The 133,330-nt window shown below is 62.9% G+C and overlaps 32 non-coding genes and 2 pseudogenes across 32 annotated transcripts; all 34 read left to right on the top strand.

Moving 5' to 3' along the window:
- The first annotated feature begins 2,460 nt into the window (after window positions 1-2,460).
- On the top strand, window positions 2,461-2,579 carry LOC142861254 (5S ribosomal RNA). Its single transcript, XR_012912621.1, has one exon. It is a non-coding gene; the product is annotated as a 5S ribosomal RNA (ribosomal RNA).
- A 3,796-nt stretch (window positions 2,580-6,375) lies between these two features.
- LOC142861253 (5S ribosomal RNA) lies at window positions 6,376-6,494 on the top strand. Its single transcript, XR_012912620.1, has one exon. It is a non-coding gene; the product is annotated as a 5S ribosomal RNA (ribosomal RNA).
- A 3,791-nt stretch (window positions 6,495-10,285) lies between these two features.
- On the top strand, window positions 10,286-10,404 carry LOC142861252 (5S ribosomal RNA). The gene has a single exon (XR_012912619.1). It is a non-coding gene; the product is annotated as a 5S ribosomal RNA (ribosomal RNA).
- Window positions 10,405-14,180: 3,776 nt separating this feature from the next.
- On the top strand, window positions 14,181-14,299 carry LOC142861264 (uncharacterized; annotated as a pseudogene).
- Window positions 14,300-17,974: 3,675 nt separating this feature from the next.
- Window positions 17,975-18,093, top strand: LOC142861250 (5S ribosomal RNA). Its single transcript, XR_012912617.1, has one exon. It is a non-coding gene; the product is annotated as a 5S ribosomal RNA (ribosomal RNA).
- Window positions 18,094-21,875: 3,782 nt separating this feature from the next.
- Window positions 21,876-21,994, top strand: LOC142861249 (5S ribosomal RNA). The gene has a single exon (XR_012912616.1). It is a non-coding gene; the product is annotated as a 5S ribosomal RNA (ribosomal RNA).
- Window positions 21,995-25,782: 3,788 nt separating this feature from the next.
- Window positions 25,783-25,901, top strand: LOC142861248 (5S ribosomal RNA). Its single transcript, XR_012912615.1, has one exon. It is a non-coding gene; the product is annotated as a 5S ribosomal RNA (ribosomal RNA).
- Window positions 25,902-29,685: 3,784 nt separating this feature from the next.
- Window positions 29,686-29,804, top strand: LOC142861247 (5S ribosomal RNA). The gene has a single exon (XR_012912614.1). It is a non-coding gene; the product is annotated as a 5S ribosomal RNA (ribosomal RNA).
- A 3,788-nt stretch (window positions 29,805-33,592) lies between these two features.
- On the top strand, window positions 33,593-33,711 carry LOC142861246 (5S ribosomal RNA). Its single transcript, XR_012912613.1, has one exon. It is a non-coding gene; the product is annotated as a 5S ribosomal RNA (ribosomal RNA).
- A 3,797-nt stretch (window positions 33,712-37,508) lies between these two features.
- On the top strand, window positions 37,509-37,627 carry LOC142861245 (5S ribosomal RNA). Its single transcript, XR_012912612.1, has one exon. It is a non-coding gene; the product is annotated as a 5S ribosomal RNA (ribosomal RNA).
- Window positions 37,628-41,404: 3,777 nt separating this feature from the next.
- On the top strand, window positions 41,405-41,523 carry LOC142861263 (uncharacterized; annotated as a pseudogene).
- Window positions 41,524-45,197: 3,674 nt separating this feature from the next.
- LOC142861244 (5S ribosomal RNA) lies at window positions 45,198-45,316 on the top strand. The gene has a single exon (XR_012912611.1). It is a non-coding gene; the product is annotated as a 5S ribosomal RNA (ribosomal RNA).
- Window positions 45,317-49,097: 3,781 nt separating this feature from the next.
- Window positions 49,098-49,216, top strand: LOC142861243 (5S ribosomal RNA). The gene has a single exon (XR_012912610.1). It is a non-coding gene; the product is annotated as a 5S ribosomal RNA (ribosomal RNA).
- A 3,778-nt stretch (window positions 49,217-52,994) lies between these two features.
- LOC142861259 (5S ribosomal RNA) lies at window positions 52,995-53,113 on the top strand. The gene has a single exon (XR_012912626.1). It is a non-coding gene; the product is annotated as a 5S ribosomal RNA (ribosomal RNA).
- A 3,794-nt stretch (window positions 53,114-56,907) lies between these two features.
- LOC142861242 (5S ribosomal RNA) lies at window positions 56,908-57,026 on the top strand. Its single transcript, XR_012912609.1, has one exon. It is a non-coding gene; the product is annotated as a 5S ribosomal RNA (ribosomal RNA).
- A 3,782-nt stretch (window positions 57,027-60,808) lies between these two features.
- LOC142861241 (5S ribosomal RNA) lies at window positions 60,809-60,927 on the top strand. Its single transcript, XR_012912608.1, has one exon. It is a non-coding gene; the product is annotated as a 5S ribosomal RNA (ribosomal RNA).
- Window positions 60,928-64,718: 3,791 nt separating this feature from the next.
- Window positions 64,719-64,837, top strand: LOC142861239 (5S ribosomal RNA). Its single transcript, XR_012912606.1, has one exon. It is a non-coding gene; the product is annotated as a 5S ribosomal RNA (ribosomal RNA).
- Window positions 64,838-68,632: 3,795 nt separating this feature from the next.
- LOC142861238 (5S ribosomal RNA) lies at window positions 68,633-68,751 on the top strand. The gene has a single exon (XR_012912605.1). It is a non-coding gene; the product is annotated as a 5S ribosomal RNA (ribosomal RNA).
- Window positions 68,752-72,520: 3,769 nt separating this feature from the next.
- Window positions 72,521-72,639, top strand: LOC142861237 (5S ribosomal RNA). The gene has a single exon (XR_012912604.1). It is a non-coding gene; the product is annotated as a 5S ribosomal RNA (ribosomal RNA).
- Window positions 72,640-76,415: 3,776 nt separating this feature from the next.
- On the top strand, window positions 76,416-76,534 carry LOC142861236 (5S ribosomal RNA). Its single transcript, XR_012912603.1, has one exon. It is a non-coding gene; the product is annotated as a 5S ribosomal RNA (ribosomal RNA).
- Window positions 76,535-80,305: 3,771 nt separating this feature from the next.
- Window positions 80,306-80,424, top strand: LOC142861235 (5S ribosomal RNA). Its single transcript, XR_012912602.1, has one exon. It is a non-coding gene; the product is annotated as a 5S ribosomal RNA (ribosomal RNA).
- A 3,780-nt stretch (window positions 80,425-84,204) lies between these two features.
- Window positions 84,205-84,323, top strand: LOC142861234 (5S ribosomal RNA). Its single transcript, XR_012912601.1, has one exon. It is a non-coding gene; the product is annotated as a 5S ribosomal RNA (ribosomal RNA).
- Window positions 84,324-88,099: 3,776 nt separating this feature from the next.
- On the top strand, window positions 88,100-88,218 carry LOC142861233 (5S ribosomal RNA). The gene has a single exon (XR_012912600.1). It is a non-coding gene; the product is annotated as a 5S ribosomal RNA (ribosomal RNA).
- Window positions 88,219-91,998: 3,780 nt separating this feature from the next.
- On the top strand, window positions 91,999-92,117 carry LOC142861232 (5S ribosomal RNA). The gene has a single exon (XR_012912599.1). It is a non-coding gene; the product is annotated as a 5S ribosomal RNA (ribosomal RNA).
- A 3,770-nt stretch (window positions 92,118-95,887) lies between these two features.
- LOC142861231 (5S ribosomal RNA) lies at window positions 95,888-96,006 on the top strand. Its single transcript, XR_012912598.1, has one exon. It is a non-coding gene; the product is annotated as a 5S ribosomal RNA (ribosomal RNA).
- A 3,781-nt stretch (window positions 96,007-99,787) lies between these two features.
- LOC142861230 (5S ribosomal RNA) lies at window positions 99,788-99,906 on the top strand. Its single transcript, XR_012912597.1, has one exon. It is a non-coding gene; the product is annotated as a 5S ribosomal RNA (ribosomal RNA).
- Window positions 99,907-103,682: 3,776 nt separating this feature from the next.
- LOC142861228 (5S ribosomal RNA) lies at window positions 103,683-103,801 on the top strand. The gene has a single exon (XR_012912595.1). It is a non-coding gene; the product is annotated as a 5S ribosomal RNA (ribosomal RNA).
- A 3,779-nt stretch (window positions 103,802-107,580) lies between these two features.
- LOC142861227 (5S ribosomal RNA) lies at window positions 107,581-107,699 on the top strand. The gene has a single exon (XR_012912594.1). It is a non-coding gene; the product is annotated as a 5S ribosomal RNA (ribosomal RNA).
- A 3,777-nt stretch (window positions 107,700-111,476) lies between these two features.
- On the top strand, window positions 111,477-111,595 carry LOC142861226 (5S ribosomal RNA). Its single transcript, XR_012912593.1, has one exon. It is a non-coding gene; the product is annotated as a 5S ribosomal RNA (ribosomal RNA).
- Window positions 111,596-115,389: 3,794 nt separating this feature from the next.
- LOC142861225 (5S ribosomal RNA) lies at window positions 115,390-115,508 on the top strand. The gene has a single exon (XR_012912592.1). It is a non-coding gene; the product is annotated as a 5S ribosomal RNA (ribosomal RNA).
- Window positions 115,509-119,300: 3,792 nt separating this feature from the next.
- LOC142861224 (5S ribosomal RNA) lies at window positions 119,301-119,419 on the top strand. Its single transcript, XR_012912591.1, has one exon. It is a non-coding gene; the product is annotated as a 5S ribosomal RNA (ribosomal RNA).
- Window positions 119,420-123,190: 3,771 nt separating this feature from the next.
- On the top strand, window positions 123,191-123,309 carry LOC142861223 (5S ribosomal RNA). The gene has a single exon (XR_012912590.1). It is a non-coding gene; the product is annotated as a 5S ribosomal RNA (ribosomal RNA).
- Window positions 123,310-127,107: 3,798 nt separating this feature from the next.
- On the top strand, window positions 127,108-127,226 carry LOC142861222 (5S ribosomal RNA). Its single transcript, XR_012912589.1, has one exon. It is a non-coding gene; the product is annotated as a 5S ribosomal RNA (ribosomal RNA).
- Window positions 127,227-131,010: 3,784 nt separating this feature from the next.
- On the top strand, window positions 131,011-131,129 carry LOC142861221 (5S ribosomal RNA). The gene has a single exon (XR_012912588.1). It is a non-coding gene; the product is annotated as a 5S ribosomal RNA (ribosomal RNA).
- Window positions 131,130-133,330: the final 2,201 nt, after the last annotated feature.

Below are 133,330 nucleotides of genomic sequence, written 5' to 3'. Positions count from 1 at the left end.
GTGCCACATTTTATTGATGCACTCCTGGATGGATGGGCACTCGGGTCGCTTCCACGTCTTTGGGATTGTGAATTGTGCCCTAACTGTAACCCTAACCCTTACCCAGCCCGTCTCCTCTGCCCCTGCCTGACGCACTCCTCCCCGGCCAGGCCCGTCACTGTCCTGGGCCCCCGCCTGACCGGCTCCTCCCCGCCCGGCCTGTCACCGTCCTCTGCCCCTGTCTGACACGCTCCTTCCCGCCCGGCCTCTCACCGTCCTCGGCCCCTGCCTGACCGGCTCCTCCGTCGCCTGGGCCTTCCAAGGGCTTGGTGTGGATGCTGCTTCCAGGAAGCCCTCCAGAAACCCGGCAGCAGGGTGGCCGCAGCAGTCTCCAGCAGCCGTCCCTAAGTCGCGTGAGTGCGGGGGACGTGCCCCCGCTGTGCCGCGGGGGCCCAGCCTGGTGTCTTCCCTGAGGCCCTGCGGCTGCCGGCTGGGCTGCCGCTCCCCGCAAGGGGAGAGCCGCGGAGGTGGGGACCGCCTCCTGATGGGGACATACACGCAGCTCTCCACGTCGGATTCCGGGGCTCTCTGTCCTGCCCGAAGGCCCAGCTGGCCTGCGGGTCCTTAGAGTGGCAAAAACCTCCGAAAACTGAGACTGAGGGTCCGGTGGGTGTCTGCACTTTTGTGCTGGGCACCCCAGGGAGGCCCGGGGGCTGGCTGGACAACGTGGTCTGCTGGGCGGGGGGGGGGTGTTGGAGGAGCAACTGATGCCCTTTGCACTTTGGGTAGCAAGAGTCTGAGGTGTCTCTGAGCCCTGTGCCCTGTGGGGGCGGGGCGGGGGGGAGGAGGAGGAGGAGGAGGAGGAGGTGGGAAGGGCCGGGGCCTGCAGTCCTGTTCCCGGGGTGGCACGGCAAGTGGCTTCTTCCACAGGCTGCTTGGCCTGGGCTCCCTGCACCTGGGCCTTTGGAGGACCGGCCCTGTGCTTGCCAACACTTCCTGCAGGGACCCAGAGCTGGGAGGTGGCATCTCTCAGCCCTGCGTCGGGCAGAGCCCCAGCGGGCCATGCCCACAACCTCTCTCAGCACCGGTCCCCCAGAAGGCTCCTTTGGGACCAGGATTCTCTTGCGGTGACTCTTTAAGGTCTGGCCCCTGGATGGAGGGGCACCAGGAGTAGAGGAGCAGGAAGGGGAAGGGGGTGGCCGTGCGAGGGGACACTTTGAGGCCAAGTCCCAGCTTCAGCCTGATCCTCCTGGGAACCCCGCTCTGAGACAAGGAGCCGGGCTTCGCATTCCCACAGCAGCCAGTCGTGGGCTGAGGACACCTGGGGCGTTGGGAACTCCCTGGCTTCTCCTTGGTTTAACGTCTAGAGCTGCTTGGGAATCGCGCCGCCACACACACCCGAGCGCAGGTGTCTTCCGCACAGACTGCGGGCCTCGCTCTTCTGAATGCCGCTAGCACGCCACCCACCCACGGGTGAACCTGGTCAGGGTGCTTTCTCTCAGGGGCAGACTCTTTTCCGGGCGGGCTACCGGTGTCTCTGTTTGCTCGTTTCTTTCTTCCATTTCGGGAAAGTCTTCCTTGCTGGGTGTGGAAATCTCCTATGCCTTCCCTCGCCTATTCTGTCAGCTTTAAAATTCTCTTTCAGTTGCCACCCTCACAGATGGATTAGGAAACTCTTTCCGGTGCACTCATTAGTGAAATGACCTCCAGGAAGCTGGAATCCAATATCTAATGGCCGATTTTTAGCGAGTCCACACGCCAGGGTGGTCGGGGTCCAATGCAGCCCCGGCCAGGCCCAGGCCCCTTGGACTGGGCCACAGGAGGACACGGAGGAGGGTCCCGGCCCCCACGAAGCGGTGCCGGCAGTTCTCCACGGGCTTGGGCGTTTTCCAGAGGTAGGAGATGGAGGGGACTGATTTCTTCAGCGCCCCCCAAACCACGCCACCCCACCCCACCCATGGGACACATCCCCAGAGAGAGACGCCCCATACACTGGCTGTGCCCCAGCCCTGGCCCGGGGGAATAGGCGGCAGCCCACCCACAGGGCGAGGGGGGGGCGCAGCTGAAAGGGGTTGTGGGGGAGGGCGGCCCCTTGCTGGGGTCAAAGGGCGAGCGTCCCGTGCGTGCGCAGTCAGCGGCAGGCAGCGACGCGCTGGGGGTGGGCAGCGGGTAGGTGAAGGAGGCCGGGCGAGGAGACGAGGGGGGCTGGGAGGGCTCCACCTTGGCGAGTCCAGCCGTGGAGGCGCATCTTGTGTGAGTGTGAGTGAGTGTGAGTGTGTGTGTGTGTGTATAGAGAGACAGCCCCCCACCCCGCCCCGCCCCGCCCCGCCCCGCCCATCACCCCCGTCCCTGGGAGCCCGCGGGACCCGGCCGGCGAACTCAACCGGCCCGGCCCGGCGCGGGGCCTGGGGCGGGAGGCGGCGGCGGGGAAGCCCAGAGAGGCTCGGCTTCTCGAGCGGGGCAGGGGCGCCCTCCGCCGCCGTCTAGGGCCACACCACCCTGAACGCCCCCGATCTCGTCTGGTCTCGGAAGCTAAGCAGGGTCGGGCCTGGTTAGTACTTGGATGGGAGACCGCCTGGGAATACCGGGTGCCACAGGCTGCTGCTTTTTTTTTTTTTTTTTTTTTTTTTTGCCTCTTGTTCTGTCCCCTTTCTGGGAGCGCGGCGGCGGCCCGGGGTGGGGGTCACCCCCACCCTCAGCGCCCGCGCGGTGCCTGGCGCCCCAGCCCGCACCGTGGGGCCTCCTCTTGTCCCAAGCCGCGACACCGCCGCCACGCGGCAGCATGCGTGGCATCTGGACTGTCAGGTCTCAGACCAAAGGTCTGCTCTGTGGGAACCGACACGCTGGAGGAAACCTTGAGAGTCTGAGAGGGGAGGGAGTTCCAGAAGAAGGCCAGGATGTCATTTTGAGGGAGTATGTGACCAGAACTCGTCCCGTTGCTTTTGGGGTTCTATGGGCTACACGCAGGAATCTTTGGTGGTGGCACCTGATGTTGGGGGATCCGGAGTCACACCCAGACCTGCTCCACAGGCCTCCTTTTACTTTTCTCTTCGGATTCATTATTTTTAAAAAGTGTCTCTTACCTCTAGGATTGCATTTTCTTTTCTCTCTCTTTTCAAGCAGATGATGGGAGTACAAGTATTCAGGTGACATGTGTTGCCCGTGCCGCCCTCCCCCCTGTGTTCTTTTTTTTTTATTTTTTGAGACAGAGTCTCGTTTTGCTGCCCAGGCTAGAGTGAGTGCCATGGCGTCAGCCTAGCTCACAGCAACCTGAATCTCCGGGCTCAAGCAATCCTGCTGCCTCAGCCTCCCGAGTAGTTGGGACTACAGGCATGCACCACCACGCCCGGCTGTGTTTCTCTATATGTATTAGTTGGCCAATTAATTTCTTTCTATTTTTAGTAGAGACGGGGTCTCGCTCTTGCTCAGGCTGGTTTCGAACTCCTGACCTGGAGCAATCCGCCCGCCTCGGCCTCCCAGAGAGCTAGGATTACAGGCGTGAGCCACCGCGCCCGGCCCCCCCTGTGTTCTTATTCATATACCTCTCATGTTGTTCCAGCGTATTGTGGGGGTACCAATGTTAAGGTCGGGTGCCTTGCCCTCTCCAAGCCTCCCCCCTCGGGTCAGAGCTTCAAGTGCGCCCATCCCCCAGTCGGTGCGCACCCACCCCATGCCTAATGGATGTGTATGCCCCTCCCCTCCCCCCACCCGCCCGACACCCACCCGATGAAGGTGATTCCTCTCTGTCCACTTAGGTGTCCATCCGTTCGTACCAATTTGCTGGTGAGCGCGCTCACGTGGTGCTCGTGTGTCCATTCTTGGGATACTTGGCTTACTGGAACGGGTTCCAGCTCTGGCCAGGAGAACACGAGAGGCGCCCTCTCACCACTGCTCCTCACAGCCGAATGGCACTCCGTGGTGTCCACGCGCCACATTTTATTGATGCACTCCTGGATGGATGGGCACTCGGGTCGCTTCCACGTCTTTGGGATTGTGAATTGTGCCCTAACTGTAACCCTAACCCTTACCCAGCCCGTCTCCTCTGCCCCTGCCTGACGCACTCCTCCCCGGCCAGGCCCGTCACTGTCCTGGGCCCCCGCCTGACCGGCTCCTCCACGCCCGGCCTGTCACCGTCCTCTGCCCCTGCCTGACACGCTCCTTCCCCCCCGGCCTCTCACCGTCCTCGGCCCCTGCCTGACCGGCTCCTCCGTCGCCTGGGCCTTCCAAGGGCTTGGTGTGGATGCTGCTACCAGGAAGCCCTCCAGAAACCCGGCAGCAGGGTGGCCGCAGCAGTCTCCAGCAGCCGTCCCTAAGTCGCGTGAGTGCGGGGGACGTGCCCCCGCTGTGCCGCGGGGGCCCAGCCTGGTGTCTTCCCTGAGGCCCTGCGGCTGCCGGCTGGGCTGCCGCTCCCCGCAAGGGGAGAGCCGCGGAGGTGGGGACCGCCTCCTGATGGGGACGTACACGCAGCTCTCCACGTCGGATTCCGGGGCTCTCTGTCCTGCCCGAAGGCCCAGCTGGCCTGCGGGTCCTTAGAGTGGCAAAAACCTCCGAAAACTGAGACTGAGGGTCCGGTGGGTGTCTGCACTTTTGTGCTGGGCACCCCAGGGAGGCCCGGGGGCTGGCTGGACAACGTGGTCTGCTGGGCGGGTGGGGGGTGTTGGAGGAGCAACTGATGCCCTTTGCACTTTGGGTAGCAAGAGTCTGAGGTGTCTCTGAGCCCTGTGCCCTGTGGGGGCGGGGCGGGGGGGAGGAGGAGGAGGAGGAGGAGGAGGAGGAGGTGGGAAGGGCCGGGACCTGCAGTCCTGTTCCCGGGGGTGGCACGGCAAGTGGCTTCTTCCACAGGCTGCTTGGCCTGGGCTCCCTGCACCTGGGCCTTTGGAGGACCGGCCCTGTGCTTGCCAACACTTCCTGCAGGGACCCAGAGCTGGGAGGTGGCATCTCTCAGCCCTGGGTCGGGCAGAGCCCCAGCGGGCCATGCCCACAACCTCTCTCAGCACCGGTCCCCCAGAAGGCTCCTTTGGGACCAGGATTCTCTTGCGGTGACTCTTTAAGGTCTGGCCCCTGGATGGAGGGGCACCAGGAGTAGAGGAGCAGGAAGGGGAAGGGGGTGGCCATGCGAGGGGACACTTTGAGGCCAAGTCCCAGCTTCAGCCTGATCCTCCTGGGAACCCCGCTCTGAGACAAGGAGCCGGGCTTCGCATTCCCACAGCAGCCAGTCGTGGGCTGAGGACACCTGGGGCGTTGGGAACTCCCTGGCTTCTCCTTGGTTTAACGTCTAGAGCTGCTTGTGAATCGCGCCGCCACACACACCCGAGCGCAGGTGTCTTCCGCACAGACTGCGGGCCTCGCTCTTCTGAATGCCGCTAGCTCGCCACCCACCCACGGGTGAACCTGGTCAGGGTGCTTTCTCTCAGGGGCAGACTCTTTTCCGGGCGGGCTACCGGTGTCTCTGTTTGCTCGTTTCTTTCTTCCATTTCGGGAAAGTCTTCCTTGCTGGCTGTGGAAATCTCCTATGCCTTCCCTCGCCTATTCTGTCAGCTTTAAAATTCTCTTTCAGTTGCCACCCTCACAGATGGATTAGGAAACTCTTTCCGGTGCACTCATTAGTGAAATGACCTCCAGGAAGCTGGAATCCAATATCTAATGGCCGATTTTTAGCGAGTCCACACGCCAGGGTGGTCGGGGTCCAATGCAGCCCCGGCCAGGCCCAGGCCCCTTGGACTGGGCCACAGGAGGACACGGAGGAGGGTCCCGGCCCCCACGAAGCGGTGCCGGCAGTTCTCCACGGGCTTGGGCGTTTTCCAGAGGTAGGAGATGGAGGGGACTGATTTCTTCAGCGCCCCCCAAACCACGCCACCCCACCCCACCCATGGGACACATCCCCAGAGAGAGACGCCCCATACACTGGCTGTGCCCCAGCCCTGGCCCGGGGGAATAGGCGGCAGCCCACCCACAGGGCGAGGGGGGGGGCGCAGCTGAAAGGGGTTGTGGGGGAGGGCGGCCCCTGGCTGGGGTCAAAGGGCGAGCGTCCCGTGCGTGCGCAGTCAGCGGCAGGCAGCGACGCGCTGGGGGTGGGCAGCGGGTAGGTGAAGGAGGCCGGGCGAGGAGACGAGGGGGGCTGGGAGGGCTCCACCTTGGCGAGTCCAGCCATGGAGGCGCATCTTGTGTGAGTGTGAGTGAGTGTGAGTGTGTGTGTGTGTGTGTATAGAGAGACAGCCCCCCACCCCGCCCCGCCCCGCCCCGCCCCGCCCATCACCCCCGTCCCTGGGAGCCCGCGGGACCCGGCCGGCGAACTCAACCGGCCCGGCCCGGCGCGGGGCCTGGGGCGGGAGGCGGCGGCGGGGAAGCCCAGAGAGGCTCGGCTTCTCGAGCGGGGCAGGGGCGCCCTCCGCCGCCGTCTAGGGCCACACCACCCTGAACGCCCCCGATCTCGTCTGGTCTCGGAAGCTAAGCAGGGTCGGGCCTGGTTAGTACTTGGATGGGAGACCGCCTGGGAATACCGGGTGCCACAGGCTGCTGCTTTTTTTTTTTTTTTTTTTTTTTTTTTGCCTCTTGTTCTGTCCCCTTTCTGGGAGCGCGGCGGCGGCCCGGGGTGGGGGTCACCCCCACCCTCAGCGCCCGCGCGGTGCCTGGCGCCCCAGCCCGCACCGTGGGGCCTCCTCTTGTCCCAAGCCGCGACACCGCCGCCACGCGGCAGCATGCGTGGCATCTGGACTGTCAGGTCTCAGACCAAAGGTCTGCTCTGTGGGAACCGACACGCTGGAGGAAACCTTGAGAGTCTGAGAGGGGAGGGAGTTCCAGAAGAAGGCCAGGATGTCATTTTGAGGGAGTATGTGACCAGAACTCGTCCCGTTGCTTTTGGGGTTCTATGGGCTACACGCAGGAATCTTTGGTGGTGGCACCTGATGTTGGGGGATCCGGAGTCACACCCAGACCTGCTCCACAGGCCTCCTTTTACTTTTCTCTTCGGATTCATTATTTTTAAAAAGTGTCTCTTACCTCTAGGATTGCATTTTCTTTTCTCTCTCTTTTCAAGCAGATGATGGGAGTACAAGTATTCAGGTGACATGTGTTGCCCGTGCCGCCCTCCCCCCTGTGTTCTTTTTTTTTTTTTTTTTGAGACAGAGTCTCGTTTTGCTGCCCAGGCTAGAGTGAGTGCCATGGCGTCAGCCTAGCTCACAGCAACCTGAATCTCCGGGCTCAAGCAATCCTGCTGCCTCAGCCTCCCGAGTAGTTGGGACTACAGGCATGCACCACCACGCCCGGCTGTGTTTCTCTATATGTATTAGTTGGCCAATTAATTTCTTTCTATTTTTAGTAGAGACGGGGTCTCGCTCTTGCTCAGGCTGGTTTCGAACTCCTGACCTGGAGCAATCCGCCCGCCTAGGCCTCCCAGAGAGCTAGGATTACAGGCGTGAGCTACCGCGCCCGGCCCCCCCTGTGTTCTTATTCATATACCTCTCATGTTGCTCCAGCGTATTGTGGGGGTACCAATGTTAAGGTCGGGTGCCTTGCCCTCTCCAAGCCTCCCCCCTCGGGTCAGAGCTTCAAGTGCGCCCATCCCCCAGTCGGTGCGCACCCACCCCATGCCTAATGGATGTGTATGCCCCTCCCCTCCCCCCACCCGCCCGACACCCACCCGATGAAGGTGATTCCTCTCTGTCCACTTAGGTGTCCATCCGTTCGTACCAATTTGCTGGTGAGCGCGCTCACGTGGTGCTCGTGTGTCCATTCTTGGGATACTTGGCTTACTGGAACGGGTTCCAGCTCTGGCCAGGAGAACACGAGAGGCGCCCTCTCACCGCTGCTCCTCACAGCCGAATGGCACTCCGTGGTGTCCACGCGCCACATTTTATTGATGCACTCCTGGATGGATGGGCACTCGGGTCGCTTCCACGTCTTTGGGATTGTGAATTGTGCCCTAACTGTAACCCTAACCCTTACCCAGCCCGTCTCCTCTGCCCCTGCCTGACGCACTCCTCCCCGGCCAGGCCCGTCACTGTCCTGGGCCCCCGACTGACCGGCTCCTCCCCGCCCGGCCTGTCACCGTCCTCTGCCCCTGCCTGACACGCTCCTTCCCGCCCGGCCTCTCACCGTCCTCGGCCCCTGCCTGACCGGCTCCTCCGTCGCCTGGGCCTTCCAAGGGCTTGGTGTGGATGCTGCTACCAGGAAGCCCTCCAGAAACCCGGCAGCAGGGTGGCCGCAGCAGTCTCCAGCAGCCGTCCCTAAGTCGCGTGAGTGCGGGGGACGTGCCCCCGCTGTGCCGCGGGGGCCCAGCCTGGTGTCTTCCCTGAGGCCCTGCGGCTGCCGGCTGGGCTGCCGCTCCCCGCAAGGGGAGAGCCGCGGAGGTGGGGACCGCCTCCTGATGGGGACGTACACGCAGCTCTCCACGTCGGATTCCGGGGCTCTCTGTCCTGCCCGAAGGCCCAGCTGGCCTGCGGGTCCTTAGAGTGGCAAAAACCTCCGAAAACTGAGACTGAGGGTCCGGTGGGTGTCTGCACTTTTGTGCTGGGCACCCCAGGGAGGCCCGGGGGCTGGCTGGACAACGTGGTCTGCTGGGCGGGTGGGGGGTGTTGGAGGAGCAACTGATGCCCTTTGCACTTTGGGTAGCAAGAGTCTGAGGTGTCTCTGAGCCCTGTGCCCTGTGGGGGCGGGGCGGGGGGGAGGAGGAGGAGGAGGAGGAGGAGGAGGTGGGAAGGGCCGGGGCCTGCAGTCCTGTTCCCGGGGTGGCACGGCAAGTGGCTTCTTCCACAGGCTGCTTGGCCTGGGCTCCCTGCACCTGGGCCTTTGGAGGACCGGCCCTGTGCTTGCCAACACTTCCTGCAGGGACCCAGAGCTGGGAGGTGGCATCTCTCAGCCCTGGGTCGGGCAGAGCCCCAGCGGGCCATGCCCACAACCTCTCTCAGCACCGGTCCCCCAGAAGGCTCCTTTGGGACCAGGATTCTCTTGCGGTGACTCTTTAAGGTCTGGCCCCTGGATGGAGGGGCACCAGGAGTAGAGGAGCAGGAAGGGGAAGGGGGTGGCCGTGCGAGGGGACACTTTGAGGCCAAGTCCCAGCTTCAGCCTGATCCTCCTGGGAACCCCGCTCTGAGACAAGGAGCCGGGCTTCGCATTCCCACAGCAGCCAGTCGTGGGCTGAGGACACCTGGGGCGTTGGGAACTCCCTGGCTTCTCCTTGGTTTAACGTCTAGAGCTGCTTGTGAATCGCGCCGCCACACACACCCGAGCGCAGGTGTCTTCCGCACAGACTGCGGGCCTCGCTCTTCTGAATGCCGCTAGCTCGCCACCCACCCACGGGTGAACCTGGTCAGGGTGCTTTCTCTCAGGGGCAGACTCTTTTCCGGGCGGGCTACCGGTGTCTCTGTTTGCTCGTTTCTTTCTTCCATTTCGGGAAAGTCTTCCTTGCTGGCTGTGGAAATCTCCTATGCCTTCCCTCGCCTATTCTGTCAGCTTTAAAATTCTCTTTCAGTTGCCACCCTCACAGATGGATTAGGAAACTCTTTCCGGTGCACTCATTAGTGAAATGACCTCCAGGAAGCTGGAATCCAATATCTAATGGCCGATTTTTAGCGAGTCCACACGCCAGGGTGGTCGGGGTCCAATGCAGCCCCGGCCAGGCCCAGGCCCCTTGGACTGGGCCACAGGAGGACACGGAGGAGGGTCCCGGCCCCCACGAAGCGGTGCCGGCAGTTCTCCACGGGCTTGGGCGTTTTCCAGAGGTAGGAGATGGAGGGGACTGATTTCTTCAGCGCCCCCCAAACCACGCCACCCCACCCCACCCATGGGACACATCCCCAGAGAGAGACGCCCCATACACTGGCTGTGCCCCAGCCCTGGCCCGGGGGAATAGGCGGCAGCCCACCCACAGGGCGAGGGGGGGGGCGCAGCTGAAAGGGGTTGTGGGGGAGGGCGGCCCCTGGCTGGGGTCAAAGGGCGAGCGTCCCGCGCGTGCGCAGTCAGCGGCAGGCAGCGACGCGCTGGGGGTGGGCAGCGGGTAGGTGAAGGAGGCCGGGCGAGGAGACGAGGGGGGCTGGGAGGGCTCCACCTTGGCGAGTCCAGCCGTGGAGGCGCATCTTGTGTGAGTGTGAGTGAGTGTGAGTGTGTGTGTGTGTGTATAGAGAGACAGCCCCCCACCCCGCCCCGCCCCGCCCCGCCCCGCCCATCACCCCCGTCCCTGGGAGCCCGCGGGACCCGGCCGGCGAACTCAACCGGCCCGGCCCGGCGCGGGGCCTGGGGCGGGAGGCGGCGGCGGGGAAGCCCAGAGAGGCTCGGCTTCTCGAGCGGGGCAGGGGCGCCCTCCGCCGCCGTCTAGGGCCACACCACCCTGAACGCCCCCGATCTCGTCTGGTCTCGGAAGCTAAGCAGGGTCGGGCCTGGTTAGTACTTGGATGGGAGACCGCCTGGGAATACCGGGTGCCACAGGCTGCTGCTTTTTTTTTTTTTTTTTTTTTTTTTTTGCCTCTTGTTCTGTCCCCTTTCTGGGAGCGCGGCGGCGGCCCGGGGTGGGGGTCACCCCCACCCTCAGCGCCCGCGCGGTGCCTGGCGCCCCAGCCCGCACCGTGGGGCCTCCTCTTGTCCCAAGCCGCGACACCGCCGCCACGCGGCAGCATGCGTGGCATCTGGACTGTCAGGTCTCAGACCAAAGGTCTGCTCTGTGGGAACCGACACGCTGGAGGAAACCTTGAGAGTCTGAGAGGGGAGGGAGTTCCAGAAGAAGGCCAGGATGTCATTTTGAGGGAGTATGTGACCAGAACTCGTCCCGTTGCTTTTGGGGTTCTATGGGCTACACGCAGGAATCTTTGGTGGTGGCACCTGATGTTGGGGGATCCGGAGTCACACCCAGACCTGCTCCACAGGCCTCCTTTTACTTTTCTCTTCGGATTCATTATTTTTAAAAAGTGTCTCTTACCTCTAGGATTGCATTTTCTTTTCTCTCTCTTTTCAAGCAGATGATGGGAGTACAAGTATTCAGGTGACATGTGTTGCCCGTGCCGCCCTCCCCCCTGTGTTCTTTTTTTTTTATTTTTTGAGACAGAGTCTCGTTTTGCTGCCCAGGCTAGAGTGAGTGCCATGGCGTCAGCCTAGCTCACAGCAACCTGAATCTCCGGGCTCAAGCAATCCTGCTGCCTCAGCCTCCCGAGTAGTTGGGACTACAGGCATGCACCACCACGCCCGGCTGTGTTTCTCTATATGTATTAGTTGGCCAATTAATTTCTTTCTATTTTTAGTAGAGACGGGGTCTCGCTCTTGCTCAGGCTGGTTTCGAACTCCTGACCTGGAGCAATCCGCCCGCCTCGGCCTCCCAGAGAGCTAGGATTACAGGCGTGAGCCACCGCGCCCGGCCCCCCCTGTGTTCTTATTCATATACCTCTCATGTTGTTCCAGCGTATTGTGGGGGTACCAATGTTAAGGTCGGGTGCCTTGCCCTCTCCAAGCCTCCCCCCTCGGGTCAGAGCTTCAAGTGCGCCCATCCCCCAGTCGGTGCGCACCCACCCCATGCCTAATGGATGTGTATGCCCCTCCCCTCCCCCCACCCGCCCGACACCCACCCGATGAAGGTGATTCCTCTCTGTCCACTTAGGTGTCCATCCGTTCGTACCAATTTGCTGGTGAGCGCGCTCACGTGGTGCTCGTGTGTCCATTCTTGGGATACTTGGCTTACTGGAACGGGTTCCAGCTCTGGCCAGGAGAACACGAGAGGCGCCCTCTCACCGCTGCTCCTCACAGCCGAATGGCACTCCGTGGTGTCCACGCGCCACATTTTATTGATGCACTCCTGGATGGATGGGCACTCGGGTCGCTTCCACGTCTTTGGGATTGTGAATTGTGCCCTAACTGTAACCCTAACCCTTACCCAGCCCGTCTCCTCTGCCCCTGCCTGACGCACTCCTCCCCGGCCAGGCCCGTCACTGTCCTGGGCCCCCGCCTGACCGGCTCCTCCCCGCCCGGCCTGTCACCGTCCTCTGCCCCTGCCTGACACGCTCCTTCCCGCCCGGCCTCTCACCGTCCTCGGCCCCTGCCTGACCGGCTCCTCCGTCGCCTGGGCCTTCCAAGGGCTTGGTGTGGATGCTGCTACCAGGAAGCCCTCCAGAAACCCGGCAGCAGGGTGGCCGCAGCAGTCTCCAGCAGCCGTCCCTAAGTCGCGTGAGTGCGGGGGACGTGCCCCCGCTGTGCCGCGGGGGCCCAGCCTGGTGTCTTCCCTGAGGCCCTGCGGCTGCCGGCTGGGCTGCCGCTCCCCGCAAGGGGAGAGCCGCGGAGGTGGGGACCGCCTCCTGATGGGGACGTACACGCAGCTCTCCACGTCGGATTCCGGGGCTCTCTGTCCTGCCCGAAGGCCCAGCTGGCCTGCGGGTCCTTAGAGTGGCAAAAACCTCCGAAAACTGAGACTGAGGGTCCGGTGGGTGTCTGCACTTTTGTGCTGGGCACCCCAGGGAGGCCCGGGGGCTGGCTGGACAACGTGGTCTGCTGGGCGGGGGGGGGGGTGTTGGAGGAGCAACTGATGCCCTTTGCACTTTGGGTAGCAAGAGTCTGAGGTGTCTCTGAGCCCTGTGCCCTGTGGGGGCGGGGCGGGGGGGAGGAGGAGGAGGAAGAGGAGGAGGAGGAGGTGGGAAGGGCCGGGGCCTGCAGTCCTGTTCCCGGGGGTGGCACGGCAAGTGGCTTCTTCCACAGGCTGCTTGGCCTGGGCTCCCTGCACCTGGGCCTTTGGAGGACCGGCCCTGTGCTTGCCAACACTTCCTGCAGGGACCCAGAGCTGGGAGGTGGCATCTCTCAGCCCTGGGTCGGGCAGAGCCCCAGCGGGCCATGCCCACAACCTCTCTCAGCACCGGTCCCCCAGAAGGCTCCTTTGGGACCAGGATTCTCTTGCGGTGACTCTTTAAGGTCTGGCCCCTGGATGGAGGGGCACCAGGAGTAGAGGAGCAGGAAGGGGAAGGGGGTGGCCGTGCGAGGGGACACTTTGAGGCCAAGTCCCAGCTTCAGCCTGATCCTCCTGGGAACCCCGCTCTGAGACAAGGAGCCGGGCTTCGCATTCCCACAGCAGCCAGTCGTGGGCTGAGGACACCTGGGGCGTTGGGAACTCCCTGGCTTCTCCTTGGTTTAACGTCTAGAGCTGCTTGTGAATCGCGCCGCCACACACACCCGAGCGCAGGTGTCTTCCGCACAGACTGCGGGCCTCGCTCTTCTGAATGCCGCTAGCTCGCCACCCACCCACGGGTGAACCTGGTCAGGGTGCTTTCTCTCAGGGGCAGACTCTTTTCCGGGCGGGCTACCGGTGTCTCTGTTTGCTCGTTTCTTTCTTCCATTTCGGGAAAGTCTTCCTTGCTGGGTGTGGAAATCTCCTATGCCTTCCCTCGCCTATTCTGTCAGCTTTAAAATTCTCTTTCAGTTGCCACCCTCACAGATGGATTAGGAAACTCTTTCCGGTGCACTCATTAGTGAAATGACCTCCAGGAAGCTGGAATCCAATATCTAATGGCCGATTTTTAGCGAGTCCACACGCCAGGGTGGTCGGGGTCCAATGCAGCCCCGGCCAGGCCCAGGCCCCTTGGACTGGGCCACAGGAGGACACGGAGGAGGGTCCCGGCCCCCACGAAGCGGTGCCGGCAGTTCTCCACGGGCTTGGGCGTTTTCCAGAGGTAGGAGATGGAGGGGACTGATTTCTTCAGCGCCCCCCAAACCACGCCACCCCACCCCACCCATGGGACACATCCCCAGAGAGAGACGCCCCATACACTGGCTGTGCCCCAGCCCTGGCCCGGGGGAATAGGCGGCAGCCCACCCACAGGGCGAGGGGGGGGCGCAGCTGAAAGGGGTTGTGGTGGAGGGCGGCCCCTGGCTGGTGTCAAAGGGCGAGCGTCCCGCGCTTGCGCAGTCAGCGGCAGCGACGCGCTGGGGGTTGGCAGCGGGTAGGTGAAGGAGCCCAGGCGAGGAGACGAGGGGGGCTGGGAGGGCTCCACCTTGGCGAATCCAGCCGTGGAGGCGCATCTTGTGTGAGTGTGAGTGAGTGTGAGTGTGTGTGTGTGTGTATAGAGAGACAGCCCCCCACCCCGCCCCGCCCATCACCCCCGTCCCTGGGAGCCCGCGGGACCCGGCCGGCGAACTCAACCGGCCCGGCCCGGCGCGGGGCCTGGGGCGGGAGGCGGCGGCGGGGAAGCCCAGAGAGGCTCGGCTTCTCGAGCGGGGCAGGGCCGTCCTCCGCCGCCATCTAGGGCCACACCACCCTGAACGCCCCCGATCTCGTCTGGTCTCGGAAGCTAAGCAGGGTCGGGCCTGGTTAGTACTTGGATGGGAGACCGCCTGGGAATACCGGGTGCCACAGGCTGCTGCTTTTTTTTTTTTTTTTTTTTTTTTTTGCCTCTTGTTCTGTCCCCTTTCTGGGAGCGCGGCGGCGGCCCGGGGTGGGGGTCACCCCCACCCTCAGCGCCCGCGCGGTGCCTGGCGCCCCAGCCCGCACCGTGGGGCCTCCTCTTGTCCCAAGCCGCGACACCGCCGCCACGCGGCAGCATGCGTGGCATCTGGACTGTCAGGTCTCAGACCAAAGGTCTGCTCTGTGGGAACCGACACGCTGGAGGAAACCTTGAGAGTCTGAGAGGGGAGGGAGTTCCAGAAGAAGGCCAGGATGTCATTTTGAGGGAGTATGTGACCAGAACTCGTCCCGTTGCTTTTGGGGTTCTATGGGCTACACGCAGGAATCTTTGGTGGTGGCACCTGATGTTGGGGGATCCGGAGTCACACCCAGACCTGCTCCACAGGCCTCCTTTTACTTTTCTCTTCGGATTCATTATTTTTAAAAAGTGTCTCTTACCTCTAGGATTGCATTTTCTTTTCTCTCTCTTTTCAAGCAGATGATGGGAGTACAAGTATTCAGGTGACATGTGTTGCCCGTGCCGCCCTCCCCCCTGTGTTCTTTTTTTTTTTTTTTTGAGACAGAGTCTCGTTTTGCTGCCCAGGCTAGAGTGAGTGCCATGGCGTCAGCCTAGCTCACAGCAACCTCAATCTCCGGGCTCAAGCAATCCTGCTGCCTCAGCCTCCCGAGTAGTTGGGACTACAGGCATGCACCACCACGCCCGGCTGCGTTTTTCTATATATATTAGTTGGCCAATTAATTTCTTTCTATTTTTAGTAGAGACGGGGTCTCGCTCTTGCTCAGGCTGGTTTCGAACTCCTGACCTGGAGCAATCCGCCCGCCTCGGCCTCCCAGAGAGCTAGGATTACAGGCGTGAGCCACCGCGCCCGGCCCCCCCTGTGTTCTTATTCATATACCTCTCATGTTGTTCCAGCGTATTGTGGGGGTACCAATGTTAAGGTCGGGTGCCTTGCCCTCTCCAAGCCTCCCCCCTCGGGTCAGAGCTTCAAGTGCGCCCATCCCCCAGTCGGTGCGCACCCACCCCATGCCTAATGGATGTGTATGCCCCTCCCCTCCCCCCACCCAACCGACACCCACCCGATGAAGGTGATTCCTCTCTGTCCACTTAGGTGTCCATCCGTTCGTACCAGTTTGCCGGTGAGCGCGCTCACGTGGTGCTCCTGTGTCCATTCTTGGGATACTTGGCCTACTGGAACGGGTTCCAGCTGTGGCCAGGAGAACACGAGAGGCGCCCTATCACCGCTGCTCCTCACAGCCGAATGGCACTCCGTGGTGTCCACGCGCCACATTTTATTGATGCACTCCTGGATGGATGGGCACTCGGGTCGCTTCCACGTCTTTGGGATTGTGAATTGTGCCCTAACTGTAACCCTAACCCTTACCCAGCCCGTCTCCTCTGCCCCTGCCTGACACGCTCCTTCCCGCCCGGCCTCTCAACGTCCTCGGCCCCTGCCTGACCGGCTCCTCCGTCGCCTGGGCCTTCCAAGGGCTTGGTGTGGATGCTGCTTCCAGGAAGCCCTCCAGAAACCCGGCAGCAGGGTGGCCGCAGCAGTCTCCAGCAGCCGTCCCTAAGTCGCGTGAGTGCGGGGGACGTGCCCCCCGCTGTGGCGCGGGGGCCCAGCCTGGTGTCTTCCCTGAGGCCCTGCGGCTGCCGGCTGGGCTGCCGCTCCCCGCAAGGGGAGAGCCGCGGAGGTGGGGACCGCCTCATGATGGGGACGTACACGCAGCTCTCCACGTCGGATTCCGGGGCTCTCTGTCCTGCCCGAAGGCCCAGCTGGCCTGCGGGTCCTTAGAGTGGCAAAAACCTCCGAAAACTGAGACTGAGGGTCCGGTGGGTGTCTGCACTTTTCTGCTGGGCACCCCAGGGAGGCCAGGGGGCTGGCTGGACAACGTGGTCTGCTGGGCGGGTGGGGGGTTGGAGGAGCAACTGATGCCCTTTGCACTTTGGGTAGCAAGAGTCTGAGGTGTCTCTGAGCCCTGTGCCCTGTGGGGGCGGGGCGGGGGTTAGGAGGAGGAGGAGGAGGAGGAGGTGGGAAGGGCGGGGCCTGCAGTCCTGTTCCCGGGGTGGCACGGCAAGTGGCTTCTTCCACAGGCTGCTTGGCCTGGGCTCCCTGCACCTGGGCCTTTGGAGGACCGGCCCTGTGCTTGCCAACACTTCCTGCAGGGACCCAGAGCTGGGAGGTGGCATCTCTCAGCCCTGGGTCGGGCAGAGCCCCAGCGGGCCATGCCCACAACCTCTCTCAGCACCGGTCCCCCAGAAGGCTCCTTTGGGACCAGGATTCTCTTGCGGTGACTCTTTAAGGTCTGGCCCCTGGATGGAGGGGCACCAGGAGTAGAGGAGCAGGAAGGGGAAGGGGGTGGCCATGCGAGGGGACACTTTGAGGCCAAGTCCCAGCTTCAGCCTGATCCTCCTGGGAACCCCGCTCTGAGACAAGGAGCCGGGCTTCGCATTCCCACAGCAGCCAGTCGTGGGCTGAGGACACCTGGGGCGTTGGGAACTCCCTGGCTTCTCCTTGGTTTAACATCTAGAGCTGCTTGTGAATCGCGCCGCCACACACACCCGAGCGCAGGTGTCTTCCGCACAGACTGCGGGCCTCGCTCTTCTGAATGCCGCTAGCTCGCCACCCACCCACGGGTGAACCTGGTCAGGGTGCTTTCTCTCAGGGGCAGACTCTTTTCCGGGCGGGCTACCGGTGTCTCTGTTTGCTCGTTTCTTTCTTCCATTTCGGGAAAGTCTTCCTTGCTGGCTGTGGAAATCTCCTATGCCTTCCCTCGCCTATTCTGTCAGCTTTAAAATTCTCTTTCAGTTGCCACCCTCACAGATGGATTAGGAAACTCTTTCCGGTGCACTCATTAGTGAAATGACCTCCAGGAAGCTGGAATCCAATATCTAATGGCCGATTTTTAGCGAGTCCACACGCCAGGGTGGTCGGGGTCCAATGCAGCCCCGGCCAGGCCCAGGCCCCTTGGACTGGGCCACAGGAGGACACTGAGGAGGGTCCCGGCCCCCACGAAGCGGTGCCGGCAGTTCTCCACGGGCTTGGGCGTTTTCCAGAGGTAGGAGATGGAGGGGACTGATTTCTTCAGCGCCCCCCAAACCACGCCACCCCACCCCACCCATGGGACACATCCCCAGAGAGAGACGCCCCATACACTGGCTGTGCCCCAGCCCTGGCCCGGGGGAATAGGCGGCAGCCCACACACAGGGCAAGGGGGGGGGCGCAGCTGAAAGGGGTTGTGGGGGAGGGCGGCCCCTGGCTGGGGTCAAAGGGCGAGCGTCCCGCGCGTGCGCAGTCAGCGGCAGCGACGCGCTGGGGGTGGGCAGCGGGTAGGTGAAGGAGGCCGGGCGAGGAGACGAGGGGGGCTGGGAGGGCTCCACCTTGGCGAGTCCAGCCGTGGAGGCGCATCTTGTGTGAGTGTGAGTGTGAGTGTGTGTGTGTGTGTGTAGAGAGAGACAGCCCCCCACCCCGCCCCGCCCCGCCCCGCCCCGCCCATCACCCCGGACCCTGGGAGCCCGCGGGACCAGGCCGGCCCGGCCCGGCCCGGCGCGGGGCCTGGGGCGGGAGGCGGCGGCGGGGAAGCCCAGAGAGGCTCGGCTTCTCGAGCGGGGCAGGGGCGCCCTCCGCCGCCGTCTAGGGCCACACCACCCTGAACGCCCCCGATCTCGTCTGGTCTCGGAAGCTAAGCAGGGTCGGGCCTGGTTAGTACTTGGATGGGAGACCGCCTGGGAATACCGGGTGCCACAGGCTGCTGCTTTTTTTTTTTTTTTTTTTTTTTTTTGCCTCTTGTTCTGTCCCCTTTCTGGGAGCTCGGCGGCGGCCCGGGGTGGGGGTCACCCCCACCCTCAGCGCGCGCGCGGTGCCTGGCGCCCCAGCCCGCACCGTGGGGCCTCCTCTTGTCCCAAGCCGCGACACCGCCGCCACGCGGCAGCATGCGTGGCATCTGGACTGTCAGGTCTCAGACCAAAGGTCTGCTCTGTGGGAACCGACACGCTGGAGGAAACCTTGAGAGTCTGAGAGGGGAGGGAGTTCCAGAAGAAGGCCAGGATGTCATTTTGAGGGAGTATGTGACCAGAACTCGTCCCGTTGCTTTTGGGGTTCTATGGGCTACACGCAGGAATCTTTGGTGGTGGCACCTGATGTTGGGGGATCCGGAGTCACACCCAGACCTGCTCCACAGGCCTCCTTTTACTTTTCTCTTCGGATTCATTATTTTTAAAAAGTGTCTCTTACCTCTAGGATTGCATTTTCTTTTCTCTCTCTTTTCAAGCAGATGATGGGAGTACAAGTATTCAGGTGACATGTGTTGCCCGTGCCGCCCTCCCCCCTGTGTTCTTTTTTTTTTTTTTTTTTTTTGAGACAGAGTCTCGTTTTGCTGCCCAGGCTAGAGTGAGTGCCATGGCGTCAGCCTAGCTCACAGCAACCTCAATCTCCGGGCTCAAGCAATCCTGCTGCCTCAGCCTCCCGAGTAGTTGGGACTACAGGCATGCACCACCACGCCCGGCTGTGTTTTTCTATATATATTAGTTGGCCAATTAATTTCTCTCTATTTTTAGTAGAGACGGGGTCTCGCTCTTGCTCAGGCTGGTTTCGAACTCCTGACCTGGAGCAATCCGCCCGCCTCGGCCTCCCAGAGAGCTAGGATTACAGGCGTGAGCCACCGCGCCCGGCCCCCCCTGTGTTCTTATTCATATACCTCTCATGTTGTTCCAGCGTATTGTGGGGGTACCAATGTTAAGGTCGGGTGCCTTGCCCTCTCCAAGCCTCCCCCCTCGGGTCAGAGCTTCAAGTGCGCCCATCCCCCAGTCGGTGCGCACCCACCCCATGCCTAATGGATGTGTATGCCCCTCCCCTCCCCCCACCCGCCCGACACCCACCCGATGAAGGTGATTCCTCTCTGTCCACTTAGGCGTCCATCCGTTCGTACCAATTTGCTGGTGAGCGCGCTCACGTGGTGCTCGTGTGTCCATTCTTGGGATACTTGGCCTACTGGAACGGGTTCCAGCTCTGGCCAGGAGAACACGAGAGGCGCCCTCTCACCGCTGCTCCTCACAGCCGAATGGCACTCCGTGGTGTCCACGTGCCACATTTTATTGATGCACTCCTGGATGGATGGGCACTCGGGTCGCTTCCACGTCTTTGGGATTGTGAATTGTGCCCTAACTGTAACCCTAACCCTTACCCAGCCCGTCTCCTCTGCCCCTGCCTGACGCACTCCTCCCCGGCCAGGCCCGTCACTGTCCTGGGCCTCCGCCTGACCGGCTCCTCCCCGCCCGGCCTGTCACCGTCCTCTGCCCCTGTCTGACACGCTCCTTCCCGCCCGGCCTCTCACCGTCCTCGGCCCCTGCCTGACCGGCTCCTCCGTCGCCTGGGCCTTCCAAGGGCTTGGTGTGGATGCTGCTTCCAGGAAGCCCTCCAGAAACCCGGCAGCAGGGTGGCCGCAGCAGTCTCCAGCAGCCGTCCCTAAGTCGCGTGAGTGCGGGGGACGTGCCCCCGCTGTGCCGCGGGGGCCCAGCCTGGTGTCTTCCCTGAGGCCCTGCGGCTGCCGGCTGGGCTGCCGCTCCCCGCAAGGGGAGAGCCGCGGAGGTGGGGACCGCCTCCTGATGGGGACGTACACGCAGCTCTCCACGTCGGATTCCGGGGCTCTCTGTCCTGCCCGAAGGCCCAGCTGGCCTGCGGGTCCTTAGAGTGGCAAAAACCTCCGAAAACTGAGACTGAGGGTCCGGTGGGTGTCTGCACTTTTGTGCTGGGCACCCCAGGGAGGCCCGGGGGCTGGCTGGACAACGTGGTCTGCTGGGCGGGGGGGGGGGGTGTTGGAGGAGCAACTGATGCCCTTTGCACTTTGGGTAGCAAGAGTCTGAGGTGTCTCTGAGCCCTGTGCCCTGTGGGGGCGGGGCGGGGGGGAGGAGGAGGAGGAGGAGGAGGAGGTGGGAAGGGCGGGGCCTGCAGTCCTGTTCCCGGGGTGGCACGGCAAGTGGCTTCTTCCACAGGCTGCTTGGCCTGGGCTCCCTGCACCTGGGCCTTTGGAGGACCGGCCCTGTGCTTGCCAACACTTCCTGCAGGGACCCAGAGCTGGGAGGTGGCATCTCTCAGCCCTGGGTCGGGCAGAGCCCCAGCGGGCCATGCCCACAACCTCTCTCAGCACCGGTCCCCCAGAAGGCTCCTTTGGGACCAGGATTCTCTTGCGGTGACTCTTTAAGGTCTGGCCCCTGGATGGAGGGGCACCAGGAGTAGAGGAGCAGGAAGGGGAAGGGGGTGGCCGTGCGAGGGGACACTTTGAGGCCAAGTCCCAGCTTCAGCCTGATCCTCCTGGGAACCCCGCTCTGAGACAAGGAGCCGGGCTTCGCATTCCCACAGCAGCCAGTCGTGGGCTGAGGACACCTGGGGCGTTGGGAACTCCCTGGCTTCTCCTTGGTTTAACATCTAGAGCTGCTTGTGAATCGCGCCGCCACACACACCCGAGCGCAGGTGTCTTCCGCACAGACTGCGGGCCTCGCTCTTCTGAATGCCGCTAGCTCGCCACCCACCCACGGGTGAACCTGGTCAGGGTGCTTTCTCTCAGGGGCAGACTCTTTTCCGGGCGGGCTACCGGTGTCTCTGTTTGCTCGTTTCTTTCTTCCATTTCGGGAAAGTCTTCCTTGCTGGCTGTGGAAATCTCCTATGCCTTCCCTCGCCTATTCTGTCAGCTTTAAAATTCTCTTTCAGTTGCCACCCTCACAGATGGATTAGGAAACTCTTTCCGGTGCACTCATTAGTGAAATGACCTCCAGGAAGCTGGAATCCAATATCTAATGGCCGATTTTTAGCGAGTCCACACGCCAGGGTGGTCGGGGTCCAATGCAGCCCCGGCCAGGCCCAGGCCCCTTGGACTGGGCCACAGGAGGACACTGAGGAGGGTCCCGGCCCCCACGAAGCGGTGCCGGCAGTTCTCCACGGGCTTGGGCGTTTTCCAGAGGTAGGAGATGGAGGGGACTGATTTCTTCAGCGCCCCCCAAACCACGCCACCCCACCCCACCCATGGGACACATCCCCAGAGAGAGACGCCCCATACACTGGCTGTGCCCCAGCCCTGGCCCGGGGGAATAGGCGGCAGCCCACACACAGGGCGAGGGGGGGGGCGCAGCTGAAAGGGGTTGTGGGGGAGGGCGGCCCCTGGCTGGGGTCAAAGGGCGAGCGTCCCGCGCGTGCGCAGTCAGCGGCAGCGACGCGCTGGGGGTGGGCAGCGGGTAGGTGAAGGAGGCCGGGCGAGGAGACGAGGGGGGCTGGGAGGGCTCCACCTTGGCGAGTCCAGCCGTGGAGGCGCATCTTGTGTGAGTGTGAGTGAGTGTGAGTGTGTGTGTGTGTGTGTAGAGAGAGACAGCCCCCCACCCCGCCCCGCCCCGCCCCGCCCCGCCCATCACCCCGGACCCTGGGAGCCCGCGGGACCAGGCCGGCCCGGCCCGGCCCGGCGCGGGGCCTGGGGCGGGAGGCGGCGGCGGGGAAGCCCAGAGAGGCTGGGCTTCTCGAGCGGGGCAGGGGCGCCCTCCGCCGCCGTCTAGGGCCACACCACCCTGAACGCCCCCGATCTCGTCTGGTCTCGGAAGCTAAGCAGGGTCGGGCCTGGTTAGTACTTGGATGGGAGACCGCCTGGGAATACCGGGTGCCACAGGCTGCTGCTTTTTTTTTTTTTTTTTTTTTTTTTTTGCCTCTTGTTCTGTCCCCTTTCTGGGAGCGCGGCGGCGGCCCGGGGTGGGGGTCACCCCCACCCTCAGCGCGCGCGGTGCCTGGCGCCCCAGCCCGCACCGTGGGGCCTCCTCTTGTCCCAAGCCGCGACACCGCCGCCACGCGGCAGCATGCGTGGCATCTGGACTGTCAGGTCTCAGACCAAAGGTCTGCTCTGTGGGAACCGACACGCTGGAGGAAACCTTGAGAGTCTGAGAGGGGAGGGAGTTCCAGAAGAAGGCCAGGATGTCATTTTGAGGGAGTATGTGACCAGAACTCGTCCCGTTGCTTTTGGGGTTCTATGGGCTACACGCAGGAATCTTTGGTGGTGGCACCTGATGTTGGGGGATCCGGAGTCACACCCAGACCTGCTCCACAGGCCTCCTTTTACTTTTCTCTTCGGATTCATTATTTTTAAAAAGTGTCTCTTACCTCTAGGATTGCATTTTCTTTTCTCTCTCTTTTCAAGCAGATGATGGGAGTACAAGTATTCAGGTGACATGTGTTGCCCGTGCCGCCCTCCCCCCTGTGTTCTTTTTTTTTTTTTTTTTTTTGAGACAGAGTCTCGTTTTGCTGCCCAGGCTAGAGTGAGTGCCATGGCGTCAGCCTAGCTCACAGCAACCTCAATCTCCGGGCTCAAGCAATCCTGCTGCCTCAGCCTCCCGAGTAGTTGGGACTACAGGCATGCACCACCACGCCCGGCTGTGTTTTTCTATATATATTAGTTGGCCAATTAATTTCTCTCTATTTTTAGTAGAGACGGGGTCTCGCTCTTGCTCAGGCTGGTTTCGAACTCCTGACCTGGAGCAATCCGCCCGCCTCGGCCTCCCAGAGAGCTAGGATTACAGGCGTGAGCCACCGCGCCCGGCCCCCCCTGTGTTCTTATTCATATACCTCTCATGTTGTTCCAGCGTATTGTGGGGGTACCAATGTTAAGGTCGGGTGCCTTGCCCTCTCCAAGCCTCCCCCCTCGGGTCAGAGCTTCAAGTGCGCCCATCCCCCAGTCGGTGCGCACCCACCCCATGCCTAATGGATGTGTATGCCCCTCCCCTCCCCCCACCCGCCCGACACCCACCCGATGAAGGTGATTCCTCTCTGTCCACTTAGGCGTCCATCCGTTCGTACCAATTTGCTGGTGAGCGCGCTCACGTGGTGCTCGTGTGTCCATTCTTGGGATACTTGGCCTACTGGAACGGGTTCCAGCTCTGGCCAGGAGAACACGAGAGGCGCCCTCTCACCGCTGCTCCTCACAGCCGAATGGCACTCCGTGGTGTCCACGTGCCACATTTTATTGATGCACTCCTGGATGGATGGGCACTCGGGTCGCTTCCACGTCTTTGGGATTGTGAATTGTGCCCTAACTGTAACCCTAACCCTTACCCAGCCCGTCTCCTCTGCCCCTGCCTGACGCACTCCTCCCCGGCCAGGCCCGTCACTGTCCTGGGCCCCCGCCTGACCGGCTCCTCCCCGCCCGGCCTGTCACCGTCCTCTGCCCCTGTCTGACACGCTCCTTCCCGCCCGGCCTCTCACCGTCCTCGGCCCCTGCCTGACCGGCTCCTCCGTCGCCTGGGCCTTCCAAGGGCTTGGTGTGGATGCTGCTTCCAGGAAGCCCTCCAGAAACCCGGCAGCAGGGTGGCCGCAGCAGTCTCCAGCAGCCGTCCCTAAGTCGCGTGAGTGCGGGGGACGTGCCCCCGCTGTGCCGCGGGGGCCCAGCCTGGTGTCTTCCCTGAGGCCCTGCGGCTGCCGGCTGGGCTGCCGCTCCCCGCAAGGGGAGAGCCGCGGAGGTGGGGACCGCCTCCTGATGGGGACATACACGCAGCTCTCCACGTCGGATTCCGGGGCTCTCTGTCCTGCCCGAAGGCCCAGCTGGCCTGCGGGTCCTTAGAGTGGCAAAAACCTCCGAAAACTGAGACTGAGGGTCCGGTGGGTGTCTGCACTTTTGTGCTGGGCACCCCAGGGAGGCCCGGGGGCTGGCTGGACAACGTGGTCTGCTGGGCGGGGGGGGGGTGTTGGAGGAGCAACTGATGCCCTTTGCACTTTGGGTAGCAAGAGTCTGAGGTGTCTCTGAGCCCTGTGCCCTGTGGGGGCGGGGCGGGGGGGAGGAGGAGGAGGAGGAGGAGGAGGTGGGAAGGGCCGGGGCCTGCAGTCCTGTTCCCGGGGTGGCACGGCAAGTGGCTTCTTCCACAGGCTGCTTGGCCTGGGCTCCCTGCACCTGGGCCTTTGGAGGACCGGCCCTGTGCTTGCCAACACTTCCTGCAGGGACCCAGAGCTGGGAGGTGGCATCTCTCAGCCCTGCGTCGGGCAGAGCCCCAGCGGGCCATGCCCACAACCTCTCTCAGCACCGGTCCCCCAGAAGGCTCCTTTGGGACCAGGATTCTCTTGCGGTGACTCTTTAAGGTCTGGCCCCTGGATGGAGGGGCACCAGGAGTAGAGGAGCAGGAAGGGGAAGGGGGTGGCCGTGCGAGGGGACACTTTGAGGCCAAGTCCCAGCTTCAGCCTGATCCTCCTGGGAACCCCGCTCTGAGACAAGGAGCCGGGCTTCGCATTCCCACAGCAGCCAGTCGTGGGCTGAGGACACCTGGGGCGTTGGGAACTCCCTGGCTTCTCCTTGGTTTAACGTCTAGAGCTGCTTGGGAATCGCGCCGCCACACACACCCGAGCGCAGGTGTCTTCCGCACAGACTGCGGGCCTCGCTCTTCTGAATGCCGCTAGCACGCCACCCACCCACGGGTGAACCTGGTCAGGGTGCTTTCTCTCAGGGGCAGACTCTTTTCCGGGCGGGCTACCGGTGTCTCTGTTTGCTCGTTTCTTTCTTCCATTTCGGGAAAGTCTTCCTTGCTGGGTGTGGAAATCTCCTATGCCTTCCCTCGCCTATTCTGTCAGCTTTAAAATTCTCTTTCAGTTGCCACCCTCACAGATGGATTAGGAAACTCTTTCCGGTGCACTCATTAGTGAAATGACCTCCAGGAAGCTGGAATCCAATATCTAATGGCCGATTTTTAGCGAGTCCACACGCCAGGGTGGTCGGGGTCCAATGCAGCCCCGGCCAGGCCCAGGCCCCTTGGACTGGGCCACAGGAGGACACGGAGGAGGGTCCCGGCCCCCACGAAGCGGTGCCGGCAGTTCTCCACGGGCTTGGGCGTTTTCCAGAGGTAGGAGATGGAGGGGACTGATTTCTTCAGCGCCCCCCAAACCACGCCACCCCACCCCACCCATGGGACACATCCCCAGAGAGAGACGCCCCATACACTGGCTGTGCCCCAGCCCTGGCCCGGGGGAATAGGCGGCAGCCCACCCACAGGGCGAGGGGGGGGCGCAGCTGAAAGGGGTTGTGGGGGAGGGCGGCCCCTTGCTGGGGTCAAAGGGCGAGCGTCCCGTGCGTGCGCAGTCAGCGGCAGGCAGCGACGCGCTGGGGGTGGGCAGCGGGTAGGTGAAGGAGGCCGGGCGAGGAGACGAGGGGGGCTGGGAGGGCTCCACCTTGGCGAGTCCAGCCGTGGAGGCGCATCTTGTGTGAGTGTGAGTGAGTGTGAGTGTGTGTGTGTGTGTATAGAGAGACAGCCCCCCACCCCGCCCCGCCCCGCCCCGCCCCGCCCATCACCCCCGTCCCTGGGAGCCCGCGGGACCCGGCCGGCGAACTCAACCGGCCCGGCCCGGCGCGGGGCCTGGGGCGGGAGGCGGCGGCGGGGAAGCCCAGAGAGGCTCGGCTTCTCGAGCGGGGCAGGGGCGCCCTCCGCCGCCGTCTAGGGCCACACCACCCTGAACGCCCCCGATCTCGTCTGGTCTCGGAAGCTAAGCAGGGTCGGGCCTGGTTAGTACTTGGATGGGAGACCGCCTGGGAATACCGGGTGCCACAGGCTGCTGCTTTTTTTTTTTTTTTTTTTTTTTTTTGCCTCTTGTTCTGTCCCCTTTCTGGGAGCGCGGCGGCGGCCCGGGGTGGGGGTCACCCCCACCCTCAGCGCCCGCGCGGTGCCTGGCGCCCCAGCCCGCACCGTGGGGCCTCCTCTTGTCCCAAGCCGCGACACCGCCGCCACGCGGCAGCATGCGTGGCATCTGGACTGTCAGGTCTCAGACCAAAGGTCTGCTCTGTGGGAACCGACACGCTGGAGGAAACCTTGAGAGTCTGAGAGGGGAGGGAGTTCCAGAAGAAGGCCAGGATGTCATTTTGAGGGAGTATGTGACCAGAACTCGTCCCGTTGCTTTTGGGGTTCTATGGGCTACACGCAGGAATCTTTGGTGGTGGCACCTGATGTTGGGGGATCCGGAGTCACACCCAGACCTGCTCCACAGGCCTCCTTTTACTTTTCTCTTCGGATTCATTATTTTTAAAAAGTGTCTCTTACCTCTAGGATTGCATTTTCTTTTCTCTCTCTTTTCAAGCAGATGATGGGAGTACAAGTATTCAGGTGACATGTGTTGCCCGTGCCGCCCTCCCCCCTGTGTTCTTTTTTTTTTATTTTTTGAGACAGAGTCTCGTTTTGCTGCCCAGGCTAGAGTGAGTGCCATGGCGTCAGCCTAGCTCACAGCAACCTGAATCTCCGGGCTCAAGCAATCCTGCTGCCTCAGCCTCCCGAGTAGTTGGGACTACAGGCATGCACCACCACGCCCGGCTGTGTTTCTCTATATGTATTAGTTGGCCAATTAATTTCTTTCTATTTTTAGTAGAGACGGGGTCTCGCTCTTGCTCAGGCTGGTTTCGAACTCCTGACCTGGAGCAATCCGCCCGCCTCGGCCTCCCAGAGAGCTAGGATTACAGGCGTGAGCCACCGCGCCCGGCCCCCCCTGTGTTCTTATTCATATACCTCTCATGTTGTTCCAGCGTATTGTGGGGGTACCAATGTTAAGGTCGGGTGCCTTGCCCTCTCCAAGCCTCCCCCCTCGGGTCAGAGCTTCAAGTGCGCCCATCCCCCAGTCGGTGCGCACCCACCCCATGCCTAATGGATGTGTATGCCCCTCCCCTCCCCCCACCCGCCCGACACCCACCCGATGAAGGTGATTCCTCTCTGTCCACTTAGGTGTCCATCCGTTCGTACCAATTTGCTGGTGAGCGCGCTCACGTGGTGCTCGTGTGTCCATTCTTGGGATACTTGGCTTACTGGAACGGGTTCCAGCTCTGGCCAGGAGAACACGAGAGGCGCCCTCTCACCACTGCTCCTCACAGCCGAATGGCACTCCGTGGTGTCCACGCGCCACATTTTATTGATGCACTCCTGGATGGATGGGCACTCGGGTCGCTTCCACGTCTTTGGGATTGTGAATTGTGCCCTAACTGTAACCCTAACCCTTACCCAGCCCGTCTCCTCTGCCCCTGCCTGACGCACTCCTCCCCGGCCAGGCCCGTCACTGTCCTGGGCCCCCGCCTGACCGGCTCCTCCACGCCCGGCCTGTCACCGTCCTCTGCCCCTGCCTGACACGCTCCTTCCCCCCCGGCCTCTCACCGTCCTCGGCCCCTGCCTGACCGGCTCCTCCGTCGCCTGGGCCTTCCAAGGGCTTGGTGTGGATGCTGCTACCAGGAAGCCCTCCAGAAACCCGGCAGCAGGGTGGCCGCAGCAGTCTCCAGCAGCCGTCCCTAAGTCGCGTGAGTGCGGGGGACGTGCCCCCGCTGTGCCGCGGGGGCCCAGCCTGGTGTCTTCCCTGAGGCCCTGCGGCTGCCGGCTGGGCTGCCGCTCCCCGCAAGGGGAGAGCCGCGGAGGTGGGGACCGCCTCCTGATGGGGACGTACACGCAGCTCTCCACGTCGGATTCCGGGGCTCTCTGTCCTGCCCGAAGGCCCAGCTGGCCTGCGGGTCCTTAGAGTGGCAAAAACCTCCGAAAACTGAGACTGAGGGTCCGGTGGGTGTCTGCACTTTTGTGCTGGGCACCCCAGGGAGGCCCGGGGGCTGGCTGGACAACGTGGTCTGCTGGGCGGGTGGGGGGTGTTGGAGGAGCAACTGATGCCCTTTGCACTTTGGGTAGCAAGAGTCTGAGGTGTCTCTGAGCCCTGTGCCCTGTGGGGGCGGGGCGGGGGGGAGGAGGAGGAGGAGGAGGAGGAGGAGGAGGTGGGAAGGGCCGGGACCTGCAGTCCTGTTCCCGGGGGTGGCACGGCAAGTGGCTTCTTCCACAGGCTGCTTGGCCTGGGCTCCCTGCACCTGGGCCTTTGGAGGACCGGCCCTGTGCTTGCCAACACTTCCTGCAGGGACCCAGAGCTGGGAGGTGGCATCTCTCAGCCCTGGGTCGGGCAGAGCCCCAGCGGGCCATGCCCACAACCTCTCTCAGCACCGGTCCCCCAGAAGGCTCCTTTGGGACCAGGATTCTCTTGCGGTGACTCTTTAAGGTCTGGCCCCTGGATGGAGGGGCACCAGGAGTAGAGGAGCAGGAAGGGTTAGGGGGTGGCCATGCGAGGGGACACTTTGAGGCCAAGTCCCAGCTTCAGCCTGATCCTCCTGGGAACCCCGCTCTGAGACAAGGAGCCGGGCTTCGCATTCCCACAGCAGCCAGTCGTGGGCTGAGGACACCTGGGGCGTTGGGAACTCCCTGGCTTCTCCTTGGTTTAACGTCTAGAGCTGCTTGTGAATCGCGCCGCCACACACACCCGAGCGCAGGTGTCTTCCGCACAGACTGCGGGCCTCGCTCTTCTGAATGCCGCTAGCTCGCCACCCACCCACGGGTGAACCTGGTCAGGGTGCTTTCTCTCAGGGGCAGACTCTTTTCCGGGCGGGCTACCGGTGTCTCTGTTTGCTCGTTTCTTTCTTCCATTTCGGGAAAGTCTTCCTTGCTGGCTGTGGAAATCTCCTATGCCTTCCCTCGCCTATTCTGTCAGCTTTAAAATTCTCTTTCAGTTGCCACCCTCACAGATGGATTAGGAAACTCTTTCCGGTGCACTCATTAGTGAAATGACCTCCAGGAAGCTGGAATCCAATATCTAATGGCCGATTTTTAGCGAGTCCACACGCCAGGGTGGTCGGGGTCCAATGCAGCCCCGGCCAGGCCCAGGCCCCTTGGACTGGGCCACAGGAGGACACGGAGGAGGGTCCCGGCCCCCACGAAGCGGTGCCGGCAGTTCTCCACGGGCTTGGGCGTTTTCCAGAGGTAGGAGATGGAGGGGACTGATTTCTTCAGCGCCCCCCAAACCACGCCACCCCACCCCACCCATGGGACACATCCCCAGAGAGAGACGCCCCATACACTGGCTGTGCCCCAGCCCTGGCCCGGGGGAATAGGCGGCAGCCCACACACAGGGCGAGGGGGGGGGCGCAGCTGAAAGGGGTTGTGGGGGAGGGCGGCCCCTGGCTGGGGTCAAAGGGCGAGCGTCCCGCGCGTGCGCAGTCAGCGGCAGCGACGCGCTGGGGGTGGGCAGCGGGTAGGTGAAGGAGGCCGGGCGAGGAGACGAGGGGGGCTGGGAGGGCTCCACCTTGGCGAGTCCAGCCGTGGAGGCGCATCTTGTGTGAGTGTGAGTGAGTGTGAGTGTGTGTGTGTGTGTGTAGAGAGAGACAGCCCCCCACCCCGCCCCGCCCCGCCCCGCCCCGCCCATCACCCCGGACCCTGGGAGCCCGCGGGACCAGGCCGGCCCGGCCCGGCCCGGCGCGGGGCCTGGGGCGGGAGGCGGCGGCGGGGAAGCCCAGAGAGGCTGGGCTTCTCGAGCGGGGCAGGGGCGCCCTCCGCCGCCGTCTAGGGCCACACCACCCTGAACGCCCCCGATCTCGTCTGGTCTCGGAAGCTAAGCAGGGTCGGGCCTGGTTAGTACTTGGATGGGAGACCGCCTGGGAATACCGGGTGCCACAGGCTGCTGCTTTTTTTTTTTTTTTTTTTTTTTTTTTGCCTCTTGTTCTGTCCCCTTTCTGGGAGCGCGGCGGCGGCCCGGGGTGGGGGTCACCCCCACCCTCAGCGCGCGCGGTGCCTGGCGCCCCAGCCCGCACCGTGGGGCCTCCTCTTGTCCCAAGCCGCGACACCGCCGCCACGCGGCAGCATGCGTGGCATCTGGACTGTCAGGTCTCAGACCAAAGGTCTGCTCTGTGGGAACCGACACGCTGGAGGAAACCTTGAGAGTCTGAGAGGGGAGGGAGTTCCAGAAGAAGGCCAGGATGTCATTTTGAGGGAGTATGTGACCAGAACTCGTCCCGTTGCTTTTGGGGTTCTATGGGCTACACGCAGGAATCTTTGGTGGTGGCACCTGATGTTGGGGGATCCGGAGTCACACCCAGACCTGCTCCACAGGCCTCCTTTTACTTTTCTCTTCGGATTCATTATTTTTAAAAAGTGTCTCTTACCTCTAGGATTGCATTTTCTTTTCTCTCTCTTTTCAAGCAGATGATGGGAGTACAAGTATTCAGGTGACATGTGTTGCCCGTGCCGCCCTCCCCCCTGTGTTCTTTTTTTTTTTTTTTTTTTTGAGACAGAGTCTCGTTTTGCTGCCCAGGCTAGAGTGAGTGCCATGGCGTCAGCCTAGCTCACAGCAACCTCAATCTCCGGGCTCAAGCAATCCTGCTGCCTCAGCCTCCCGAGTAGTTGGGACTACAGGCATGCACCACCACGCCCGGCTGTGTTTTTCTATATATATTAGTTGGCCAATTAATTTCTCTCTATTTTTAGTAGAGACGGGGTCTCGCTCTTGCTCAGGCTGGTTTCGAACTCCTGACCTGGAGCAATCCGCCCGCCTCGGCCTCCCAGAGAGCTAGGATTACAGGCGTGAGCCACCGCGCCCGGCCCCCCCTGTGTTCTTATTCATATACCTCTCATGTTGTTCCAGCGTATTGTGGGGGTACCAATGTTAAGGTCGGGTGCCTTGCCCTCTCCAAGCCTCCCCCCTCGGGTCAGAGCTTCAAGTGCGCCCATCCCCCAGTCGGTGCGCACCCACCCCATGCCTAATGGATGTGTATGCCCCTCCCCTCCCCCCACCCGCCCGACACCCACCCGATGAAGGTGATTCCTCTCTGTCCACTTAGGCGTCCATCCGTTCGTACCAATTTGCTGGTGAGCGCGCTCACGTGGTGCTCGTGTGTCCATTCTTGGGATACTTGGCCTACTGGAACGGGTTCCAGCTCTGGCCAGGAGAACACGAGAGGCGCCCTCTCACCGCTGCTCCTCACAGCCGAATGGCACTCCGTGGTGTCCACGTGCCACATTTTATTGATGCACTCCTGGATGGATGGGCACTCGGGTCGCTTCCACGTCTTTGGGATTGTGAATTGTGCCCTAACTGTAACCCTAACCCTTACCCAGCCCGTCTCCTCTGCCCCTGCCTGACGCACTCCTCCCCGGCCAGGCCCGTCACTGTCCTGGGCCCCCGCCTGACCGGCTCCTCCCCGCCCGGCCTGTCACCGTCCTCTGCCCCTGTCTGACACGCTCCTTCCCGCCCGGCCTCTCACCGTCCTCGGCCCCTGCCTGACCGGCTCCTCCGTCGCCTGGGCCTTCCAAGGGCTTGGTGTGGATGCTGCTTCCAGGAAGCCCTCCAGAAACCCGGCAGCAGGGTGGCCGCAGCAGTCTCCAGCAGCCGTCCCTAAGTCGCGTGAGTGCGGGGGACGTGCCCCCGCTGTGCCGCGGGGGCCCAGCCTGGTGTCTTCCCTGAGGCCCTGCGGCTGCCGGCTGGGCTGCCGCTCCCCGAAAGGGGAGAGCCGCGGAGGTGGGGACCGCCTCCTGATGGGGACATACACGCAGCTCTCCACGTCGGATTCCGGGGCTCTCTGTCCTGCCCGAAGGCCCAGCTGGCCTGCGGGTCCTTAGAGTGGCAAAAACCTCCGAAAACTGAGACTGAGGGTCCGGTGGGTGTCTGCACTTTTGTGCTGGGCACCCCAGGGAGGCCCGGGGGCTGGCTGGACAACGTGGTCTGCTGGGCGGGGGGGGGGTGTTGGAGGAGCAACTGATGCCCTTTGCACTTTGGGTAGCAAGAGTCTGAGGTGTCTCTGAGCCCTGTGCCCTGTGGGGGCGGGGCGGGGGGGAGGAGGAGGAGGAGGAGGAGGAGGTGGGAAGGGCCGGGGCCTGCAGTCCTGTTCCCGGGGTGGCACGGCAAGTGGCTTCTTCCACAGGCTGCTTGGCCTGGGCTCCCTGCACCTGGGCCTTTGGAGGACCGGCCCTGTGCTTGCCAACACTTCCTGCAGGGACCCAGAGCTGGGAGGTGGCATCTCTCAGCCCTGCGTCGGGCAGAGCCCCAGCGGGCCATGCCCACAACCTCTCTCAGCACCGGTCCCCCAGAAGGCTCCTTTGGGACCAGGATTCTCTTGCGGTGACTCTTTAAGGTCTGGCCCCTGGATGGAGGGGCACCAGGAGTAGAGGAGCAGGAAGGGGAAGGGGGTGGCCGTGCGAGGGGACACTTTGAGGCCAAGTCCCAGCTTCAGCCTGATCCTCCTGGGAACCCCGCTCTGAGACAAGGAGCCGGGCTTCGCATTCCCACAGCAGCCAGTCGTGGGCTGAGGACACCTGGGGCGTTGGGAACTCCCTGGCTTCTCCTTGGTTTAACGTCTAGAGCTGCTTGGGAATCGCGCCGCCACACACACCCGAGCGCAGGTGTCTTCCGCACAGACTGCGGGCCTCGCTCTTCTGAATGCCGCTAGCACGCCACCCACCCACGGGTGAACCTGGTCAGGGTGCTTTCTCTCAGGGGCAGACTCTTTTCCGGGCGGGCTACCGGTGTCTCTGTTTGCTCGTTTCTTTCTTCCATTTCGGGAAAGTCTTCCTTGCTGGGTGTGGAAATCTCCTATGCCTTCCCTCGCCTATTCTGTCAGCTTTAAAATTCTCTTTCAGTTGCCACCCTCACAGATGGATTAGGAAACTCTTTCCGGTGCACTCATTAGTGAAATGACCTCCAGGAAGCTGGAATCCAATATCTAATGGCCGATTTTTAGCGAGTCCACACGCCAGGGTGGTCGGGGTCCAATGCAGCCCCGGCCAGGCCCAGGCCCCTTGGACTGGGCCACAGGAGGACACGGAGGAGGGTCCCGGCCCCCACGAAGCGGTGCCGGCAGTTCTCCACGGGCTTGGGCGTTTTCCAGAGGTAGGAGATGGAGGGGACTGATTTCTTCAGCGCCCCCCAAACCACGCCACCCCACCCCACCCATGGGACACATCCCCAGAGAGAGACGCCCCATACACTGGCTGTGCCCCAGCCCTGGCCCGGGGGAATAGGCGGCAGCCCACCCACAGGGCGAGGGGGGGGCGCAGCTGAAAGGGGTTGTGGGGGAGGGCGGCCCCTTGCTGGGGTCAAAGGGCGAGCGTCCCGTGCGTGCGCAGTCAGCGGCAGGCAGCGACGCGCTGGGGGTGGGCAGCGGGTAGGTGAAGGAGGCCGGGCGAGGAGACGAGGGGGGCTGGGAGGGCTCCACCTTGGCGAGTCCAGCCGTGGAGGCGCATCTTGTGTGAGTGTGAGTGAGTGTGAGTGTGTGTGTGTGTGTATAGAGAGACAGCCCCCCACCCCGCCCCGCCCCGCCCCGCCCCGCCCATCACCCCCGTCCCTGGGAGCCCGCGGGACCCGGCCGGCGAACTCAACCGGCCCGGCCCGGCGCGGGGCCTGGGGCGGGAGGCGGCGGCGGGGAAGCCCAGAGAGGCTCGGCTTCTCGAGCGGGGCAGGGGCGCCCTCCGCCGCCGTCTAGGGCCACACCACCCTGAACGCCCCCGATCTCGTCTGGTCTCGGAAGCTAAGCAGGGTCGGGCCTGGTTAGTACTTGGATGGGAGACCGCCTGGGAATACCGGGTGCCACAGGCTGCTGCTTTTTTTTTTTTTTTTTTTTTTTTTTTGCCTCTTGTTCTGTCCCCTTTCTGGGAGCGCGGCGGCGGCCCGGGGTGGGGGTCACCCCCACCCTCAGCGCCCGCGCGGTGCCTGGCGCCCCAGCCCGCACCGTGGGGCCTCCTCTTGTCCCAAGCCGCGACACCGCCGCCACGCGGCAGCATGCGTGGCATCTGGACTGTCAGGTCTCAGACCAAAGGTCTGCTCTGTGGGAACCGACACGCTGGAGGAAACCTTGAGAGTCTGAGAGGGGAGGGAGTTCCAGAAGAAGGCCAGGATGTCATTTTGAGGGAGTATGTGACCAGAACTCGTCCCGTTGCTTTTGGGGTTCTATGGGCTACACGCAGGAATCTTTGGTGGTGGCACCTGATGTTGGGGGATCCGGAGTCACACCCAGACCTGCTCCACAGGCCTCCTTTTACTTTTCTCTTCGGATTCATTATTTTTAAAAAGTGTCTCTTACCTCTAGGATTGCATTTTCTTTTCTCTCTCTTTTCAAGCAGATGATGGGAGTACAAGTATTCAGGTGACATGTGTTGCCCGTGCCGCCCTCCCCCCTGTGTTCTTTTTTTTTTATTTTTTGAGACAGAGTCTCGTTTTGCTGCCCAGGCTAGAGTGAGTGCCATGGCGTCAGCCTAGCTCACAGCAACCTGAATCTCCGGGCTCAAGCAATCCTGCTGCCTCAGCCTCCCGAGTAGTTGGGACTACAGGCATGCACCACCACGCCCGGCTGTGTTTCTCTATATGTATTAGTTGGCCAATTAATTTCTTTCTATTTTTAGTAGAGACGGGGTCTCGCTCTTGCTCAGGCTGGTTTCGAACTCCTGACCTGGAGCAATCCGCCCGCCTCGGCCTCCCAGAGAGCTAGGATTACAGGCGTGAGCCACCGCGCCCGGCCCCCCCTGTGTTCTTATTCATATACCTCTCATGTTGTTCCAGCGTATTGTGGGGGTACCAATGTTAAGGTCGGGTGCCTTGCCCTCTCCAAGCCTCCCCCCTCGGGTCAGAGCTTCAAGTGCGCCCATCCCCCAGTCGGTGCGCACCCACCCCATGCCTAATGGATGTGTATGCCCCTCCCCTCCCCCCACCCGCCCGACACCCACCCGATGAAGGTGATTCCTCTCTGTCCACTTAGGTGTCCATCCGTTCGTACCAATTTGCTGGTGAGCGCGCTCACGTGGTGCTCGTGTGTCCATTCTTGGGATACTTGGCTTACTGGAACGGGTTCCAGCTCTGGCCAGGAGAACACGAGAGGCGCCCTCTCACCACTGCTCCTCACAGCCGAATGGCACTCCGTGGTGTCCACGCGCCACATTTTATTGATGCACTCCTGGATGGATGGGCACTCGGGTCGCTTCCACGTCTTTGGGATTGTGAATTGTGCCCTAACTGTAACCCTAACCCTTACCCAGCCCGTCTCCTCTGCCCCTGCCTGACGCACTCCTCCCCGGCCAGGCCCGTCACTGTCCTGGGCCCCCGCCTGACCGGCTCCTCCACGCCCGGCCTGTCACCGTCCTCTGCCCCTGCCTGACACGCTCCTTCCCCCCCGGCCTCTCACCGTCCTCGGCCCCTGCCTGACCGGCTCCTCCGTCGCCTGGGCCTTCCAAGGGCTTGGTGTGGATGCTGCTACCAGGAAGCCCTCCAGAAACCCGGCAGCAGGGTGGCCGCAGCAGTCTCCAGCAGCCGTCCCTAAGTCGCGTGAGTGCGGGGGACGTGCCCCCGCTGTGCCGCGGGGGCCCAGCCTGGTGTCTTCCCTGAGGCCCTGCGGCTGCCGGCTGGGCTGCCGCTCCCCGCAAGGGGAGAGCCGCGGAGGTGGGGACCGCCTCCTGATGGGGACGTACACGCAGCTCTCCACGTCGGATTCCGGGGCTCTCTGTCCTGCCCGAAGGCCCAGCTGGCCTGCGGGTCCTTAGAGTGGCAAAAACCTCCGAAAACTGAGACTGAGGGTCCGGTGGGTGTCTGCACTTTTGTGCTGGGCACCCCAGGGAGGCCCGGGGGCTGGCTGGACAACGTGGTCTGCTGGGCGGGTGGGGGGTGTTGGAGGAGCAACTGATGCCCTTTGCACTTTGGGTAGCAAGAGTCTGAGGTGTCTCTGAGCCCTGTGCCCTGTGGGGGCGGGGCGGGGGGGAGGAGGAGGAGGAGGAGGAGGAGGAGGAGGTGGGAAGGGCCGGGACCTGCAGTCCTGTTCCCGGGGGTGGCACGGCAAGTGGCTTCTTCCACAGGCTGCTTGGCCTGGGCTCCCTGCACCTGGGCCTTTGGAGGACCGGCCCTGTGCTTGCCAACACTTCCTGCAGGGACCCAGAGCTGGGAGGTGGCATCTCTCAGCCCTGGGTCGGGCAGAGCCCCAGCGGGCCATGCCCACAACCTCTCTCAGCACCGGTCCCCCAGAAGGCTCCTTTGGGACCAGGATTCTCTTGCGGTGACTCTTTAAGGTCTGGCCCCTGGATGGAGGGGCACCAGGAGTAGAGGAGCAGGAAGGGTTAGGGGGTGGCCATGCGAGGGGACACTTTGAGGCCAAGTCCCAGCTTCAGCCTGATCCTCCTGGGAACCCCGCTCTGAGACAAGGAGCCGGGCTTCGCATTCCCACAGCAGCCAGTCGTGGGCTGAGGACACCTGGGGCGTTGGGAACTCCCTGGCTTCTCCTTGGTTTAACGTCTAGAGCTGCTTGTGAATCGCGCCGCCACACACACCCGAGCGCAGGTGTCTTCCGCACAGACTGCGGGCCTCGCTCTTCTGAATGCCGCTAGCTCGCCACCCACCCACGGGTGAACCTGGTCAGGGTGCTTTCTCTCAGGGGCAGACTCTTTTCCGGGCGGGCTACCGGTGTCTCTGTTTGCTCGTTTCTTTCTTCCATTTCGGGAAAGTCTTCCTTGCTGGCTGTGGAAATCTCCTATGCCTTCCCTCGCCTATTCTGTCAGCTTTAAAATTCTCTTTCAGTTGCCACCCTCACAGATGGATTAGGAAACTCTTTCCGGTGCACTCATTAGTGAAATGACCTCCAGGAAGCTGGAATCCAATATCTAATGGCCGATTTTTAGCGAGTCCACACGCCAGGGTGGTCGGGGTCCAATGCAGCCCCGGCCAGGCCCAGGCCCCTTGGACTGGGCCACAGGAGGACACGGAGGAGGGTCCCGGCCCCCACGAAGCGGTGCCGGCAGTTCTCCACGGGCTTGGGCGTTTTCCAGAGGTAGGAGATGGAGGGGACTGATTTCTTCAGCGCCCCCCAAACCACGCCACCCCACCCCACCCATGGGACACATCCCCAGAGAGAGACGCCCCATACACTGGCTGTGCCCCAGCCCTGGCCCGGGGGAATAGGCGGCAGCCCACCCACAGGGCGAGGGGGGGGGCGCAGCTGAAAGGGGTTGTGGGGGAGGGCGGCCCCTGGCTGGGGTCAAAGGGCGAGCGTCCCGCGCGTGCGCAGTCAGCGGCAGGCAGCGACGCGCTGGGGGTGGGCAGCGGGTAGGTGAAGGAGGCCGGGCGAGGAGACGAGGGGGGCTGGGAGGGCTCCACCTTGGCGAGTCCAGCCGTGGAGGCGCATCTTGTGTGAGTGTGAGTGAGTGTGAGTGTGTGTGTGTGTGTGTATAGAGAGACAGCCCCCCACCCCGCCCCGCCCCGCCCCGCCCCGCCCATCACCCCCGTCCCTGGGAGCCCGCGGGACCCGGCCGGCGAACTCAACCGGCCCGGCCCGGCGCGGGGCCTGGGGCGGGAGGCGGCGGCGGGGAAGCCCAGAGAGGCTCGGCTTCTCGAGCGGGGCAGGGGCGCCCTCCGCCGCCGTCTAGGGCCACACCACCCTGAACGCCCCCGATCTCGTCTGGTCTCGGAAGCTAAGCAGGGTCGGGCCTGGTTAGTACTTGGATGGGAGACCGCCTGGGAATACCGGGTGCCACAGGCTGCTGCTTTTTTTTTTTTTTTTTTTTTTTTTTTTGCCTCTTGTTCTGTCCCCTTTCTGGGAGCGCGGCGGCGGCCCGGGGTGGGGGTCACCCCCACCCTCAGCGCCCGCGCGGTGCCTGGCGCCCCAGCCCGCACCGTGGGGCCTCCTCTTGTCCCAAGCCGCGACACCGCCGCCACGCGGCAGCATGCGTGGCATCTGGACTGTCAGGTCTCAGACCAAAGGTCTGCTCTGTGGGAACCGACACGCTGGAGGAAACCTTGAGAGTCTGAGAGGGGAGGGAGTTCCAGAAGAAGGCCAGGATGTCATTTTGAGGGAGTATGTGACCAGAACTCGTCCCGTTGCTTTTGGGGTTCTATGGGCTACACGCAGGAATCTTTGGTGGTGGCACCTGATGTTGGGGGATCCGGAGTCACACCCAGACCTGCTCCACAGGCCTCCTTTTACTTTTCTCTTCGGATTCATTATTTTTAAAAAGTGTCTCTTACCTCTAGGATTGCATTTTCTTTTCTCTCTCTTTTCAAGCAGATGATGGGAGTACAAGTATTCAGGTGACATGTGTTGCCCGTGCCGCCCTCCCCCCTGTGTTCTTTTTTTTTTATTTTTTGAGACAGAGTCTCGTTTTGCTGCCCAGGCTAGAGTGAGTGCCATGGCGTCAGCCTAGCTCACAGCAACCTGAATCTCCGGGCTCAAGCAATCCTGCTGCCTCAGCCTCCCGAGTAGTTGGGACTACAGGCATGCACCACCACGCCCGGCTGTGTTTCTCTATATGTATTAGTTGGCCAATTAATTTCTTTCTATTTTTAGTAGAGACGGGGTCTCGCTCTTGCTCAGGCTGGTTTCGAACTCCTGACCTGGAGCAATCCGCCCGCCTCGGCCTCCCAGAGAGCTAGGATTACAGGCGTGAGCCACCGCGCCCGGCCCCCCCTGTGTTCTTATTCATATACCTCTCATGTTGTTCCAGCGTATTGTGGGGGTACCAATGTTAAGGTCGGGTGCCTTGCCCTCTCCAAGCCTCCCCCCTCGGGTCAGAGCTTCAAGTGCGCCCATCCCCCAGTCGGTGCGCACCCACCCCATGCCTAATGGATGTGTATGCCCCTCCCCTCCCCCCACCCGCCCGACACCCACCCGATGAAGGTGATTCCTCTCTGTCCACTTAGGTGTCCATCCGTTCGTACCAATTTGCTGGTGAGCGCGCTCACGTGGTGCTCGTGTGTCCATTCTTGGGATACTTGGCTTACTGGAACGGGTTCCAGCTCTGGCCAGGAGAACACGAGAGGCGCCCTCTCACCGCTGCTCCTCACAGCCGAATGGCACTCCGTGGTGTCCACGCGCCACATTTTATTGATGCACTCCTGGATGGATGGGCACTCGGGTCGCTTCCACGTCTTTGGGATTGTGAATTGTGCCCTAACTGTAACCCTAACCCTTACCCAGCCCGTCTCCTCTGCCCCTGCCTGACGCACTCCTCCCCGGCCAGGCCCGTCACTGTCCTGGGCCCCCGCCTGACCGGCTCCTCCCCGCCCGGCCTGTCACCGTCCTCTGCCCCTGCCTGACACGCTCCTTCCCGCCCGGCCTCTCACCGTCCTCGGCCCCTGCCTGACCGGCTCCTCCGTCGCCTGGGCCTTCCAAGGGCTTGGTGTGGATGCTGCTACCAGGAAGCCCTCCAGAAACCCGGCAGCAGGGTGGCCGCAGCAGTCTCCAGCAGCCGTCCCTAAGTCGCGTGAGTGCGGGGGACGTGCCCCCGCTGTGCCGCGGGGGCCCAGCCTGGTGTCTTCCCTGAGGCCCTGCGGCTGCCGGCTGGGCTGCCGCTCCCCGCAAGGGGAGAGCCGCGGAGGTGGGGACCGCCTCCTGATGGGGACGTACACGCAGCTCTCCACGTCGGATTCCGGGGCTCTCTGTCCTGCCCGAAGGCCCAGCTGGCCTGCGGGTCCTTAGAGTGGCAAAAACCTCCGAAAACTGAGACTGAGGGTCCGGTGGGTGTCTGCACTTTTGTGCTGGGCACCCCAGGGAGGCCCGGGGGCTGGCTGGACAACGTGGTCTGCTGGGCGGGGGGGGGGGTGTTGGAGGAGCAACTGATGCCCTTTGCACTTTGGGTAGCAAGAGTCTGAGGTGTCTCTGAGCCCTGTGCCCTGTGGGGGCGGGGCGGGGGGGAGGAGGAGGAGGAAGAGGAGGAGGAGGAGGTGGGAAGGGCCGGGGCCTGCAGTCCTGTTCCCGGGGGTGGCACGGCAAGTGGCTTCTTCCACAGGCTGCTTGGCCTGGGCTCCCTGCACCTGGGCCTTTGGAGGACCGGCCCTGTGCTTGCCAACACTTCCTGCAGGGACCCAGAGCTGGGAGGTGGCATCTCTCAGCCCTGGGTCGGGCAGAGCCCCAGCGGGCCATGCCCACAACCTCTCTCAGCACCGGTCCCCCAGAAGGCTCCTTTGGGACCAGGATTCTCTTGCGGTGACTCTTTAAGGTCTGGCCCCTGGATGGAGGGGCACCAGGAGTAGAGGAGCAGGAAGGGGAAGGGGGTGGCCGTGCGAGGGGACACTTTGAGGCCAAGTCCCAGCTTCAGCCTGATCCTCCTGGGAACCCCGCTCTGAGACAAGGAGCCGGGCTTCGCATTCCCACAGCAGCCAGTCGTGGGCTGAGGACACCTGGGGCGTTGGGAACTCCCTGGCTTCTCCTTGGTTTAACGTCTAGAGCTGCTTGTGAATCGCGCCGCCACACACACCCGAGCGCAGGTGTCTTCCGCACAGACTGCGGGCCTCGCTCTTCTGAATGCCGCTAGCTCGCCACCCACCCACGGGTGAACCTGGTCAGGGTGCTTTCTCTCAGGGGCAGACTCTTTTCCGGGCGGGCTACCGGTGTCTCTGTTTGCTCGTTTCTTTCTTCCATTTCGGGAAAGTCTTCCTTGCTGGCTGTGGAAATCTCCTATGCCTTCCCTCGCCTATTCTGTCAGCTTTAAAATTCTCTTTCAGTTGCCACCCTCACAGATGGATTAGGAAACTCTTTCCGGTGCACTCATTAGTGAAATGACCTCCAGGAAGCTGGAATCCAATATCTAATGGCCGATTTTTAGCGAGTCCACACGCCAGGGTGGTCGGGGTCCAATGCAGCCCCGGCCAGGCCCAGGCCCCTTGGACTGGGCCACAGGAGGACACGGAGGAGGGTCCCGGCCCCCACGAAGCGGTGCCGGCAGTTCTCCACGGGCTTGGGCGTTTTCCAGAGGTAGGAGATGGAGGGGACTGATTTCTTCAGCGCCCCCCAAACCACGCCACCCCACCCCACCCATGGGACACATCCCCAGAGAGAGACGCCCCATACACTGGCTGTGCCCCAGCCCTGGCCCGGGGGAATAGGCGGCAGCCCACCCACAGGGCGAGGGGGGGGCGCAGCTGAAAGGGGTTGTGGTGGAGGGCGGCCCCTGGCTGGTGTCAAAGGGCGAGCGTCCCGCGCTTGCGCAGTCAGCGGCAGCGACGCGCTGGGGGTTGGCAGCGGGTAGGTGAAGGAGCCCGGGCGAGGAGACGAGGGGGGCTGGGAGGGCTCCACCTTGGCGAATCCAGCCGTGGAGGCGCATCTTGTGTGAGTGTGAGTGAGTGTGAGTGTGTGTGTGTGTGTATAGAGAGACAGCCCCCCACCCCGCCCCGCCCATCACCCCCGTCCCTGGGAGCCCGCGGGACCCGGCCGGCGAACTCAACCGGCCCGGCCCGGCGCGGGGCCTGGGGCGGGAGGCGGCGGCGGGGAAGCCCAGAGAGGCTCGGCTTCTCGAGCGGGGCAGGGCCGTCCTCCGCCGCCATCTAGGGCCACACCACCCTGAACGCCCCCGATCTCGTCTGGTCTCGGAAGCTAAGCAGGGTCGGGCCTGGTTAGTACTTGGATGGGAGACCGCCTGGGAATACCGGGTGCCACAGGCTGCTGCTTTTTTTTTTTTTTTTTTTTTTTTTGCCTCTTGTTCTGTCCCCTTTCTGGGAGCGCGGCGGCGGCCCGGGGTGGGGGTCACCCCCACCCTCAGCGCCCGCGCGGTGCCTGGCGCCCCAGCCCGCACCGTGGGGCCTCCTCTTGTCCCAAGCCGCGACACCGCCGCCACGCGGCAGCATGCGTGGCATCTGGACTGTCAGGTCTCAGACCAAAGGTCTGCTCTGTGGGAACCGACACGCTGGAGGAAACCTTGAGAGTCTGAGAGGGGAGGGAGTTCCAGAAGAAGGCCAGGATGTCATTTTGAGGGAGTATGTGACCAGAACTCGTCCCGTTGCTTTTGGGGTTCTATGGGCTACACGCAGGAATCTTTGGTGGTGGCACCTGATGTTGGGGGATCCGGAGTCACACCCAGACCTGCTCCACAGGCCTCCTTTTACTTTTCTCTTCGGATTCATTATTTTTAAAAAGTGTCTCTTACCTCTAGGATTGCATTTTCTTTTCTCTCTCTTTTAAAGCAGATGATGGGAGTACAAGTATTCAGGTGACATGTGTTGCCCGTGCCGCCCTCCCCCCTGTGTTCTTTTTTTTTTTTTTTTGAGACAGAGTCTCGTTTTGCTGCCCAGGCTAGAGTGAGTGCCATGGCGTCAGCCTAGCTCACAGCAACCTCAATCTCCGGGCTCAAGCAATCCTGCTGCCTCAGCCTCCCGAGTAGTTGGGACTACAGGCATGCACCACCACGCCCGGCTGCGTTTTTCTATATATATTAGTTGGCCAATTAATTTCTTTCTATTTTTAGTAGAGACGGGGTCTCGCTCTTGCTCAGGCTGGTTTCGAACTCCTGACCTGGAGCAATCCGCCCGCCTCGGCCTCCCAGAGAGCTAGGATTACAGGCGTGAGCCACCGCGCCCGGCCCCCCCTGTGTTCTTATTCATATACCTCTCATGTTGTTCCAGCGTATTGTGGGGGTACCAATGTTAAGGTCGGGTGCCTTGCCCTCTCCAAGCCTCCCCCCTCGGGTCAGAGCTTCAAGTGCGCCCATCCCCCAGTCGGTGCGCACCCACCCCATGCCTAATGGATGTGTATGCCCCTCCCCTCCCCCCACCCAACCGACACCCACCCGATGAAGGTGATTCCTCTCTGTCCACTTAGGTGTCCATCCGTTCGTACCAGTTTGCCGGTGAGCGCGCTCACGTGGTGCTCCTGTGTCCATTCTTGGGATACTTGGCCTACTGGAACGGGTTCCAGCTGTGGCCAGGAGAACACGAGAGGCGCCCTATCACCGCTGCTCCTCACAGCCGAATGGCACTCCGTGGTGTCCACGCGCCACATTTTATTGATGCACTCCTGGATGGATGGGCACTCGGGTCGCTTCCACGTCTTTGGGATTGTGAATTGTGCCCTAACTGTAACCCTAACCCTTACCCAGCCCGTCTCCTCTGCCCCTGCCTGACACGCTCCTTCCCGCCCGGCCTCTCAACGTCCTCGGCCCCTGCCTGACCGGCTCCTCCGTCGCCTGGGCCTTCCAAGGGCTTGGTGTGGATGCTGCTTCCAGGAAGCCCTCCAGAAACCCGGCAGCAGGGTGGCCGCAGCAGTCTCCAGCAGCCGTCCCTAAGTCGCGTGAGTGCGGGGGACGTGCCCCCCGCTGTGGCGCGGGGGCCCAGCCTGGTGTCTTCCCTGAGGCCCTGCGGCTGCCGGCTGGGCTGCCGCTCCCCGCAAGGGGAGAGCCGCGGAGGTGGGGACCGCCTCATGATGGGGACGTACACGCAGCTCTCCACGTCGGATTCCGGGGCTCTCTGTCCTGCCCGAAGGCCCAGCTGGCCTGCGGGTCCTTAGAGTGGCAAAAACCTCCGAAAACTGAGACTGAGGGTCCGGTGGGTGTCTGCACTTTTCTGCTGGGCACCCCAGGGAGGCCAGGGGGCTGGCTGGACAACGTGGTCTGCTGGGCGGGTGGGGGGTTGGAGGAGCAACTGATGCCCTTTGCACTTTGGGTAGCAAGAGTCTGAGGTGTCTCTGAGCCCTGTGCCCTGTGGGGGCGGGGCGGGGGTTAGGAGGAGGAGGAGGAGGAGGAGGTGGGAAGGGCGGGGCCTGCAGTCCTGTTCCCGGGGTGGCACGGCAAGTGGCTTCTTCCACAGGCTGCTTGGCCTGGGCTCCCTGCACCTGGGCCTTTGGAGGACCGGCCCTGTGCTTGCCAACACTTCCTGCAGGGACCCAGAGCTGGGAGGTGGCATCTCTCAGCCCTGGGTCGGGCAGAGCCCCAGCGGGCCATGCCCACAACCTCTCTCAGCACCGGTCCCCCAGAAGGCTCCTTTGGGACCAGGATTCTCTTGCGGTGACTCTTTAAGGTCTGGCCCCTGGATGGAGGGGCACCAGGAGTAGAGGAGCAGGAAGGGGAAGGGGGTGGCCATGCGAGGGGACACTTTGAGGCCAAGTCCCAGCTTCAGCCTGATCCTCCTGGGAACCCCGCTCTGAGACAAGGAGCCGGGCTTCGCATTCCCACAGCAGCCAGTCGTGGGCTGAGGACACCTGGGGCGTTGGGAACTCCCTGGCTTCTCCTTGGTTTAACATCTAGAGCTGCTTGTGAATCGCGCCGCCACACACACCCGAGCGCAGGTGTCTTCCGCACAGACTGCGGGCCTCGCTCTTCTGAATGCCGCTAGCTCGCCACCCACCCACGGGTGAACCTGGTCAGGGTGCTTTCTCTCAGGGGCAGACTCTTTTCCGGGCGGGCTACCGGTGTCTCTGTTTGCTCGTTTCTTTCTTCCATTTCGGGAAAGTCTTCCTTGCTGGCTGTGGAAATCTCCTATGCCTTCCCTCGCCTATTCTGTCAGCTTTAAAATTCTCTTTCAGTTGCCACCCTCACAGATGGATTAGGAAACTCTTTCCGGTGCACTCATTAGTGAAATGACCTCCAGGAAGCTGGAATCCAATATCTAATGGCCGATTTTTAGCGAGTCCACACGCCAGGGTGGTCGGGGTCCAATGCAGCCCCGGCCAGGCCCAGGCCCCTTGGACTGGGCCACAGGAGGACACTGAGGAGGGTCCCGGCCCCCACGAAGCGGTGCCGGCAGTTCTCCACGGGCTTGGGCGTTTTCCAGAGGTAGGAGATGGAGGGGACTGATTTCTTCAGCGCCCCCCAAACCACGCCACCCCACCCCACCCATGGGACACATCCCCAGAGAGAGACGCCCCATACACTGGCTGTGCCCCAGCCCTGGCCCGGGGGAATAGGCGGCAGCCCACACACAGGGCAAGGGGGGGGGCGCAGCTGAAAGGGGTTGTGGGGGAGGGCGGCCCCTGGCTGGGGTCAAAGGGCGAGCGTCCCGCGCGTGCGCAGTCAGCGGCAGCGACGCGCTGGGGGTGGGCAGCGGGTAGGTGAAGGAGGCCGGGCGAGGAGACGAGGGGGGCTGGGAGGGCTCCACCTTGGCGAGTCCAGCCGTGGAGGCGCATCTTGTGTGAGTGTGAGTGTGAGTGTGTGTGTGTGTGTGTAGAGAGAGACAGCCCCCCACCCCGCCCCGCCCCGCCCCGCCCCGCCCATCACCCCGGACCCTGGGAGCCCGCGGGACCAGGCCGGCCCGGCCCGGCCCGGCGCGGGGCCTGGGGCGGGAGGCGGCGGCGGGGAAGCCCAGAGAGGCTCGGCTTCTCGAGCGGGGCAGGGGCGCCCTCCGCCGCCGTCTAGGGCCACACCACCCTGAACGCCCCCGATCTCGTCTGGTCTCGGAAGCTAAGCAGGGTCGGGCCTGGTTAGTACTTGGATGGGAGACCGCCTGGGAATACCGGGTGCCACAGGCTGCTGCTTTTTTTTTTTTTTTTTTTTTTTTTTGCCTCTTGTTCTGTCCCCTTTCTGGGAGCTCGGCGGCGGCCCGGGGTGGGGGTCACCCCCACCCTCAGCGCGCGCGCGGTGCCTGGCGCCCCAGCCCGCACCGTGGGGCCTCCTCTTGTCCCAAGCCGCGACACCGCCGCCACGCGGCAGCATGCGTGGCATCTGGACTGTCAGGTCTCAGACCAAAGGTCTGCTCTGTGGGAACCGACACGCTGGAGGAAACCTTGAGAGTCTGAGAGGGGAGGGAGTTCCAGAAGAAGGCCAGGATGTCATTTTGAGGGAGTATGTGACCAGAACTCGTCCCGTTGCTTTTGGGGTTCTATGGGCTACACGCAGGAATCTTTGGTGGTGGCACCTGATGTTGGGGGATCCGGAGTCACACCCAGACCTGCTCCACAGGCCTCCTTTTACTTTTCTCTTCGGATTCATTATTTTTAAAAAGTGTCTCTTACCTCTAGGATTGCATTTTCTTTTCTCTCTCTTTTCAAGCAGATGATGGGAGTACAAGTATTCAGGTGACATGTGTTGCCCGTGCCGCCCTCCCCCCTGTGTTCTTTTTTTTTTTTTTTTTTTTGAGACAGAGTCTCGTTTTGCTGCCCAGGCTAGAGTGAGTGCCATGGCGTCAGCCTAGCTCACAGCAACCTCAATCTCCGGGCTCAAGCAATCCTGCTGCCTCAGCCTCCCGAGTAGTTGGGACTACAGGCATGCACCACCACGCCCGGCTGTGTTTTTCTATATATATTAGTTGGCCAATTAATTTCTCTCTATTTTTAGTAGAGACGGGGTCTCGCTCTTGCTCAGGCTGGTTTCGAACTCCTGACCTGGAGCAATCCGCCCGCCTCGGCCTCCCAGAGAGCTAGGATTACAGGCGTGAGCCACCGCGCCCGGCCCCCCCTGTGTTCTTATTCATATACCTCTCATGTTGTTCCAGCGTATTGTGGGGGTACCAATGTTAAGGTCGGGTGCCTTGCCCTCTCCAAGCCTCCCCCCTCGGGTCAGAGCTTCAAGTGCGCCCATCCCCCAGTCGGTGCGCACCCACCCCATGCCTAATGGATGTGTATGCCCCTCCCCTCCCCCCACCCGCCCGACACCCACCCGATGAAGGTGATTCCTCTCTGTCCACTTAGGCGTCCATCCGTTCGTACCAATTTGCTGGTGAGCGCGCTCACGTGGTGCTCGTGTGTCCATTCTTGGGATACTTGGCCTACTGGAACGGGTTCCAGCTCTGGCCAGGAGAACACGAGAGGCGCCCTCTCACCGCTGCTCCTCACAGCCGAATGGCACTCCGTGGTGTCCACGTGCCACATTTTATTGATGCACTCCTGGATGGATGGGCACTCGGGTCGCTTCCACGTCTTTGGGATTGTGAATTGTGCCCTAACTGTAACCCTAACCCTTACCCAGCCCGTCTCCTCTGCCCCTGCCTGACGCACTCCTCCCCGGCCAGGCCCGTCACTGTCCTGGGCCCCCGCCTGACCGGCTCCTCCCCGCCCGGCCTGTCACCGTCCTCTGCCCCTGTCTGACACGCTCCTTCCCGCCCGGCCTCTCACCGTCCTCGGCCCCTGCCTGACCGGCTCCTCCGTCGCCTGGGCCTTCCAAGGGCTTGGTGTGGATGCTGCTTCCAGGAAGCCCTCCAGAAACCCGGCAGCAGGGTGGCCGCAGCAGTCTCCAGCAGCCGTCCCTAAGTCGCGTGAGTGCGGGGGACGTGCCCCCGCTGTGCCGCGGGGGCCCAGCCTGGTGTCTTCCCTGAGGCCCTGCGGCTGCCGGCTGGGCTGCCGCTCCCCGCAAGGGGAGAGCCGCGGAGGTGGGGACCGCCTCCTGATGGGGACGTACACGCAGCTCTCCACGTCGGATTCCGGGGCTCTCTGTCCTGCCCGAAGGCCCAGCTGGCCTGCGGGTCCTTAGAGTGGCAAAAACCTCCGAAAACTGAGACTGAGGGTCCGGTGGGTGTCTGCACTTTTGTGCTGGGCACCCCAGGGAGGCCCGGGGGCTGGCTGGACAACGTGGTCTGCTGGGCGGGGGGGGGGGGTGTTGGAGGAGCAACTGATGCCCTTTGCACTTTGGGTAGCAAGAGTCTGAGGTGTCTCTGAGCCCTGTGCCCTGTGGGGGCGGGGCGGGGGGGAGGAGGAGGAGGAGGAGGAGGAGGTGGGAAGGGCGGGGCCTGCAGTCCTGTTCCCGGGGTGGCACGGCAAGTGGCTTCTTCCACAGGCTGCTTGGCCTGGGCTCCCTGCACCTGGGCCTTTGGAGGACCGGCCCTGTGCTTGCCAACACTTCCTGCAGGGACCCAGAGCTGGGAGGTGGCATCTCTCAGCCCTGGGTCGGGCAGAGCCCCAGCGGGCCATGCCCACAACCTCTCTCAGCACCGGTCCCCCAGAAGGCTCCTTTGGGACCAGGATTCTCTTGCGGTGACTCTTTAAGGTCTGGCCCCTGGATGGAGGGGCACCAGGAGTAGAGGAGCAGGAAGGGGAAGGGGGTGGCCGTGCGAGGGGACACTTTGAGGCCAAGTCCCAGCTTCAGCCTGATCCTCCTGGGAACCCCGCTCTGAGACAAGGAGCCGGGCTTCGCATTCCCACAGCAGCCAGTCGTGGGCTGAGGACACCTGGGGCGTTGGGAACTCCCTGGCTTCTCCTTGGTTTAACATCTAGAGCTGCTTGTGAATCGCGCCGCCACACACACCCGAGCGCAGGTGTCTTCCGCACAGACTGCGGGCCTCGCTCTTCTGAATGCCGCTAGCTCGCCACCCACCCACGGGTGAACCTGGTCAGGGTGCTTTCTCTCAGGGGCAGACTCTTTTCCGGGCGGGCTACCGGTGTCTCTGTTTGCTCGTTTCTTTCTTCCATTTCGGGAAAGTCTTCCTTGCTGGCTGTGGAAATCTCCTATGCCTTCCCTCGCCTATTCTGTCAGCTTTAAAATTCTCTTTCAGTTGCCACCCTCACAGATGGATTAGGAAACTCTTTCCGGTGCACTCATTAGTGAAATGACCTCCAGGAAGCTGGAATCCAATATCTAATGGCCGATTTTTAGCGAGTCCACACGCCAGGGTGGTCGGGGTCCAATGCAGCCCCGGCCAGGCCCAGGCCCCTTGGACTGGGCCACAGGAGGACACTGAGGAGGGTCCCGGCCCCCACGAAGCGGTGCCGGCAGTTCTCCACGGGCTTGGGCGTTTTCCAGAGGTAGGAGATGGAGGGGACTGATTTCTTCAGCGCCCCCCAAACCACGCCACCCCACCCCACCCATGGGACACATCCCCAGAGAGAGACGCCCCATACACTGGCTGTGCCCCAGCCCTGGCCCGGGGGAATAGGCGGCAGCCCACACACAGGGCGAGGGGGGGGGCGCAGCTGAAAGGGGTTGTGGGGGAGGGCGGCCCCTGGCTGGGGTCAAAGGGCGAGCGTCCCGCGCGTGCGCAGTCAGCGGCAGCGACGCGCTGGGGGTGGGCAGCGGGTAGGTGAAGGAGGCCGGGCGAGGAGACGAGGGGGGCTGGGAGGGCTCCACCTTGGCGAGTCCAGCCGTGGAGGCGCATCTTGTGTGAGTGTGAGTGAGTGTGAGTGTGTGTGTGTGTGTGTAGAGAGAGACAGCCCCCCACCCCGCCCCGCCCCGCCCCGCCCCGCCCATCACCCCGGACCCTGGGAGCCCGCGGGACCAGGCCGGCCCGGCCCGGCCCGGCGCGGGGCCTGGGGCGGGAGGCGGCGGCGGGGAAGCCCAGAGAGGCTGGGCTTCTCGAGCGGGGCAGGGGCGCCCTCCGCCGCCGTCTAGGGCCACACCACCCTGAACGCCCCCGATCTCGTCTGGTCTCGGAAGCTAAGCAGGGTCGGGCCTGGTTAGTACTTGGATGGGAGACCGCCTGGGAATACCGGGTGCCACAGGCTGCTGCTTTTTTTTTTTTTTTTTTTTTTTTTTTGCCTCTTGTTCTGTCCCCTTTCTGGGAGCGCGGCGGCGGCCCGGGGTGGGGGTCACCCCCACCCTCAGCGCGCGCGCGGTGCCTGGCGCCCCAGCCCGCACCGTGGGGCCTCCTCTTGTCCCAAGCCGCGACACCGCCGCCACGCGGCAGCATGCGTGGCATCTGGACTGTCAGGTCTCAGACCAAAGGTCTGCTCTGTGGGAACCGACACGCTGGAGGAAACCTTGAGAGTCTGAGAGGGGAGGGAGTTCCAGAAGAAGGCCAGGATGTCATTTTGAGGGAGTATGTGACCAGAACTCGTCCCGTTGCTTTTGGGGTTCTATGGGCTACACGCAGGAATCTTTGGTGGTGGCACCTGATGTTGGGGGATCCGGAGTCACACCCAGACCTGCTCCACAGGCCTCCTTTTACTTTTCTCTTCGGATTCATTATTTTTAAAAAGTGTCTCTTACCTCTAGGATTGCATTTTCTTTTCTCTCTCTTTTCAAGCAGATGATGGGAGTACAAGTATTCAGGTGACATGTGTTGCCCGTGCCGCCCTCCCCCCTGTGTTCTTTTTTTTTTTTTTTTTTTTGAGACAGAGTCTCGTTTTGCTGCCCAGGCTAGAGTGAGTGCCATGGCGTCAGCCTAGCTCACAGCAACCTCAATCTCCGGGCTCAAGCAATCCTGCTGCCTCAGCCTCCCGAGTAGTTGGGACTACAGGCATGCACCACCACGCCCGGCTGTGTTTTTCTATATATATTAGTTGGCCAATTAATTTCTCTCTATTTTTAGTAGAGACGGGGTCTCGCTCTTGCTCAGGCTGGTTTCGAACTCCTGACCTGGAGCAATCCGCCCGCCTCGGCCTCCCAGAGAGCTAGGATTACAGGCGTGAGCCACCGCGCCCGGCCCCCCCTGTGTTCTTATTCATATACCTCTCATGTTGTTCCAGCGTATTGTGGGGGTACCAATGTTAAGGTCGGGTGCCTTGCCCTCTCCAAGCCTCCCCCCTCGGGTCAGAGCTTCAAGTGCGCCCATCCCCCAGTCGGTGCGCACCCACCCCATGCCTAATGGATGTGTATGCCCCTCCCCTCCCCCCACCCGCCCGACACCCACCCGATGAAGGTGATTCCTCTCTGTCCACTTAGGCGTCCATCCGTTCGTACCAATTTGCTGGTGAGCGCGCTCACGTGGTGCTCGTGTGTCCATTCTTGGGATACTTGGCCTACTGGAACGGGTTCCAGCTCTGGCCAGGAGAACACGAGAGGCGCCCTCTCACCGCTGCTCCTCACAGCCGAATGGCACTCCGTGGTGTCCACGTGCCACATTTTATTGATGCACTCCTGGATGGATGGGCACTCGGGTCGCTTCCACGTCTTTGGGATTGTGAATTGTGCCCTAACTGTAACCCTAACCCTTACCCAGCCCGTCTCCTCTGCCCCTGCCTGACGCACTCCTCCCCGGCCAGGCCCGTCACTGTCCTGGGCCCCCGCCTGACCGGCTCCTCCCCGCCCGGCCTGTCACCGTCCTCTGCCCCTGTCTGACACGCTCCTTCCCGCCCGGCCTCTCACCGTCCTCGGCCCCTGCCTGACCGGCTCCTCCGTCGCCTGGGCCTTCCAAGGGCTTGGTGTGGATGCTGCTTCCAGGAAGCCCTCCAGAAACCCGGCAGCAGGGTGGCCGCAGCAGTCTCCAGCAGCCGTCCCTAAGTCGCGTGAGTGCGGGGGACGTGCCCCCGCTGTGCCGCGGGGGCCCAGCCTGGTGTCTTCCCTGAGGCCCTGCGGCTGCCGGCTGGGCTGCCGCTCCCCGCAAGGGGAGAGCCGCGGAGGTGGGGACCGCCTCCTGATGGGGACGTACACGCAGCTCTCCACGTCGGATTCCGGGGCTCTCTGTCCTGCCCGAAGGCCCAGCTGGCCTGCGGGTCCTTAGAGTGGCAAAAACCTCCGAAAACTGAGACTGAGGGTCCGGTGGGTGTCTGCACTTTTGTGCTGGGCACCCCAGGGAGGCCCGGGGGCTGGCTGGACAACGTGGTCTGCTGGGCGGGGGGGGGGGGTGTTGGAGGAGCAACTGATGCCCTTTGCACTTTGGGTAGCAAGAGTCTGAGGTGTCTCTGAGCCCTGTGCCCTGTGGGGGCGGGGCGGGGGGGAGGAGGAGGAGGAGGAGGAGGAGGTGGGAAGGGCGGGGCCTGCAGTCCTGTTCCCGGGGTGGCACGGCAAGTGGCTTCTTCCACAGGCTGCTTGGCCTGGGCTCCCTGCACCTGGGCCTTTGGAGGACCGGCCCTGTGCTTGCCAACACTTCCTGCAGGGACCCAGAGCTGGGAGGTGGCATCTCTCAGCCCTGGGTCGGGCAGAGCCCCAGCGGGCCATGCCCACAACCTCTCTCAGCACCGGTCCCCCAGAAGGCTCCTTTGGGACCAGGATTCTCTTGCGGTGACTCTTTAAGGTCTGGCCCCTGGATGGAGGGGCACCAGGAGTAGAGGAGCAGGAAGGGGAAGGGGGTGGCCATGCGAGGGGACACTTTGAGGCCAAGTCCCAGCTTCAGCCTGATCCTCCTGGGAACCCCGCTCTGAGACAAGGAGCCGGGCTTCGCATTCCCACAGCAGCCAGTCGTGGGCTGAGGACACCTGGGGCGTTGGGAACTCCCTGGCTTCTCCTGGGTTTAACGTCTAGAGCTGCTTGTGAATCGCGCCGCCACACACACCCGAGCGCAGGTGTCTTCCGCACAGACTGCGGGCCTCGCTCTTCTGAATGCCGCTAGCTCGCCACCCACCCACGGGTGAACCTGGTCAGGGTGCTTTCTCTCAGGGGCAGACTCTTTTCCGGGCGGGCTACCGGTGTCTCTGTTTGCTCGTTTCTTTCTTCCATTTCGGGAAAGTCTTCCTTGCTGGCTGTGGAAATCTCCTATGCCTTCCCTCGCCTATTCTGTCAGCTTTAAAATTCTCTTTCAGTTGCCACCCTCACAGATGGATTAGGAAACTCTTTCCGGTGCACTCATTAGTGAAATGACCTCCAGGAAGCTGGAATCCAATATCTAATGGCCGATTTTTAGCGAGTCCACACGCCAGGGTGGTCGGGGTCCAATGCAGCCCCGGCCAGGCCCAGGCCCCTTGGACTGGGCCACAGGAGGACACTGAGGAGGGTCCCGGCCCCCACGAAGCGGTGCCGGCAGTTCTCCACGGGCTTGGGCGTTTTCCAGAGGTAGGAGATGGAGGGGACTGATTTCTTCAGCGCCCCCCAAACCACGCCACCCCACCCCACCCATGGGACACATCCCCAGAGAGAGACGCCCCATACACTGGCTGTGCCCCAGCCCTGGCCCGGGGGAATAGGCGGCAGCCCACACACAGGGCGAGGGGGGGGGCGCAGCTGAAAGGGGTTGTGGGGGAGGGCGGCCCCTGGCTGGGGTCAAAGGGCGAGCGTCCCGCGCGTGCGCAGTCAGCGGCAGCGACGCGCTGGGGGTGGGCAGCGGGTAGGTGAAGGAGGCCGGGCGAGGAGACGAGGGGGGCTGGGAGGGCTCCACCTTGGCGAGTCCAGCCGTGGAGGCGCATCTTGTGTGAGTGTGAGTGTGAGTGTGTGTGTGTGTGTGTAGAGAGAGACAGCCCCCCACCCCGCCCCGCCCCGCCCCGCCCCGCCCATCACCCCGGACCCTGGGAGCCCGCGGGACCAGGCCGGCCCGGCCCGGCCCGGCGCGGGGCCTGGGGCGGGAGGCGGCGGCGGGGAAGCCCAGAGAGGCTCGGCTTCTCGAGCGGGGCAGGGGCGCCCTCCGCCGCCGTCTAGGGCCACACCACCCTGAACGCCCCCGATCTCGTCTGGTCTCGGTAGCTAAGCAGGGTCGGGCCTGGTTAGTACTTGGATGGGAGACCGCCTGGGAATACCGGGTGCCACAGGCTGCTGCTTTTTTTTTTTTTTTTTTTTTTTTTTTGCCTCTTGTTCTGTCCCCTTTCTGGGAGCGCGGCGGCGGCCCGGGGTGGGGGTCACCCCCACCCTCAGCGCGCGCGCGGTGCCTGGCGCCCCAGCCCGCACCGTGGGGCCTCCTCTTGTCCCAAGCCGCGACACCGCCGCCACGCGGCAGCATGCGTGGCATCTGGACTGTCAGGTCTCAGACCAAAGGTCTGCTCTGTGGGAACCGACACGCTGGAGGAAACCTTGAGAGTCTGAGAGGGGAGGGAGTTCCAGAAGAAGGCCAGGATGTCATTTTGAGGGAGTATGTGACCAGAACTCGTCCCGTTGCTTTTGGGGTTCTATGGGCTACACGCAGGAATCTTTGGTGGTGGCACCTGATGTTGGGGGATCCGGAGTCACACCCAGACCTGCTCCACAGGCCTCCTTTTACTTTTCTCTTCGGATTCATTATTTTTAAAAAGTGTCTCTTACCTCTAGGATTGCATTTTCTTTTCTCTCTCTTTTCAAGCAGATGATGGGAGTACAAGTATTCAGGTGACATGTGTTGCCCGTGCCGCCCTCCCCCCTGTGTTCTTTTTTTTTTTTTTTTTTTTGAGACAGAGTCTCGTTTTGCTGCCCAGGCTAGAGTGAGTGCCATGGCGTCAGCCTAGCTCACAGCAACCTCAATCTCCGGGCTCAAGCAATCCTGCTGCCTCAGCCTCCCGAGTAGTTGGGACTACAGGCATGCACCACCACGCCCGGCTGTGTTTTTCTATATATATTAGTTGGCCAATTAATTTCTCTCTATTTTTAGTAGAGACGGGGTCTCGCTCTTGCTCAGGCTGGTTTCGAACTCCTGACCTGGAGCAATCCGCCCGCCTCGGCCTCCCAGAGAGCTAGGATTACAGGCGTGAGCCACCGCGCCCGGCCCCCCCTGTGTTCTTATTCATATACCTCTCATGTTGTTCCAGCGTATTGTGGGGGTACCAATGTTAAGGTCGGGTGCCTTGCCCTCTCCAAGCCTCCCCCCTCGGGTCAGAGCTTCAAGTGCGCCCATCCCCCAGTCGGTGCGCACCCACCCCATGCCTAATGGATGTGTATGCCTCTCCCCTCCCCCCACCCGCCCGACACCCACCCGATGAAGGTGATTCCTCTCTGTCCACTTAGGCGTCCATCCGTTCGTACCAATTTGCTGGTGAGCGCGCTCACGTGGTGCTCGTGTGTCCATTCTTGGGATACTTGGCCTACTGGAACGGGTTCCAGCTCTGGCCAGGAGAACACGAGAGGCGCCCTCTCACCGCTGCTCCTCACAGCCGAATGGCACTCCGTGGTGTCCACGTGCCACATTTTATTGATGCACTCCTGGATGGATGGGCACTCGGGTCGCTTCCACGTCTTTGGGATTGTGAATTGTGCCCTAACTGTAACCCTAACCCTTACCCAGCCCGTCTCCTCTGCCCCTGCCTGACGCACTCCTCCCCGGCCAGGCCCGTCACTGTCCTGGGCCCCCGCCTGACCGGCTCCTCCCCGCCCGGCCTGTCACCGTCCTCTGCCCCTGTCTGACACGCTCCTTCCCGCCCGGCCTCTCACCGTCCTCGGCCCCTGCCTGACCGGCTCCTCCGTCACCTGGGCCTTCCAAGGGCTTGGTGTGGATGCTGCTTCCAGGAAGCCCTCCAGAAACCCGGCAGCAGGGTGGCCGCAGCAGTCTCCAGCAGCCGTCCCTAAGTCGCGTGAGTGCGGGGGACGTGCCCCCGCTGTGCCGCGGGGGCCCAGCCTGGTGTCTTCCCTGAGGCCCTGCGGCTGCCGGCTGGGCTGCCGCTCCCCGCAAGGGGAGAGCCGCGGAGGTGGGGACCGCCTCCTGATGGGGACGTACACGCAGCTCTCCACGTCGGATTCCGGGGCTCTCTGTCCTGCCCGAAGGCCCAGCTGGCCTGCGGGTCCTTAGAGTGGCAAAAACCTCCGAAAACTGAGACTGAGGGTCCGGTGGGTGTCTGCACTTTTGTGCTGGGCACCCCAGGGAGGCCCGGGGGCTGGCTGGACAACGTGGTCTGCTGGGCGGGGGGGGGGGGTGTTGGAGGAGCAACTGATGCCCTTTGCACTTTGGGTAGCAAGAGTCTGAGGTGTCTCTGAGCCCTGTGCCCTGTGGGGGCGGGGCGGGGGGGAGGAGGAGGAGGAGGAGGAGGAGGTGGGAAGGGCGGGGCCTGCAGTCCTGTTCCCGGGGTGGCACGGCAAGTGGCTTCTTCCACAGGCTGCTTGGCCTGGGCTCCCTGCACCTGGGCCTTTGGAGGACCGGCCCTGTGCTTGCCAACACTTCCTGCAGGGACCCAGAGCTGGGAGGTGGCATCTCTCAGCCCTGGGTCGGGCAGAGCCCCAGCGGGCCATGCCCACAACCTCTCTCAGCACCGGTCCCCCAGAAGGCTCCTTTGGGACCAGGATTCTCTTGCGGTGACTCTTTAAGGTCTGGCCCCTGGATGGAGGGGCACCAGGAGTAGAGGAGCAGGAAGGGGAAGGGGGTGGCCATGCGAGGGGACACTTTGAGGCCAAGTCCCAGCTTCAGCCTGATCCTCCTGGGAACCCCGCTCTGAGACAAGGAGCCGGGCTTCGCATTCCCACAGCAGCCAGTCGTGGGCTGAGGACACCTGGGGCGTTGGGAACTCCCTGGCTTCTCCTTGGTTTAACATCTAGAGCTGCTTGTGAATCGCGCCGCCACACACACCCGAGCGCAGGTGTCTTCCGCACAGACTGCGGGCCTCGCTCTTCTGAATGCCGCTAGCTCGCCACCCACCCACGGGTGAACCTGGTCAGGGTGCTTTCTCTCAGGGGCAGACTCTTTTCCGGGCGGGCTACCGGTGTCTCTGTTTGCTCGTTTCTTTCTTCCATTTCGGGACAGTCTTCCTTGCTGGGTGTGGAAATCTCCTATGCCTTCCCTCGCCTATTCTGTCAGCTTTAAAATTCTCTTTCAGTTGCCACCCTCACAGATGGATTAGGAAACTCTTTCCGGTGCACTCATTAGTGAAATGACCTCCAGGAAGCTGGAATCCAATATCTAATGGCCGATTTTTAGCGAGTCCACACGCCAGGGTGGTCGGGGTCCAATGCAGCCCCGGCCAGGCCCAGGCCCCTTGGACTGGGCCACAGGAGGACACGGAGGAGGGTCCCGGCCCCCACGAAGCGGTGCCGGCAGTTCTCCACGGGCTTGGGCGTTTTCCAGAGGTAGGAGATGGAGGGGACTGATTTCTTCAGCGCCCCCCAAACCACGCCACCCCACCCCACCCATGGGACACATCCCCAGAGAGAGACGCCCCATACACTGGCTGTGCCCCAGCCCTGGCCCGGGGGAATAGGCGGCAGCCCACCCACAGGGCGAGGGGGGGGGCGCAGCTGAAAGGGGTTGTGGGGGAGGGCGGCCCCTGGCTGGGGTCAAAGGGCGAGCGTCCCGCGCGTGCGCAGTCAGCGGCAGCGACGCGCTGGGGGTGGGCAGCGGGTAGGTGAAGGAGGCCGGGCGAGGAGACGAGGGGGGCTGGGAGGGCTCCACCTTGGCGAGTCCAGCCGTGGAGGCGCATCTTGTGTGAGTGTGAGTGAGTGTGAGTGTGTGTGTGTGTGTATAGAGAGACAGCCCCCCCACCCCGCCCCGCCCCGCCCCGCCCCGCCCATCACCCCCGTCCCTGGGAGCCAGCGGGACCCGGCCGGCGAACTCAACCAGCCCGGCCCGGCCCGGCGCGGGGCCTGGGGCGGGAGGCGGCGGCGGGGAAGCCCAGAGAGGCTCGGCTTCTCGAGCGGGGCAGGGGCGCCCTCCGCCGCCGTCTAGGGCCACACCACCCTGAACGCCCCCGATCTCGTCTGGTCTCGGAAGCTAAGCAGGGTCGGGCCTGGTTAGTACTTGGATGGGAGACCGCCTGGGAATACCGGGTGCCACAGGCTGCTGCTTTTTTTTTTTTTTTTTTTTTTTTTTGCCTCTTGTTCTGTCCCCTTTCTGGGAGCGCGGCGGCGGCCCGGGGTGGGGGTCACCCCCACCCTCAGCGCGCGCGCGGTGCCTGGCGCCCCAGCCCGCACCGTGGGGCCTCCTCTTGTCCCAAGCCGCGACACCGCCGCCACGCGGCAGCATGCGTGGCATCTGGACTGTCAGGTCTCAGACCAAAGGTCTGCTCTGTGGGAACCGACACGCTGGAGGAAACCTTGAGAGTCTGAGAGGGGAGGGAGTTCCAGAAGAAGGCCAGGATGTCATTTTGAGGGAGTATGTGACCAGAACTCGTCCCGTTGCTTTTGGGGTTCTATGGGCTACACGCAGGAATCTTTGGTGGTGGCACCTGATGTTGGGGGATCCGGAGTCACACCCAGACCTGCTCCACAGGCCTCCTTTTACTTTTCTCTTCGGATTCATTATTTTTAAAAAGTGTCTCTTACCTCTAGGATTGCATTTTCTTTTCTCTCTCTTTTCAAGCAGATGATGGGAGTACAAGTATTCAGGTGACATGTGTTGCCCGTGCCGCCCTCCCCCCTGTGTTCTTTTTTTTTTTTTTTTTTTTGAGACAGAGTCTCGTTTTGCTGCCCAGGCTAGAGTGAGTGCCATGGCGTCAGCCTAGCTCACAGCAACCTCAATCTCCGGGCTCAAGCAATCCTGCTGCCTCAGCCTCCCGAGTAGTTGGGACTACAGGCATGCACCACCACGCCCGGCTGTGTTTTTCTATATATATTAGTTGGCCAATTAATTTCTCTCTATTTTTAGTAGAGACGGGGTCTCGCTCTTGCTCAGGCTGGTTTCGAACTCCTGACCTGGAGCAATCCGCCCGCCTCGGCCTCCCAGAGAGCTAGGATTACAGGCGTGAGCCACCGCGCCCGGCCCCCCCTGTGTTCTTATTCATATACCTCTCATGTTGTTCCAGCGTATTGTGGGGGTACCAATGTTAAGGTCGGGTGCCTTGCCCTCTCCAAGCCTCCCCCCTCGGGTCAGAGCTTCAAGTGCGCCCATCCCCCAGTCGGTGCGCACCCACCCCATGCCTAATGGATGTGTATGCCCCTCCCCTCCCCCCACCCGCCCGACACCCACCCGATGAAGGTGATTCCTCTCTGTCCACTTAGGCGTCCATCCGTTCGTACCAATTTGCTGGTGAGCGCGCTCACGTGGTGCTCGTGTGTCCATTCTTGGGATACTTGGCCTACTGGAACGGGTTCCAGCTCTGGCCAGGAGAACACGAGAGGCGCCCTCTCACCGCTGCTCCTCACAGCCGAATGGCACTCCGTGGTGTCCACGTGCCACATTTTATTGATGCACTCCTGGATGGATGGGCACTCGGGTCGCTTCCACGTCTTTGGGATTGTGAATTGTGCCCTAACTGTAACCCTAACCCTTACCCAGCCCGTCTCCTCTGCCCCTGCCTGACGCACTCCTCCCCGGCCAGGCCCGTCACTGTCCTGGGCCCCCGCCTGACCGGCTCCTCCCCGCCCGGCCTGTCACCGTCCTCTGCCCCTGTCTGACACGCTCCTTCCCGCCCGGCCTCTCACCGTCCTCGGCCCCTGCCTGACCGGCTCCTCCGTCGCCTGGGCCTTCCAAGGGCTTGGTGTGGATGCTGCTTCCAGGAAGCCCTCCAGAAACCCGGCAGCAGGGTGGCCGCAGCAGTCTCCAGCAGCCGTCCCTAAGTCGCGTGAGTGCGGGGGACGTGCCCCCGCTGTGCCGCGGGGGCCCAGCCTGGTGTCTTCCCTGAGGCCCTGCGGCTGCCGGCTGGGCTGCCGCTCCCCGCAAGGGGAGAGCCGCGGAGGTGGGGACCGCCTCCTGATGGGGACGTACACGCAGCTCTCCACGTCGGATTCCGGGGCTCTCTGTCCTGCCCGAAGGCCCAGCTGGCCTGCGGGTCCTTAGAGTGGCAAAAACCTCCGAAAACTGAGACTGAGGGTCCGGTGGGTGTCTGCACTTTTGTGCTGGGCACCCCAGGGAGGCCCGGGGGCTGGCTGGACAACGTGGTCTGCTGGGCGGGGGGGGGGGGTGTTGGAGGAGCAACTGATGCCCTTTGCACTTTGGGTAGCAAGAGTCTGAGGTGTCTCTGAGCCCTGTGCCCTGTGGGGGCGGGGCGGGGGGGAGGAGGAGGAGGAGGAGGAGGAGGTGGGAAGGGCGGGGCCTGCAGTCCTGTTCCCGGGGTGGCACGGCAAGTGGCTTCTTCCACAGGCTGCTTGGCCTGGGCTCCCTGCACCTGGGCCTTTGGAGGACCGGCCCTGTGCTTGCCAACACTTCCTGCAGGGACCCAGAGCTGGGAGGTGGCATCTCTCAGCCCTGGGTCGGGCAGAGCCCCAGCGGGCCATGCCCACAACCTCTCTCAGCACCGGTCCCCCAGAAGGCTCCTTTGGGACCAGGATTCTCTTGCGGTGACTCTTTAAGGTCTGGCCCCTGGATGGAGGGGCACCAGGAGTAGAGGAGCAGGAAGGGGAAGGGGGTGGCCGTGCGAGGGGACACTTTGAGGCCAAGTCCCAGCTTCAGCCTGATCCTCCTGGGAACCCCGCTCTGAGACAAGGAGCCGGGCTTCGCATTCCCACAGCAGCCAGTCGTGGGCTGAGGACACCTGGGGCGTTGGGAACTCCCTGGCTTCTCCTTGGTTTAACATCTAGAGCTGCTTGTGAATCGCGCCGCCACACACACCCGAGCGCAGGTGTCTTCCGCACAGACTGCGGGCCTCGCTCTTCTGAATGCCGCTAGCTCGCCACCCACCCACGGGTGAACCTGGTCAGGGTGCTTTCTCTCAGGGGCAGACTCTTTTCCGGGCGGGCTACCGGTGTCTCTGTTTGCTCGTTTCTTTCTTCCATTTCGGGAAAGTCTTCCTTGCTGGCTGTGGAAATCTCCTATGCCTTCCCTCGCCTATTCTGTCAGCTTTAAAATTCTCTTTCAGTTGCCACCCTCACAGATGGATTAGGAAACTCTTTCCGGTGCACTCATTAGTGAAATGACCTCCAGGAAGCTGGAATCCAATATCTAATGGCCGATTTTTAGCGAGTCCACACGCCAGGGTGGTCGGGGTCCAATGCAGCCCCGGCCAGGCCCAGGCCCCTTGGACTGGGCCACAGGAGGACACTGAGGAGGGTCCCGGCCCCCACGAAGCGGTGCCGGCAGTTCTCCACGGGCTTGGGCGTTTTCCAGAGGTAGGAGATGGAGGGGACTGATTTCTTCAGCGCCCCCCAAACCACGCCACCCCACCCCACCCATGGGACACATCCCCAGAGAGAGACGCCCCATACACTGGCTGTGCCCCAGCCCTGGCCCGGGGGAATAGGCGGCAGCCCACACACAGGGCGAGGGGGGGGGCGCAGCTGAAAGGGGTTGTGGGGGAGGGCGGCCCCTGGCTGGGGTCAAAGGGCGAGCGTCCCGCGCGTGCGCAGTCAGCGGCAGCGACGCGCTGGGGGTGGGCAGCGGGTAGGTGAAGGAGGCCGGGCGAGGAGACGAGGGGGGCTGGGAGGGCTCCACCTTGGCGAGTCCAGCCGTGGAGGCGCATCTTGTGTGAGTGTGAGTGTGAGTGTGTGTGTGTGTGTGTAGAGAGAGACAGCCCCCCACCCCGCCCCGCCCCGCCCCGCCCCGCCCCGCCCATCACCCCGGACCCTGGGAGCCCGCGGGACCAGGCCGGCCCGGCCCGGCCCGGCGCGGGGCCTGGGGCGGGAGGCGGCGGCGGGGAAGCCCAGAGAGGCTCGGCTTCTCGAGCGGGGCAGGGGCGCCCTCCGCCGCCGTCTAGGGCCACACCACCCTGAACGCCCCCGATCTCGTCTGGTCTCGGAAGCTAAGCAGGGTCGGGCCTGGTTAGTACTTGGATGGGAGACCGCCTGGGAATACCGGGTGCCACAGGCTGCTGCTTTTTTTTTTTTTTTTTTTTTTTTTTGCCTCTTGTTCTGTCCCCTTTCTGGGAGCGCGGCGGCGGCCCGGGGTGGGGGTCACCCCCACCCTCAGCGCGCGCGCGGTGCCTGGCGCCCCAGCCCGCACCGTGGGGCCTCCTCTTGTCCCAAGCCGCGACACCGCCGCCACGCGGCAGCATGCGTGGCATCTGGACTGTCAGGTCTCAGACCAAAGGTCTGCTCTGTGGGAACCGACACGCTGGAGGAAACCTTGAGAGTCTGAGAGGGGAGGGAGTTCCAGAAGAAGGCCAGGATGTCATTTTGAGGGAGTATGTGACCAGAACTCGTCCCGTTGCTTTTGGGGTTCTATGGGCTACACGCAGGAATCTTTGGTGGTGGCACCTGATGTTGGGGGATCCGGAGTCACACCCAGACCTGCTCCACAGGCCTCCTTTTACTTTTCTCTTCGGATTCATTATTTTTAAAAAGTGTCTCTTACCTCTAGGATTGCATTTTCTTTTCTCTCTCTTTTCAAGCAGATGATGGGAGTACAAGTATTCAGGTGACATGTGTTGCCCGTGCCGCCCTCCCCCCTGTGTTCTTTTTTTTTTTTTTTTTTGAGACAGAGTCTCGTTTTGCTGCCCAGGCTAGAGTGAGTGCCATGGCGTCAGCCTAGCTCACAGCAACCTCAATCTCCGGGCTCAAGCAATCCTGCTGCCTCAGCCTCCCGAGTAGTTGGGACTACAGGCATGCACCACCACGCCCGGCTGTGTTTTTCTATATATATTAGTTGGCCAATTAATTTCTCTCTATTTTTAGTAGAGACGGGGTCTCGCTCTTGCTCAGGCTGGTTTCGAACTCCTGACCTGGAGCAATCCGCCCGCCTCGGCCTCCCAGAGAGCTAGGATTACAGGCGTGAGCCACCGCGCCCGGCCCCCCCTGTGTTCTTATTCATATACCTCTCATGTTGTTCCAGCGTATTGTGGGGGTACCAATGTTAAGGTCGGGTGCCTTGCCCTCTCCAAGCCTCCCCCCTCGGGTCAGAGCTTCAAGTGCGCCCATCCCCCAGTCGGTGCGCACCCACCCCATGCCTAATGGATGTGTATGCCCCTCCCCTCCCCCCACCCGCCCGACACCCACCCGATGAAGGTGATTCCTCTCTGTCCACTTAGGCGTCCATCCGTTCGTACCAATTTGCTGGTGAGCGCGCTCACGTGGTGCTCGTGTGTCCATTCTTGGGATACTTGGCCTACTGGAACGGGTTCCAGCTCTGGCCAGGAGAACACGAGAGGCGCCCTCTCACCGCTGCTCCTCACAGCCGAATGGCACTCCGTGGTGTCCACGTGCCACATTTTATTGATGCACTCCTGGATGGATGGGCACTCGGGTCGCTTCCACGTCTTTGGGATTGTGAATTGTGCCCTAACTGTAACCCTAACCCTTACCCAGCCCGTCTCCTCTGCCCCTGCCTGACGCACTCCTCCCCGGCCAGGCCCGTCACTGTCCTGGGCCCCCGCCTGACCGGCTCCTCCCCGCCCGGCCTGTCACCGTCCTCTGCCCCTGTCTGACACGCTCCTTCCCGCCCGGCCTCTCACCGTCCTCGGCCCCTGCCTGACCGGCTCCTCCGTCACCTGGGCCTTCCAAGGGCTTGGTGTGGATGCTGCTTCCAGGAAGCCCTCCAGAAACCCGGCAGCAGGGTGGCCGCAGCAGTCTCCAGCAGCCGTCCCTAAGTCGCATGAGTGCGGGGGACGTGCCCCCGCTGTGCCGCGGGGGCCCAGCCTGGTGTCTTCCCTGAGGCCCTGCGGCTGCCGGCTGGGCTGCCGCTCCCCGCAAGGGGAGAGCCGCGGAGGTGGGGACCGCCTCCTGATGGGGACGTACACGCAGCTCTCCACGTCGGATTCCGGGGCTCTCTGTCCTGCCCGAAGGCCCAGCTGGCCTGCGGGTCCTTAGAGTGGCAAAAACCTCCGAAAACTGAGACTGAGGGTCCGGTGGGTGTCTGCACTTTTGTGCTGGGCACCCCAGGGAGGCCCGGGGGCTGGCTGGACAACGTGGTCTGCTGGGCGGGGGGGGGGGGTGTTGGAGGAGCAACTGATGCCCTTTGCACTTTGGGTAGCAAGAGTCTGAGGTGTCTCTGAGCCCTGTGCCCTGTGGGGGCGGGGCGGGGGGGAGGAGGAGGAGGAGGAGGAGGAGGTGGGAAGGGCGGGGCCTGCAGTCCTGTTCCCGGGGTGGCACGGCAAGTGGCTTCTTCCACAGGCTGCTTGGCCTGGGCTCCCTGCACCTGGGCCTTTGGAGGACCGGCCCTGTGCTTGCCAACACTTCCTGCAGGGACCCAGAGCTGGGAGGTGGCATCTCTCAGCCCTGGGTCGGGCAGAGCCCCAGCGGGCCATGCCCACAACCTCTCTCAGCACCGGTCCCCCAGAAGGCTCCTTTGGGACCAGGATTCTCTTGCGGTGACTCTTTAAGGTCTGGCCCCTGGATGGAGGGGCACCAGGAGTAGAGGAGCAGGAAGGGGAAGGGGGTGGCCATGCGAGGGGACACTTTGAGGCCAAGTCCCAGCTTCAGCCTGATCCTCCTGGGAACCCCGCTCTGAGACAAGGAGCCGGGCTTCGCATTCCCACAGCAGCCAGTCGTGGGCTGAGGACACCTGGGGCGTTGGGAACTCCCTGGCTTCTCCTTGGTTTAACATCTAGAGCTGCTTGTGAATCGCGCCGCCACACACACCCGAGCGCAGGTGTCTTCCGCACAGACTGCGGGCCTCGCTCTTCTGAATGCCGCTAGCTCGCCACCCACCCACGGGTGAACCTGGTCAGGGTGCTTTCTCTCAGGGGCAGACTCTTTTCCGGGCGGGCTACCGGTGTCTCTGTTTGCTCGTTTCTTTCTTCCATTTCGGGAAAGTCTTCCTTGCTGGCTGTGGAAATCTCCTATGCCTTCCCTCGCCTATTCTGTCAGCTTTAAAATTCTCTTTCAGTTGCCACCCTCACAGATGGATTAGGAAACTCTTTCCGGTGCACTCATTAGTGAAATGACCTCCAGGAAGCTGGAATCCAATATCTAATGGCCGATTTTTAGCGAGTCCACACGCCAGGGTGGTCGGGGTCCAATGCAGCCCCGGCCAGGCCCAGGCCCCTTGGACTGGGCCACAGGAGGACACGGAGGAGGGTCCCGGCCCCCACGAAGCGGTGCCGGCAGTTCTCCACGGGCTTGGGCGTTTTCCAGAGGTAGGAGATGGAGGGGACTGATTTCTTCAGCGCCCCCCAAACCACGCCACCCCACCCCACCCATGGGACACATCCCCAGAGAGAGACGCCCCATACACTGGCTGTGCCCCAGCCCTGGCCCGGGGGAATAGGCGGCAGCCCACACACAGGGCGAGGGGGGGGGCGCAGCTGAAAGGGGTTGTGGGGGAGGGCGGCCCCTGGCTGGGGTCAAAGGGCGAGCGTCCCGCGCGTGCGCAGTCAGCGGCAGCGACGCGCTGGGGGTGGGCAGCGGGTAGGTGAAGGAGGCCGGGCGAGGAGACGAGGGGGGCTGGGAGGGCTCCACCTTGGCGAGTCCAGCCGTGGAGGCGCATCTTGTGTGAGTGTGAGTGAGTGTGAGTGTGTGTGTGTGTGTATAGAGAGACAGCCCCCCCACCCCGCCCCGCCCCGCCCCGCCCCGCCCATCACCCCCGTCCCTGGGAGCCAGCGGGACCCGGCCGGCGAACTCAACCAGCCCGGCCCGGCCCGGCGCGGGGCCTGGGGCGGGAGGCGGCGGCGGGGAAGCCCAGAGAGGCTCGGCTTCTCGAGCGGGGCAGGGGCGCCCTCCGCCGCCGTCTAGGGCCACACCACCCTGAACGCCCCCGATCTCGTCTGGTCTCGGAAGCTAAGCAGGGTCGGGCCTGGTTAGTACTTGGATGGGAGACCGCCTGGGAATACCGGGTGCCACAGGCTGCTGCTTTTTTTTTTTTTTTTTTTTTTTTTTTTGCCTCTTGTTCTGTCCCCTTTCTGGGAGCGCGGCGGCGGCCCGGGGTGGGGGTCACCCCCACCCTCAGCGCGCGCGCGGTGCCTGGCGCCCCAGCCCGCACCGTGGGGCCTCCTCTTGTCCCAAGCCGCGACACCGCCGCCACGCGGCAGCATGCGTGGCATCTGGACTGTCAGGTCTCAGACCAAAGGTCTGCTCTGTGGGAACCGACACGCTGGAGGAAACCTTGAGAGTCTGAGAGGGGAGGGAGTTCCAGAAGAAGGCCAGGATGTCATTTTGAGGGAGTATGTGACCAGAACTCGTCCCGTTGCTTTTGGGGTTCTATGGGCTACACGCAGGAATCTTTGGTGGTGGCACCTGATGTTGGGGGATCCGGAGTCACACCCAGACCTGCTCCACAGGCCTCCTTTTACTTTTCTCTTCGGATTCATTATTTTTAAAAAGTGTCTCTTACCTCTAGGATTGCATTTTCTTTTCTCTCTCTTTTCAAGCAGATGATGGGAGTACAAGTATTCAGGTGACATGTGTTGCCCGTGCCGCCCTCCCCCCTGTGTTCTTTTTTTTTTTTTTTTTTTTGAGACAGAGTCTCGTTTTGCTGCCCAGGCTAGAGTGAGTGCCATGGCGTCAGCCTAGCTCACAGCAACCTCAATCTCCGGGCTCAAGCAATCCTGCTGCCTCAGCCTCCCGAGTAGTTGGGACTACAGGCATGCACCACCACGCCCGGCTGTGTTTTTCTATATATATTAGTTGGCCAATTAATTTCTCTCTATTTTTAGTAGAGACGGGGTCTCGCTCTTGCTCAGGCTGGTTTCGAACTCCTGACCTGGAGCAATCCGCCCGCCTCGGCCTCCCAGAGAGCTAGGATTACAGGCGTGAGCCACCGCGCCCGGCCCCCCCTGTGTTCTTATTCATATACCTCTCATGTTGTTCCAGCGTATTGTGGGGGTACCAATGTTAAGGTCGGGTGCCTTGCCCTCTCCAAGCCTCCCCCCTCGGGTCAGAGCTTCAAGTGCGCCCATCCCCCAGTCGGTGCGCACCCACCCCATGCCTAATGGATGTGTATGCCCCTCCCCTCCCCCCACCCGCCCGACACCCACCCGATGAAGGTGATTCCTCTCTGTCCACTTAGGCGTCCATCCGTTCGTACCAATTTGCTGGTGAGCGCGCTCACGTGGTGCTCGTGTGTCCATTCTTGGGATACTTGGCCTACTGGAACGGGTTCCAGCTCTGGCCAGGAGAACACGAGAGGCGCCCTCTCACCGCTGCTCCTCACAGCCGAATGGCACTCCGTGGTGTCCACGTGCCACATTTTATTGATGCACTCCTGGATGGATGGGCACTCGGGTCGCTTCCACGTCTTTGGGATTGTGAATTGTGCCCTAACTGTAACCCTAACCCTTACCCAGCCCGTCTCCTCTGCCCCTGCCTGACGCACTCCTCCCCGGCCAGGCCCGTCACTGTCCTGGGCCCCCGCCTGACCGGCTCCTCCCCGCCCGGCCTGTCACCGTCCTCTGCCCCTGTCTGACACGCTCCTTCCCGCCCGGCCTCTCACCGTCCTCGGCCCCTGCCTGACCGGCTCCTCCGTCACCTGGGCCTTCCAAGGGCTTGGTGTGGATGCTGCTTCCAGGAAGCCCTCCAGAAACCCGGCAGCAGGGTGGCCGCAGCAGTCTCCAGCAGCCGTCCCTAAGTCGCGTGAGTGCGGGGGACGTGCCCCCGCTGTGCCGCGGGGGCCCAGCCTGGTGTCTTCCCTGAGGCCCTGCGGCTGCCGGCTGGGCTGCCGCTCCCCGCAAGGGGAGAGCCGCGGAGGTGGGGACCGCCTCCTGATGGGGACGTACACGCAGCTCTCCACGTCGGATTCCGGGGCTCTCTGTCCTGCCCGAAGGCCCAGCTGGCCTGCGGGTCCTTAGAGTGGCAAAAACCTCCGAAAACTGAGACTGAGGGTCCGGTGGGTGTCTGCACTTTTGTGCTGGGCACCCCAGGGAGGCCCGGGGGCTGGCTGGACAACGTGGTCTGCTGGGCGGGGGGGGGGGGTGTTGGAGGAGCAACTGATGCCCTTTGCACTTTGGGTAGCAAGAGTCTGAGGTGTCTCTGAGCCCTGTGCCCTGTGGGGGCGGGGCGGGGGGGAGGAGGAGGAGGAGGAGGAGGAGGTGGGAAGGGCGGGGCCTGCAGTCCTGTTCCCGGGGTGGCACGGCAAGTGGCTTCTTCCACAGGCTGCTTGGCCTGGGCTCCCTGCACCTGGGCCTTTGGAGGACCGGCCCTGTGCTTGCCAACACTTCCTGCAGGGACCCAGAGCTGGGAGGTGGCATCTCTCAGCCCTGGGTCGGGCAGAGCCCCAGCGGGCCATGCCCACAACCTCTCTCAGCACCGGTCCCCCAGAAGGCTCCTTTGGGACCAGGATTCTCTTGCGGTGACTCTTTAAGGTCTGGCCCCTGGATGGAGGGGCACCAGGAGTAGAGGAGCAGGAAGGGGAAGGGGGTGGCCATGCGAGGGGACACTTTGAGGCCAAGTCCCAGCTTCAGCCTGATCCTCCTGGGAACCCCGCTCTGAGACAAGGAGCCGGGCTTCGCATTCCCACAGCAGCCAGTCGTGGGCTGAGGACACCTGGGGCGTTGGGAACTCCCTGGCTTCTCCTTGGTTTAACATCTAGAGCTGCTTGTGAATCGCGCCGCCACACACACCCGAGCGCAGGTGTCTTCCGCACAGACTGCGGGCCTCGCTCTTCTGAATGCCGCTAGCTCGCCACCCACCCACGGGTGAACCTGGTCAGGGTGCTTTCTCTCAGGGGCAGACTCTTTTCCGGGCGGGCTACCGGTGTCTCTGTTTGCTCGTTTCTTTCTTCCATTTCGGGACAGTCTTCCTTGCTGGGTGTGGAAATCTCCTATGCCTTCCCTCGCCTATTCTGTCAGCTTTAAAATTCTCTTTCAGTTGCCACCCTCACAGATGGATTAGGAAACTCTTTCCGGTGCACTCATTAGTGAAATGACCTCCAGGAAGCTGGAATCCAATATCTAATGGCCGATTTTTAGCGAGTCCACACGCCAGGGTGGTCGGGGTCCAATGCAGCCCCGGCCAGGCCCAGGCCCCTTGGACTGGGCCACAGGAGGACACGGAGGAGGGTCCCGGCCCCCACGAAGCGGTGCCGGCAGTTCTCCACGGGCTTGGGCGTTTTCCAGAGGTAGGAGATGGAGGGGACTGATTTCTTCAGCGCCCCCCAAACCACGCCACCCCACCCCACCCATGGGACACATCCCCAGAGAGAGACGCCCCATACACTGGCTGTGCCCCAGCCCTGGCCCGGGGGAATAGGCGGCAGCCCACCCACAGGGCGAGGGGGGGGGCGCAGCTGAAAGGGGTTGTGGGGGAGGGCGGCCCCTGGCTGGGGTCAAAGGGCGAGCGTCCCGCGCGTGCGCAGTCAGCGGCAGCGACGCGCTGGGGGTGGGCAGCGGGTAGGTGAAGGAGGCCGGGCGAGGAGACGAGGGGGGCTGGGAGGGCTCCACCTTGGCGAGTCCAGCCGTGGAGGCGCATCTTGTGTGAGTGTGAGTGAGTGTGAGTGTGTGTGTGTGTGTATAGAGAGACAGCCCCCCCACCCCGCCCCGCCCCGCCCCGCCCCGCCCATCACCCCCGTCCCTGGGAGCCAGCGGGACCCGGCCCGCGAACTCAACCAGCCCGGCCCGGCCCGGCGCGGGGCCTGGGGCGGGAGGCGGCGGCGGGGAAGCCCAGAGAGGCTCGGCTTCTCGAGCGGGGCAGGGGCGCCCTCCGCCGCCGTCTAGGGCCACACCACCCTGAACGCCCCCGATCTCGTCTGGTCTCGGAAGCTAAGCAGGGTCGGGCCTGGTTAGTACTTGGATGGGAGACCGCCTGGGAATACCGGGTGCCACAGGCTGCTGCTTTTTTTTTTTTTTTTTTTTTTTTTTGCCTCTTGTTCTGTCCCCTTTCTGGGAGCGCGGCGGCGGCCCGGGGTGGGGGTCACCCCCACCCTCAGCGCGCGCGCGGTGCCTGGCGCCCCAGCCCGCACCGTGGGGCCTCCTCTTGTCCCAAGCCGCGACACCGCCGCCACGCGGCAGCATGCGTGGCATCTGGACTGTCAGGTCTCAGACCAAAGGTCTGCTCTGTGGGAACCGACACGCTGGAGGAAACCTTGAGAGTCTGAGAGGGGAGGGAGTTCCAGAAGAAGGCCAGGATGTCATTTTGAGGGAGTATGTGACCAGAACTCGTCCCGTTGCTTTTGGGGTTCTATGGGCTACACGCAGGAATCTTTGGTGGTGGCACCTGATGTTGGGGGATCCGGAGTCACACCCAGACCTGCTCCACAGGCCTCCTTTTACTTTTCTCTTCGGATTCATTATTTTTAAAAAGTGTCTCTTACCTCTAGGATTGCATTTTCTTTTCTCTCTCTTTTCAAGCAGATGATGGGAGTACAAGTATTCAGGTGACATGTGTTGCCCGTGCCGCCCTCCCCCCTGTGTTCTTTTTTTTTTTTTTTTTTTTGAGACAGAGTCTCGTTTTGCTGCCCAGGCTAGAGTGAGTGCCATGGCGTCAGCCTAGCTCACAGCAACCTCAATCTCCGGGCTCAAGCAATCCTGCTGCCTCAGCCTCCCGAGTAGTTGGGACTACAGGCATGCACCACCACGCCCGGCTGTGTTTTTCTATATATATTAGTTGGCCAATTAATTTCTCTCTATTTTTAGTAGAGACGGGGTCTCGCTCTTGCTCAGGCTGGTTTCGAACTCCTGACCTGGAGCAATCCGCCCGCCTCGGCCTCCCAGAGAGCTAGGATTACAGGCGTGAGCCACCGCGCCCGGCCCCCCCTGTGTTCTTATTCATATACCTCTCATGTTGTTCCAGCGTATTGTGGGGGTACCAATGTTAAGGTCGGGTGCCTTGCCCTCTCCAAGCCTCCCCCCTCGGGTCAGAGCTTCAAGTGCGCCCATCCCCCAGTCGGTGCGCACCCACCCCATGCCTAATGGATGTGTATGCCCCTCCCCTCCCCCCACCCGCCCGACACCCACCCGATGAAGGTGATTCCTCTCTGTCCACTTAGGCGTCCATCCGTTCGTACCAATTTGCTGGTGAGCGCGCTCACGTGGTGCTCGTGTGTCCATTCTTGGGATACTTGGCCTACTGGAACGGGTTCCAGCTCTGGCCAGGAGAACACGAGAGGCGCCCTCTCACCGCTGCTCCTCACAGCCGAATGGCACTCCGTGGTGTCCACGTGCCACATTTTATTGATGCACTCCTGGATGGATGGGCACTCGGGTCGCTTCCACGTCTTTGGGATTGTGAATTGTGCCCTAACTGTAACCCTAACCCTTACCCAGCCCGTCTCCTCTGCCCCTGCCTGACGCACTCCTCCCCGGCCAGGCCCGTCACTGTCCTGGGCCCCCGCCTGACCGGCTCCTCCCCGCCCGGCCTGTCACCGTCCTCTGCCCCTGTCTGACACGCTCCTTCCCGCCCGGCCTCTCACCGTCCTCGGCCCCTGCCTGACCGGCTCCTCCGTCGCCTGGGCCTTCCAAGGGCTTGGTGTGGATGCTGCTTCCAGGAAGCCCTCCAGAAACCCGGCAGCAGGGTGGCCGCAGCAGTCTCCAGCAGCCGTCCCTAAGTCGCGTGAGTGCGGGGGACGTGCCCCCGCTGTGCCGCGGGGGCCCAGCCTGGTGTCTTCCCTGAGGCCCTGCGGCTGCCGGCTGGGCTGCCGCTCCCCGCAAGGGGAGAGCCGCGGAGGTGGGGACCGCCTCCTGATGGGGACGTACACGCAGCTCTCCACGTCGGATTCCGGGGCTCTCTGTCCTGCCCGAAGGCCCAGCTGGCCTGCGGGTCCTTAGAGTGGCAAAAACCTCCGAAAACTGAGACTGAGGGTCCGGTGGGTGTCTGCACTTTTGTGCTGGGCACCCCAGGGAGGCCCGGGGGCTGGCTGGACAACGTGGTCTGCTGGGCGGGGGGGGGGGTGTTGGAGGAGCAACTGATGCCCTTTGCACTTTGGGTAGCAAGAGTCTGAGGTGTCTCTGAGCCCTGTGCCCTGTGGGGGCGGGGCGGGGGGGAGGAGGAGGAGGAGGAGGAGGAGGTGGGAAGGGCCGGGGCCTGCAGTCCTGTTCCCGGGGGTGGCACGGCAAGTGGCTTCTTCCACAGGCTGCTTGGCCTGGGCTCCCTGCACCTGGGCCTTTGGAGGACCGGCCCTGTGCTTGCCAACACTTCCTGCAGGGACCCAGAGCTGGGAGGTGGCATCTCTCAGCCCTGCGTCGGGCAGAGCCCCAGCGGGCCATGCCCACAACCTCTCTCAGCACCGGTCCCCCAGAAGGCTCCTTTGGGACCAGGATTCTCTTGCGGTGACTCTTTAAGGTCTGGCCCCTGGATGGAGGGGCACCAGGAGTAGAGGAGCAGGAAGGGGAAGGGGGTGGCCATGCGAGGGGACACTTTGAGGCCAAGTCCCAGCTTCAGCCTGATCCTCCTGGGAACCCCGCTCTGAGACAAGGAGCCGGGCTTCGCATTCCCACAGCAGCCAGTCGTGGGCTGAGGACACCTGGGGCGTTGGGAACTCCCTGGCTTCTCCTTGGTTTAACGTCTAGAGCTGCTTGGGAATCGCGCCGCCACACACACCCGAGCGCAGGTGTCTTCCGCACAGACTGCGGGCCTCGCTCTTCTGAATGCCGCTAGCTCGCCACCCACCCACGGGTGAACCTGGTCAGGGTGCTTTCTCTCAGGGGCAGACTCTTTTCCGGGCGGGCTACCGGTGTCTCTGTTTGCTCGTTTCTTTCTTCCATTTCGGGAAAGTCTTCCTTGCTGGCTGTGGAAATCTCCTATGCCTTCCCTCGCCTATTCTGTCAGCTTTAAAATTCTCTTTCAGTTGCCACCCTCACAGATGGATTAGGAAACTCTTTCCGGTGCACTCATTAGTGAAATGACCTCCAGGAAGCTGGAATCCAATATCTAATGGCCGATTTTTAGCGAGTCCACACGCCAGGGTGGTCGGGGTCCAATGCAGCCCCGGCCAGGCCCAGGCCCCTTGGACTGGGCCACAGGAGGACACGGAGGAGGGTCCCGGCCCCCACGAAGCGGTGCCGGCAGTTCTCCACGGGCTTGGGCGTTTTCCAGAGGTAGGAGATGGAGGGGACTGATTTCTTCAGCGCCCCCCAAACCACGCCACCCCACCCCACCCATGGGACACATCCCCAGAGAGAGACGCCCCATACACTGGCTGTGCCCCAGCCCTGGCCCGGGGGAATAGGCGGCAGCCCACCCACAGGGCCAGGGGGGGGCGCAGCTGAAAGGGGTTGTGGGGGAGGGCGGCCCCTGGCTGGGGTCAAAGGGCGAGCGTCCCGCGCGTGCGCAGTCAGCGGCAGCGACGCGCTGGGGGTGGGCAGCGGGTAGGTGAAGGAGGCCGGGCGAGGAGACGAGGGGGGCTGGGAGGGCTCCACCTTGGCGAGTCCAGCCGTGGAGGCGCATCTTGTGTGAGTGTGAGTGAGTGTGAGTGTGTGTGTGTGTGTATAGAGAGACAGCCCCCCACCCCGCCCCGCCCCGCCCATCACCCCCGACCCTGGGAGCCCGCGGGACCCGGCCGGCCCGGCCCGGCCCGGCGCGGGGCCTGGGGCGGGAGGCGGCGGCGGGGAAGCCCAGAGAGGCTCGGCTTCTCGAGCGGGGCAGGGGCGCCCTCCGCCGCCGTCTAGGGCCACACCACCCTGAACGCCCCCGATCTCGTCTGGTCTCGGAAGCTAAGCAGGGTCGGGCCTGGTTAGTACTTGGATGGGAGACCGCCTGGGAATACCGGGTGCCACAGGCTGCTGCTTTTTTTTTTTTTTTTTTTTTTTTTTGCCTCTTGTTCTGTCCCCTTTCTGGGAGCGCGGCGGCGGCCCGGGGTGGGGGTCACCCCCACCCTCAGCGCGCGCGCGGTGCCTGGCGCCCCAGCCCGCACCGTGGGGCCTCCTCTTGTCCCAAGCCGCGACACCGCCGCCACGCGGCAGCATGCGTGGCATCTGGACTGTCAGGTCTCAGACCAAAGGTCTGCTCTGTGGGAACCGACACGCTGGAGGAAACCTTGAGAGTCTGAGAGGGGAGGGAGTTCCAGAAGAAGGCCAGGATGTCATTTTGAGGGAGTATGTGACCAGAACTCGTCCCGTTGCTTTTGGGGTTCTATGGGCTACACGCAGGAATCTTTGGTGGTGGCACCTGATGTTGGGGGATCCGGAGTCACACCCAGACCTGCTCCACAGGCCTCCTTTTACTTTTCTCTTCGGATTCATTATTTTTAAAAAGTGTCTCTTACCTCTAGGATTGCATTTTCTTTTCTCTCTCTTTTCAAGCAGATGATGGGAGTACAAGTATTCAGGTGACATGTGTTGCCCGTGCCGCCCTCCCCCCTGTGTTCTTTTTTTTTTTTTTTTTTTTGAGACAGAGTCTCGTTTTGCTGCCCAGGCTAGAGTGAGTGCCATGGCGTCAGCCTAGCTCACAGCAACCTCAATCTCCGGGCTCAAGCAATCCTGCTGCCTCAGCCTCCCGAGTAGTTGGGACTACAGGCATGCACCACCACGCCCGGCTGTGTTTTTCTATATATATTAGTTGGCCAATTAATTTCTCTCTATTTTTAGTAGAGACGGGGTCTCGCTCTTGCTCAGGCTGGTTTCGAACTCCTGACCTGGAGCAATCCGCCCGCCTCGGCCTCCCAGAGAGCTAGGATTACAGGCGTGAGCCACCGCGCCCGGCCCCCCCTGTGTTCTTATTCATATACCTCTCATGTTGTTCCAGCGTATTGTGGGGGTACCAATGTTAAGGTCGGGTGCCTTGCCCTCTCCAAGCCTCCCCCCTCGGGTCAGAGCTTCAAGTGCGCCCATCCCCCAGTCGGTGCGCACCCACCCCATGCCTAATGGATGTGTATGCCCCTCCCCTCCCCCCACCCGCCCGACACCCACCCGATGAAGGTGATTCCTCTCTGTCCACTTAGGCGTCCATCCGTTCGTACCAATTTGCTGGTGAGCGCGCTCACGTGGTGCTCGTGTGTCCATTCTTGGGATACTTGGCCTACTGGAACGGGTTCCAGCTCTGGCCAGGAGAACACGAGAGGCGCCCTCTCACCGCTGCTCCTCACAGCCGAATGGCACTCCGTGGTGTCCACGTGCCACATTTTATTGATGCACTCCTGGATGGATGGGCACTCGGGTCGCTTCCACGTCTTTGGGATTGTGAATTGTGCCCTAACTGTAACCCTAACCCTTACCCAGCCCGTCTCCTCTGCCCCTGCCTGACGCACTCCTCCCCGGCCAGGCCCGTCACTGTCCTGGGCCCCCGCCTGACCGGCTCCTCCCCGCCCGGCCTGTCACCGTCCTCTGCCCCTGTCTGACACGCTCCTTCCCGCCCGGCCTCTCACCGTCCTCGGCCCCTGCCTGACCGGCTCCTCCGTCGCCTGGGCCTTCCAAGGGCTTGGTGTGGATGCTGCTTCCAGGAAGCCCTCCAGAAACCCGGCAGCAGGGTGGCCGCAGCAGTCTCCAGCAGCCGTCCCTAAGTCGCGTGAGTGCGGGGGACGTGCCCCCGCTGTGCCGCGGGGGCCCAGCCTGGTGTCTTCCCTGAGGCCCTGCGGCTGCCGGCTGGGCTGCCGCTCCCCGCAAGGGGAGAGCCGCGGAGGTGGGGACCGCCTCCTGATGGGGACGTACACGCAGCTCTCCACGTCGGATTCCGGGGCTCTCTGTCCTGCCCGAAGGCCCAGCTGGCCTGCGGGTCCTTAGAGTGGCAAAAACCTCCGAAAACTGAGACTGAGGGTCCGGTGGGTGTCTGCACTTTTGTGCTGGGCACCCCAGGGAGGCCCGGGGGCTGGCTGGACAACGTGGTCTGCTGGGCGGGGGGGGGGGTGTTGGAGGAGCAACTGATGCCCTTTGCACTTTGGGTAGCAAGAGTCTGAGGTGTCTCTGAGCCCTGTGCCCTGTGGGGGCGGGGCGGGGGGGAGGAGGAGGAGGAGGAGGAGGAGGTGGGAAGGGCGGGGCCTGCAGTCCTGTTCCCGGGGTGGCACGGCAAGTGGCTTCTTCCACAGGCTGCTTGGCCTGGGCTCCCTGCACCTGGGCCTTTGGAGGACCGGCCCTGTGCTTGCCAACACTTCCTGCAGGGACCCAGAGCTGGGAGGTGGCATCTCTCAGCCCTGGGTCGGGCAGAGCCCCAGCGGGCCATGCCCACAACCTCTCTCAGCACCGGTCCCCCAGAAGGCTCCTTTGGGACCAGGATTCTCTTGCGGTGACTCTTTAAGGTCTGGCCCCTGGATGGAGGGGCACCAGGAGTAGAGGAGCAGGAAGGGGAAGGGGGTGGCCATGCGAGGGGACACTTTGAGGCCAAGTCCCAGCTTCAGCCTGATCCTCCTGGGAACCCCGCTCTGAGACAAGGAGCCGGGCTTCGCATTCCCACAGCAGCCAGTCGTGGGCTGAGGACACCTGGGGCGTTGGGAACTCCCTGGCTTCTCCTTGGTTTAACATCTAGAGCTGCTTGTGAATCGCGCCGCCACACACACCCGAGCGCAGGTGTCTTCCGCACAGACTGCGGGCCTCGCTCTTCTGAATGCCGCTAGCTCGCCACCCACCCACGGGTGAACCTGGTCAGGGTGCTTTCTCTCAGGGGCAGACTCTTTTCCGGGCGGGCTACCGGTGTCTCTGTTTGCTCGTTTCTTTCTTCCATTTCGGGAAAGTCTTCCTTGCTGGCTGTGGAAATCTCCTATGCCTTCCCTCGCCTATTCTGTCAGCTTTAAAATTCTCTTTCAGTTGCCACCCTCACAGATGGATTAGGAAACTCTTTCCGGTGCACTCATTAGTGAAATGACCTCCAGGAAGCTGGAATCCAATATCTAATGGCCGATTTTTAGCGAGTCCACACGCCAGGGTGGTCGGGGTCCAATGCAGCCCCGGCCAGGCCCAGGCCCCTTGGACTGGGCCACAGGAGGACACTGAGGAGGGTCCCGGCCCCCACGAAGCGGTGCCGGCAGTTCTCCACGGGCTTGGGCGTTTTCCAGAGGTAGGAGATGGAGGGGACTGATTTCTTCAGCGCCCCCCAAACCACGCCACCCCACCAAACCCATGGGACACATCCCCAGAGAGAGACGCCCCATACACTGGCTGTGCCCCAGCCCTGGCCCGGGGGAATAGGCGGCAGCCCACACACAGGGCGAGGGGGGGGGCGCAGCTGAAAGGGGTTGTGGGGGAGGGCGGCCCCTGGCTGGGGTCAAAGGGCGAGCGTCCCGCGCGTGCGCAGTCAGCGGCAGCGACGCGCTGGGGGTGGGCAGCGGGTAGGTGAAGGAGGCCGGGCGAGGAGACGAGGGGGGCTGGGAGGGCTCCACCTTGGCGAGTCCAGCCGTGGAGGCGCATCTTGTGTGAGTGTGAGTGTGAGTGTGTGTGTGTGTGTGTAGAGAGAGACAGCCCCCCACCCCGCCCCGCCCCGCCCCGCCCCGCCCATCACCCCGGACCCTGGGAGCCCGCGGGACCAGGCCGGCCCGGCCCGGCCCGGCGTGGGGCCTGGGGCGGGAGGCGGCGGCGGGGAAGCCCAGAGAGGCTCGGCTTCTCGAGCGGGGCAGGGGCGCCCTCCGCCGCCGTCTAGGGCCACACCACCCTGAACGCCCCCGATCTCGTCTGGTCTCGGAAGCTAAGCAGGGTCGGGCCTGGTTAGTACTTGGATGGGAGACCGCCTGGGAATACCGGGTGCCACAGGCTGCTGCTTTTTTTTTTTTTTTTTTTTTTTTTTTGCCTCTTGTTCTGTCCCCTTTCTGGGAGCGCGGCGGCGGCCCGGGGTGGGGGTCACCCCCACCCTCAGCGCGCGCGCGGTGCCTGGCGCCCCAGCCCGCACCGTGGGGCCTCCTCTTGTCCCAAGCCGCGACACCGCCGCCACGCGGCAGCATGCGTGGCATCTGGACTGTCAGGTCTCAGACCAAAGGTCTGCTCTGTGGGAACCGACACGCTGGAGGAAACCTTGAGAGTCTGAGAGGGGAGGGAGTTCCAGAAGAAGGCCAGGATGTCATTTTGAGGGAGTATGTGACCAGAACTCGTCCCGTTGCTTTTGGGGTTCTATGGGCTACACGCAGGAATCTTTGGTGGTGGCACCTGATGTTGGGGGATCCGGAGTCACACCCAGACCTGCTCCACAGGCCTCCTTTTACTTTTCTCTTCGGATTCATTATTTTTAAAAAGTGTCTCTTACCTCTAGGATTGCATTTTCTTTTCTCTCTCTTTTCAAGCAGATGATGGGAGTACAAGTATTCAGGTGACATGTGTTGCCCGTGCCGCCCTCCCCCCTGTGTTCTTTTTTTTTTTTTTTTTTTTTGAGACAGAGTCTCGTTTTGCTGCCCAGGCTAGAGTGAGTGCCATGGCGTCAGCCTAGCTCACAGCAACCTCAATCTCCGGGCTCAAGCAATCCTGCTGCCTCAGCCTCCCGAGTAGTTGGGACTACAGGCATGCACCACCACGCCCGGCTGTGTTTTTCTATATATATTAGTTGGCCAATTAATTTCTCTCTATTTTTAGTAGAGACGGGGTCTCGCTCTTGCTCAGGCTGGTTTCGAACTCCTGACCTGGAGCAATCCGCCCGCCTCGGCCTCCCAGAGAGCTAGGATTACAGGCGTGAGCCACCGCGCCCGGCCCCCCCTGTGTTCTTATTCATATACCTCTCATGTTGTTCCAGCGTATTGTGGGGGTACCAATGTTAAGGTCGGGTGCCTTGCCCTCTCCAAGCCTCCCCCCTCGGGTCAGAGCTTCAAGTGCGCCCATCCCCCAGTCGGTGCGCACCCACCCCATGCCTAATGGATGTGTATGCCCCTCCCCTCCCCCCACCCGCCCGACACCCACCCGATGAAGGTGATTCCTCTCTGTCCACTTAGGCGTCCATCCGTTCGTACCAATTTGCTGGTGAGCGCGCTCACGTGGTGCTCGTGTGTCCATTCTTGGGATACTTGGCCTACTGGAACGGGTTCCAGCTCTGGCCAGGAGAACACGAGAGGCGCCCTCTCACCGCTGCTCCTCACAGCCGAATGGCACTCCGTGGTGTCCACGTGCCACATTTTATTGATGCACTCCTGGATGGATGGGCACTCGGGTCGCTTCCACGTCTTTGGGATTGTGAATTGTGCCCTAACTGTAACCCTAACCCTTACCCAGCCCGTCTCCTCTGCCCCTGCCTGACGCACTCCTCCCCGGCCAGGCCCGTCACTGTCCTGGGCCCCCGCCTGACCGGCTCCTCCCCGCCCGGCCTGTCACCGTCCTCTGCCCCTGTCTGACACGCTCCTTCCCGCCCGGCCTCTCACCGTCCTCGGCCCCTGCCTGACCGGCTCCTCCGTCGCCTGGGCCTTCCAAGGGCTTGGTGTGGATGCTGCTTCCAGGAAGCCCTCCAGAAACCCGGCAGCAGGGTGGCCGCAGCAGTCTCCAGCAGCCGTCCCTAAGTCGCGTGAGTGCGGGGGACGTGCCCCCGCTGTGCCGCGGGGGCCCAGCCTGGTGTCTTCCCTGAGGCCCTGCGGCTGCCGGCTGGGCTGCCGCTCCCCGCAAGGGGAGAGCCGCGGAGGTGGGGACCGCCTCCTGATGGGGACGTACACGCAGCTCTCCACGTCGGATTCCGGGGCTCTCTGTCCTGCCCGAAGGCCCAGCTGGCCTGCGGGTCCTTAGAGTGGCAAAAACCTCCGAAAACTGAGACTGAGGGTCCGGTGGGTGTCTGCACTTTTGTGCTGGGCACCCCAGGGAGGCCCGGGGGCTGGCTGGACAACGTGGTCTGCTGGGCGGGGGGGGGGGTGTTGGAGGAGCAACTGATGCCCTTTGCACTTTGGGTAGCAAGAGTCTGAGGTGTCTCTGAGCCCTGTGCCCTGTGGGGGCGGGGCGGGGGGGAGGAGGAGGAGGAGGAGGAGGAGGTGGGAAGGGCCGGGGCCTGCAGTCCTGTTCCCGGGGGTGGCACGGCAAGTGGCTTCTTCCACAGGCTGCTTGGCCTGGGCTCCCTGCACCTGGGCCTTTGGAGGACCGGCCCTGTGCTTGCCAACACTTCCTGCAGGGACCCAGAGCTGGGAGGTGGCATCTCTCAGCCCTGCGTCGGGCAGAGCCCCAGCGGGCCATGCCCACAACCTCTCTCAGCACCGGTCCCCCAGAAGGCTCCTTTGGGACCAGGATTCTCTTGCGGTGACTCTTTAAGGTCTGGCCCCTGGATGGAGGGGCACCAGGAGTAGAGGAGCAGGAAGGGGAAGGGGGTGGCCATGCGAGGGGACACTTTGAGGCCAAGTCCCAGCTTCAGCCTGATCCTCCTGGGAACCCCGCTCTGAGACAAGGAGCCGGGCTTCGCATTCCCACAGCAGCCAGTCGTGGGCTGAGGACACCTGGGGCGTTGGGAACTCCCTGGCTTCTCCTTGGTTTAACGTCTAGAGCTGCTTGGGAATCGCGCCGCCACACACACCCGAGCGCAGGTGTCTTCCGCACAGACTGCGGGCCTCGCTCTTCTGAATGCCGCTAGCTCGCCACCCACCCACGGGTGAACCTGGTCAGGGTGCTTTCTCTCAGGGGCAGACTCTTTTCCGGGCGGGCTACCGGTGTCTCTGTTTGCTCGTTTCTTTCTTCCATTTCGGGAAAGTCTTCCTTGCTGGCTGTGGAAATCTCCTATGCCTTCCCTCGCCTATTCTGTCAGCTTTAAAATTCTCTTTCAGTTGCCACCCTCACAGATGGATTAGGAAACTCTTTCCGGTGCACTCATTAGTGAAATGACCTCCAGGAAGCTGGAATCCAATATCTAATGGCCGATTTTTAGCGAGTCCACACGCCAGGGTGGTCGGGGTCCAATGCAGCCCCGGCCAGGCCCAGGCCCCTTGGACTGGGCCACAGGAGGACACGGAGGAGGGTCCCGGCCCCCACGAAGCGGTGCCGGCAGTTCTCCACGGGCTTGGGCGTTTTCCAGAGGTAGGAGATGGAGGGGACTGATTTCTTCAGCGCCCCCCAAACCACGCCACCCCACCCCACCCATGGGACACATCCCCAGAGAGAGACGCCCCATACACTGGCTGTGCCCCAGCCCTGGCCCGGGGGAATAGGCGGCAGCCCACCCACAGGGCCAGGGGGGGGCGCAGCTGAAAGGGGTTGTGGGGGAGGGCGGCCCCTGGCTGGGGTCAAAGGGCGAGCGTCCCGCGCGTGCGCAGTCAGCGGCAGCGACGCGCTGGGGGTGGGCAGCGGGTAGGTGAAGGAGGCCGGGCGAGGAGACGAGGGGGGCTGGGAGGGCTCCACCTTGGCGAGTCCAGCCGTGGAGGCGCATCTTGTGTGAGTGTGAGTGAGTGTGAGTGTGTGTGTGTGTGTATAGAGAGACAGCCCCCCACCCCGCCCCGCCCCGCCCATCACCCCCGACCCTGGGAGCCCGCGGGACCCGGCCGGCCCGGCCCGGCCCGGCGCGGGGCCTGGGGCGGGAGGCGGCGGCGGGGAAGCCCAGAGAGGCTCGGCTTCTCGAGCGGGGCAGGGGCGCCCTCCGCCGCCGTCTAGGGCCACACCACCCTGAACGCCCCCGATCTCGTCTGGTCTCGGAAGCTAAGCAGGGTCGGGCCTGGTTAGTACTTGGATGGGAGACCGCCTGGGAATACCGGGTGCCACAGGCTGCTGCTTTTTTTTTTTTTTTTTTTTTTTTTTGCCTCTTGTTCTGTCCCCTTTCTGGGAGCGCGGCGGCGGCCCGGGGTGGGGGTCACCCCCACCCTCAGCGCGCGCGCGGTGCCTGGCGCCCCAGCCCGCACCGTGGGGCCTCCTCTTGTCCCAAGCCGCGACACCGCCGCCACGCGGCAGCATGCGTGGCATCTGGACTGTCAGGTCTCAGACCAAAGGTCTGCTCTGTGGGAACCGACACGCTGGAGGAAACCTTGAGAGTCTGAGAGGGGAGGGAGTTCCAGAAGAAGGCCAGGATGTCATTTTGAGGGAGTATGTGACCAGAACTCGTCCCGTTGCTTTTGGGGTTCTATGGGCTACACGCAGGAATCTTTGGTGGTGGCACCTGATGTTGGGGGATCCGGAGTCACACCCAGACCTGCTCCACAGGCCTCCTTTTACTTTTCTCTTCGGATTCATTATTTTTAAAAAGTGTCTCTTACCTCTAGGATTGCATTTTCTTTTCTCTCTCTTTTCAAGCAGATGATGGGAGTACAAGTATTCAGGTGACATGTGTTGCCCGTGCCGCCCTCCCCCCTGTGTTCTTTTTTTTTTTTTTTTTTTTGAGACAGAGTCTCGTTTTGCTGCCCAGGCTAGAGTGAGTGCCATGGCGTCAGCCTAGCTCACAGCAACCTCAATCTCCGGGCTCAAGCAATCCTGCTGCCTCAGCCTCCCGAGTAGTTGGGACTACAGGCATGCACCACCACGCCCGGCTGTGTTTTTCTATATATATTAGTTGGCCAATTAATTTCTCTCTATTTTTAGTAGAGACGGGGTCTCGCTCTTGCTCAGGCTGGTTTCGAACTCCTGACCTGGAGCAATCCGCCCGCCTCGGCCTCCCAGAGAGCTAGGATTACAGGCGTGAGCCACCGCGCCCGGCCCCCCCTGTGTTCTTATTCATATACCTCTCATGTTGTTCCAGCGTATTGTGGGGGTACCAATGTTAAGGTCGGGTGCCTTGCCCTCTCCAAGCCTCCCCCCTCGGGTCAGAGCTTCAAGTGCGCCCATCCCCCAGTCGGTGCGCACCCACCCCATGCCTAATGGATGTGTATGCCCCTCCCCTCCCCCCACCCGCCCGACACCCACCCGATGAAGGTGATTCCTCTCTGTCCACTTAGGCGTCCATCCGTTCGTACCAATTTGCTGGTGAGCGCGCTCACGTGGTGCTCGTGTGTCCATTCTTGGGATACTTGGCCTACTGGAACGGGTTCCAGCTCTGGCCAGGAGAACACGAGAGGCGCCCTCTCACCGCTGCTCCTCACAGCCGAATGGCACTCCGTGGTGTCCACGTGCCACATTTTATTGATGCACTCCTGGATGGATGGGCACTCGGGTCGCTTCCACGTCTTTGGGATTGTGAATTGTGCCCTAACTGTAACCCTAACCCTTACCCAGCCCGTCTCCTCTGCCCCTGCCTGACGCACTCCTCCCCGGCCAGGCCCGTCACTGTCCTGGGCCCCCGCCTGACCGGCTCCTCCCCGCCCGGCCTGTCACCGTCCTCTGCCCCTGTCTGACACGCTCCTTCCCGCCCGGCCTCTCACCGTCCTCGGCCCCTGCCTGACCGGCTCCTCCGTCGCCTGGGCCTTCCAAGGGCTTGGTGTGGATGCTGCTTCCAGGAAGCCCTCCAGAAACCCGGCAGCAGGGTGGCCGCAGCAGTCTCCAGCAGCCGTCCCTAAGTCGCGTGAGTGCGGGGGACGTGCCCCCGCTGTGCCGCGGGGGCCCAGCCTGGTGTCTTCCCTGAGGCCCTGCGGCTGCCGGCTGGGCTGCCGCTCCCCGCAAGGGGAGAGCCGCGGAGGTGGGGACCGCCTCCTGATGGGGACGTACACGCAGCTCTCCACGTCGGATTCCGGGGCTCTCTGTCCTGCCCGAAGGCCCAGCTGGCCTGCGGGTCCTTAGAGTGGCAAAAACCTCCGAAAACTGAGACTGAGGGTCCGGTGGGTGTCTGCACTTTTGTGCTGGGCACCCCAGGGAGGCCCGGGGGCTGGCTGGACAACGTGGTCTGCTGGGCGGGGGGGGGGGTGTTGGAGGAGCAACTGATGCCCTTTGCACTTTGGGTAGCAAGAGTCTGAGGTGTCTCTGAGCCCTGTGCCCTGTGGGGGCGGGGCGGGGGGGAGGAGGAGGAGGAGGAGGAGGAGGTGGGAAGGGCGGGGCCTGCAGTCCTGTTCCCGGGGTGGCACGGCAAGTGGCTTCTTCCACAGGCTGCTTGGCCTGGGCTCCCTGCACCTGGGCCTTTGGAGGACCGGCCCTGTGCTTGCCAACACTTCCTGCAGGGACCCAGAGCTGGGAGGTGGCATCTCTCAGCCCTGGGTCGGGCAGAGCCCCAGCGGGCCATGCCCACAACCTCTCTCAGCACCGGTCCCCCAGAAGGCTCCTTTGGGACCAGGATTCTCTTGCGGTGACTCTTTAAGGTCTGGCCCCTGGATGGAGGGGCACCAGGAGTAGAGGAGCAGGAAGGGGAAGGGGGTGGCCATGCGAGGGGACACTTTGAGGCCAAGTCCCAGCTTCAGCCTGATCCTCCTGGGAACCCCGCTCTGAGACAAGGAGCCGGGCTTCGCATTCCCACAGCAGCCAGTCGTGGGCTGAGGACACCTGGGGCGTTGGGAACTCCCTGGCTTCTCCTTGGTTTAACATCTAGAGCTGCTTGTGAATCGCGCCGCCACACACACCCGAGCGCAGGTGTCTTCCGCACAGACTGCGGGCCTCGCTCTTCTGAATGCCGCTAGCTCGCCACCCACCCACGGGTGAACCTGGTCAGGGTGCTTTCTCTCAGGGGCAGACTCTTTTCCGGGCGGGCTACCGGTGTCTCTGTTTGCTCGTTTCTTTCTTCCATTTCGGGAAAGTCTTCCTTGCTGGCTGTGGAAATCTCCTATGCCTTCCCTCGCCTATTCTGTCAGCTTTAAAATTCTCTTTCAGTTGCCACCCTCACAGATGGATTAGGAAACTCTTTCCGGTGCACTCATTAGTGAAATGACCTCCAGGAAGCTGGAATCCAATATCTAATGGCCGATTTTTAGCGAGTCCACACGCCAGGGTGGTCGGGGTCCAATGCAGCCCCGGCCAGGCCCAGGCCCCTTGGACTGGGCCACAGGAGGACACTGAGGAGGGTCCCGGCCCCCACGAAGCGGTGCCGGCAGTTCTCCACGGGCTTGGGCGTTTTCCAGAGGTAGGAGATGGAGGGGACTGATTTCTTCAGCGCCCCCCAAACCACGCCACCCCACCAAACCCATGGGACACATCCCCAGAGAGAGACGCCCCATACACTGGCTGTGCCCCAGCCCTGGCCCGGGGGAATAGGCGGCAGCCCACACACAGGGCGAGGGGGGGGGCGCAGCTGAAAGGGGTTGTGGGGGAGGGCGGCCCCTGGCTGGGGTCAAAGGGCGAGCGTCCCGCGCGTGCGCAGTCAGCGGCAGCGACGCGCTGGGGGTGGGCAGCGGGTAGGTGAAGGAGGCCGGGCGAGGAGACGAGGGGGGCTGGGAGGGCTCCACCTTGGCGAGTCCAGCCGTGGAGGCGCATCTTGTGTGAGTGTGAGTGAGTGTGAGTGTGTGTGTGTGTGTGTAGAGAGAGACAGCCCCCCACCCCGCCCCGCCCCGCCCCGCCCCGCCCATCACCCCGGACCCTGGGAGCCCGCGGGACCAGGCCGGCCCGGCCCGGCCCGGCGTGGGGCCTGGGGCGGGAGGCGGCGGCGGGGAAGCCCAGAGAGGCTCGGCTTCTCGAGCGGGGCAGGGGCGCCCTCCGCCGCCGTCTAGGGCCACACCACCCTGAACGCCCCCGATCTCGTCTGGTCTCGGAAGCTAAGCAGGGTCGGGCCTGGTTAGTACTTGGATGGGAGACCGCCTGGGAATACCGGGTGCCACAGGCTGCTGCTTTTTTTTTTTTTTTTTTTTTTTTTGCCTCTTGTTCTGTCCCCTTTCTGGGAGCGCGGCGGCGGCCCGGGGTGGGGGTCACCCCCACCCTCAGCGCGCGCGCGGTGCCTGGCGCCCCAGCCCGCACCGTGGGGCCTCCTCTTGTCCCAAGCCGCGACACCGCCGCCACGCGGCAGCATGCGTGGCATCTGGACTGTCAGGTCTCAGACCAAAGGTCTGCTCTGTGGGAACCGACACGCTGGAGGAAACCTTGAGAGTCTGAGAGGGGAGGGAGTTCCAGAAGAAGGCCAGGATGTCATTTTGAGGGAGTATGTGACCAGAACTCGTCCCGTTGCTTTTGGGGTTCTATGGGCTACACGCAGGAATCTTTGGTGGTGGCACCTGATGTTGGGGGATCCGGAGTCACACCCAGACCTGCTCCACAGGCCTCCTTTTACTTTTCTCTTCGGATTCATTATTTTTAAAAAGTGTCTCTTACCTCTAGGATTGCATTTTCTTTTCTCTCTCTTTTCAAGCAGATGATGGGAGTACAAGTATTCAGGTGACATGTGTTGCCCGTGCCGCCCTCCCCCCTGTGTTCTTTTTTTTTTTTTTTTTTTTGAGACAGAGTCTCGTTTTGCTGCCCAGGCTAGAGTGAGTGCCATGGCGTCAGCCTAGCTCACAGCAACCTCAATCTCCGGGCTCAAGCAATCCTGCTGCCTCAGCCTCCCGAGTAGTTGGGACTACAGGCATGCACCACCACGCCCGGCTGTGTTTTTCTATATATATTAGTTGGCCAATTAATTTCTCTCTATTTTTAGTAGAGACGGGGTCTCGCTCTTGCTCAGGCTGGTTTCGAACTCCTGACCTGGAGCAATCCGCCCGCCTCGGCCTCCCAGAGAGCTAGGATTACAGGCGTGAGCCACCGCGCCCGGCCCCCCCTGTGTTCTTATTCATATACCTCTCATGTTGTTCCAGCGTATTGTGGGGGTACCAATGTTAAGGTCGGGTGCCTTGCCCTCTCCAAGCCTCCCCCCTCGGGTCAGAGCTTCAAGTGCGCCCATCCCCCAGTCGGTGCGCACCCACCCCATGCCTAATGGATGTGTATGCCCCTCCCCTCCCCCCACCCGCCCGACACCCACCCGATGAAGGTGATTCCTCTCTGTCCACTTAGGCGTCCATCCGTTCGTACCAATTTGCTGGTGAGCGCGCTCACGTGGTGCTCGTGTGTCCATTCTTGGGATACTTGGCTTACTGGAACGGGTTCCAGCTCTGGCCAGGAGAGCACGAGAGGCGCCCTCTCACCGCTGCTCCTCATAGCCGAATGGCACTCCGTGGTGTCCACGTGCCACATTTTATTGATGCACTCCTGGATGGATGGGCACTCGGGTCGCTTCCACGTCTTTGGGATTGTGAATTGTGCCCTAACTGTAACCCTAACCCTTACCCAGCCCGTCTCCTCTGCCCCTGCCTGACGCACTCCTCCCCGGCCAGGCCCGTCACTGTCCTGGGCCCCCGCCTGACCGGCTCCTCCCCGCCCGGCCTGTCACCGTCCTCTGCCCCTGTCTGACACGCTCCTTCCCGCCCGGCCTCTCACCGTCCTCGGCCCCTACCTGACCGGCTCCTCCGTCGCCTGGGCCTTCCAAGGGCTTGGTGTGGATGCTGCTTCCAGGAAGCCCTCCAGAAACCCGGCAGCAGGGTGGCCGCAGCAGTCTCCAGCAGCCGTCCCTAAGTCGCGTGAGTGCGGGGGACGTGCCCCCGCTGTGCCGCGGGGGCCCAGCCTGGTGTCTTCCCTGAGGCCCTGCGGCTGCCGGCTGGGCTGCCGCTCCCCGCAAGGGGAGAGCCGCGGAGGTGGGGACCGCCTCCTGATGGGGACGTACACGCAGCTCTCCACGTCGGATTCCGGGGCTCTCTGTCCTGCCCGAAGGCCCAGCTGGCCTGCGGGTCCTTAGAGTGGCAAAAACCTCCGAAAACTGAGACTGAGGGTCCGGTGGGTGTCTGCACTTTTGTGCTGGGCACCCCAGGGAGGCCCGGGGGCTGGCTGGACAACGTGGTCTGCTGGGCGGGGGGGGGGGGTGTTGGAGGAGCAACTGATGCCCTTTGCACTTTGGGTAGCAAGAGTCTGAGGTGTCTCTGAGCCCTGTGCCCTGTGGGGGCGGGGCGGGGGGGAGGAGGAGGAGGAGGAGGAGGAGGTGGGAAGGGCGGGGCCTGCAGTCCTGTTCCCGGGGTGGCACGGCAAGTGGCTTCTTCCACAGGCTGCTTGGCCTGGGCTCCCTGCACCTGGGCCTTTGGAGGACCGGCCCTGTGCTTGCCAACACTTCCTGCAGGGACCCAGAGCTGGGAGGTGGCATCTCTCAGCCCTGGGTCGGGCAGAGCCCCAGCGGGCCATGCCCACAACCTCTCTCAGCACCGGTCCCCCAGAAGGCTCCTTTGGGACCAGGATTCTCTTGCGGTGACTCTTTAAGGTCTGGCCCCTGGATGGAGGGGCACCAGGAGTAGAGGAGCAGGAAGGGGAAGGGGGTGGCCGTGCGAGGGGACACTTTGAGGCCAAGTCCCAGCTTCAGCCTGATCCTCCTGGGAACCCCGCTCTGAGACAAGGAGCCGGGCTTCGCATTCCCACAGCAGCCAGTCGTGGGCTGAGGACACCTGGGGCGTTGGGAACTCCCTGGCTTCTCCTTGGTTTAACATCTAGAGCTGCTTGTGAATCGCGCCGCCACACACACCCGAGCGCAGGTGTCTTCCGCACAGACTGCGGGCCTCGCTCTTCTGAATGCCGCTAGCTCGCCACCCACCCACGGGTGAACCTGGTCAGGGTGCTTTCTCTCAGGGGCAGACTCTTTTCCGGGCGGGCTACCGGTGTCTCTGTTTGCTCGTTTCTTTCTTCCATTTCGGGAAAGTCTTCCTTGCTGGCTGTGGAAATCTCCTATGCCTTCCCTCGCCTATTCTGTCAGCTTTAAAATTCTCTTTCAGTTGCCACCCTCACAGATGGATTAGGAAACTCTTTCCGGTGCACTCATTAGTGAAATGACCTCCAGGAAGCTGGAATCCAATATCTAATGGCCGATTTTTAGCGAGTCCACACGCCAGGGTGGTCGGGGTCCAATGCAGCCCCGGCCAGGCCCAGGCCCCTTGGACTGGGCCACAGGAGGACACTGAGGAGGGTCCCGGCCCCCACGAAGCGGTGCCGGCAGTTCTCCACGGGCTTGGGCGTTTTCCAGAGGTAGGAGATGGAGGGGACTGATTTCTTCAGCGCCCCCCAAACCACGCCACCCCACCCCACCCATGGGACACATCCCCAGAGAGAGACGCCCCATACACTGGCTGTGCCCCAGCCCTGGCCCGGGGGAATAGGCGGCAGCCCACACACAGGGCGAGGGGGGGGGCGCAGCTGAAAGGGGTTGTGGGGGAGGGCGGCCCCTGGCTGGGGTCAAAGGGCGAGCGTCCCGCGCGTGCGCAGTCAGCGGCAGCGACGCGCTGGGGGTGGGCAGCGGGTAGGTGAAGGAGGCCGGGCGAGGAGACGAGGGGGGCTGGGAGGGCTCCACCTTGGCGAGTCCAGCCGTGGAGGCGCATCTTGTGTGAGTGTGAGTGTGAGTGTGTGTGTGTGTGTGTAGAGAGAGACAGCCCCCCACCCCGCCCCGCCCCGCCCCGCCCCGCCCATCACCCCGGACCCTGGGAGCCCGCGGGACCAGGCCGGCCCGGCCCGGCCCGGCGTGGGGCCTGGGGCGGGAGGCGGCGGCGGGGAAGCCCAGAGAGGCTCGGCTTCTCGAGCGGGGCAGGGGCGCCCTCCGCCGCCGTCTAGGGCCACACCACCCTGAACGCCCCCGATCTCGTCTGGTCTCGGAAGCTAAGCAGGGTCGGGCCTGGTTAGTACTTGGATGGGAGACCGCCTGGGAATACCGGGTGCCACAGGCTGCTGCTTTTTTTTTTTTTTTTTTTTTTTTTTGCCTCTTGTTCTGTCCCCTTTCTGGGAGCGCGGCGGCGGCCCGGGGTGGGGGTCACCCCCACCCTCAGCGCGCGCGCGGTGCCTGGCGCCCCAGCCCGCACCGTGGGGCCTCCTCTTGTCCCAAGCCGCGACACCGCCGCCACGCGGCAGCATGCGTGGCATCTGGACTGTCAGGTCTCAGACCAAAGGTCTGCTCTGTGGGAACCGACACGCTGGAGGAAACCTTGAGAGTCTGAGAGGGGAGGGAGTTCCAGAAGAAGGCCAGGATGTCATTTTGAGGGAGTATGTGACCAGAACTCGTCCCGTTGCTTTTGGGGTTCTATGGGCTACACGCAGGAATCTTTGGTGGTGGCACCTGATGTTGGGGGATCCGGAGTCACACCCAGACCTGCTCCACAGGCCTCCTTTTACTTTTCTCTTCGGATTCATTATTTTTAAAAAGTGTCTCTTACCTCTAGGATTGCATTTTCTTTTCTCTCTCTTTTCAAGCAGATGATGGGAGTACAAGTATTCAGGTGACATGTGTTGCCCGTGCCGCCCTCCCCCCTGTGTTCTTTTTTTTTTTTTTTTTTTTGAGACAGAGTCTCGTTTTGCTGCCCAGGCTAGAGTGAGTGCCATGGCGTCAGCCTAGCTCACAGCAACCTCAATCTCCGGGCTCAAGCAATCCTGCTGCCTCAGCCTCCCGAGTAGTTGGGACTACAGGCATGCACCACCACGCCCGGCTGTGTTTTTCTATATATATTAGTTGGCCAATTAATTTCTCTCTATTTTTAGTAGAGACGGGGTCTCGCTCTTGCTCAGGCTGGTTTCGAACTCCTGACCTGGAGCAATCCGCCCGCCTCGGCCTCCCAGAGAGCTAGGATTACAGGCGTGAGCCACCGCGCCCGGCCCCCCCTGTGTTCTTATTCATATACCTCTCATGTTGTTCCAGCGTATTGTGGGGGTACCAATGTTAAGGTCGGGTGCCTTGCCCTCTCCAAGCCTCCCCCCTCGGGTCAGAGCTTCAAGTGCGCCCATCCCCCAGTCGGTGCGCACCCACCCCATGCCTAATGGATGTGTATGCCCCTCCCCTCCCCCCACCCGCCCGACACCCACCCGATGAAGGTGATTCCTCTCTGTCCACTTAGGCGTCCATCCGTTCGTACCAATTTGCTGGTGAGCGCGCTCACGTGGTGCTCGTGTGTCCATTCTTGGGATACTTGGCCTACTGGAACGGGTTCCAGCTCTGGCCAGGAGAACACGAGAGGCGCCCTCTCACCGCTGCTCCTCACAGCCGAATGGCACTCCGTGGTGTCCACGTGCCACATTTTATTGATGCACTCCTGGATGGATGGGCACTCGGGTCGCTTCCACGTCTTTGGGATTGTGAATTGTGCCCTAACTGTAACCCTAACCCTTACCCAGCCCGTCTCCTCTGCCCCTGCCTGACGCACTCCTCCCCGGCCAGGCCCGTCACTGTCCTGGGCCCCCGCCTGACCGGCTCCTCCCCGCCCGGCCTGTCACCGTCCTCTGCCCCTGTCTGACACGCTCCTTCCCGCCCGGCCTCTCACCGTCCTCGGCCCCTGCCTGACCGGCTCCTCCGTCGCCTGGGCCTTCCAAGGGCTTGGTGTGGATGCTGCTTCCAGGAAGCCCTCCAGAAACCCGGCAGCAGGGTGGCCGCAGCAGTCTCCAGCAGCCGTCCCTAAGTCGCGTGAGTGCGGGGGACGTGCCCCCGCTGTGCCGCGGGGGCCCAGCCTGGTGTCTTCCCTGAGGCCCTGCGGCTGCCGGCTGGGCTGCCGCTCCCCGCAAGGGGAGAGCCGCGGAGGTGGGGACCGCCTCCTGATGGGGACGTACACGCAGCTCTCCACGTCGGATTCCGGGGCTCTCTGTCCTGCCCGAAGGCCCAGCTGGCCTGCGGGTCCTTAGAGTGGCAAAAACCTCCGAAAACTGAGACTGAGGGTCCGGTGGGTGTCTGCACTTTTGTGCTGGGCACCCCAGGGAGGCCCGGGGGCTGGCTGGACAACGTGGTCTGCTGGGCGGGGGGGGGGGTGTTGGAGGAGCAACTGATGCCCTTTGCACTTTGGGTAGCAAGAGTCTGAGGTGTCTCTGAGCCCTGTGCCCTGTGGGGGCGGGGCGGGGGGGAGGAGGAGGAGGAGGAGGAGGAGGTGGGAAGGGCGGGGCCTGCAGTCCTGTTCCCGGGGTGGCACGGCAAGTGGCTTCTTCCACAGGCTGCTTGGCCTGGGCTCCCTGCACCTGGGCCTTTGGAGGACCGGCCCTGTGCTTGCCAACACTTCCTGCAGGGACCCAGAGCTGGGAGGTGGCATCTCTCAGCCCTGGGTCGGGCAGAGCCCCAGCGGGCCATGCCCACAACCTCTCTCAGCACCGGTCCCCCAGAAGGCTCCTTTGGGACCAGGATTCTCTTGCGGTGACTCTTTAAGGTCTGGCCCCTGGATGGAGGGGCACCAGGAGTAGAGGAGCAGGAAGGGGAAGGGGGTGGCCATGCGAGGGGACACTTTGAGGCCAAGTCCCAGCTTCAGCCTGATCCTCCTGGGAACCCCGCTCTGAGACAAGGAGCCGGGCTTCGCATTCCCACAGCAGCCAGTCGTGGGCTGAGGACACCTGGGGCGTTGGGAACTCCCTGGCTTCTCCTTGGTTTAACATCTAGAGCTGCTTGTGAATCGCGCCGCCACACACACCCGAGCGCAGGTGTCTTCCGCACAGACTGCGGGCCTCGCTCTTCTGAATGCCGCTAGCTCGCCACCCACCCACGGGTGAACCTGGTCAGGGTGCTTTCTCTCAGGGGCAGACTCTTTTCCGGGCGGGCTACCGGTGTCTCTGTTTGCTCGTTTCTTTCTTCCATTTCGGGAAAGTCTTCCTTGCTGGCTGTGGAAATCTCCTATGCCTTCCCTCGCCTATTCTGTCAGCTTTAAAATTCTCTTTCAGTTGCCACCCTCACAGATGGATTAGGAAACTCTTTCCGGTGCACTCATTAGTGAAATGACCTCCAGGAAGCTGGAATCCAATATCTAATGGCCGATTTTTAGCGAGTCCACACGCCAGGGTGGTCGGGGTCCAATGCAGCCCCGGCCAGGCCCAGGCCCCTTGGACTGGGCCACAGGAGGACACTGAGGAGGGTCCCGGCCCCCACGAAGCGGTGCCGGCAGTTCTCCACGGGCTTGGGCGTTTTCCAGAGGTAGGAGATGGAGGGGACTGATTTCTTCAGCGCCCCCCAAACCACGCCACCCCACCAAACCCATGGGACACATCCCCAGAGAGAGACGCCCCATACACTGGCTGTGCCCCAGCCCTGGCCCGGGGGAATAGGCGGCAGCCCACACACAGGGCGAGGGGGGGGGCGCAGCTGAAAGGGGTTGTGGGGGAGGGCGGCCCCTGGCTGGGGTCAAAGGGCGAGCGTCCCGCGCGTGCGCAGTCAGCGGCAGCGACGCGCTGGGGGTGGGCAGCGGGTAGGTGAAGGAGGCCGGGCGAGGAGACGAGGGGGGCTGGGAGGGCTCCACCTTGGCGAGTCCAGCCGTGGAGGCGCATCTTGTGTGAGTGTGAGTGAGTGTGAGTGTGTGTGTGTGTGTGTAGAGAGAGACAGCCCCCCACCCCGCCCCGCCCCGCCCCGCCCCGCCCATCACCCCGGACCCTGGGAGCCCGCGGGACCAGGCCGGCCCGGCCCGGCCCGGCGCGGGGCCTGGGGCGGGAGGCGGCGGCGGGGAAGCCCAGAGAGGCTCGGCTTCTCGAGCGGGGCAGGGGCGCCCTCCGCCGCCGTCTAGGGCCACACCACCCTGAACGCCCCCGATCTCGTCTGGTCTCGGAAGCTAAGCAGGGTCGGGCCTGGTTAGTACTTGGATGGGAGACCGCCTGGGAATACCGGGTGCCACAGGCTGCTGCTTTTTTTTTTTTTTTTTTTTTTTTTTTGCCTCTTGTTCTGTCCCCTTTCTGGGAGCGCGGCGGCGGCCCGGGGTGGGGGTCACCCCCACCCTCAGCGCGCGCGCGGTGCCTGGCGCCCCAGCCCGCACCGTGGGGCCTCCTCTTGTCCCAAGCCGCGACACCGCCGCCACGCGGCAGCATGCGTGGCATCTGGACTGTCAGGTCTCAGACCAAAGGTCTGCTCTGTGGGAACCGACACGCTGGAGGAAACCTTGAGAGTCTGAGAGGGGAGGGAGTTCCAGAAGAAGGCCAGGATGTCATTTTGAGGGAGTATGTGACCAGAACTCGTCCCGTTGCTTTTGGGGTTCTATGGGCTACACGCAGGAATCTTTGGTGGTGGCACCTGATGTTGGGGGATCCGGAGTCACACCCAGACCTGCTCCACAGGCCTCCTTTTACTTTTCTCTTCGGATTCATTATTTTTAAAAAGTGTCTCTTACCTCTAGGATTGCATTTTCTTTTCTCTCTCTTTTCAAGCAGATGATGGGAGTACAAGTATTCAGGTGACATGTGTTGCCCGTGCCGCCCTCCCCCCTGTGTTCTTTTTTTTTTTTTTTTTTTGAGACAGAGTCTCGTTTTGCTGCCCAGGCTAGAGTGAGTGCCATGGCGTCAGCCTAGCTCACAGCAACCTCAATCTCCGGGCTCAAGCAATCCTGCTGCCTCAGCCTCCCGAGTAGTTGGGACTACAGGCATGCACCACCACGCCCGGCTGTGTTTTTCTATATATATTAGTTGGCCAATTAATTTCTCTCTATTTTTAGTAGAGACGGGGTCTCGCTCTTGCTCAGGCTGGTTTCGAACTCCTGACCTGGAGCAATCCGCCCGCCTCGGCCTCCCAGAGAGCTAGGATTACAGGCGTGAGCCACCGCGCCCGGCCCCCCCTGTGTTCTTATTCATATACCTCTCATGTTGTTCCAGCGTATTGTGGGGGTACCAATGTTAAGGTCGGGTGCCTTGCCCTCTCCAAGCCTCCCCCCTCGGGTCAGAGCTTCAAGTGCGCCCATCCCCCAGTCGGTGCGCACCCACCCCATGCCTAATGGATGTGTATGCCCCTCCCCTCCCCCCACCCGCCCGACACCCACCCGATGAAGGTGATTCCTCTCTGTCCACTTAGGCGTCCATCCGTTCGTACCAATTTGCTGGTGAGCGCGCTCACGTGGTGCTCGTGTGTCCATTCTTGGGATACTTGGCCTACTGGAACGGGTTCCAGCTCTGGCCAGGAGAACACGAGAGGCGCCCTCTCACCGCTGCTCCTCACAGCCGAATGGCACTCCGTGGTGTCCACGTGCCACCATTTTATTGATGCACTCCTGGATGGATGGGCACTCGGGTCGCTTCCACGTCTTTGGGATTGTGAATTGTGCCCTAACTGTAACCCTAACCCTTACCCAGCCCGTCTCCTCTGCCCCTGCCTGACGCACTCCTCCCCGGCCAGGCCCGTCACTGTCCTGGGCCCCCGCCTGACCGGCTCCTCCCCGCCCGGCCTGTCACCGTCCTCTGCCCCTGTCTGACACGCTCCTTCCCGCCCGGCCTCTCACCGTCCTCGGCCCCTGCCTGACCGGCTCCTCCGTCGCCTGGGCCTTCCAAGGGCTTGGTGTGGATGCTGCTTCCAGGAAGCCCTCCAGAAACCCGGCAGCAGGGTGGCCGCAGCAGTCTCCAGCAGCCGTCCCTAAGTCGCGTGAGTGCGGGGGACGTGCCCCCGCTGTGCCGCGGGGGCCCAGCCTGGTGTCTTCCCTGAGGCCCTGCGGCTGCCGGCTGGGCTGCCGCTCCCCGCAAGGGGAGAGCCGCGGAGGTGGGGACCGCCTCCTGATGGGGACGTACACGCAGCTCTCCACGTCGGATTCCGGGGCTCTCTGTCCTGCCCGAAGGCCCAGCTGGCCTGCGGGTCCTTAGAGTGGCAAAAACCTCCGAAAACTGAGACTGAGGGTCCGGTGGGTGTCTGCACTTTTGTGCTGGGCACCCCAGGGAGGCCCGGGGGCTGGCTGGACAACGTGGTCTGCTGGGCGGGGGGGGGGGTGTTGGAGGAGCAACTGATGCCCTTTGCACTTTGGGTAGCAAGAGTCTGAGGTGTCTCTGAGCCCTGTGCCCTGTGGGGGCGGGGCGGGGGGGAGGAGGAGGAGGAGGAGGAGGAGGTGGGAAGGGCCGGGGCCTGCAGTCCTGTTCCCGGGGGTGGCACGGCAAGTGGCTTCTTCCACAGGCTGCTTGGCCTGGGCTCCCTGCACCTGGGCCTTTGGAGGACCGGCCCTGTGCTTGCCAACACTTCCTGCAGGGACCCAGAGCTGGGAGGTGGCATCTCTCAGCCCTGCGTCGGGCAGAGCCCCAGCGGGCCATGCCCACAACCTCTCTCAGCACCGGTCCCCCAGAAGGCTCCTTTGGGACCAGGATTCTCTTGCGGTGACTCTTTAAGGTCTGGCCCCTGGATGGAGGGGCACCAGGAGTAGAGGAGCAGGAAGGGGAAGGGGGTGGCCATGCGAGGGGACACTTTGAGGCCAAGTCCCAGCTTCAGCCTGATCCTCCTGGGAACCCCGCTCTGAGACAAGGAGCCGGGCTTCGCATTCCCACAGCAGCCAGTCGTGGGCTGAGGACACCTGGGGCGTTGGGAACTCCCTGGCTTCTCCTTGGTTTAACGTCTAGAGCTGCTTGGGAATCGCGCCGCCACACACACCCGAGCGCAGGTGTCTTCCGCACAGACTGCGGGCCTCGCTCTTCTGAATGCCGCTAGCTCGCCACCCACCCACGGGTGAACCTGGTCAGGGTGCTTTCTCTCAGGGGCAGACTCTTTTCCGGGCGGGCTACCGGTGTCTCTGTTTGCTCGTTTCTTTCTTCCATTTCGGGAAAGTCTTCCTTGCTGGCTGTGGAAATCTCCTATGCCTTCCCTCGCCTATTCTGTCAGCTTTAAAATTCTCTTTCAGTTGCCACCCTCACAGATGGATTAGGAAACTCTTTCCGGTGCACTCATTAGTGAAATGACCTCCAGGAAGCTGGAATCCAATATCTAATGGCCGATTTTTAGCGAGTCCACACGCCAGGGTGGTCGGGGTCCAATGCAGCCCCGGCCAGGCCCAGGCCCCTTGGACTGGGCCACAGGAGGACACGGAGGAGGGTCCCGGCCCCCACGAAGCGGTGCCGGCAGTTCTCCACGGGCTTGGGCGTTTTCCAGAGGTAGGAGATGGAGGGGACTGATTTCTTCAGCGCCCCCCAAACCACGCCACCCCACCCCACCCATGGGACACATCCCCAGAGAGAGACGCCCCATACACTGGCTGTGCCCCAGCCCTGGCCCGGGGGAATAGGCGGCAGCCCACCCACAGGGCCAGGGGGGGGCGCAGCTGAAAGGGGTTGTGGGGGAGGGCGGCCCCTGGCTGGGGTCAAAGGGCGAGCGTCCCGCGCGTGCGCAGTCAGCGGCAGCGACGCGCTGGGGGTGGGCAGCGGGTAGGTGAAGGAGGCCGGGCGAGGAGACGAGGGGGGCTGGGAGGGCTCCACCTTGGCGAGTCCAGCCGTGGAGGCGCATCTTGTGTGAGTGTGAGTGAGTGTGAGTGTGTGTGTGTGTGTATAGAGAGACAGCCCCCCACCCCGCCCCGCCCCGCCCATCACCCCCGACCCTGGGAGCCCGCGGGACCCGGCCGGCCCGGCCCGGCCCGGCGCGGGGCCTGGGGCGGGAGGCGGCGGCGGGGAAGCCCAGAGAGGCTCGGCTTCTCGAGCGGGGCAGGGGCGCCCTCCGCCGCCGTCTAGGGCCACACCACCCTGAACGCCCCCGATCTCGTCTGGTCTCGGAAGCTAAGCAGGGTCGGGCCTGGTTAGTACTTGGATGGGAGACCGCCTGGGAATACCGGGTGCCACAGGCTGCTGCTTTTTTTTTTTTTTTTTTTTTTTTTTGCCTCTTGTTCTGTCCCCTTTCTGGGAGCGCGGCGGCGGCCCGGGGTGGGGGTCACCCCCACCCTCAGCGCGCGCGCGGTGCCTGGCGCCCCAGCCCGCACCGTGGGGCCTCCTCTTGTCCCAAGCCGCGACACCGCCGCCACGCGGCAGCATGCGTGGCATCTGGACTGTCAGGTCTCAGACCAAAGGTCTGCTCTGTGGGAACCGACACGCTGGAGGAAACCTTGAGAGTCTGAGAGGGGAGGGAGTTCCAGAAGAAGGCCAGGATGTCATTTTGAGGGAGTATGTGACCAGAACTCGTCCCGTTGCTTTTGGGGTTCTATGGGCTACACGCAGGAATCTTTGGTGGTGGCACCTGATGTTGGGGGATCCGGAGTCACACCCAGACCTGCTCCACAGGCCTCCTTTTACTTTTCTCTTCGGATTCATTATTTTTAAAAAGTGTCTCTTACCTCTAGGATTGCATTTTCTTTTCTCTCTCTTTTCAAGCAGATGATGGGAGTACAAGTATTCAGGTGACATGTGTTGCCCGTGCCGCCCTCCCCCCTGTGTTCTTTTTTTTTTTTTTTTTTTTGAGACAGAGTCTCGTTTTGCTGCCCAGGCTAGAGTGAGTGCCATGGCGTCAGCCTAGCTCACAGCAACCTCAATCTCCGGGCTCAAGCAATCCTGCTGCCTCAGCCTCCCGAGTAGTTGGGACTACAGGCATGCACCACCACGCCCGGCTGTGTTTTTCTATATATATTAGTTGGCCAATTAATTTCTCTCTATTTTTAGTAGAGACGGGGTCTCGCTCTTGCTCAGGCTGGTTTCGAACTCCTGACCTGGAGCAATCCGCCCGCCTCGGCCTCCCAGAGAGCTAGGATTACAGGCGTGAGCCACCGCGCCCGGCCCCCCCTGTGTTCTTATTCATATACCTCTCATGTTGTTCCAGCGTATTGTGGGGGTACCAATGTTAAGGTCGGGTGCCTTGCCCTCTCCAAGCCTCCCCCCTCGGGTCAGAGCTTCAAGTGCGCCCATCCCCCAGTCGGTGCGCACCCACCCCATGCCTAATGGATGTGTATGCCCCTCCCCTCCCCCCACCCGCCCGACACCCACCCGATGAAGGTGATTCCTCTCTGTCCACTTAGGCGTCCATCCGTTCGTACCAATTTGCTGGTGAGCGCGCTCACGTGGTGCTCGTGTGTCCATTCTTGGGATACTTGGCCTACTGGAACGGGTTCCAGCTCTGGCCAGGAGAACACGAGAGGCGCCCTCTCACCGCTGCTCCTCACAGCCGAATGGCACTCCGTGGTGTCCACGTGCCACATTTTATTGATGCACTCCTGGATGGATGGGCACTCGGGTCGCTTCCACGTCTTTGGGATTGTGAATTGTGCCCTAACTGTAACCCTAACCCTTACCCAGCCCGTCTCCTCTGCCCCTGCCTGACGCACTCCTCCCCGGCCAGGCCCGTCACTGTCCTGGGCCCCCGCCTGACCGGCTCCTCCCCGCCCGGCCTGTCACCGTCCTCTGCCCCTGTCTGACACGCTCCTTCCCGCCCGGCCTCTCACCGTCCTCGGCCCCTGCCTGACCGGCTCCTCCGTCGCCTGGGCCTTCCAAGGGCTTGGTGTGGATGCTGCTTCCAGGAAGCCCTCCAGAAACCCGGCAGCAGGGTGGCCGCAGCAGTCTCCAGCAGCCGTCCCTAAGTCGCGTGAGTGCGGGGGACGTGCCCCCGCTGTGCCGCGGGGGCCCAGCCTGGTGTCTTCCCTGAGGCCCTGCGGCTGCCGGCTGGGCTGCCGCTCCCCGCAAGGGGAGAGCCGCGGAGGTGGGGACCGCCTCCTGATGGGGACGTACACGCAGCTCTCCACGTCGGATTCCGGGGCTCTCTGTCCTGCCCGAAGGCCCAGCTGGCCTGCGGGTCCTTAGAGTGGCAAAAACCTCCGAAAACTGAGACTGAGGGTCCGGTGGGTGTCTGCACTTTTGTGCTGGGCACCCCAGGGAGGCCCGGGGGCTGGCTGGACAACGTGGTCTGCTGGGCGGGGGGGGGGGTGTTGGAGGAGCAACTGATGCCCTTTGCACTTTGGGTAGCAAGAGTCTGAGGTGTCTCTGAGCCCTGTGCCCTGTGGGGGCGGGGCGGGGGGGAGGAGGAGGAGGAGGAGGAGGAGGTGGGAAGGGCGGGGCCTGCAGTCCTGTTCCCGGGGTGGCACGGCAAGTGGCTTCTTCCACAGGCTGCTTGGCCTGGGCTCCCTGCACCTGGGCCTTTGGAGGACCGGCCCTGTGCTTGCCAACACTTCCTGCAGGGACCCAGAGCTGGGAGGTGGCATCTCTCAGCCCTGGGTCGGGCAGAGCCCCAGCGGGCCATGCCCACAACCTCTCTCAGCACCGGTCCCCCAGAAGGCTCCTTTGGGACCAGGATTCTCTTGCGGTGACTCTTTAAGGTCTGGCCCCTGGATGGAGGGGCACCAGGAGTAGAGGAGCAGGAAGGGGAAGGGGGTGGCCATGCGAGGGGACACTTTGAGGCCAAGTCCCAGCTTCAGCCTGATCCTCCTGGGAACCCCGCTCTGAGACAAGGAGCCGGGCTTCGCATTCCCACAGCAGCCAGTCGTGGGCTGAGGACACCTGGGGCGTTGGGAACTCCCTGGCTTCTCCTTGGTTTAACATCTAGAGCTGCTTGTGAATCGCGCCGCCACACACACCCGAGCGCAGGTGTCTTCCGCACAGACTGCGGGCCTCGCTCTTCTGAATGCCGCTAGCTCGCCACCCACCCACGGGTGAACCTGGTCAGGGTGCTTTCTCTCAGGGGCAGACTCTTTTCCGGGCGGGCTACCGGTGTCTCTGTTTGCTCGTTTCTTTCTTCCATTTCGGGAAAGTCTTCCTTGCTGGCTGTGGAAATCTCCTATGCCTTCCCTCGCCTATTCTGTCAGCTTTAAAATTCTCTTTCAGTTGCCACCCTCACAGATGGATTAGGAAACTCTTTCCGGTGCACTCATTAGTGAAATGACCTCCAGGAAGCTGGAATCCAATATCTAATGGCCGATTTTTAGCGAGTCCACACGCCAGGGTGGTCGGGGTCCAATGCAGCCCCGGCCAGGCCCAGGCCCCTTGGACTGGGCCACAGGAGGACACTGAGGAGGGTCCCGGCCCCCACGAAGCGGTGCCGGCAGTTCTCCACGGGCTTGGGCGTTTTCCAGAGGTAGGAGATGGAGGGGACTGATTTCTTCAGCGCCCCCCAAACCACGCCACCCCACCAAACCCATGGGACACATCCCCAGAGAGAGACGCCCCATACACTGGCTGTGCCCCAGCCCTGGCCCGGGGGAATAGGCGGCAGCCCACACACAGGGCGAGGGGGGGGGCGCAGCTGAAAGGGGTTGTGGGGGAGGGCGGCCCCTGGCTGGGGTCAAAGGGCGAGCGTCCCGCGCGTGCGCAGTCAGCGGCAGCGACGCGCTGGGGGTGGGCAGCGGGTAGGTGAAGGAGGCCGGGCGAGGAGACGAGGGGGGCTGGGAGGGCTCCACCTTGGCGAGTCCAGCCGTGGAGGCGCATCTTGTGTGAGTGTGAGTGAGTGTGAGTGTGTGTGTGTGTGTGTAGAGAGAGACAGCCCCCCACCCCGCCCCGCCCCGCCCCGCCCCGCCCATCACCCCGGACCCTGGGAGCCCGCGGGACCAGGCCGGCCCGGCCCGGCCCGGCGTGGGGCCTGGGGCGGGAGGCGGCGGCGGGGAAGCCCAGAGAGGCTCGGCTTCTCGAGCGGGGCAGGGGCGCCCTCCCGCCGCCGTCTAGGGCCACACCACCCTGAACGCCCCCGATCTCGTCTGGTCTCGGAAGCTAAGCAGGGTCGGGCCTGGTTAGTACTTGGATGGGAGACCGCCTGGGAATACCGGGTGCCACAGGCTGCTGCTTTTTTTTTTTTTTTTTTTTTTTTTTTGCCTCTTGTTCTGTCCCCTTTCTGGGAGCGCGGCGGCGGCCCGGGGTGGGGGTCACCCCCACCCTCAGCGCGCGCGCGGTGCCTGGCGCCCCAGCCCGCACCGTGGGGCCTCCTCTTGTCCCAAGCCGCGACACCGCCGCCACGCGGCAGCATGCGTGGCATCTGGACTGTCAGGTCTCAGACCAAAGGTCTGCTCTGTGGGAACCGACACGCTGGAGGAAACCTTGAGAGTCTGAGAGGGGAGGGAGTTCCAGAAGAAGGCCAGGATGTCATTTTGAGGGAGTATGTGACCAGAACTCGTCCCGTTGCTTTTGGGGTTCTATGGGCTACACGCAGGAATCTTTGGTGGTGGCACCTGATGTTGGGGGATCCGGAGTCACACCCAGACCTGCTCCACAGGCCTCCTTTTACTTTTCTCTTCGGATTCATTATTTTTAAAAAGTGTCTCTTACCTCTAGGATTGCATTTTCTTTTCTCTCTCTTTTCAAGCAGATGATGGGAGTACAAGTATTCAGGTGACATGTGTTGCCCGTGCCGCCCTCCCCCCTGTGTTCTTTTTTTTTTTTTTTTTTTTGAGACAGAGTCTCGTTTTGCTGCCCAGGCTAGAGTGAGTGCCATGGCGTCAGCCTAGCTCACAGCAACCTCAATCTCCGGGCTCAAGCAATCCTGCTGCCTCAGCCTCCCGAGTAGTTGGGACTACAGGCATGCACCACCACGCCCGGCTGTGTTTTTCTATATATATTAGTTGGCCAATTAATTTCTCTCTATTTTTAGTAGAGACGGGGTCTCGCTCTTGCTCAGGCTGGTTTCGAACTCCTGACCTGGAGCAATCCGCCCGCCTCGGCCTCCCAGAGAGCTAGGATTACAGGCGTGAGCCACCGCGCCCGGCCCCCCCTGTGTTCTTATTCATATACCTCTCATGTTGTTCCAGCGTATTGTGGGGGTACCAATGTTAAGGTCGGGTGCCTTGCCCTCTCCAAGCCTCCCCCCTCGGGTCAGAGCTTCAAGTGCGCCCATCCCCCAGTCGGTGCGCACCCACCCCATGCCTAATGGATGTGTATGCCCCTCCCCTCCCCCCACCCGCCCGACACCCACCCGATGAAGGTGATTCCTCTCTGTCCACTTAGGCGTCCATCCGTTCGTACCAATTTGCTGGTGAGCGCGCTCACGTGGTGCTCGTGTGTCCATTCTTGGGATACTTGGCCTACTGGAACGGGTTCCAGCTCTGGCCAGGAGAACACGAGAGGCGCCCTCTCACCGCTGCTCCTCACAGCCGAATGGCACTCCGTGGTGTCCACGTGCCACATTTTATTGATGCACTCCTGGATGGATGGGCACTCGGGTCGCTTCCACGTCTTTGGGATTGTGAATTGTGCCCTAACTGTAACCCTAACCCTTACCCAGCCCGTCTCCTCTGCCCCTGCCTGACGCACTCCTCCCCGGCCAGGCCCGTCACTGTCCTGGGCCCCCGCCTGACCGGCTCCTCCCCGCCCGGCCTGTCACCGTCCTCTGCCCCTGTCTGACACGCTCCTTCCCGCCCGGCCTCTCACCGTCCTCGGCCCCTGCCTGACCGGCTCCTCCGTCGCCTGGGCCTTCCAAGGGCTTGGTGTGGATGCTGCTTCCAGGAAGCCCTCCAGAAACCCGGCAGCAGGGTGGCCGCAGCAGTCTCCAGCAGCCGTCCCTAAGTCGCGTGAGTGCGGGGGACGTGCCCCCGCTGTGCCGCGGGGGCCCAGCCTGGTGTCTTCCCTGAGGCCCTGCGGCTGCCGGCTGGGCTGCCGCTCCCCGCAAGGGGAGAGCCGCGGAGGTGGGGACCGCCTCCTGATGGGGACGTACACGCAGCTCTCCACGTCGGATTCCGGGGCTCTCTGTCCTGCCCGAAGGCCCAGCTGGCCTGCGGGTCCTTAGAGTGGCAAAAACCTCCGAAAACTGAGACTGAGGGTCCGGTGGGTGTCTGCACTTTTGTGCTGGGCACCCCAGGGAGGCCCGGGGGCTGGCTGGACAACGTGGTCTGCTGGGCGGGGGGGGGGTGTTGGAGGAGCAACTGATGCCCTTTGCACTTTGGGTAGCAAGAGTCTGAGGTGTCTCTGAGCCCTGTGCCCTGTGGGGGCGGGGCGGGGGGGAGGAGGAGGAGGAGGAGGAGGAGGTGGGAAGGGCGGGGCCTGCAGTCCTGTTCCCGGGGTGGCACGGCAAGTGGCTTCTTCCACAGGCTGCTTGGCCTGGGCTCCCTGCACCTGGGCCTTTGGAGGACCGGCCCTGTGCTTGCCAACACTTCCTGCAGGGACCCAGAGCTGGGAGGTGGCATCTCTCAGCCCTGGGTCGGGCAGAGCCCCAGCGGGCCATGCCCACAACCTCTCTCAGCACCGGTCCCCCAGAAGGCTCCTTTGGGACCAGGATTCTCTTGCGGTGACTCTTTAAGGTCTGGCCCCTGGATGGAGGGGCACCAGGAGTAGAGGAGCAGGAAGGGGAAGGGGGTGGCCATGCGAGGGGACACTTTGAGGCCAAGTCCCAGCTTCAGCCTGATCCTCCTGGGAACCCCGCTCTGAGACAAGGAGCCGGGCTTCGCATTCCCACAGCAGCCAGTCGTGGGCTGAGGACACCTGGGGCGTTGGGAACTCCCTGGCTTCTCCTGGGTTTAACGTCTAGAGCTGCTTGTGAATCGCGCCGCCACACACACCCGAGCGCAGGTGTCTTCCGCACAGACTGCGGGCCTCGCTCTTCTGAATGCCGCTAGCTCGCCACCCACCCACGGGTGAACCTGGTCAGGGTGCTTTCTCTCAGGGGCAGACTCTTTTCCGGGCGGGCTACCGGTGTCTCTGTTTGCTCGTTTCTTTCTTCCATTTCGGGAAAGTCTTCCTTGCTGGCTGTGGAAATCTCCTATGCCTTCCCTCGCCTATTCTGTCAGCTTTAAAATTCTCTTTCAGTTGCCACCCTCACAGATGGATTAGGAAACTCTTTCCGGTGCACTCATTAGTGAAATGACCTCCAGGAAGCTGGAATCCAATATCTAATGGCCGATTTTTAGCGAGTCCACACGCCAGGGTGGTCGGGGTCCAATGCAGCCCCGGCCAGGCCCAGGCCCCTTGGACTGGGCCACAGGAGGACACTGAGGAGGGTCCCGGCCCCCACGAAGCGGTGCCGGCAGTTCTCCACGGGCTTGGGCGTTTTCCAGAGGTAGGAGATGGAGGGGACTGATTTCTTCAGCGCCCCCCAAACCACGCCACCCCACCCCACCCATGGGACACATCCCCAGAGAGAGACGCCCCATACACTGGCTGTGCCCCAGCCCTGGCCCGGGGGAATAGGCGGCAGCCCACACACAGGGCGAGGGGGGGGGCGCAGCTGAAAGGGGTTGTGGGGGAGGGCGGCCCCTGGCTGGGGTCAAAGGGCGAGCGTCCCGCGCGTGCGCAGTCAGCGGCAGCGACGCGCTGGGGGTGGGCAGCGGGTAGGTGAAGGAGGCCGGGCGAGGAGACGAGGGGGGCTGGGAGGGCTCCACCTTGGCGAGTCCAGCCGTGGAGGCGCATCTTGTGTGAGTGTGAGTGTGAGTGTGTGTGTGTGTGTGTAGAGAGAGACAGCCCCCCACCCCGCCCCGCCCCGCCCCGCCCCGCCCATCACCCCGGACCCTGGGAGCCCGCGGGACCAGGCCGGCCCGGCCCGGCCCGGCGCGGGGCCTGGGGCGGGAGGCGGCGGCGGGGAAGCCCAGAGAGGCTCGGCTTCTCGAGCGGGGCAGGGGCGCCCTCCGCCGCCGTCTAGGGCCACACCACCCTGAACGCCCCCGATCTCGTCTGGTCTCGGAAGCTAAGCAGGGTCGGGCCTGGTTAGTACTTGGATGGGAGACCGCCTGGGAATACCGGGTGCCACAGGCTGCTGCTTTTTTTTTTTTTTTTTTTTTTTTTTGCCTCTTGTTCTGTCCCCTTTCTGGGAGCGCGGCGGCGGCCCGGGGTGGGGGTCACCCCCACCCTCAGCGCGCGCGCGGTGCCTGGCGCCCCAGCCCGCACCGTGGGGCCTCCTCTTGTCCCAAGCCGCGACACCGCCGCCACGCGGCAGCATGCGTGGCATCTGGACTGTCAGGTCTCAGACCAAAGGTCTGCTCTGTGGGAACCGACACGCTGGAGGAAACCTTGAGAGTCTGAGAGGGGAGGGAGTTCCAGAAGAAGGCCAGGATGTCATTTTGAGGGAGTATGTGACCAGAACTCGTCCCGTTGCTTTTGGGGTTCTATGGGCTACACGCAGGAATCTTTGGTGGTGGCACCTGATGTTGGGGGATCCGGAGTCACACCCAGACCTGCTCCACAGGCCTCCTTTTACTTTTCTCTTCGGATTCATTATTTTTAAAAAGTGTCTCTTACCTCTAGGATTGCATTTTCTTTTCTCTCTCTTTTCAAGCAGATGATGGGAGTACAAGTATTCAGGTGACATGTGTTGCCCGTGCCGCCCTCCCCCCTGTGTTCTTTTTTTTTTTTTTTTTTTTGAGACAGAGTCTCGTTTTGCTGCCCAGGCTAGAGTGAGTGCCATGGCGTCAGCCTAGCTCACAGCAACCTCAATCTCCGGGCTCAAGCAATCCTGCTGCCTCAGCCTCCCGAGTAGTTGGGACTACAGGCATGCACCACCACGCCCGGCTGTGTTTTTCTATATATATTAGTTGGCCAATTAATTTCTCTCTATTTTTAGTAGAGACGGGGTCTCGCTCTTGCTCAGGCTGGTTTCGAACTCCTGACCTGGAGCAATCCGCCCGCCTCGGCCTCCCAGAGAGCTAGGATTACAGGCGTGAGCCACCGCGCCCGGCCCCCCCTGTGTTCTTATTCATATACCTCTCATGTTGTTCCAGCGTATTGTGGGGGTACCAATGTTAAGGTCGGGTGCCTTGCCCTCTCCAAGCCTCCCCCCTCGGGTCAGAGCTTCAAGTGCGCCCATCCCCCAGTCGGTGCGCACCCACCCCATGCCTAATGGATGTGTATGCCCCTCCCCTCCCCCCACCCGCCCGACACCCACCCGATGAAGGTGATTCCTCTCTGTCCACTTAGGCGTCCATCCGTTCGTACCAATTTGCTGGTGAGCGCGCTCACGTGGTGCTCGTGTGTCCATTCTTGGGATACTTGGCCTACTGGAACGGGTTCCAGCTCTGGCCAGGAGAACACGAGAGGCGCCCTCTCACCGCTGCTCCTCACAGCCGAATGGCACTCCGTGGTGTCCACGTGCCACATTTTATTGATGCACTCCTGGATGGATGGGCACTCGGGTCGCTTCCACGTCTTTGGGATTGTGAATTGTGCCCTAACTGTAACCCTAACCCTTACCCAGCCCGTCTCCTCTGCCCCTGCCTGACGCACTCCTCCCCGGCCAGGCCCGTCACTGTCCTGGGCCCCCGCCTGACCGGCTCCTCCCCGCCCGGCCTGTCACCGTCCTCTGCCCCTGTCTGACACGCTCCTTCCCGCCCGGCCTCTCACCGTCCTCGGCCCCTGCCTGACCGGCTCCTCCGTCGCCTGGGCCTTCCAAGGGCTTGGTGTGGATGCTGCTTCCAGGAAGCCCTCCAGAAACCCGGCAGCAGGGTGGCCGCAGCAGTCTCCAGCAGCCGTCCCTAAGTCGCGTGAGTGCGGGGGACGTGCCCCCGCTGTGCCGCGGGGGCCCAGCCTGGTGTCTTCCCTGAGGCCCTGCGGCTGCCGGCTGGGCTGCCGCTCCCCGCAAGGGGAGAGCCGCGGAGGTGGGGACCGCCTCCTGATGGGGACGTACACGCAGCTCTCCACGTCGGATTCCGGGGCTCTCTGTCCTGCCCGAAGGCCCAGCTGGCCTGCGGGTCCTTAGAGTGGCAAAAACCTCCGAAAACTGAGACTGAGGGTCCGGTGGGTGTCTGCACTTTTGTGCTGGGCACCCCAGGGAGGCCCGGGGGCTGGCTGGACAACGTGGTCTGCTGGGCGGGGGGGGGGTGTTGGAGGAGCAACTGATGCCCTTTGCACTTTGGGTAGCAAGAGTCTGAGGTGTCTCTGAGCCCTGTGCCCTGTGGGGGCGGGGCGGGGGGGAGGAGGAGGAGGAGGAGGAGGAGGTGGGAAGGGCGGGGCCTGCAGTCCTGTTCCCGGGGTGGCACGGCAAGTGGCTTCTTCCACAGGCTGCTTGGCCTGGGCTCCCTGCACCTGGGCCTTTGGAGGACCGGCCCTGTGCTTGCCAACACTTCCTGCAGGGACCCAGAGCTGGGAGGTGGCATCTCTCAGCCCTGGGTCGGGCAGAGCCCCAGCGGGCCATGCCCACAACCTCTCTCAGCACCGGTCCCCCAGAAGGCTCCTTTGGGACCAGGATTCTCTTGCGGTGACTCTTTAAGGTCTGGCCCCTGGATGGAGGGGCACCAGGAGTAGAGGAGCAGGAAGGGGAAGGGGGTGGCCATGCGAGGGGACACTTTGAGGCCAAGTCCCAGCTTCAGCCTGATCCTCCTGGGAACCCCGCTCTGAGACAAGGAGCCGGGCTTCGCATTCCCACAGCAGCCAGTCGTGGGCTGAGGACACCTGGGGCGTTGGGAACTCCCTGGCTTCTCCTTGGTTTAACATCTAGAGCTGCTTGTGAATCGCGCCGCCACACACACCCGAGCGCAGGTGTCTTCCGCACAGACTGCGGGCCTCGCTCTTCTGAATGCCGCTAGCTCGCCACCCACCCACGGGTGAACCTGGTCAGGGTGCTTTCTCTCAGGGGCAGACTCTTTTCCGGGCGGGCTACCGGTGTCTCTGTTTGCTCGTTTCTTTCTTCCATTTCGGGAAAGTCTTCCTTGCTGGCTGTGGAAATCTCCTATGCCTTCCCTCGCCTATTCTGTCAGCTTTAAAATTCTCTTTCAGTTGCCACCCTCACAGATGGATTAGGAAACTCTTTCCGGTGCACTCATTAGTGAAATGACCTCCAGGAAGCTGGAATCCAATATCTAATGGCCGATTTTTAGCGAGTCCACACGCCAGGGTGGTCGGGGTCCAATGCAGCCCCGGCCAGGCCCAGGCCCCTTGGACTGGGCCACAGGAGGACACTGAGGAGGGTCCCGGCCCCCACGAAGCGGTGCCGGCAGTTCTCCACGGGCTTGGGCGTTTTCCAGAGGTAGGAGATGGAGGGGACTGATTTCTTCAGCGCCCCCCAAACCACGCCACCCCACCAAACCCATGGGACACATCCCCAGAGAGAGACGCCCCATACACTGGCTGTGCCCCAGCCCTGGCCCGGGGGAATAGGCGGCAGCCCACACACAGGGCGAGGGGGGGGGCGCAGCTGAAAGGGGTTGTGGGGGAGGGCGGCCCCTGGCTGGGGTCAAAGGGCGAGCGTCCCGCGCGTGCGCAGTCAGCGGCAGCGACGCGCTGGGGGTGGGCAGCGGGTAGGTGAAGGAGGCCGGGCGAGGAGACGAGGGGGGCTGGGAGGGCTCCACCTTGGCGAGTCCAGCCGTGGAGGCGCATCTTGTGTGAGTGTGAGTGAGTGTGAGTGTGTGTGTGTGTGTGTAGAGAGAGACAGCCCCCCACCCCGCCCCGCCCCGCCCCGCCCCGCCCATCACCCCGGACCCTGGGAGCCCGCGGGACCAGGCCGGCCCGGCCCGGCCCGGCGTGGGGCCTGGGGCGGGAGGCGGCGGCGGGGAAGCCCAGAGAGGCTCGGCTTCTCGAGCGGGGCAGGGGCGCCCTCCGCCGCCGTCTAGGGCCACACCACCCTGAACGCCCCCGATCTCGTCTGGTCTCGGAAGCTAAGCAGGGTCGGGCCTGGTTAGTACTTGGATGGGAGACCGCCTGGGAATACCGGGTGCCACAGGCTGCTGCTTTTTTTTTTTTTTTTTTTTTTTTTTTTGCCTCTTGTTCTGTCCCCTTTCTGGGAGCGCGGCGGCGGCCCGGGGTGGGGGTCACCCCCACCCTCAGCGCGCGCGCGGTGCCTGGCGCCCCAGCCCGCACCGTGGGGCCTCCTCTTGTCCCAAGCCGCGACACCGCCGCCACGCGGCAGCATGCGTGGCATCTGGACTGTCAGGTCTCAGACCAAAGGTCTGCTCTGTGGGAACCGACACGCTGGAGGAAACCTTGAGAGTCTGAGAGGGGAGGGAGTTCCAGAAGAAGGCCAGGATGTCATTTTGAGGGAGTATGTGACCAGAACTCGTCCCGTTGCTTTTGGGGTTCTATGGGCTACACGCAGGAATCTTTGGTGGTGGCACCTGATGTTGGGGGATCCGGAGTCACACCCAGACCTGCTCCACAGGCCTCCTTTTACTTTTCTCTTCGGATTCATTATTTTTAAAAAGTGTCTCTTACCTCTAGGATTGCATTTTCTTTTCTCTCTCTTTTCAAGCAGATGATGGGAGTACAAGTATTCAGGTGACATGTGTTGCCCGTGCCGCCCTCCCCCCTGTGTTCTTTTTTTTTTTTTTTTTTTTGAGACAGAGTCTCGTTTTGCTGCCAAGGCTAGAGTGAGTGCCATGGCGTCAGCCTAGCTCACAGCAACCTCAATCTCCGGGCTCAAGCAATCCTGCTGCCTCAGCCTCCCGAGTAGTTGGGACTACAGGCATGCACCACCACGCCCGGCTGTGTTTTTCTATATATATTAGTTGGCCAATTAATTTCTCTCTATTTTTAGTAGAGACGGGGTCTCGCTCTTGCTCAGGCTGGTTTCGAACTCCTGACCTGGAGCAATCCGCCCGCCTCGGCCTCCCAGAGAGCTAGGATTACAGGCGTGAGCCACCGCGCCCGGCCCCCCCTGTGTTCTTATTCATATACCTCTCATGTTGTTCCAGCGTATTGTGGGGGTACCAATGTTAAGGTCGGGTGCCTTGCCCTCTCCAAGCCTCCCCCCTCGGGTCAGAGCTTCAAGTGCGCCCATCCCCCAGTCGGTGCGCACCCACCCCATGCCTAATGGATGTGTATGCCCCTCCCCTCCCCCCACCCGCCCGACACCCACCCGATGAAGGTGATTCCTCTCTGTCCACTTAGGCGTCCATCCGTTCGTACCAATTTGCTGGTGAGCGCGCTCACGTGGTGCTCGTGTGTCCATTCTTGGGATACTTGGCCTACTGGAACGGGTTCCAGCTCTGGCCAGGAGAACACGAGAGGCGCCCTCTCACCGCTGCTCCTCACAGCCGAATGGCACTCCGTGGTGTCCACGTGCCACATTTTATTGATGCACTCCTGGATGGATGGGCACTCGGGTCGCTTCCACGTCTTTGGGATTGTGAATTGTGCCCTAACTGTAACCCTAACCCTTACCCAGCCCGTCTCCTCTGCCCCTGCCTGACGCACTCCTCCCCGGCCAGGCCCGTCACTGTCCTGGGCCCCCGCCTGACCGGCTCCTCCCCGCCCGGCCTGTCACCGTCCTCTGCCCCTGTCTGACACGCTCCTTCCCGCCCGGCCTCTCACCGTCCTCGGCCCCTGCCTGACCGGCTCCTCCGTCGCCTGGGCCTTCCAAGGGCTTGGTGTGGATGCTGCTTCCAGGAAGCCCTCCAGAAACCCGGCAGCAGGGTGGCCGCAGCAGTCTCCAGCAGCCGTCCCTAAGTCGCGTGAGTGCGGGGGACGTGCCCCCGCTGTGCCGCGGGGGCCCAGCCTGGTGTCTTCCCTGAGGCCCTGCGGCTGCCGGCTGGGCTGCCGCTCCCCGCAAGGGGAGAGCCGCGGAGGTGGGGACCGCCTCCTGATGGGGACGTACACGCAGCTCTCCACGTCGGATTCCGGGGCTCTCTGTCCTGCCCGAAGGCCCAGCTGGCCTGCGGGTCCTTAGAGTGGCAAAAACCTCCGAAAACTGAGACTGAGGGTCCGGTGGGTGTCTGCACTTTTGTGCTGGGCACCCCAGGGAGGCCCGGGGGCTGGCTGGACAACGTGGTCTGCTGGGCGGGGGGGGGGTGTTGGAGGAGCAACTGATGCCCTTTGCACTTTGGGTAGCAAGAGTCTGAGGTGTCTCTGAGCCCTGTGCCCTGTGGGGGCGGGGCGGGGGGGAGGAGGAGGAGGAGGAGGAGGAGGTGGGAAGGGCGGGGCCTGCAGTCCTGTTCCCGGGGTGGCACGGCAAGTGGCTTCTTCCACAGGCTGCTTGGCCTGGGCTCCCTGCACCTGGGCCTTTGGAGGACCGGCCCTGTGCTTGCCAACACTTCCTGCAGGGACCCAGAGCTGGGAGGTGGCATCTCTCAGCCCTGGGTCGGGCAGAGCCCCAGCGGGCCATGCCCACAACCTCTCTCAGCACCGGTCCCCCAGAAGGCTCCTTTGGGACCAGGATTCTCTTGCGGTGACTCTTTAAGGTCTGGCCCCTGGATGGAGGGGCACCAGGAGTAGAGGAGCAGGAAGGGGAAGGGGGTGGCCATGCGAGGGGACACTTTGAGGCCAAGTCCCAGCTTCAGCCTGATCCTCCTGGGAACCCCGCTCTGAGACAAGGAGCCGGGCTTCGCATTCCCACAGCAGCCAGTCGTGGGCTGAGGACACCTGGGGCGTTGGGAACTCCCTGGCTTCTCCTGGGTTTAACGTCTAGAGCTGCTTGTGAATCGCGCCGCCACACACACCCGAGCGCAGGTGTCTTCCGCACAGACTGCGGGCCTCGCTCTTCTGAATGCCGCTAGCTCGCCACCCACCCACGGGTGAACCTGGTCAGGGTGCTTTCTCTCAGGGGCAGACTCTTTTCCGGGCGGGCTACCGGTGTCTCTGTTTGCTCGTTTCTTTCTTCCATTTCGGGAAAGTCTTCCTTGCTGGCTGTGGAAATCTCCTATGCCTTCCCTCGCCTATTCTGTCAGCTTTAAAATTCTCTTTCAGTTGCCACCCTCACAGATGGATTAGGAAACTCTTTCCGGTGCACTCATTAGTGAAATGACCTCCAGGAAGCTGGAATCCAATATCTAATGGCCGATTTTTAGCGAGTCCACACGCCAGGGTGGTCGGGGTCCAATGCAGCCCCGGCCAGGCCCAGGCCCCTTGGACTGGGCCACAGGAGGACACTGAGGAGGGTCCCGGCCCCCACGAAGCGGTGCCGGCAGTTCTCCACGGGCTTGGGCGTTTTCCAGAGGTAGGAGATGGAGGGGACTGATTTCTTCAGCGCCCCCCAAACCACGCCACCCCACCCCACCCATGGGACACATCCCCAGAGAGAGACGCCCCATACACTGGCTGTGCCCCAGCCCTGGCCCGGGGGAATAGGCGGCAGCCCACACACAGGGCGAGGGGGGGGGCGCAGCTGAAAGGGGTTGTGGGGGAGGGCGGCCCCTGGCTGGGGTCAAAGGGCGAGCGTCCCGCGCGTGCGCAGTCAGCGGCAGCGACGCGCTGGGGGTGGGCAGCGGGTAGGTGAAGGAGGCCGGGCGAGGAGACGAGGGGGGCTGGGAGGGCTCCACCTTGGCGAGTCCAGCCGTGGAGGCGCATCTTGTGTGAGTGTGAGTGTGAGTGTGTGTGTGTGTGTGTAGAGAGAGACAGCCCCCCACCCCGCCCCGCCCCGCCCCGCCCCGCCCATCACCCCGGACCCTGGGAGCCCGCGGGACCAGGCCGGCCCGGCCCGGCCCGGCGCGGGGCCTGGGGCGGGAGGCGGCGGCGGGGAAGCCCAGAGAGGCTCGGCTTCTCGAGCGGGGCAGGGGCGCCCTCCGCCGCCGTCTAGGGCCACACCACCCTGAACGCCCCCGATCTCGTCTGGTCTCGGAAGCTAAGCAGGGTCGGGCCTGGTTAGTACTTGGATGGGAGACCGCCTGGGAATACCGGGTGCCACAGGCTGCTGCTTTTTTTTTTTTTTTTTTTTTTTTTTGCCTCTTGTTCTGTCCCCTTTCTGGGAGCGCGGCGGCGGCCCGGGGTGGGGGTCACCCCCACCCTCAGCGCGCGCGCGGTGCCTGGCGCCCCAGCCCGCACCGTGGGGCCTCCTCTTGTCCCAAGCCGCGACACCGCCGCCACGCGGCAGCATGCGTGGCATCTGGACTGTCAGGTCTCAGACCAAAGGTCTGCTCTGTGGGAACCGACACGCTGGAGGAAACCTTGAGAGTCTGAGAGGGGAGGGAGTTCCAGAAGAAGGCCAGGATGTCATTTTGAGGGAGTATGTGACCAGAACTCGTCCCGTTGCTTTTGGGGTTCTATGGGCTACACGCAGGAATCTTTGGTGGTGGCACCTGATGTTGGGGGATCCGGAGTCACACCCAGACCTGCTCCACAGGCCTCCTTTTACTTTTCTCTTCGGATTCATTATTTTTAAAAAGTGTCTCTTACCTCTAGGATTGCATTTTCTTTTCTCTCTCTTTTCAAGCAGATGATGGGAGTACAAGTATTCAGGTGACATGTGTTGCCCGTGCCGCCCTCCCCCCTGTGTTCTTTTTTTTTTTTTTTTTTTTGAGACAGAGTCTCGTTTTGCTGCCCAGGCTAGAGTGAGTGCCATGGCGTCAGCCTAGCTCACAGCAACCTCAATCTCCGGGCTCAAGCAATCCTGCTGCCTCAGCCTCCCGAGTAGTTGGGACTACAGGCATGCACCACCACGCCCGGCTGTGTTTTTCTATATATATTAGTTGGCCAATTAATTTCTCTCTATTTTTAGTAGAGACGGGGTCTCGCTCTTGCTCAGGCTGGTTTCGAACTCCTGACCTGGAGCAATCCGCCCGCCTCGGCCTCCCAGAGAGCTAGGATTACAGGCGTGAGCCACCGCGCCCGGCCCCCCCTGTGTTCTTATTCATATACCTCTCATGTTGTTCCAGCGTATTGTGGGGGTACCAATGTTAAGGTCGGGTGCCTTGCCCTCTCCAAGCCTCCCCCCTCGGGTCAGAGCTTCAAGTGCGCCCATCCCCCAGTCGGTGCGCACCCACCCCATGCCTAATGGATGTGTATGCCCCTCCCCTCCCCCCACCCGCCCGACACCCACCCGATGAAGGTGATTCCTCTCTGTCCACTTAGGCGTCCATCCGTTCGTACCAATTTGCTGGTGAGCGCGCTCACGTGGTGCTCGTGTGTCCATTCTTGGGATACTTGGCCTACTGGAACGGGTTCCAGCTCTGGCCAGGAGAACACGAGAGGCGCCCTCTCACCGCTGCTCCTCACAGCCGAATGGCACTCCGTGGTGTCCACGTGCCACATTTTATTGATGCACTCCTGGATGGATGGGCACTCGGGTCGCTTCCACGTCTTTGGGATTGTGAATTGTGCCCTAACTGTAACCCTAACCCTTACCCAGCCCGTCTCCTCTGCCCCTGCCTGACGCACTCCTCCCCGGCCAGGCCCGTCACTGTCCTGGGCCCCCGCCTGACCGGCTCCTCCCCGCCCGGCCTGTCACCGTCCTCTGCCCCTGTCTGACACGCTCCTTCCCGCCCGGCCTCTCACCGTCCTCGGCCCCTGCCTGACCGGCTCCTCCGTCACCTGGGCCTTCCAAGGGCTTGGTGTGGATGCTGCTTCCAGGAAGCCCTCCAGAAACCCGGCAGCAGGGTGGCCGCAGCAGTCTCCAGCAGCCGTCCCTAAGTCGCGTGAGTGCGGGGGACGTGCCCCCGCTGTGCCGCGGGGGCCCAGCCTGGTGTCTTCCCTGAGGCCCTGCGGCTGCCGGCTGGGCTGCCGCTCCCCGCAAGGGGAGAGCCGCGGAGGTGGGGACCGCCTCCTGATGGGGACGTACACGCAGCTCTCCACGTCGGATTCCGGGGCTCTCTGTCCTGCCCGAAGGCCCAGCTGGCCTGCGGGTCCTTAGAGTGGCAAAAACCTCCGAAAACTGAGACTGAGGGTCCGGTGGGTGTCTGCACTTTTGTGCTGGGCACCCCAGGGAGGCCCGGGGGCTGGCTGGACAACGTGGTCTGCTGGGCGGGGGGGGGGGGGTGTTGGAGGAGCAACTGATGCCCTTTGCACTTTGGGTAGCAAGAGTCTGAGGTGTCTCTGAGCCCTGTGCCCTGTGGGGGCGGGGCGGGGGGGAGGAGGAGGAGGAGGAGGAGGAGGTGGGAAGGGCGGGGCCTGCAGTCCTGTTCCCGGGGTGGCACGGCAAGTGGCTTCTTCCACAGGCTGCTTGGCCTGGGCTCCCTGCACCTGGGCCTTTGGAGGACCGGCCCTGTGCTTGCCAACACTTCCTGCAGGGACCCAGAGCTGGGAGGTGGCATCTCTCAGCCCTGGGTCGGGCAGAGCCCCAGCGGGCCATGCCCACAACCTCTCTCAGCACCGGTCCCCCAGAAGGCTCCTTTGGGACCAGGATTCTCTTGCGGTGACTCTTTAAGGTCTGGCCCCTGGATGGAGGGGCACCAGGAGTAGAGGAGCAGGAAGGGGAAGGGGGTGGCCATGCGAGGGGACACTTTGAGGCCAAGTCCCAGCTTCAGCCTGATCCTCCTGGGAACCCCGCTCTGAGACAAGGAGCCGGGCTTCGCATTCCCACAGCAGCCAGTCGTGGGCTGAGGACACCTGGGGCGTTGGGAACTCCCTGGCTTCTCCTTGGTTTAACATCTAGAGCTGCTTGTGAATCGCGCCGCCACACACACCCGAGCGCAGGTGTCTTCCGCACAGACTGCGGGCCTCGCTCTTCTGAATGCCGCTAGCTCGCCACCCACCCACGGGTGAACCTGGTCAGGGTGCTTTCTCTCAGGGGCAGACTCTTTTCCGGGCGGGCTACCGGTGTCTCTGTTTGCTCGTTTCTTTCTTCCATTTCGGGACAGTCTTCCTTGCTGGGTGTGGAAATCTCCTATGCCTTCCCTCGCCTATTCTGTCAGCTTTAAAATTCTCTTTCAGTTGCCACCCTCACAGATGGATTAGGAAACTCTTTCCGGTGCACTCATTAGTGAAATGACCTCCAGGAAGCTGGAATCCAATATCTAATGGCCGATTTTTAGCGAGTCCACACGCCAGGGTGGTCGGGGTCCAATGCAGCCCCGGCCAGGCCCAGGCCCCTTGGACTGGGCCACAGGAGGACACGGAGGAGGGTCCCGGCCCCCACGAAGCGGTGCCGGCAGTTCTCCACGGGCTTGGGCGTTTTCCAGAGGTAGGAGATGGAGGGGACTGATTTCTTCAGCGCCCCCCAAACCACGCCACCCCACCCCACCCATGGGACACATCCCCAGAGAGAGACGCCCCATACACTGGCTGTGCCCCAGCCCTGGCCCGGGGGAATAGGAGGCAGCCCACCCACAGGGCGAGGGGGGGGGCGCAGCTGAAAGGGGTTGTGGGGGAGGGCGGCCCCTGGCTGGGGTCAAAGGGCGAGCGTCCCGCGCGTGCGCAGTCAGCGGCAGCGACGCGCTGGGGGTGGGCAGCGGGTAGGTGAAGGAGGCCGGGCGAGGAGACGAGGGGGGCTGGGAGGGCTCCACCTTGGCGAGTCCAGCCGTGGAGGCGCATCTTGTGTGAGTGTGAGTGAGTGTGAGTGTGTGTGTGTGTGTATAGAGAGACAGCCCCCCCACCCCGCCCCGCCCCGCCCCGCCCCGCCCATCACCCCCGTCCCTGGGAGCCAGCGGGACCCGGCCGGCGAACTCAACCAGCCCGGCCCGGCCCGGCGCGGGGCCTGGGGCGGGAGGCGGCGGCGGGGAAGCCCAGAGAGGCTCGGCTTCTCGAGCGGGGCAGGGGCGCCCTCCGCCGCCGTCTAGGGCCACACCACCCTGAACGCCCCCGATCTCGTCTGGTCTCGGAAGCTAAGCAGGGTCGGGCCTGGTTAGTACTTGGATGGGAGACCGCCTGGGAATACCGGGTGCCACAGGCTGCTGCTTTTTTTTTTTTTTTTTTTTTTTTTTGCCTCTTGTTCTGTCCCCTTTCTGGGAGCGCGGCGGCGGCCCGGGGTGGGGGTCACCCCCACCCTCAGCGCGCGCGCGGTGCCTGGCGCCCCAGCCCGCACCGTGGGGCCTCCTCTTGTCCCAAGCCGCGACACCGCCGCCACGCGGCAGCATGCGTGGCATCTGGACTGTCAGGTCTCAGACCAAAGGTCTGCTCTGTGGGAACCGACACGCTGGAGGAAACCTTGAGAGTCTGAGAGGGGAGGGAGTTCCAGAAGAAGGCCAGGATGTCATTTTGAGGGAGTATGTGACCAGAACTCGTCCCGTTGCTTTTGGGGTTCTATGGGCTACACGCAGGAATCTTTGGTGGTGGCACCTGATGTTGGGGGATCCGGAGTCACACCCAGACCTGCTCCACAGGCCTCCTTTTACTTTTCTCTTCGGATTCATTATTTTTAAAAAGTGTCTCTTACCTCTAGGATTGCATTTTCTTTTCTCTCTCTTTTCAAGCAGATGATGGGAGTACAAGTATTCAGGTGACATGTGTTGCCCGTGCCGCCCTCCCCCCTGTGTTCTTTTTTTTTTTTTTTTTTTTGAGACAGAGTCTCGTTTTGCTGCCCAGGCTAGAGTGAGTGCCATGGCGTCAGCCTAGCTCACAGCAACCTCAATCTCCGGGCTCAAGCAATCCTGCTGCCTCAGCCTCCCGAGTAGTTGGGACTACAGGCATGCACCACCACGCCCGGCTGTGTTTTTCTATATATATTAGTTGGCCAATTAATTTCTCTCTATTTTTAGTAGAGACGGGGTCTCGCTCTTGCTCAGGCTGGTTTCGAACTCCTGACCTGGAGCAATCCGCCCGCCTCGGCCTCCCAGAGAGCTAGGATTACAGGCGTGAGCCACCGCGCCCGGCCCCCCCTGTGTTCTTATTCATATACCTCTCATGTTGTTCCAGCGTATTGTGGGGGTACCAATGTTAAGGTCGGGTGCCTTGCCCTCTCCAAGCCTCCCCCCTCGGGTCAGAGCTTCAAGTGCGCCCATCCCCCAGTCGGTGCGCACCCACCCCATGCCTAATGGATGTGTATGCCCCTCCCCTCCCCCCACCCGCCCGACACCCACCCGATGAAGGTGATTCCTCTCTGTCCACTTAGGCGTCCATCCGTTCGTACCAATTTGCTGGTGAGCGCGCTCACGTGGTGCTCGTGTGTCCATTCTTGGGATACTTGGCCTACTGGAACGGGTTCCAGCTCTGGCCAGGAGAACACGAGAGGCGCCCTCTCACCGCTGCTCCTCACAGCCGAATGGCACTCCGTGGTGTCCACGTGCCACATTTTATTGATGCACTCCTGGATGGATGGGCACTCGGGTCGCTTCCACGTCTTTGGGATTGTGAATTGTGCCCTAACTGTAACCCTAACCCTTACCCAGCCCGTCTCCTCTGCCCCTGCCTGACGCACTCCTCCCCGGCCAGGCCCGTCACTGTCCTGGGCCCCCGCCTGACCGGCTCCTCCCCGCCCGGCCTGTCACCGTCCTCTGCCCCTGTCTGACACGCTCCTTCCCGCCCGGCCTCTCACCGTCCTCGGCCCCTGCCTGACCGGCTCCTCCGTCGCCTGGGCCTTCCAAGGGCTTGGTGTGGATGCTGCTTCCAGGAAGCCCTCCAGAAACCCGGCAGCAGGGTGGCCGCAGCAGTCTCCAGCAGCCGTCCCTAAGTCGCGTGAGTGCGGGGGACGTGCCCCCGCTGTGCCGCGGGGGCCCAGCCTGGTGTCTTCCCTGAGGCCCTGCGGCTGCCGGCTGGGCTGCCGCTCCCCGCAAGGGGAGAGCCGCGGAGGTGGGGACCGCCTCCTGATGGGGACGTACACGCAGCTCTCCACGTCGGATTCCGGGGCTCTCTGTCCTGCCCGAAGGCCCAGCTGGCCTGCGGGTCCTTAGAGTGGCAAAAACCTCCGAAAACTGAGACTGAGGGTCCGGTGGGTGTCTGCACTTTTGTGCTGGGCACCCCAGGGAGGCCCGGGGGCTGGCTGGACAACGTGGTCTGCTGGGCGGGGGGGGGGGTGTTGGAGGAGCAACTGATGCCCTTTGCACTTTGGGTAGCAAGAGTCTGAGGTGTCTCTGAGCCCTGTGCCCTGTGGGGGCGGGGCGGGGGGGAGGAGGAGGAGGAGGAGGAGGAGGTGGGAAGGGCGGGGCCTGCAGTCCTGTTCCCGGGGTGGCACGGCAAGTGGCTTCTTCCACAGGCTGCTTGGCCTGGGCTCCCTGCACCTGGGCCTTTGGAGGACCGGCCCTGTGCTTGCCAACACTTCCTGCAGGGACCCAGAGCTGGGAGGTGGCATCTCTCAGCCCTGGGTCGGGCAGAGCCCCAGCGGGCCATGCCCACAACCTCTCTCAGCACCGGTCCCCCAGAAGGCTCCTTTGGGACCAGGATTCTCTTGCGGTGACTCTTTAAGGTCTGGCCCCTGGATGGAGGGGCACCAGGAGTAGAGGAGCAGGAAGGGGAAGGGGGTGGCCATGCGAGGGGACACTTTGAGGCCAAGTCCCAGCTTCAGCCTGATCCTCCTGGGAACCCCGCTCTGAGACAAGGAGCCGGGCTTCGCATTCCCACAGCAGCCAGTCGTGGGCTGAGGACACCTGGGGCGTTGGGAACTCCCTGGCTTCTCCTTGGTTTAACATCTAGAGCTGCTTGTGAATCGCGCCGCCACACACACCCGAGCGCAGGTGTCTTCCGCACAGACTGCGGGCCTCGCTCTTCTGAATGCCGCTAGCTCGCCACCCACCCACGGGTGAACCTGGTCAGGGTGCTTTCTCTCAGGGGCAGACTCTTTTCCGGGCGGGCTACCGGTGTCTCTGTTTGCTCGTTTCTTTCTTCCATTTCGGGAAAGTCTTCCTTGCTGGCTGTGGAAATCTCCTATGCCTTCCCTCGCCTATTCTGTCAGCTTTAAAATTCTCTTTCAGTTGCCACCCTCACAGATGGATTAGGAAACTCTTTCCGGTGCACTCATTAGTGAAATGACCTCCAGGAAGCTGGAATCCAATATCTAATGGCCGATTTTTAGCGAGTCCACACGCCAGGGTGGTCGGGGTCCAATGCAGCCCCGGCCAGGCCCAGGCCCCTTGGACTGGGCCACAGGAGGACACGGAGGAGGGTCCCGGCCCCCACGAAGCGGTGCCGGCAGTTCTCCACGGGCTTGGGCGTTTTCCAGAGGTAGGAGATGGAGGGGACTGATTTCTTCAGCGCCCCCCAAACCACGCCACCCCACCCCACCCATGGGACACATCCCCAGAGAGAGACGCCCCATACACTGGCTGTGCCCCAGCCCTGGCCCGGGGGAATAGGCGGCAGCCCACACACAGGGCGAGGGGGGGGGCGCAGCTGAAAGGGGTTGTGGGGGAGGGCGGCCCCTGGCTGGGGTCAAAGGGCGAGCGTCCCGCGCCTGCGCAGTCAGCGGCAGCGACGCGCTGGGGGTGGGCAGCGGGTAGGTGAAGGAGGCCGGGCGAGGAGACGAGGGGGGCTGGGAGGGCTCCACCTTGGCGAGTCCAGCCGTGGAGGCGCATCTTGTGTGAGTGTGAGTGAGTGTGAGTGTGTGTGTGTGTGTATAGAGAGACAGCCCCCCCACCCCGCCCCGCCCCGCCCCGCCCCGCCCATCACCCCCGTCCCTGGGAGCCAGCGGGACCCGGCCGGCGAACTCAACCAGCCCGGCCCGGCCCGGCGCGGGGCCTGGGGCGGGAGGCGGCGGCGGGGAAGCCCAGAGAGGCTCGGCTTCTCGAGCGGGGCAGGGGCACCCTCCGCCGCCGTCTAGGGCCACACCACCCTGAACGCCCCCGATCTCGTCTGGTCTCGGAAGCTAAGCAGGGTCGGGCCTGGTTAGTACTTGGATGGGAGACCGCCTGGGAATACCGGGTGCCACAGGCTGCTGCTTTTTTTTTTTTTTTTGCCTCTTGTTCTGTCCCCTTTCTGGGAGCGCGGCGGCGGCCCGGGGTGGGGGTCACCCCCACCCTCAGCGCGCGCGCGGTGCCTGGCGCCCCAGCCCGCACCGTGGGGCCTCCTCTTGTCCCAAGCCGCGACACCGCCGCCACGCGGCAGCATGCGTGGCATCTGGACTGTCAGGTCTCAGACCAAAGGTCTGCTCTGTGGGAACCGACACGCTGGAGGAAACCTTGAGAGTCTGAGAGGGGAGGGAGTTCCAGAAGAAGGCCAGGATGTCATTTTGAGGGAGTATGTGACCAGAACTCGTCCCGTTGCTTTTGGGGTTCTATGGGCTACACGCAGGAATCTTTGGTGGTGGCACCTGATGTTGGGGGATCCGGAGTCACACCCAGACCTGCTCCACAGGCCTCCTTTTACTTTTCTCTTCGGATTCATTATTTTTAAAAAGTGTCTCTTACCTCTAGGATTGCATTTTCTTTTCTCTCTCTTTTCAAGCAGATGATGGGAGTACAAGTATTCAGGTGACATGTGTTGCCCGTGCCGCCCTCCCCCCTGTGTTCTTTTTTTTTTTTTTTTTTTTTGAGACAGAGTCTCGTTTTGCTGCCCAGGCTAGAGTGAGTGCCATGGCGTCAGCCTAGCTCACAGCAACCTCAATCTCCGGGCTCAAGCAATCCTGCTGCCTCAGCCTCCCGAGTAGTTGGGACTACAGGCATGCACCACCACGCCCGGCTGTGTTTTTCTATATATATTAGTTGGCCAATTAATTTCTCTCTATTTTTAGTAGAGACGGGGTCTCGCTCTTGCTCAGGCTGGTTTCGAACTCCTGACCTGGAGCAATCCGCCCGCCTCGGCCTCCCAGAGAGCTAGGATTACAGGCGTGAGCCACCGCGCCCGGCCCCCCCTGTGTTCTTATTCATATACCTCTCATGTTGTTCCAGCGTATTGTGGGGGTACCAATGTTAAGGTCGGGTGCCTTGCCCTCTCCAAGCCTCCCCCCTCGGGTCAGAGCTTCAAGTGCGCCCATCCCCCAGTCGGTGCGCACCCACCCCATGCCTAATGGATGTGTATGCCCCTCCCCTCCCCCCACCCGCCCGACACCCACCCGATGAAGGTGATTCCTCTCTGTCCACTTAGGCGTCCATCCGTTCGTACCAATTTGCTGGTGAGCGCGCTCACGTGGTGCTCGTGTGTCCATTCTTGGGATACTTGGCCTACTGGAACGGGTTCCAGCTCTGGCCAGGAGAACACGAGAGGCGCCCTCTCACCGCTGCTCCTCACAGCCGAATGGCACTCCGTGGTGTCCACGTGCCACATTTTATTGATGCACTCCTGGATGGATGGGCACTCGGGTCGCTTCCACGTCTTTGGGATTGTGAATTGTGCCCTAACTGTAACCCTAACCCTTACCCAGCCCGTCTCCTCTGCCCCTGCCTGACGCACTCCTCCCCGGCCAGGCCCGTCACTGTCCTGGGCCCCCGCCTGACCGGCTCCTCCCCGCCCGGCCTGTCACCGTCCTCTGCCCCTGTCTGACACGCTCCTTCCCGCCCGGCCTCTCACCGTCCTCGGCCCCTGCCTGACCGGCTCCTCCGTCGCCTGGGCCTTCCAAGGGCTTGGTGTGGATGCTGCTTCCAGGAAGCCCTCCAGAAACCCGGCAGCAGGGTGGCCGCAGCAGTCTCCAGCAGCCGTCCCTAAGTCGCGTGAGTGCGGGGGACGTGCCCCCGCTGTGCCGCGGGGGCCCAGCCTGGTGTCTTCCCTGAGGCCCTGCGGCTGCCGGCTGGGCTGCCGCTCCCCGCAAGGGGAGAGCCGCGGAGGTGGGGACCGCCTCCTGATGGGGACGTACACGCAGCTCTCCACGTCGGATTCCGGGGCTCTCTGTCCTGCCCGAAGGCCCAGCTGGCCTGCGGGTCCTTAGAGTGGCAAAAACCTCCGAAAACTGAGACTGAGGGTCCGGTGGGTGTCTGCACTTTTGTGCTGGGCACCCCAGGGAGGCCCGGGGGCTGGCTGGACAACGTGGTCTGCTGGGCGGGGGGGGGGGTGTTGGAGGAGCAACTGATGCCCTTTGCACTTTGGGTAGCAAGAGTCTGAGGTGTCTCTGAGCCCTGTGCCCTGTGGGGGCGGGGCGGGGGGGAGGAGGAGGAGGAGGAGGAGGAGGTGGGAAGGGCGGGGCCTGCAGTCCTGTTCCCGGGGTGGCACGGCAAGTGGCTTCTTCCACAGGCTGCTTGGCCTGGGCTCCCTGCACCTGGGCCTTTGGAGGACCGGCCCTGTGCTTGCCAACACTTCCTGCAGGGACCCAGAGCTGGGAGGTGGCATCTCTCAGCCCTGGGTCGGGCAGAGCCCCAGCGGGCCATGCCCACAACCTCTCTCAGCACCGGTCCCCCAGAAGGCTCCTTTGGGACCAGGATTCTCTTGCGGTGACTCTTTAAGGTCTGGCCCCTGGATGGAGGGGCACCAGGAGTAGAGGAGCAGGAAGGGGAAGGGGGTGGCCATGCGAGGGGACACTTTGAGGCCAAGTCCCAGCTTCAGCCTGATCCTCCTGGGAACCCCGCTCTGAGACAAGGAGCCGGGCTTCGCATTCCCACAGCAGCCAGTCGTGGGCTGAGGACACCTGGGGCGTTGGGAACTCCCTGGCTTCTCCTTGGTTTAACATCTAGAGCTGCTTGTGAATCGCGCCGCCACACACACCCGAGCGCAGGTGTCTTCCGCACAGACTGCGGGCCTCGCTCTTCTGAATGCCGCTAGCTCGCCACCCACCCACGGGTGAACCTGGTCAGGGTGCTTTCTCTCAGGGGCAGACTCTTTTCCGGGCGGGCTACCGGTGTCTCTGTTTGCTCGTTTCTTTCTTCCATTTCGGGAAAGTCTTCCTTGCTGGCTGTGGAAATCTCCTATGCCTTCCCTCGCCTATTCTGTCAGCTTTAAAATTCTCTTTCAGTTGCCACCCTCACAGATGGATTAGGAAACTCTTTCCGGTGCACTCATTAGTGAAATGACCTCCAGGAAGCTGGAATCCAATATCTAATGGCCGATTTTTAGCGAGTCCACACGCCAGGGTGGTCGGGGTCCAATGCAGCCCCGGCCAGGCCCAGGCCCCTTGGACTGGGCCACAGGAGGACACTGAGGAGGGTCCCGGCCCCCACGAAGCGGTGCCGGCAGTTCTCCACGGGCTTGGGCGTTTTCCAGAGGTAGGAGATGGAGGGGACTGATTTCTTCAGCGCCCCCCAAACCACGCCACCCCACCAAACCCATGGGACACATCCCCAGAGAGAGACGCCCCATACACTGGCTGTGCCCCAGCCCTGGCCCGGGGGAATAGGCGCCAGCCCACACACAGGGCGAGGGGGGGGGCGCAGCTGAAAGGGGTTGTGGGGGAGGGCGGCCCCTGGCTGGGGTCAAAGGGCGAGCGTCCCGCGCGTGCGCAGTCAGCGGCAGCGACGCGCTGGGGGTGGGCAGCGGGTAGGTGAAGGAGGCCGGGCGAGGAGACGAGGGGGGCTGGGAGGGCTCCACCTTGGCGAGTCCAGCCGTGGAGGCGCATCTTGTGTGAGTGTGAGTGAGTGTGAGTGTGTGTGTGTGTGTGTAGAGAGAGACAGCCCCCCACCCCGCCCCGCCCCGCCCCGCCCCGCCCATCACCCCGGACCCTGGGAGCCCGCGGGACCAGGCCGGCCCGGCCCGGCCCGGCGTGGGGCCTGGGGCGGGAGGCGGCGGCGGGGAAGCCCAGAGAGGCTCGGCTTCTCGAGCGGGGCAGGGGCGCCCTCCGCCGCCGTCTAGGGCCACACCACCCTGAACGCCCCCGATCTCGTCTGGTCTCGGAAGCTAAGCAGGGTCGGGCCTGGTTAGTACTTGGATGGGAGACCGCCTGGGAATACCGGGTGCCACAGGCTGCTGCTTTTTTTTTTTTTTTTTTTTTTTTTTGCCTCTTGTTCTGTCCCCTTTCTGGGAGCGCGGCGGCGGCCCGGGGTGGGGGTCACCCCCACCCTCAGCGCGCGCGCGGTGCCTGGCGCCCCAGCCCGCACCGTGGGGCCTCCTCTTGTCCCAAGCCGCGACACCGCCGCCACGCGGCAGCATGCGTGGCATCTGGACTGTCAGGTCTCAGACCAAAGGTCTGCTCTGTGGGAACCGACACGCTGGAGGAAACCTTGAGAGTCTGAGAGGGGAGGGAGTTCCAGAAGAAGGCCAGGATGTCATTTTGAGGGAGTATGTGACCAGAACTCGTCCCGTTGCTTTTGGGGTTCTATGGGCTACACGCAGGAATCTTTGGTGGTGGCACCTGATGTTGGGGGATCCGGAGTCACACCCAGACCTGCTCCACAGGCCTCCTTTTACTTTTCTCTTCGGATTCATTATTTTTAAAAAGTGTCTCTTACCTCTAGGATTGCATTTTCTTTTCTCTCTCTTTTCAAGCAGATGATGGGAGTACAAGTATTCAGGTGACATGTGTTGCCCGTGCCGCCCTCCCCCCTGTGTTCTTTTTTTTTTTTTTTTTTTTTGAGACAGAGTCTCGTTTTGCTGCCCAGGCTAGAGTGAGTGCCATGGCGTCAGCCTAGCTCACAGCAACCTCAATCTCCGGGCTCAAGCAATCCTGCTGCCTCAGCCTCCCGAGTAGTTGGGACTACAGGCATGCACCACCACGCCCGGCTGTGTTTTTCTATATATATTAGTTGGCCAATTAATTTCTCTCTATTTTTAGTAGAGACGGGGTCTCGCTCTTGCTCAGGCTGGTTTCGAACTCCTGACCTGGAGCAATCCGCCCGCCTCGGCCTCCCAGAGAGCTAGGATTACAGGCGTGAGCCACCGCGCCCGGCCCCCCCTGTGTTCTTATTCATATACCTCTCATGTTGTTCCAGCGTATTGTGGGGGTACCAATGTTAAGGTCGGGTGCCTTGCCCTCTCCAAGCCTCCCCCCTCGGGTCAGAGCTTCAAGTGCGCCCATCCCCCAGTCGGTGCGCACCCACCCCATGCCTAATGGATGTGTATGCCCCTCCCCTCCCCCCACCCGCCCGCCCGACACCCACCCGATGAAGGTGATTCCTCTCTGTCCACTTAGGCGTCCATCCGTTCGTACCAGTTTGCTGGTGAGCGCGCTCACGTGGTGCCCGTGTGTCCATTCTTGGGATACTTGGCTTACTGGAACGGGTTCCAGCTCTGGCCAGGAGAACACGAGAGGCGCCCTCTCACCGCTGCTCCTCACAGCCGAATGGCACTCCGTGGTGTCCACGCGCCACATTTTATTGATGCACTCCTGGATGGATGGGCACTCGGGTCGCTTCCACGTCTTTGGGATTGTGAATTGTGCCCTAACTGTAACCCTAACCCTTACCCAGCCCGTCTCCTCTGCCCCTGCCTGACGCACTCCTCCCCGGCCAGGCCCGTCACTGTCCTGGGCCCCCGCCTGACCGGCTCCTCCCCGCCCGGCCGGTCACCGTCCTCTGCCCCTGCCTGACATGCTCCTTCCCGCCCGGCCTCTCACCGTCCTCGGCCCCTGCCTGACCGGCTCCTCCGTCGCCTGGGCCTTCCAAGGGCTTGGTGTGGATGCTGCTTCCAGGAAGCCCTCCAGAAACCCGGCAGCAGGGTGGCCGCAGCAGTCTCCAGCAGCCGTCCCTAAGTCGCGTGAGTGCGGGGGACGTGCCCCCGCTGTGCCGCGGGGGCCCAGCCTGGTGTCTTCCCTGAGGCCCTGCGGCTGCCGGCTGGGCTGCCGCTCCCCGCAAGGGGAGAGCCGCGGAGGTGGGGACCGCCTCCTGATGGGGACGTACACGCAGCTCTCCACGTCGGATTCCGGGGCTCTCTGTCCTGCCCGAAGGCCCAGCTGGCCTTCGGGTCCTTAGAGTGGCAAAAACCTCCGAAAACTGAGACTGAGGGTCCGGTGGGTGTCTGCACTTTTGTGCTGGGCACCCCAGGGAGGCCCGGGGGCTGGCTGGACAACGTGGTCTGCTGGGCGGGGGGGGGGGGGTTGGAGGAGCAACTGATGCCCTTTGCACTTTGGGTAGCAAGAGTCTGAGGTGTCTCTGAGCCCTGTGCCCTGTGGGGGCGGGGCGGGGGGGAGGAGGAGGAGGAGGAGGAGGAGGTGGGAAGGGCCGGGGCCTGCAGTCCTGTTCCCGGGGTGGCACGGCAAGTGGCTTCTTCCACAGGCTGCTTGGCCTGGGCTCCCTGCACCTGGGCCTTTGGAGGACCGGCCCTGTGCTTGCCAACACTTCCTGCAGGGACCCAGAGCTGGGAGGTGGCATCTCTCAGCCCTGGGTCGGGCAGAGCCCCAGCGGGCCATGCCCACAACCTCTCTCAGCACCGGTCCCCCAGAAGGCTCCTTTGGGACCAGGATTCTCTTGCGGTGACTCTTTAAGGTCTGGCCCCTGGATGGAGGGGCACCAGGAGTAGAGGAGCAGGAAGGGGAAGGGGGTGGCCATGCGAGGGGACACTTTGAGGCCAAGTCCCAGCTTCAGCCTGATCCTCCTGGGAACCCCGCTCTGAGACAAGGAGCCGGGCTTCGCATTCCCACAGCAGCCAGTCGTGGGCTGAGGACACCTGGGGCGTTGGGAACTCCCTGGCTTCTCCTGGGTTTAACGTCTAGAGCTGCTTGGGAATCGCGCCGCCACACACACCCGAGCGCAGGTGTCTTCCGCACAGACTGCGGGCCTCGCTCTTCTGAATGCCGCTGGCTCGCCACCCACCCACGGGTGAACCTGGTCAGGGTGCTTTCTCTCAGGGGCAGACTCTTTTCCGGGCGGGCTACCGGTGTCTCTGTTTGCTCGTTTCTTTCTTCCATTTCGGGAAAGTCTTCCTTGCTGGGTGTGGAAATCTCCTATGCCTTCCCTCGCCTATTCTGTCAGCTTTAAAATTCTCTTTCAGTTGCCACCCTCACAGATGGATTAGGAAACTCTTTCCGGTGCACTCATTAGTGAAATGACCTCCAGGAAGCTGGAATCCAATATCTAATGGCCGATTTTTAGCGAGTCCACACGCCAGGGTGGTCGGGGTCCAATGCAGCCCCGGCCAGGCCCAGGCCCCTTGGACTGGGCCACAGGAGGACACGGAGGAGGGTCCCGGCCCCCACGAAGCGGTGCCGGCAGTTCTCCACGGGCTTGGGCGTTTTCCAGAGGTAGGAGATGGAGGGGACTGATTTCTTCAGCACCCCCCAAACCACGCCACCCCACCCCACCCATGGGACGCATCCCCAGAGAGAGACGCCCCATACACTGGCTGTGCCCCAGCCCTGGCCCGGGGGAATAGGCGGCAGCCCACCCACAGGGCGAGGGGGGGGGCGCAGCTGAAAGGGGTTGTGGGGGAGGGCGGCCCCTGGCTGGGGTCAAAGGGCGAGCGTCCCGCGCGTGCGCAGTCAGCGGCAGCGACGCGCTGGGGGTGGGCAGCGGGTAGGTGAAGGAGGCCGGGCGAGGAGACGAGGGGGGCTGGGAGGGCTCCACCTTGGCGAGTCCAGCCGTGGAGGCGCATCTTGTGTGAGTGTGAGTGAGTGTGAGTGTGTGTGTGTGTGTGTGTATAGAGAGACAGCCCCCCACCCCGCCCCGCCCCGCCCATCACCCCCGTCCCTGGGAGCCCGCGGGACCCGGCCGGCGAACTCAACCGGCCCGGCCCGGCCCGGCCCGGCGCGCGGGGCCTGGGGCGGGAGGCGGCGGCGGGGAAGCCCAGAGAGGCTTGGCTTCTCGAGCGGGGCAGGGGCGCCCTCCGCCGCCGTCTAGGGCCACACCACCCTGAACGCCCCCGATCTCGTCTGGTCTCGGAAGCTAAGCAGGGTCGGGCCTGGTTAGTACTTGGATGGGAGACCGCCTGGGAATACCGGGTGCCACAGGCTGCTGCTTTTTTTTTTTTTTTTTTGCCTCTTGTTCTGTCCCCTTTCTGGGAGCGCGGCGGCGGCCCGGGGTGGGGGTCACCCCCACCCTCAGCGCGCGCGCGGTGCCTGGCGCCCCAGCCCGCACCGTGGGGCCTCCTCTTGTCCCAAGCCGCGACACCGCCGCCACGCGGCAGCATGCGTGGCATCTGGACTGTCAGGTCTCAGACCAAAGGTCTGCTCTGTGGGAACCGACACGCTGGAGGAAACCTTGAGAGTCTGAGAGGGGAGGGAGTTCCAGAAGAAGGCCAGGATGTCATTTTGAGGGAGTATGTGACCAGAACTCGTCCCGTTGCTTTTGGGGTTCTATGGGCTACACGCAGGAATCTTTGGTGGTGGCACCTGATGTTGGGGGATCCGGAGTCACACCCAGACCTGCTCCACAGGCCTCCTTTTACTTTTCTCTTCGGATTCATTATTTTTAAAAAGTGTCTCTTACCTCTAGGATTGCATTTTCTTTTCTCTCTCTTTTCAAGCAGATGATGGGAGTACAAGTATTCTGGTGACATGTGTTGCCCGTGCCGCCCTCCCCCCTGTGTTCTTTTTTTTTTTTTTTTGAGACAGAGTCTCGTTTTGCTGCCCAGGCTAGAGTGAGTGCCATGGCGTCAGCCTAGCTCACAGCAACCTCAATCTCCGGGCTCAAGCAATCCTGCTGCCTCAGCCTCCCGAGTAGTTGGGACTACAGGCATGCACCACCACGCCCGGCTGTGTTTTTCTATATATATTAGTTGGCCAATTAATTTCTTTCTATTTTTAGTAGAGACGGGGTCTCGCTCTTGCTCAGGCTGGTTTCGAACTCCTGACCTGGAGCAATCCGCCCGCCTCGGCCTCCCAGAGAGCTAGGATTACAGGCGTGAGCCACCGCGCCCGGCCCCCCCTGTGTTCTTATTCATATACCTCTCATGTTGTTCCAGCGTATTGTGGGGGTACCAATGTTAAGGTCGGGTGCCTTGCCCTCTCCAAGCCTCCCCCCTCGGGTCAGAGCTTCAAGTGCGCCCATCCCCCAGTCGGTGCGCACCCACCCCATGCCTAATGGATGTGTATGCCCCTCCCCTCCCCCCACCCGCCCGCCCGACACCCACCCGATGAAGGTGATTCCTCTCTGTCCACTTAGGCGTCCATCCGTTCGTACCAGTTTGCTGGTGAGCGCGCTCACGTGGTGCCCGTGTGTCCATTCTTGGGATACTTGGCTTACTGGAACGGGTTCCAGCTCTGGCCAGGAGAACACGAGAGGCGCCCTCTCACCGCTGCTCCTCACAGCCGAATGGCACTCCGTGGTGTCCACGCGCCACATTTTATTGATGCACTCCTGGATGGATGGGCACTCGGGTCGCTTCCACGTCTTTGGGATTGTGAATTGTGCCCTAACTGTAACCCTAACCCTTACCCAGCCCGTCTCCTCTGCCCCTGCCTGACGCACTCCTCCCCGGCCAGGCCCGTCACTGTCCTGGGCCCCCGCCTGACCGGCTCCTCCCCGCCCGGCCGGTCACCGTCCTCTGCCCCTGCCTGACACGCTCCTTCCCGCCCGGCCTCTCACCGTCCTCGGCCCCTGCCTGACCGGCTCCTCCGTCGCCTGGGCCTTCCAAGGGCTTGGTGTGGATGCTGCTTCCAGGAAGCCCTCCAGAAACCCGGCAGCAGGGTGGCCGCAGCAGTCTCCAGCAGCCGTCCCTAAGTCGCGTGAGTGCGGGGGACGTGCCCCCGCTGTGCCGCGGGGGCCCAGCCTGGTGTCTTCCCTGAGGCCCTGCGGCTGCCGGCTGGGCTGCCGCTCCCCGCAAGGGGAGAGCCGCGGAGGTGGGGACCGCCTCCTGATGGGGACGTACACGCAGCTCTCCACGTCGGATTCCGGGGCTCTCTGTCCTGCCCGAAGGCCCAGCTGGCCTGCGGGTCCTTAGAGTGGCAAAAACCTCCGAAAACTGAGACTGAGGGTCCGGTGGGTGTCTGCACTTTTGTGCTGGGCACCCCAGGGAGGCCCGGGGGCTGGCTGGACAACGTGGTCTGCTGGGCGGGGGGGGGGGGGTTGGAGGAGCAACTGATGCCCTTTGCACTTTGGGTAGCAAGAGTCTGAGGTGTCTCTGAGCCCTGTGCCCTGTGGGGGCGGGGCGGGGGGGAGGAGGAGGAGGAGGAGGTGGGAAGGGCCGGGGCCTGCAGTCCTGTTCCCGGGGTGGCACGGCAAGTGGCTTCTTCCACAGGCTGCTTGGCCTGGGCTCCCTGCACCTGGGCCTTTGGAGGACCGGCCCTGTGCTTGCCAACACTTCCTGCAGGGACCCAGAGCTGGGAGGTGGCATCTCTCAGCCCTGGGTCGGGCAGAGCCCCAGCGGGCCATGCCCACAACCTCTCTCAGCACCGGTCCCCCAGAAGGCTCCTTTGGGACCAGGATTCTCTTGCGGTGACTCTTTAAGGTCTGGCCCCTGGATGGAGGGGCACCAGGAGTAGAGGAGCAGGAAGGGGAAGGGGGTGGCCATGCGAGGGGACACTTTGAGGCCAAGTCCCAGCTTCAGCCTGATCCTCCTGGGAACCCCGCTCTGAGACAAGGAGCCGGGCTTCGCATTCCCACAGCAGCCAGTCGTGGGCTGAGGACACCTGGGGCGTTGGGAACTCCCTGGCTTCTCCTGGGTTTAACGTCTAGAGCTGCTTGGGAATCGCGCCGCCACACACACCCGAGCGCAGGTGTCTTCCGCACAGACTGCGGGCCTCGCTCTTCTGAATGCCGCTAGCTCGCCACCCACCCACGGGTGAACCTGGTCAGGGTGCTTTCTCTCAGGGGCAGACTCTTTTCCGGGCGGGCTACCGGTGTCTCTGTTTGCTCGTTTCTTTCTTCCATTTCGGGAAAGTCTTCCTTGCTGGCTGTGGAAATCTCCTATGCCTTCCCTCGCCTATTCTGTCAGCTTTAAAATTCTCTTTCAGTTGCCACCCTCACAGATGGATTAGGAAACTCTTTCCGGTGCACTCATTAGTGAAATGACCTCCAGGAAGCTGGAATCCAATATCTAATGGCCGATTTTTAGCGAGTCCACACGCCAGGGTGGTCGGGGTCCAATGCAGCCCCGGCCAGGCCCAGGCCCCTTGGACTGGGCCACAGGAGGACACGGAGGAGGGTCCCGGCCCCCACGAAGCGGTGCCGGCAGTTCTCCACGGGCTTGGGCGTTTTCCAGAGGTAGGAGATGGAGGGGACTGATTTCTTCAGCACCCCCCAAACCACGCCACCCCACCCCACCTATGGGACGCATCCCCAGAGAGAGACGCCCCATACACTGGCTGTGCCCCAGCCCTGGCCCGGGGGAATAGGCGGCAGCCCACCCACAGGGCGAGGGGGGGGGCGCAGCTGAAAGGGGTTGTGGGGGAGGGCGGCCCCTGGCTGGGGTCAAAGGGCGAGCGTCCCGCGCGTGCGCAGTCAGCGGCAGCGACGCGCTGGGGGTGGGCAGCGGGTAGGTGAAGGAGGCCGGGCGAGGAGACGAGGGGGGCTGGGAGGGCTCCACCTTGGCGAGTCCAGCCGTGGAGGCGCATCTTGTGTGAGTGTGAGTGAGTGTGAGTGTGTGTGTGTGTGTGTGTATAGAGAGACAGCCCCCCACCCCGCCCCGCCCCGCCCATCACCCCCGTCCCTGGGAGCCCGCGGGACCCGGCCGGCGAACTCAACCGGCCCGGCCCGGCCCGGCCCGGCCCGGCGCGCGGGGCCTGGGGCGGGAGGCGGCGGCGGGGAAGCCCAGAGAGGCTTGGCTTCTCGAGCGGGGCAGGGGCGCCCTCCGCCGCCGTCTAGGGCCACACCACCCTGAACGCCCCCGATCTCGTCTGGTCTCGGAAGCTAAGCAGGGTCGGGCCTGGTTAGTACTTGGATGGGAGACCGCCTGGGAATACCGGGTGCCACAGGCTGCTGCTTTTTTTTTTTTTTTTTGCCTCTTGTTCTGTCCCCTTTCTGGGAGCGCGGCGGCGGCCCGGGGTGGGGGTCACCCCCACCCTCAGCGCCCGCGCGGTGCCTGGCGCCCCAGCCCGCACCGTGGGGCCTCCTCTTGTCCCAAGCCGCGACACCGCCGCCACGCGGCAGCATGCGTGGCATCTGGACTGTCAGGTCTCAGACCAAAGGTCTGCTCTGTGGGAACCGACACGCTGGAGGAAACCTTGAGAGTCTGAGAGGGGAGGGAGTTCCAGAAGAAGGCCAGGATGTCATTTTGAGGGAGTATGTGACCAGAACTCGTCCCGTTGCTTTTGGGGTTCTATGGGCTACACGCAGGAATCTTTGGTGGTGGCACCTGATGTTGGGGGATCCGGAGTCACACCCAGACCTGCTCCACAGGCCTCCTTTTACTTTTCTCTTCGGATTCATTATTTTTAAAAAGTGTCTCTTACCTCTAGGATTGCATTTTCTTTTCTCTCTCTTTTCAAGCAGATGATGGGAGTACAAGTATTCTGGTGACATGTGTTGCCCGTGCCGCCCTCCCCCCTGTGTTCTTTTTTTTTTTTTTTTGAGACAGAGTCTCGTTTTGCTGCCCAGGCTAGAGTGAGTGCCATGGCGTCAGCCTAGCTCACAGCAACCTCAATCTCCGGGCTCAAGCAATCCTGCTGCCTCAGCCTCCCGAGTAGTTGGGACTACAGGCATGCACCACCACGCCCGGCTGTGTTTTTCTATATATATTAGTTGGCCAATTAATTTCTTTCTATTTTTAGTAGAGACGGGGTCTCGCTCTTGCTCAGGCTGGTTTCGAACTCCTGACCTGGAGCAATCCGCCCGCCTCGGCCTCCCAGAGAGCTAGGATTACAGGCGTGAGCCACCGCGCCCGGCCCCCCCTGTGTTCTTATTCATATACCTCTCATGTTGTTCCAGCGTATTGTGGGGGTACCAATGTTAAGGTCGGGTGCCTTGCCCTCTCCAAGCCTCCCCCCTCGGGTCAGAGCTTCAAGTGCGCCCATCCCCCAGTCGGTGCGCACCCACCCCATGCCTAATGGATGTGTATGCCCCTCCCCTCCCCCCACCCGCCCGCCCGACACCCACCCGATGAAGGTGATTCCTCTCTGTCCACTTAGGCGTCCATCCGTTCGTACCAGTTTGCTGGTGAGCGCGCTCACGTGGTGCCCGTGTGTCCATTCTTGGGATACTTGGCTTACTGGAACGGGTTCCAGCTCTGGCCAGGAGAACACGAGAGGCGCCCTCTCACCGCTGCTCCTCACAGCCGAATGGCACTCCGTGGTGTCCACGCGCCACATTTTATTGATGCACTCCTGGATGGATGGGCACTCGGGTCGCTTCCACGTCTTTGGGATTGTGAATTGTGCCCTAACTGTAACCCTAACCCTTACCCAGCCCGTCTCCTCTGCCCCTGCCTGACGCACTCCTCCCCGGCCAGGCCCGTCACTGTCCTGGGCCCCCGCCTGACCGGCTCCTCCCCGCCCGGCCGGTCACCGTCCTCTGCCCCTGCCTGACACGCTCCTTCACGCCCGGCCTCTCACCGTCCTCGGCCCCTGCCTGACCGGCTCCTCCGTCGCCTGGGCCTTCCAAGGGCTTGGTGTGGATGCTGCTTCCAGGAAGCCCTCCAGAAACCCGGCAGCAGGGTGGCCGCAGCAGTCTCCAGCAGCCGTCCCTAAGTCGCGTGAGTGCGGGGGACGTGCCCCCGCTGTGCCGCGGGGGCCCAGCCTGGTGTCTTCCCTGAGGCCCTGCGGCTGCCGGCTGGGCTGCCGCTCCCCGCAAGGGGAGAGCCGCGGAGGTGGGGACCGCCTCCTGATGGGGACGTACACGCAGCTCTCCACGTCGGATTCCGGGGCTCTCTGTCCTGCCCGAAGGCCCAGCTGGCCTGCGGGTCCTTAGAGTGGCAAAAACCTCCGAAAACTGAGACTGAGGGTCCGGTGGGTGTCTGCACTTTTGTGCTGGGCACCCCAGGGAGGCCCGGGGGCTGGCTGGACAACGTGGTCTGCTGGGCGGGGGGGGGGGGGGGTTGGAGGAGCAACTGATGCCCTTTGCACTTTGGGTAGCAAGAGTCTGAGGTGTCTCTGAGCCCTGTGCCCTGTGGGGGCGGGGCGGGGGGGAGGAGGAGGAGGAGGAGGAGGAGGTGGGAAGGGCCGGGGCCTGCAGTCCTGTTCCC

This window comes from Microcebus murinus, chromosome 16, assembly GCF_040939455.1.
Source record: "Microcebus murinus isolate Inina chromosome 16, M.murinus_Inina_mat1.0, whole genome shotgun sequence".
Classification (NCBI taxonomy): domain Eukaryota; kingdom Metazoa; phylum Chordata; class Mammalia; order Primates; family Cheirogaleidae; genus Microcebus; species Microcebus murinus.
The sequence above is the reverse complement of the archived record's forward strand: the minus strand, read 5'-3'. Positions and strand labels throughout refer to the sequence as shown.